The sequence below is a fragment of the Carcharodon carcharias genome, chromosome 11, assembly GCF_017639515.1.
Source record: "Carcharodon carcharias isolate sCarCar2 chromosome 11, sCarCar2.pri, whole genome shotgun sequence".
In the NCBI taxonomy this organism is placed as follows: domain Eukaryota; kingdom Metazoa; phylum Chordata; class Chondrichthyes; order Lamniformes; family Lamnidae; genus Carcharodon; species Carcharodon carcharias.
Genome location: NC_054477.1, coordinates 19127846 through 19249390, shown reverse-complemented (window position 1 = coordinate 19249390; position 121545 = coordinate 19127846). Strand labels below are relative to the sequence as shown.

Below are 121545 nucleotides of genomic sequence, written 5' to 3'. Positions count from 1 at the left end.
AAGCTCAAAGGGCTAAAATCCAACAAATCTCCAGAGCTTGATGACCTACATCTTAGAGTTCTAAAAGAGATAGTGGATGCTCTGGCTATGATTTTCTAAAATCCCCTAGATTCTGGAATGGTCCCAGCAGATTGGAAGTTAGCAAATCTAAACCGTAGGAGGGAGAGAGAAAACAGAACAGATGGCCTGACATCAGTCATCAGGAAATTGGTGAAATCTACTATTAAGGAAGTCTTAGCAATGCACTTCGAAAAGCATAGTATTTGACAAGTTTATTATTAGCATTTTTTGAGGATATCACTAGTAGGGTAGATAAAGAGGAATCAAGTAAATGCAGTTTACTTGGATTTCCAAAAGACATTCAATAAGGTACCACACAAAAGGTTAACAGGCAACATAAGGGCCCATGAAGTTGAGGGTGATATATTGGCATGGATGGAGAATTGTTAACAGACAGGAAGCAGACAGTAAGAACAATGGGGTATTTTCAAGTTGGCAAGCTGTAAGTAGTGGAGTGCTACAATAATCATTGCTGGGGCCACAGCTTTCTACAATCTATATTCATGACTTAGATGAGGAGACAATGAGTAATGTATCTAGGTCTGCTGAAGATACAAAGTTAGGTTGGAATATAAGCTGTGTGGAGGACACAAAGAGGCTGCAAAGAGATATGGACAGGTTAAGTAAGCGGGCAACAAGGTGGCAGATGGAGTAGAATGTGGGGAAGTGTGAGGTTATTCACTTTGATCATAAGAATAAAAAAGCAGAATATTTTTTTAAAAGGTGTGAAATGTGTAAGTGTTGATGTTCAGAGAAACTTGGGTGTAATTGTACAAGGAACAGAAAATCCAGCAAGCAGCAAGCAATTATGAAAGCAAATGGCATTTTAGCCCTTACTGTAAGGGGATTGGAGCATAAGAATAAACAAGTCTTGGTACAATTATACAGGGTTTTGGTGATACTACATCTGGAATACTCTGTGTAGTTTTGATCTCCATATTTAAGGAAGTATATACTTGTTTTGGAGGCGGTTCACTAAATTGGTTGCTGGGATCAGAGGGTTAGCCTATGATGAAAGGCTGATTATATTGGGTCTATATTAGGAGCTATACATTGCAAATACTGATATGCTGTTTCACCTTGCTGAGGGCCTTAATTGGGGAAAGAGTGCCCAGTCTCAGGGTAAAGGGCTGAACATTTAGGACTGAGCTGAGGAGAAATTTCCTCACTCAAAGGGCTGTGAATCTTTGGAATGCTCTACCCAAGAGGGTTGTGAATGCTTCATAATTGAATATATTTAAGGCTGGGGTAGACAGATTTTTCATTTCAACCAAGATAAATGGGGAGCGGGGGTTGCCTGGGGTTGGGAGCTGCTGGTGGAAGTGGAGTTGAAATCCAACCTTAGCCATGATTATGTTGAATGGTGGAGCAGGCTCGATGGGCTGTGTGGACTTCTCCTGCTCTTATGTTCTTGGTTTCTGGAGCCTGTGAATAGCCTGGCTAACCTTGAGCCAGTTGTAGGGACTTCATGTGACTTGCAATTGTGTGAAGTTTGCAACAGGGATCAAAGACAACAACTTTGGTCCTGCCATTGTTTAGTTAGAGCACAGAATTAAACATGAGTAACCAGCAGAGGGAGCTGTTGATGGTTACGTGGTGAGTTATTGGAGATTGTGTTTCCAAAGTGCAAGTAATGAACTTTAATATCATTTATGTTTATAATAATTGTTTCTCATCATTATTATTGCTTTTCTGATTATTAAGTGGCTCAAGTTTGTAATACCCTTGTCTCTGAGTCAAGTGAATGTGGGTTGAAGTCCCATTCCCGAAGCTTGAGCACAAAGTCAAGGCTCCCACTACACCACAGTACTGAGGGAGTGCTGCACTGGTGGAGGTGCTGTTTTTCAGATGAGATGTTAAACTGAGCTCCTGCTGGCCTCTCAGATGAATCTCATGGCAATTTTTCAAAGAAGTCCTGGCCAATATTTATCCCTTATCCAACATTAAATCGGATTATTTGGTCATTATCTCTTTGTGCACAGCAAACTCCCATAAACAGCAAAGTGGCTGCTGTGTTTCCTCCATTACAACAATTTCAGAAATATTTCACTGGCTTTGAAGAGATTTGAGACACCAAGAGAGCATGAAATACGGTATAGCAATGCAAATCTTTTCCCTTTTTTGAGCTGTGCAGACTAGGAACATTCCAAGTTTGATCTGCAGAATCACAGAATCACAGTGCAGAAGAGGCCCTTCGGCCCATCAAGTCTGCACCGACAAGTGAGAAACACCTGATCTACCTACCTAACCCCATTTACCAGCACTTGGCTCATAGCATTAAATGTTATGACTTGCCAAGTGCTCATCCAGGTACTTTTTAAAGAATGTGAGGCAACCCGCCTCCACTACCCTCCCAGGCAGCACATTCCAGACCGTCACCACCCTCTGGGTAAAAACGTTTTTCCTCACATCCCCCCTAAACCTCCTGACCCTCACTTTGAACTTATGCCTCCTTGTGACTGACCCTTCAACTAAGGGGAACAGCTGCTCCCTATCCACCCTGTCCATGCCCCTCATAATCTTGTACACCACGATCAAGTCGCCCCTCAGTCTTCTCTGCTCCAATGAAAACATCCCAAGTCTATCCAACCTCTCTTCATAACTTAAATGTTTCATCCCAGGCAACATCCTGGTGAATCTCCTCTGCACCCCCTCCAGTGCAATCACATCCTTCCTATAATGCGGTGACCAGAACTGCACACAGTACTCCAGCTGTGGCCTCACCAAGATTCTATACAACTCCAATATGAACTCCCTCCTTTTGTAATCTATGCCTCAATTGATAAAGGCAAGTGTCCCATATGCCTTTTTCACCACCCTACTAACATGCCCCTCCGCCTTCAGAGATCTATGGACACACACTCCAAGGTCCCTTTGTTCCTCATAACTTCCTGGTGTCATGCCGTTCATTGAATACTTCCTTGTCAAATTACTCCTTCCAAAGTGTATCACCTCACGCTTTTCAGGGTTAAATTCCATCTGCCACTTATCTGCCCATTTGACCATCCCGTCTATATCTTCCTGTAGCCCAAGACACTCATCCTCACTGTTAACCACCCAGCCAATCTTTGTGTCATCCACAAATTTACTAATCCTACCCCACATAGTCATCTTTGTCACTTTTATAAGTGACAAATAATAGGGGACCGAGCACAGATCCTTGTGGTACGCCACTGGACATTGGCTTCCAGTCACTAAAGCACCCTTCTGTCATCACCCTCTGTCTCCTACAACTAAGCCAATTTTGAATTCAACTTATCAAATTACTCTGTATCCCATGTGCATTTGCCTTCTTTATAAGTCTCCCATGTGGGACCTTGTCAAAGGCTTTGCTGAAATCCATATAAACTACATCAACTACACTACCCTCATCTACACATCTGGTCACCTCCTCAAAAAATTCAATCAAATTTGTTAGGCATGACCTCCCTTTGACAAAGCCAAGCTGACTATCCCTGATCAAACCTTGCCTTTCCAAGTGGAGTTAGATACTCTCCTTCAGAACTTTCTCCAATAGTTTCCCTACCACTGACGTGAGACTCACTGGCCTGTAGTTCCCTGGCTTATCTCTACAACCCTTTTTAAATAGTGGAACCACATTAACTGTTCTCCAGTCCTCTGGCATCTCCCCTGTGGCCAGAGAGGAATTAAAAATTTGAGTCAGAGCCCCTGTGATCTTCTCCCTTGCCTCCCTCAGCAGTCTGGGACTCAAATCATCTGGACCTGGAGATTTGTCCACTTTTAAGCCTGCCAATACCTCCAATGCCTTGTCACTCCCTATATCAATTTGCTCAAGAACCTCGCAGTCTCTCTCCCCGAGATCGATCCTGCTGCAGCCTGGACTATGTTAGCTGGAATCAGCTGGAAGGTGGGAACAGGGAACAATGTACTCAGGAAGGAGTGGGATCAGCCAGGATTCCTGTTCCTGATCAGTATCGACTGACTCATGTTAGAAGCGCACATGTGTGAATGTCAGTTGAGAACATGGGCCAGAATTTTATGCCCTTCCTCCCACCCCCTACCCCCCACCCAGTGGGTTCTGAGGCAGGGGGTGAGCATGAAATCGCACAGATGGTATTCCCTCCAGCGTCCTGCCCATCCCAACCTCGGAGTGATTTCACGCTGGGGTGGGCAGGGCCTTAGTCGGGAAGCCAGTCTTTTCCCCCACTAAGGCCCTTACATGGCCACTTAGGGGCCATTTCTGCCCAGCCTCAAATTTTAGACCACTTGGGGGTGCAGGAGGGGAAGGTCAGAAATTAAATGAGTTAGTTCTTGGGCAGGAGGTTGCGTGGGGGAGGGGGGATGGGTGCCTTATTCCCCTTCTGACTGGGGGCTCCCTCCCTTTAAGACTCGTGACCTACGGATCTCATATCCCACCGCTGCCTATAGCCCGAGACACCGATAGCACCCCCCCCACGCCCCCCACCCCCCCCCCCCCAACCCCCGGCGACCCTCCAGGCATTCCCCACCTTTCCCATTTGGACCCCTGACACTTTCCTTTCTCTCTAGGCCCCTGGACTTGGACTCAGGAAGTTTCTTGCAGAGCCTCTTCCGGCCAGTGCAGCACTGTTCCTGGAAGGACTAAAGAGCTGTTGGCCAATCTGATTGACCGCAGCTTTCCATGGCAGGACTTCCTCCCAAGTGAGTGGCAGAAGTCCTGCCTGCTGCCAATCAATTCATTAGAGTGTAAGATGGCAGCGGGGTTCTCGAAGGTGGCCGGGATGTGTTCCCTGCTGACTCTCCAGGTGGTAGGCGCTAAGCCCCACCATTTTAAAAACTCTGGCGATGGATTCTAACCTCCATCTCAATCTATCATTCTCTTTCTCCTGCAATCACTACCGTCCTAACCTTCCTTAATCTCTCACTCCATGTGAACTCCCCAACCCATATTCAAGGCCACCTTCGTGACCTTGCCATCTCACCTAGCTACTCTCAATATGTCAATCACAGATCAGGCCATCTCTGATCGTTTCCTTGTAATGCTCTCCACCAAGATCCCCCAACCCCAACCCTACTTCCTTCTGTGTCCACCCCTGAGAAATAACTCTCTCCCAATTTACAGTTGCAGTTTCAACTCCCAACTGTCCAGCCCTTGACCCCGGTTCATTGTTGTCTTCAGTCCTTGCCACAAACTGTGCTCCATACCAACCAAATCCATCCCTCTCCCTGGCAACTGTCTGAGGCTGAAGCGGACTTTCCAAAATTTTGAGCCTAAGATGAGCTTCTGACCACATCAGTGCCATCACTAAGATTGCTATTTCCACCTCCGTAACATTGTCCAACACCCCCATTGCTTCAGTTCATCTGCTGCTGAACCCCTCATTCATGCCCTTGTTCCCTCAAGACTTGGCTATTCCGATGACTGCTAGACAGTCTCCCATAATCTACATTAAGTAAACTTGAAGTCATCCGAAGCACTGCCGTCTGTGTCCTAATTCACATCAAGTCTCATTTTCCTATCACACTCTGCGCTCACCAATTTACATTGGCATTGTCTTAATTTTCAAATTCTCATCTGTATTTTCAAATTCCTTTAGAGCCTTGTCCCTCCCTATCTCTGTAACCTCCTCCACCCCTACAACCCTCTGCAACATATACACTCCTCTAAACCTTCCCTTTGAGCACCCTCGATTTCCTCCGCTCCAGCATTGATGGGCAACCCACCGTTGCCTCGGCCCCAAATTCTGTAATGTCCTCCCTACACCTTTCCACCTACACCTTTCTACTTCTACTTTCTGACCTCTCTACCTCCAACTCTACCTACACATCTCTGCCCATACCTCTATACCCACATCTCTCTGCCCACACCTCTATACCCACATCTCTCTACCCACACCTCTCCTCCTCTCTACCCACACCTCACCACCTCCATACCTCACTTTCCTTCTTTTAATCACTTACTCATTTGTATTAATACCTCCTCATGTGGCTCAGTGTCAACTTTGGTCTAGTAACACTCCTGTGAAGTGCCTTGGGATATTTTTCTACATTAAAGGCACTAAATAAATACAAATTGTTGTTCTGATGGCTTCTGCAGTTGGATAGCTTGTTGTACGGCCTCTGCTTAGACTCACAGGAAGAATGGTCACAAAGTTGGCTGATATCCATACAGCTGTGCCCCTGAATGAGTCCAGAGCTGCAGCTGAGGGGGCAAGAAAGCCAGAAAGGCAACAGAAAGATGACAGTGCACAGTTGCACCTAAAAGTATATTTATTAAATATTGACTTCTTTGGAAAAACAAATTCTGTTGTATCAGATCTTTAGCTAGATCCTCTATCACATTTACGGAAACTGAATAAGTTGGAAGAAAAGGTTTACCCATTATATCCAATTGGGAAAACCAGATTGTAACTGAACTATTTAACTGCAGGTTCAATCCCCAATCTCTGCTGAATTGGCTAATCTCAGTCAATGCAACAATTGGCCTCAGTGTTCCTGGTTTAGGGCAGGGACCTTTGGTTATCTGACTATGGATGGCTTCACAACCAATGGGCAATTTTAATCCTGTGTGCCTGGTGGGAACCAAGTGTAATTAACCTGAGGCTTTCCCATCAGGGAAAACACTTGCAGTTTCTCTTAACAGGAGGAATAACCAGGGATTAGAAGAAGCCCAGGAAGATGAGTCATTTGATTTATGTTTTAGCTTGCTTGTGAGCCAGGAAGAGAAGAATTCTCCTCTGATGTGCACAGTGAAACCTTAGGCTTCCCCTGCCTCAGGCCTGCCTTCCCTCCCTTCCACTTCCCACTGATTACAAGACCCGACCTCCAAACAACCTCCGTCAGTGCCAGGGAGGGAACCATTTCTTTGGGCCTCTGGCAAGTGGCCTGCTCCCACCCACCATCCAGCTACTACTTGCGAGGTGGACGGGACCTTTGGGGGTGAGGCTGGAAGTCAAAGGCCCCTGTCCGTAACTCAGAGTTTCACATCCTGGGAACCGCTGCAGTCAGTGTGGTGTGGGTACACCCACAGTGCTGTTAGGGAGGGAGTTCAAGAAGTTTGATGCAGTGACAGTGAAGAAATGGCTTGAGGTATAGCTCAGGTACATGGTGCATTTACAAAATGAACCATCAGCAGATTTCTGTGGCACTTGTTAGCTGTTGAGTTTCCTGATTCCTACCAGGTCTGGAAAGGAGAAAAAGAAAAGTGTACAGGGCTATGGGGAAAGGGCAGGAGACTGACAATAATTGGATAGCTCCATCAAGAGGCTAGCACAGGCATGATGGGCCAAATGGTCTTTTCCTGTGCTGCGCAATTCTGTGATTCCATCCTATCTTAATCTCTGTTCAACAGCCTTGCCCAGCCATTCCTATCAAGGGTCACTGAATGGTTCTCTACTCCATGGAGCAATGATTTAATCCATACAGTTAGCCAGATGGAAACTATCCCACCAGTGATATTGGCCTCATGCAAATTCAGACCATTTTCAACCATCAGCCCTGTGCTCACTCTGGCCCAGGAACATCTCACTTTTAAAATTCCCAACCTCATTTTCAAACCCTTCTACGTCCTCATTCCTCCCTTAATTCATTGATAGGATGTGGGCGTCGCTAGCAAGGTCAGCATTTATTGCCCATCCCTTATTGCTTTTCACTAAGTGGTGGTGAGCTGCCTTCTTGAACCACTGCAGTCAATATGGTGTGGGTACACCCACAGTGCTGTTAGGGAGGGAGTTCAAGAAGTTTGATGCAGCGACAGTGAAGAAACGGCGATATCACCAAGTCAGGATGGTGAGTGGCTTGGAGGGGAACTTCCAGGTGGTGGTGTTCCATGTGTCTGCTGTCCTTATCCTTCTAGAGGTTTGGAAGGTGCTGTTGAAGGAGCCTTGTTGAGTTCCTGCAGTGCATCTTGTAGATGGCACACACTGCTGCCACTGTGCACAATGGTGGAGGAAGCTAATGTTTAAGGTGGCAGATGGGGTACTAATCAAGTGGCCTACCATGTTCTGGATGGTATCAAGCTTCCTGAATGTTGTTGGAGCAACAGTTATCTAGGCAAGTGGGGATCACACTCCTGATGTGTGCCTTGTAGATGGTGGATAGGCTTTGGGGAGTTAGGAGGCGAGTTTCTCACCATAGAATTCCCAGCCTCTGACCTGCTCTTGTAACTATAATATTTATATGGCTGGTCTAGTTCAGTTTGTGGTCAATAGTAACCTTCAAGGTGCTGATAATGGGGGATTCAGCAACAGTAATGCCATTGAACGTCAAGGGGAGGTGATCAGATTTTCTCTTGTTGAAGATGTTCATTGCTTGGCACTAGTGTGACATGAACATTACTTACCATTTATCAGTCCAAATATGAATGTTCTGCAGTCTTTTTTCATGCAGGTATAGACTGCTTCAGTGTCTGAGAAGTCATGTATGGTACTGAACATGAGTGAACATCCCCAGTGCTGACCTCACGATGGAAGGAAGGTAATTGATGAAGCAGTTGAAGATGTTTGGCCTAGGACATCACCAATTTCTCTGCATCTTCCAATTCTGGCCTCTCATACATCTCCAATTTCCTCTGTTCCACAGGCAACAAGTGTGCCTTCAGCTACCAAGGCCCGAAACACAGGAATTCCCTCCCTAAACTTCTCTGCCCTCCTGCAAGACGCTCCTTGAAACCTACCTTCCCTAACAAGCTACTGGTGACCTGTAATAATATCTCCTTCTGTGGCTCGGTGTCAAATTTTGCTTGATAATACTCAGACATTTTATTGTGTTAAAGGTGCTATATAGATGCAAGTTGTTGTTGCAATTGGACTTTTCACTCCTTTGAATTACTGAGATATTCCTGCAGCCGTTTTATTACTGTGATCATAACAAGTGTGCGCTGGCCGACTCAGGCCAACTGTGTTGCCATGATATCTTTGATCCTGCCAAGAACTCTGGGTAGATAGAAGTTCTGCTGCCTCATAATTCCAGTGGAAAGGGCCTGCCCGCCCTGATTGAGTTTTTATGTAATGTACCTGAGTGGCTTTGTTCAGGAACTGTAAGTGTGTGGCTGGTAATCGCTCACCTAAGAGTTCTTAGCAGGGAGAGTAGATGTCATGGCAACCCATCTGGAATGTGGCAAACAACCACAGATTGGTTTGGCCAGAGGAGTTGAAAACTTTCACAGTAATTAAAAGGAGAGCAGACTGTAAGTGTTCCCTGATTATAGTAGCTTGCAACTGGTTGAAGTGAAGGAAAAGTCTAACAATTCTTAGCTTTTTAATACTGGCATTCCAATGGTCAGGGGCAATATAATCAGATTCAGATTAGTGACTTCAATGACCTTAAGACAACCCAAAAGGCTTTACAGCCAACAAACTAGTCATTGTTATAGAGTAAGAAACATGGCAGCCAATTTGAGCACAGCAAGGTTCCAGAAACCACAATGCAATAACGATGAGTTGTTCTATTTTTGTGACACTGATTGAGTGATAAATATTGGCACCAGGTAGAATTCTGAAACAAAAACACAGAATGCTGGAAATACTCAGCGGGTCAGGTAGCACCTGCGGAGAGAGAGACAGAGTTAATGCTTCAGGTCTGTGAACTTTCATCACATTTCCAGCATCTATTGCATTTTGCCTTTGCACCAGGTAGAACATTCCTGCTCTTCTTCAAAATAGTGCCATGGAATCATTTGTGTTCACCTGAAAGGACTGGATAGGGACATGGTTTAGCACCTCATCCAAAAGGAAGCACCACCCCTGTATCAACCCGCCACCCCCGCACCACCCCCCCCCCCACCCATATCAACCACCACTCCCTCCAAACTCAGTATTTCACCGAAATGTCAGCCTGCTCAGGTCTCCAGAGTGCGACTAATAAAAACACCACCTTCTAACACAAGGGCAACATTGACCCCACCCTACGCTACCCACTGAGCGGCAACTGGAAACTGGCTAGGTGTCAAATTCACATTGTTGAGCTGTACGGATATGGCCAGAATAAAATGACCAACAAAGCTGGTGGCAGCCGCTTAACTTTCCTGGCAAATGGCCCATTGAAGCCAGGAGACAGAGGATGATAACAGGCAGCAGATGGAACTGTTTGTCTTCAGACCCATTCTTGGCACCATATAAAAAACAAATGGGACCAGCACCTCATTTATATTACTACAGTACCTCCACAAACAAACTTCAGTATAATGTAGCAGATATTTTTTGCTTCACCTGATTGAAGAATAACAGTGAGCACACAAAAAAGAATGTCTTTATCTGGTTCAACAAAACTTTCTTATAGAACCTTAAAGTACATTGGCATTTTTTTGTTTTATTCATTTTTGGGATGTGAGTGTCACTGACAAGGGCAAAATTTATTGCCCATTCCTGCCCCCCCCCCCCCTCACACCCTAACCCCTCACACCCTCCCTCACACCCTGCACCCTTCACAACCTCCCTCCCTCACACTCTGCCCCCTCACACCCTGCCCCCTTATACCCTGACCCCTCACACCCTGACCCCCTCACACCCTCCCTCCCTCACACCCTGCCCCACTCACACCCTGACCCCCTCACACCCTGCATCCCTCACACCCTGCCCGACACACCCTGCACCCCTCACACGCCTCACACCCTCACCCCCTGCACACCTCTCCACCCTGCACCCCCCATACCCTCCCTCCCTCACATCCTGCCCCACTCACACCCTGCACCCCTCACACCCGCCCCCCCACACCCTGCACCCCCGCACCCTCCCTCCCTCACACTCTGCCCCACTCACACCCTGACCCACTCACACCCTGAACCCCTCAAACCCTGAACCCCTCACACCCCTCCCCCCTCACATCCTGACATCTCACACCCTGCCCCCCTCACTCCTTCCCCCCTCACACCCTGACCCCCCTCACACGCCACCCCCCTCCCCCCCACACCCTGCCCCACTCACACCCTGCACCCCTCACACCCTGCACCCCCACACCCTCCCTCCCTCACACCCTGCACCCCCTCACACCCTGCACCCCCTCACACCCTGCACCCCTCATACCCTGCACACCTCACACCCTGCACCCCCTCACACCCTGCACCCCCACACCCTCCCTCCCTCACACCCTGCACCCCTCACACCCTGCACCCCCTCACACCCTCCCTCCCTCACATCCTGCCCCACTCACACCCTGCACCCCTCACACCCGCCCCCCCACACCCTGCACCCCCGCACCCTCCCTCCCTCACACTCTGCCCCACTCACACCCTGACCCACTCACACCCTGAACCCCTCAAACCCTGAACCCCTCACACCCTGCACCCCTCACACCCTCACACCCTGCCCCACTCACACCTGACCCCCTCACACCCTGCACCCCTCACACCCCTCACACCCCTCACACCCCTCCCCCCTCACACCCTGCCCCACTCACACCCTGACCCCCTCACACCCCTCACACCCCTCCCCCCTCACATCCTGACACCTCACACCCTGCCCCCCTCACTCCTTCCCCCCTCACACCCTGACCCCCCTCACACGCCACCCCCCTCCCCCTCACACCCTGCCCCACTCACACCCTGCACCCCTCACACCCTGCACCCCCACACCCTCCCTCCCTCACACCCTGCACCCCCACACCCTCCCTCCCTCACACCCTGCACCCCCTCACACCCTGCACCCCCTCACACCCTGCACCCCTCATACCCTGCACACCTCACACCCTGCACCCCCTCACACCCTGCACCCCCACACCCTCCCTCCCTCACACCCTGCACCCCCTCACACCCTCCCTCCCTCACACCCTGCACCCCTCACACCCTGCACCCCTCACACCCTGCACCCCCTCACACCCTGCACCCCCACACCCTCCCTCCCTCACACCCTGCACCCCTCACACCCTGCACCCCCTCACACCCTGCACCCCCACACCCTCCCTCCCTCACACCCTGCACCCCTCACACCCTGCACCCCCTCACACCCTGCACCCCCACACCCTCCCTCCCTCACACCCTGCACCCCTCACACCCTGACCCACTCACACCCTGCACCCCCACACACTCCCTCCCTCACACCCTGCACCCCTCACACCCTGACCCACTCACACCCTGCACCCCCACACACTCCCTCCCTCACACCCTGCACCCCTCACATCCTGACACCTCACACCCTGCCCCACTCACACCCTGACCCCCCTCCCCCCCCACACCCTGCCCCACTCACACCATGCCCCCTCACACTCTGACCCCCTCACACCCTGCACCCCTCACACCCTGACCCCCTCACACCCTCACACCCTCCCTCACACCCTGCCCCACTCACACCATGCACCCCCATACCCTGCCCCACTCACACCCTAACCCCTCACACCCTGCAGAAGGCGATGGTGAGCTGCCTTCTTCAACCACTGCAGTTCATCTGGAGCAGGTACGTCCACAGAGCTGTTGGGGAGGGAGTCTCTTGTGTCTCTTGCTTAGCAACCAGCTAGGCCTCACATCCTTACTATATATAGAATGGCACTAGACACAATGGACACAAAGCATGATGGAGTTGGAATGTATCTCAACTGATCCAGTAAACAGCTGTAAACAGATCAGTTGAACAAACTTGCTGGCTTTTTCTTTTTTCTGCCCAACTTTGAAGCAGGCATGTTAACTAATTCCATTTAAACTGGTGCCCTCAAGTGGCAAGTAGAGAAGTGAAGCCCCGGGAGAATATCACCCTGCAAAAAAAGAAATCAGGGATTGAGCTCTCTAACAACTGACCAGGAGACTGTGCCAACCATTGTTCCGTTTTCAATTCATTCTCAAGATGCAGATATGGCTGGCAATTTATTGCCCCACCTTAAACCAAGTGATTTACTAGGCCACTCTAGAGTGTGGTTCTAAGACACCCTGGTTATATGGGATTTGGTCTAATCTCATATGAATAAAAGTTTTTGATTTCTTTTTACACAATGAAATGCTTAGAAGTTGCTCATTCCCATGATGCTTTAGGCTTTAATATATCAAAGTACAGTTAGGCTGACACCCTTGTTTAACTGTTTGTTGAAAGCGCAGGGTGTATGATTCCTGTCTCTTAACTAGCTTTCAGGTTATAGTGGGATTCAGTTAGCTAAGGAAATTTTGAGATAAGGAATGGATCAATGGAAGAACAGGACGCAAACAAGTTGGCCTCTTTTCTTTTGAATAAAATGCACCCTTCTGAATCTCTTGTAAGATAATGCTTGTAATTTATAATTGAATATGTCATGATAAGGTTTTCAGAGAATCAGACTAAACATCTGAAGCTTACCTCAACAGATTGTAGAGAGGTTCAGGATTGGAAAGCACAAGAAGGTTAGAGCTCTATTTAGGGAAAGAAACGGCAGTGGTATTATTTTATTTCTCTGTATGTCTACTCATTAATGATGTTGTGCACATCTGGACTGAGTCTCATGAAAATAAAAAGTCATGATCCGCCTCAGGAATCAAACAGATTACAAACATTAATGAATAGTTAACCATGTTGAGGTGAGGCTGGAGCCACATATATACCAGACCAGATCAGAATGATAGGTTCCCTTCTCTAAAAGGCATTAGTTAATCAACTGAGGTTTTATACCAATTCAGTAACTTTTTTTTAAGAAAACTGATACAAGCTAGTTTACGGACGCCCCACAGAAGGAAACCATCAGCATTTGTGCCACATTTCTCTATCACAGCAATCTAGACACGCTGCCATTTTCTGAATCTGTATTCATTACTCTCAGGAACTCAACAATTCGTGCAGTCAAGTTCAGTTTAATGACATCATGTCTTCCCAGATAGATGGTGTAGCCATGGGATCCCCTCTAGGTCCAGAGCTTGCCTACATTTTTGTTGGTTTCCACGAGAAACATGTTTTTGATGTAATGATCCCTAATGTCCTACACGTCCATATTCCTGATACATAGATGATACATTTGAATCTACAGCCACTTGTAAGGATTTCCTTAGATACCTTAATACAATCCAACCATGCTCAAATTCACTTTTGTGATCGAGTAGTCTAACGAGCTCCCTTGCCTTGAGGTATCCGCTAAAAGGTTCCCCACTGCTGTCTACTGCAAACCTACCTTCACAGGTCAAATAAAAGTTAGGATCCATCTAGCTCCACTCCCCACTCTGACTTTACAATGGAGGGAAGGTCATTGATGAAGCAGCTGAAGATGTTTGGGCCTGGGACACAACTCTGAGGAACTCCTGCAGTGATATCCTAGACCTGAAATGTTTGAACTTCAACAACCACAACCATAGCTATCCTCCTTTATTCTAGGTATGACTCCAACTAGTGAAGAGTTTTTCTCCTTATTCCCATTGACTTCAGTTTTGCTAAGGCTCCTTGATGACATACTCAGTCAAATGTTGTCTTGACTTCAAGGGCAGTTACTCTCATCTCACCTCTGGAAGTCAGCTCTTTTGTCCATGTTTGATCAGGAGCTGTGTGGCCCTGGCAGAACATAAACTGAGCATCAATGAGCATATTATTGCTAAGCAAGTGTCCCTTGATAGCACTTTTGATGACCCTTTCCATCACTTTACAGAGTAGGCTGATGAGGCGGTAATTAGCTGGGTTGGATTTGTCCTGCTTTTTGTGCGCAGGACATACCTGGGCAATTTTGCACATTGCCGGGTAGATGCCAGTGTTGTAGCTGTTCTGAAACAGCTTGGATAGGGGCGCGGCAAGTTCTGGAGCACAAACCTTCAGCACCATTGCTGGAATGCTGTCAGGGCCCATAACCTTTGCAGTATCCAGTGCCTTCAGCCATTTCCTGATATCATATTGAGTGAACCGAATTGGCTGAAAATTGGCATCTGTGATGCTGGGGACCTCAGGAGGATGCCTTGATGGATCATTCACTCAGCCATGTCTGGCTGAAGATGAATGCAAATGGTTCAGCCTCATCTTTTGCACTGCTCCCCCATCACCGTGGATAGGGATATTTGTGGGGCCTACTCCTCAAGTTAATTGTTTAATTGTCTGCCACCATTCACAACCAGATGTGGCAGGACTGCAGAGCTCAGATCTGATCTGTTGGCTGTTGAAATCACTTAGATCTGTCAATCACATGCCACTTCTGTGCTTGGCATGCAAGTAGTCCCGAGTTGTAGCTTTATCAGCTTTACACATCACCTTTAGGCATGATTGCTGCTTCTGGCATGTCCTCCTGCACTCTTCATTGACCCATGAGTGCATTAACAGCTACACTAACAACCAATTTAAGTTAATCAGTCAAGCTCATAGTGTGGCTCATTTATGCTTGCTAAAAATGACACACATTCATACTCAGGGACCCATTCTTTGCAAACAAAAGGAATATGTTAAAGCCTTAAACCTTTTTTGAATTACCCAGGAGCTTGGGGGCCTATAGATTCCCTGTTACTTTCTCAATGGTAATGCCTCAGCCAATCATTGACAACCATTCAGCATCCTATTCTCCTGTAGTATAAATTTGTTGCAATTGTTTGAAATTTGACATTTTTGCATTTGCTGTGATGAATGCAAGAAAAAAAAACTTCCGCAACAAATATTTCCAGATTTTTTTTAATTAAAACTGATTTTAAATTTTGAACTACCATTACAAGATTGAACTCAGGCTATGTTGATTAAACTTCGCTTTTTCTTGCCTGCAAAGTTTAATTCCAGGTCTATATATTTTTTTATTATACATTCATTCAGGGGATGTGGGTGTCACTGGCTAAGCCAGCATTTATTGCCCATCCCTAGTTGCCTCTGAGAAGTGGTGAGCTGCCTTCTTGAACCGCTGCAGTCCATGTGGTGTAGGTACACCCAGAGTGCTGTTAGGAAGGGAGTTCCAGGATTTTGACCCAGCGACAGTGAAGGATTGGTGATATATTTCCAAGTCAGGATGGTGAGGGACTTGGAGGGGAACTTCCAGGTGGTGGTGTTCCCATTTATCTGCTGCCCTTGTCCTTCTAGATGATAATGGTCGTTGGTTTGAATGGTGCTGTCGAAGGAGCCTTGGTGAATTCCTGCAGTGCAGCTTGTAGATCATTTACACTGCTGCTACTGTGCATTGGTGGTGGAGGGAATGAATGTTTGTGGATGTGATGCCAATCATTTGGGTTGCTTCGTCCTGGATGGTGTCAAGCTTCTTGAGTGTTGTGGGAGCTGCACTCATCTAGGCAAGTGGGGAGTATTCCATCACACTCCTGACTTGTGCATGTAGATGGTGGACAGGCTTTGGGGAGTCAGGAGATGAGTTACTCATTGCTTGATTCCCAGCCTCTGACCTGCTTTTGTAGCCACAGTATTTATATGGCTAGTCCAGTTCAGCTTCTGGTCAATGGTAACTTCCAGGATGTTGATGTGGGGGATTCAGTGATGGTAGTGCCATTGAACATCAAGAGGCAATGGTTGGATTCTCTCTTGTTGGAGATGGTCATTGCCTGACACTTATGTGGCGTAAATGTCACTTGCCACTTGTCATCCCAAGCCTGGATATTGTCCAGGTCTTGCTGAATTTGGACAGGGACTGCTTCAGTATCTGAGTCATCATGAATGGTGCTGAACATTGTTCGCTGATGATTGCACATCCCACTTCTGACCTTATCCTTATGATGGAAGGAAGGTCACTGTTGAAGCAGCTGAAGATGGTTGGGCCTAGGACACTACCCCGAGGAACTCCTTCAGAGATGTCTTGGAGCTGAGATGACTGACCTCCAACAACCGCAACCACCTTCCTTTGCGCTAGGTATAACTCCAAACAGTGGAGAGTTTTCCCCCGATTCCCATCAACTCCAGCTTTGCTAGGGCTCCTTGATGCCACACTCAGTCAAATGAGGCCTTAATGTCAAGGGCAGTCACTCTTGTCTCACCTCGGAAATTCAGTTCTCTTGTCCATGTCTAAACCAAGGATGTACTGAAATCAGGAGCTGAGTGGCCCTGGCAGAACCCAAACTGGGCATCAGTAAGCGTAAGTAAATGCTGCTTGATAGCACTGTTGATGACCCCTTCCATTACTTTGATGATCGAGATTGGACTTATGGGGCGGTAACTGGCTGGGCTGGATTTGTCCTGCCCAAACTTGGGCAATTTTCCACAGCTGGGTAGATACCAGTGTTGTAGCTGTACTGGAACAGCTTGGCTAGGGGCGCAGCAAGTTCTGGAGCATAAACCTTCAGTTCTATTGCTGTAATATTGTCAGAGCCCACATGCAGTATCCAGTGCCTTCAGCCGTTTCTTGATATCACATAGAGTGAATCGAATTGGCTGAAAACTGGCATCTATGATGCTGGGGACCTCCTGAGGAGGCCGAGATGGATCATCCACATGGCCCTTCTAGCTGAAGATTGTAGCAAATGCTTCGGCTTTATCTTTTGCACCGATGTGCTGGGCTCCTCCATTATTGAGGATGGGGATATTCGTTGAGCTTCCTCCTCCAGTGAATTGTTTAATTGTCCACTACCATTATAGCGGAATAGGTTTGATTTTGGCAAAGCAGGTAATGTTTAAGGTAATTGGACATAGCCCACAAAGGAACAAAGGCGTCGCTCTCCATTAAGAGAGACAATTTGTTATATATAGCTTGAGGGGCACCATCTCAAGCATGTGGCAAGGAGAGGAGGCACTTGGCCTCCGTGAACCACAGCAACCGTGAAGGCATTGCAATTATTCTCAACAGCTTTTGACTGGGGAAAGAAAGTTCAGCAAGTGTTTCCTTTCTTTGTGAGCTGTTCAATGTTTGGTGCTGTATTAGAATCAGGCTGCTCCTGTGAGCGACGTTCACTGGCTAGGCTCCCACGCCAAGCCTGCCAACCTGGCTGAGGTACCAGATGGTGTTTGTCACCCGGGAAGACCATGCTACAGCATTACACGGCACTTCAGGAAGGGAGAGAGAAGAAAATTTTGGAGAAAAACCAAAAATTCAGGGGAAGTGAGATGTTCTGTCGCTTCTGCTATGTGTACGTGTGTGTAAAAAAAAGAAAAATTGCAACCCGTTCAAACTCTTTTGGCAAAAACAAGGCTTTGACACCTTGTGTCTGAAACTGATAACAGCCAATGTAAAATGAAGCATTATTGACATGATGTGACATGAAATTTTAAGAAAAGGAATATGGTATTACAATACTGGTGCTCCTTACTACAGCTAAGGTTGGGCCCAGTGTAATTCATTTAGTGATTTAACACTGAGGAACATAGCAAGGCAGATTTATCCAAGCTTACAGTTTGGTGGCACCACTCTTTTCACTTTGGCAAGCTATAGCAGTAACTGACAACACAAAACTGAGCAATACAAACAAAGTGAAGATTTAATGCCAAGAGTACAAGTCATTGAACAAGGATGAAAAGATTAGAAAAGAAGAGAAGATTAGATAAATCAGTGAAGAGTGATTAAGTGTTGTCAAGCCGATTCTCTTTTAAATGCAGATTATCTGGCCGTTCATTTCAATGGGCCTTTGACCATGATGGGGATTACATGTGTTGTTTGCTACATTACAGAATTGATGCTTCAAAAGTTGGCTGCGATATAAATGCAAGTTTTTCTTGAATAACTATAAGTTTGGATTTAGATACTAGGAAGGCCCCATTCCTGTTGTGTAGCGAAGTAACAAATCTCAGCTAATATCACCGAGTAACAGTGCTGTTGAGAGAGAGAGAAGGACACACCATCTCCCACTTTTACACGTGATTGCTACGCAGTGACACTGTTGGGAGGTGAGTGAGAGCAAATGATCTGCTGAGGATAAACTTGGGCTGGACTGCAACACACTGTGGTTAAATAGGGTGTTGAGACTCCCACATGAAGAATAGTTATATAGATAGTTATTATATACATTCACTAGATTGCGCTGATTTTTCCAATCAATTCACCAATTGTCATGGTGGGATTTGAACTCAACCCCAGATTATTAGTTCCAGCGTCTTAGACCAATAACATAACTGCTACACTACTACGCCCATGTGTGTCCTCTTACCCCACATCATCTAACCCCATCAGCATGTCCTTCTATTCCTTTCTCTCTCCTGTACCTATTTAGCATCTCTTAAATGCATATATGCTATTAACTTTAATTACTCCCTGTGGTAGTGAGTTCCACATTCTAATCATTCTCTCCTGAATTCCGTATGGATTTGTCTACCTTATATTGACAACACATAGTTTCCCCAAGAGCATCTTCTCTACATCTAACCTATCAAATCTTTTCATGATATTAAAGATTTCTATTAGGCCACCCCTCAACTTCTCTTTTCTAGAGAAGAAAGCCCCAGAATGTTCAATCTTTCCCGAGAGGTATAATCTTAGTTCTGGTATCATTCTTGTAGAACAATTTTGCATCATCGCTAGCTCCTCCATGGTGGTTTATAAGATGGAGATCAGAACCGGTAAATGGTATTCTAAATATGGTCTAACTTCAGTGCAAAGATTACAACTGATTTTCGTCACTGGTTCTGGGTTTTCACTGATGTTACAGTGAGATACCAGGAGAACACTTGTGGAATTTCTACCCCAATATTTCTCCGGATGCGTTGAGATTAAAGTTGCTAAATTTCCTTACATTTTGCAAATCTAAATGTCAAACAAGTTGATGTTTTTTGTATAGCATTCTTTGCAAAATACATTTTTTACCCTTATTTATAACTTAGCTACAAATAGAAGTAAGAGATAAATGGAGTTTGCCTCACTTAATCAACAAATCCAACTGTTCTCCCTCAGGTTTCACAACTAACACAAAACCTAGCCCAACAGGCATGTCCAATGGCGGCTCTGAATTTTAGTCAGTCCGAGTAACACAGCAACATTGAAATGGTTCAAGCAAACATTGAGCAGAGAAATCCATCAGCGGAGTCCCGTTCCAGATCTTTCTAAAAATAAACAGATAAACACTTTTTTGAATAACAGTATAGAATTATAGTTATTCCTCAGAATTATATGGGCATTCTACCTCCCCTAAGCTGTGTCTTACCTCCACATTTTTGCAGTTAGGTCAAATCAGTAGCTGACTGTATATCAAAAGAGTTGGATTCAGGGTTTTTTTAGTGCAGCCAAGGCAAAAGGAGTGCAGCTGAGCTAACTGTGTGCAGATTTGGAGTTTGATGAGAGGGGGAGTTAAGTGTTAATATTGTTCTTAAATTTTGCTCATAAAATCTACTCTAGTCTGTAATTAGCAGTAACTGGAAAGTACTGTGTAAGCAGGCTGAGTTCTTTCTTTCTTGAAGTCTAGTCAGTGTGAACTCACTCTTAGCTGTAGGAGCTGAGTAGTTAATTAGCTAACTGGTTGAATCTGGTTACTGTAGCCCCAGTTCAGTTTACTATAAATTCAGGGTTCTTTAGTGCAGCCTTGGCAAACGGAGTGCAATTGACTAACAGAGAAGACTTGGAGTTTGGTGAGAGGAGGAGTTTGGGAAAGGAAGTGTTTGTTTCCTATTTCTATCTTTCTCACCCTGGAGGAATTGGCTTTTGCTCTACTACAGGGAAAGGAGCTGGCTATTTGGTGAGTATCTGGTAAGAGGGCAAGTTCTATTCTACCCTTAAGGTTTAAAAATAGTGCATAAATTGGTGGTGAAATTAATAAAATATATAAGAATACAACATAAATAAGTGATTAATATAATTAAGTAATTATTTAAAACACATGAAGGATAGCAGGACAGGTGATGTGTCAAGGCTGCAGATGTAGGAACTCCTGGCTAACATTGTGATCCAGGGAAACACAAGTGCAGTAAGTGTCTGCGGCTTGAGGAAATTCGGCTCAGAGTCATTGAGCTGGAGGCTGAGCTGCAGACACTGTGACACATCAGGGAGGGGGAAATTTACCTGGATGCTTTATATCAGGAGGTAGTCACACCACTTAGGATAGGATCTTCTGACTTGGCCCCTGGTCAGGGACAGGAGGGTGTGACTGTGAATGAGGCAGGTAAGGGGACCCAGAGGGCAGAAGTGTGAACTCTGAGGGTCTGAGGTTCTCTCAGCTTGTGTCGATGAGAGTGGGAGCTGCAGGGTGGGTCAGCAAGCTGACCATGGGGCAGTGTGGTATAGGAAGCCATTCAAGTGGGGAGAGCAAAAAGGAATGTAATGGTAGTAGGGGACAGTATTGTGAGGGGGATTGACACTGTTCTCTGTAGCATGGAGGGAGAGTCCAGGCGGCTGTGTTGCATGCCCGGTGCCAGGGTTCAGGACATCTGCTCAGGGCTGGAGAGGAACTTGCAGTGGGAGGGGGAGGATCAAGTGGTTGTGGTCCATGTAGGTACCAATGACATGAGCAGGATGAGGAAGGAGGCCTGCATAGTCAGTATGAGGAATTAGGCACCAAATTAAGCAGAACCTCAAAAGGGAATAATTTCTGGATTATTACCTGAACCACGTGCAAATTGGCATAGGACAAATAAGATTAAAGAAGTGAATGAACGGCTCAAAGACTGGTCTGGGAGAAGTGGGTTCCGGTTTGTGGGGCATTGGCAGCAGTATTCGGAAAAGTGGGATCTGTACCATTGGGACAGTCTATACCTGAACCATGCTGGGGCTGGTGTCCTCACAAACCGCATAACTAAGGAAGTAGAGAAGGATTTAAACTGAGTGGTGGGGACAAAGAATCAAACTTTGGAGGATGTGGTAAACCAAAGAATAGAGGCAAGGCAAGAGAGAAAATTATTAAAATAGGCAATGATAAACGGACTGTGACAAGAAGTACAAAGAGTACAAACTGAGAGTAAATCAGCAGATAAGGCTAGATGCTACTAAAACAAAAAGGGCAAAACTAAAGGCTCTATCTAAAAGCATGTAGCATTCGAAACAAAACAGATGAACTGATAGTGCAAATAGAAATAAGTAAATATGATCTGATATCTATTACAGAGACATGGCTACAGGGTGACAGATTGGGACCTGAATATTAAAGGCTACGTGATATTTAGGAAGGACAGGAAGTTAGGAAAAGGTGGAGGGTTGGCTCTGTTAATTAATGATAGTATTAGCACATTAGAGAGTTCAGGAAATGAGGATATAGAAGCGGTTTGGGTTGAGATGAAAAATGATAAAGCAGGAAGTCACTTGTGGGAGTAGTGTACAGGCCCCCTAATTGTAACTACGTGGTAGGACTGAGTATAAAAGAGATAATATGAGCTTGTCAGAAAGATACAGCAATAATCATGGGGATTTTAATGTATATATAGGCTAGAAAAATCAGATAGACAAAGGGAGCATAGATGAGGAGTTCACAGAATGTCTTCAGGATAGTTTCTTAGAACAGCATGTTCTGGAACCAACCAGAGAGCAGGCTATACTAGACCTGGTATTGAGCAACAGAATAGGATTAATTGATAACCTCCTAGTGAAGTCATCCCTAGGTAACAGCGATCATAATATGATTGAATTTTACATTCATTTTGATGGAGAAAAGAGTGCGTCCAAGACTAGTATTTTAAACGTAAATTAGGGCAATTCTGAGGGCATGAAAGCAGAGCTAGCTGAAGTGAACTGACACATGAGGTTAAGGGATAGGTTGATAGAGGTTTAGTGATAGACATTTAAAGGGATGTTTCAGAATATACAGAATGGATACATTCCAATAAGGAAGAAACATTCCAAGGGGAGGACCCCCAATCCATGGTTAACTAAAAAAGTTAAAGACAATGTCAAACTCAAAGAAAAGGCATATCATTATGGTTAGACAGGAGGCAGGTCAGAAGATGGGAAAGAATACAAGAACAGCAAAGAATGTCAAAAAGATTAATAAGGAGGAAAAATAGAGTATAAGGGAAAGCTAGCTAGAAATATAAGGACGGGTAGAAAGAGATAGAGAGTCATAGAGATCTGCAGCTCAGAAAAAGGCCCTTTGGCCAGTCAAACAAGTGCCTAACTATTCTAATCCCATTTCCCAGCACTACTCCCATAGCCTTGTATGCCATGGCATTGCAAATGCACATCCAAATACTTCTTAAATGTTATGAGTGTTTCTGCCTCTACCACCCTTCTAGATTCCCACCACCCTCTGGGTGAACAAATTCTTCCTCAGATCCCCTCTAAACCTCCTGCCCCTTACATAAATCCATGCCCCCTGGTTATTGATCCCTCCAACAAGGGGAAAAGTTCCTTCCTGTCTACCCTATCTATGCCCCTCATAATTTTATACACATCAATCATGTCCCCCATCAATCTCCTCTGCTCCAGGGAAAATAACCCCAGTCTTTCCAAGCTCTGCTCAAAACTAAAACTCTCCAGCCCAGGCAGCATCCAGCTAAATCTCCTTTGCATCCTCTCCAGTGCAATCACATCCTTCCTATAATGTGGATTCAGAACTGCACACAATACTCTAGCGTTTTATACAGTTCCAACATAACCTCCCTGCTCTTATATTCTATGCCTTAGCTAATAAGGGCAAGTATCCCATATGTCTTCTTAACCACCTTATCTACCTGTCCCACTACCTTAAGGGACCGGTGGACATGCACACCAATGCCCCTCTGATCCTCAGTACTTCCCAGGGTTCTACCATTCATCGTTTATTCCCGTGCCTTGTTTGTCCTGCCCAAGTGCATCACCTCACACTTATCTGGATTAAATTCCATTTGCCACTGATCAGCCCATCTAACCAGCCCGTCTATATCCTCCTGTAATCTAAGGCCTATCCTCCTCGCTATTTACCACCCCACCGATTTTTGTGTCATCCGCGAACTTACTGATCAATCCTCCTCCATTCAAGTATAAATCGTTTATATATACCACAAACAACAAGGGACCCATACCGATCCCTGTGTAACCCCACTGGACACAGGCATCCAGTCGCAAAAACACCGCTTGACCATCACCCTCTGCTTCCTGCCGCACAGACAATTCTGGATCTCATTTGCCAAATTGCCATGGATCCCATGGGCTCTTACATTGGTTATCAGTCTCCCATGCGGGACCTTATCAAAAGCCTTGCTGAAGTCCAAGTAGACTATGTCAAATGCATTGCCATCATCAACAACCCTGGTCACCGCTTCGAAAAATTCAATCAAATTGGTCAGACATGACCTCCCCTTAACAAAACCATGCTGACTGTCCTTGAATAATCCCTGCCTCACCAAGTGTAGATTAATTCTGTCCCTCAGAATTGCTTCCAATAGTTTCCCCATCACTGAGGTTAGACTGACTGGCCTGTAGTTCCCTGGTTTATTCTTTCCTCCCTTCTTGAATAACGGTACCACACTGGCTGTCCTCCAGTCCTCTGGCACCTCTCCTGTGGCCAGAGAGGCATTGAAAATTATTGCCAGTGCCCCTGCTGTCTCCTCCCTTGCCTCACGCAACAGACTGGGATACATTTCATCCGGGCCTGGAGATTTATCTACTTTTAAGCCTGCCAGATCACTTAGAACCTCCTCCCTTTCTCTGCTAATTTCTTTAATTATATCACAGTCCTTTTGCCTGATTTCCATTCCCATGTCACCCCTCTCACTTGTGAACACCGACACAAAGTATTCATTTAGAACCTTAGCTACGTCTTCCGGCTCCACACACAAATTACCACTATGGTCCTTAATGGGCTCTACTCTATCCCTAGTTATCCTCTTACTCTTAATGTACTTGTGAAATAACTTTGGATTTTCCTTTATTTTACCTGCCAATATTTTTTCATGCTCCCTTTTTCCTCTCTTAATTTCCTTTTTAAGTTCCCCCCTATACATTCTATACTCCTCTAGGGCTTCCGCTGTTTTGAGTGCTCGGTATCTGCCATTAGCCTCCCTTTTTCTCTTTATCCAATCCTGTATATCCCTCGACATCCAGGGTTCCTGGATTTGTTTGTCCCACCCTTTGTCTTTACTAGAACATGTTGGCCCTGTACTCTCCCTATTTCCTTCTTGAATGAGTCGCACTAGTCTGACACAGATTTACCTAAAAGTAGCTGCTGCCAGTCCACTCTGGCCAAATCATATCTGATCTTATTAAGAATTGGACTTCCCCCAATTTAGAACCCCAATTTCTGACCCATCTTTGTCCTTTTCCATAACAACCTTGAATCTAACGGAGTTATGATCACTATCTGCAAAATGCTCCCCCACTGATACCTCTACCACTTGCCCAGCTTCATTCCCTAAAACTAAGTCCAGGACCACCCCTCTCTAGTAGGACCTTCTATGTACTGGTTTAAGAAGCTCTCCTGGATGCATTTTAAGAATTCCACTCCCTCTAAATGTATCACACTATGAATAACCCAATTAATGTTGGGGAAGCTGAAATCCCCCACTATTACTACCCTATTATTTTTACATTCTCTGAAATTTGCCTACATATCTGCTCTTCTTTTTCTCTCTGACTTTTGGGGGCCTATAGCACACTCCCAGCAATGTGATTGCTCCTTTTTTGTTTTTCAGATCTACCCATATGACTTCTTTTGAGGAGTCTTCTAAGATGTCATCCCTCCTTACTGCTGTAATTGATTCCTTGATCAATATTACAATACCCTTTCCTCTTTTACCTCCTTCCCTGTCTCGCCTGAAGACCCTGTATTCTAGAATATTGAGCTGCCAGTCCTGCCCCTCTCTCAACCATGTCTCTGTGACAACAATGACATCATACTTCCATGTGTTAATTTGTGCCTTCAATTCATCTGCCTTACTCATCAGACTCCTTGCATTAAAATAAATACCATCCAACCTTGCCAAACTCCCTTGTGCCTTAACTAGCCTATAATTTCTATGCCTTCCAGACTCACCTGCTCTCTTCTAATTTTGGCTGTGCATCTCCCCCTGCTGAACCTCCTCTCAGTTTAAACCTTCCCCAACAGTACTAGAAAACCTCCCCACAAGGATGTTGGTCCCAATCCGGTTCAGGTGCAACCTGTCCGCCTTGTACAGGTCCCACCGCCCCCAGAAACAGTCCCAGTGTCCCAGAAATCTAAAGCCCTCCCTCCTGCGCCATCTCTCTAGCCACGCATTCATCTGGACTAACCTCCTACTTCTATACTCACTAGTGCATGGCACCGGAAGCAATCCAAAGATTACGACCTTTGAGGTCCTGTTTTTTTAATCTGCTTCCTAGCTCCCTAAATTCTGCTTGCAGGACCTCATCCCTCTTTCTACCTACGTCGTTGATACTAATATGTACCAGAATCTGTGTCTGTTTGCCCTCCCCCATTAGAATGCCCTGCAGCCATTCAGTGACATCCTTGACCCTGGCACCAGGGAGACAATATACCATCCTGGAGTCACGTATGTGGCCGCAGAAATACCTGTCTGTTCCCTTTACTATCGAGTCTCCTATCACTATTGCTCTTCCACTCTTTTTCCTCCCCACCTTGTGTAGCTGAGCCACTCACAGTGTCATGAGTGTGGCTGCACTCCCCAGATGGACCGTCACTCTCACCGTTTTCCAACACAGAAAAATAGTTCTTGAGCGAGATGCACCCTGGGGATTTTCTGACTACCTGCCTGACACCTTTCTTCTGACTGATGGTCACCCATTCCCTCTCTGTCTGCACTTCCATAAGCTGTGGAGTGATCACGTTTAAAAATGTGCTATCCACCTCAGTGCCTCCATCTGCCGCTCAAGCTCCGAACCTTTGAGCTCAAGTAGCTGCAACTGGTGGCACTTCCTGCACGTGTGGCCGGCTAGAGCGTAAGGACTGTCTAGGACTTCCCACATGTTGCAGGCAGTACATAACATGGGACTGAGCTGCCCTGCCATGCCTCTAGTTGAAATAAAAACCCCTTACTTTAAGTTAAATACAGTAAAAAAAATTAAATTATTTATGTACCTTAAATAAAAACTAGAACTCTTACCTTTCCTTCATTTAATCTATTTTAAACTGGAGAAAAACACTCACCTACTACTCACCAATCAGCTCTCACCTTTGTGCTGATGTCACTTTTTGAAGCTTCCCTGCACTCGCGCTGGTTCTGATTTCTCCACCACTCTCTTGCGCTGTCTTGTGATGTCACTTGTTATTTTCAACAAGAAATGACTGCAGGACATTCTTCCCAGACTGCTTCACCTCAATGCTGACTGCAGGACTCTCTTCCCAGGCTGCTTCATCGCGATGCTGACTGCAGGACACTCTTTACAGCTTTACATAGACATAGAGTTAGACAGGTTCTTGATGGTAAGGGGATCAAAGGTTACGGGGAGAAGGCGGGAGAATAGGGTTGAGAAACTTAATCAGCCATGATTGAATAGCGGAGCAGACTCGATGGGCCGAATGGCCTAATTTCTGCTTCTTTGTCTTATATTTAAATAAGAATTAACAAAATGAGCATTGGTCCAATAGTGAGTGCATCTGGGGAATTGATAATGGAAAGCAGGGAGATGGTGGACGAATTAAACAGGTATTCTGCTTCGGGCTTCACAATAGAGGACACAAGTAACATCTCAGAAATGGCTGTAAATCAGGAAATGGAAGGGAGAGTGGAATTTGGGAAACTACAATCACCAGGTATTGTAATCCAGCTGCGGGCTGACAAATCCCCGGGTCCAGATGACTTCACCCTAAGGTCTTGAAAGGAGTGTCTAGTGAGATAGTTGATGCGTTGGTTTTGATTTTCCAAAATTCCCTAGATTTGGGGAAGGTTCCATTAGATTGGAACTAGATAGAAAATTTTTATTCAGAAAAAGGAGGGAGACAGAAAGCAGGAAACTGCAGGCCAGTTAGCCTAACATCTGTCATAGGGAAAATGTTAGAAGCTATTATTAAAGATGTTATAGCAGGGCACTTAGAAAAATTCAAGGCAATCAGGCAGAGTCAACATGGTTTTGTAAAAGGGAAATCATGTTTAACCAATTTATTGGAATTCTTTGAAGGAGTCACATGTGCTGTGGATAAAGGGGAACCGTTGGATGTATTGTACTTAGATTTCCAGAAGGCATTTGATAAAGTACCACATCAATGATTTATTGAAGAAAATAAACACTCATGGTGTAGGGTGTAACAAATTGGCATGGATAAAAGATTGGCTGGCTAACAGGAAACAGAGTTGGCACAAATGGATCTTTTTCTGGTTGGCAGGATATGACGAGTGGTGTGCCACAGGGATCAGTGCTGGGGGCTCAGCTTTTTACAATTTATGCAGATGACTTGGATGAAGGGACCGAAGGAAAGGTTGCTAAATTTGCTGATGACACAAAGATAGGTAGGAAAGTAAATTGTGAAGTGGACATATGGAGGCTACAAAGTGACATAGATAGGTTAAGTGAGTGGGCAAAGATCTGGCAAATGGAGTATAATGTGGGCAAATGTGAAATTGTTCACTTTGGCAGGGAGAATACAAAATAAGTTTATTATCTAAATGGTGAGAGATTGCAGAGCTCAGATTCAGAGGGATCTGGATGTCCTAGATCATGAATCTCAAAAGGTTAGTATGCAGGCACAGCCAATAATTAGGAAAGCTAATATAATGTTATCATTTATTATGAAGGGAATTGATTACATAAGTAGGGATGTTATGCTTTAGTTGTACAGGGAACTGGTGAGACCATATCTGGAGTATTGTGTACAGTACTGGTCTGCTTATTTAAAGAAAGATGTAAATGCATTAGAAGCTGTTCAGGGAATGTTTACTAAACTAATACCAGGAATGGGTGGGTTCTCTTATGAGGAAAGGTTGGATAGGTTAGGCTTGCATCTGCTGGAATTTAGAAGAATAATAGGCAACCTGATTGAAACCTTTAAGATTTTGAGGGATCTTGACAGGATGGATGTGGGGAGGATGTTTCCTCTTGTGGGAAAATCTAGAACTAGGAGTCACTGTTTAAAAATAAGGGGTCACTCACTTAAGAAGGGATGAGGAGAAATTTTTTCTCTGAGGGCCGTGAATCTTTGGAAGTCTCTTCCTGAAAAGACGGTGGAAGCAGAGCCTTTGAATATTTTTCTTTGGTTTACCACATCCTCCAAAATTTGATTCTTTGCCCCCACCATTCAGTTTAAAACCTCTACTTCCTTAGTTATGCGGTTTGTGAGGACACCAGCCCCAGCACAGTTCAGGTATAGACTGTCCCAATGGTACAGATCCCACTTTTCTGAATACTGCTGCCAATGACCCACAAACCAGAACCCACTTCTCCCAGCTAGATAGATTCTTGAATAACAAGAGGATGATCGGTTATCAGGAGTAGGCAGGAATGTGGGGTTGAGGTTAAATTCAGATCAGCCACGATCTTATCGACTGGCAGAGCAGGTTCAAGGGGCCGAGAGGCCTACTCCTGCTCCTAATTTGTATATTCATATGTTTGTATAATTCTTAAAAGCACTCTTCAAAATGCAGTTTTCCCTTTTAGAGGTTTTTGGACAGCGAACTCTGTAACACATAAATAAAAAAGCTATGGTGCTTGACAAGTGCTGATGTGTCAGCATTATCCTAATTAGACCACGTCATAGATTCATAGAATAGTACAGCGCAGAAGGCCACCATTCAGTCCATTGAGTCTGCCCCTGGTGAGCCCCACACCCCTGGTCTTACCCCATATCCCCGCAATATTCTCTCCTTTGTGTTTATCCAGTTCCTTTTGAAAGCTACTATTGAATCTGTACCCACCTATCAGGCAGTGTTTTCCAAACAACAATCACTGCTTACATTAAAAAAAATTTCCCTCATGTTGTCTCGGATTCCTTTGCCAGTCAGTTTAAAACTGTGCCCTATGGGCCTGTACCCAGTGTCCTTTAGTCATCAGAAACTGTATCTTTTTATTTACTTTATCAAAACCCTTCATGACCTTAAACATCTCTGTCAAATATCCTCTTAGCCTGCTCTGTCCTAAAGGAGACATTAAGTTGTTTCTAACACCTGCCTGGAATGTGTCTTTTCTCTCCTGCTGAACACAAGTCAAATAAAGTTAACTACCTGTTACATATTTCTTTAAAAATTAATGAGATCGAAAAATAATAAAAATTCAAAGCCAATTTATTTGCATGGTTACGAGCCATTCATAGTCAGAGTCCTCATTCAGACAACTTAGCAAATTCCACTTCAGGCTGTGCTCAGTTGTAACTAATATTAAAGTAACAACAGCAATTCCCAGTGATTAAAATCCCACAAATAAATATTAAACACATTTTTTGTGACTTGAAACGTGACCATCCTACGAGTTATATCCAGTGAATGGGGAAATAGTGCAAAGACCAAGTCCAAGGCAAATTAAACTGAGCAAATGTAGCAAAATCTGACAGTAAAATGTCCCTGCCTCAAAGCACTTGGGACTTGATTTCTTCAAGTCAAATGATGGGAAGAAGTTCGGAGGGTTTTTAAAAATACCTAACTTACAGAGACTGGGGAGATTCCATCACTTCACTCCGTCTCCTCCTACCGCGATCAAGTCACTTAATAAGAACCCCTTGTTACCTGCCCCTTCGTTTGGCACAAAGCACCAGAATACTCCCCCATATTTCTCTCCTTCTCTGGATAGTGAGCAAACCAGCAGGGCTTACCGAGAAGAAAACATGCATTTAATCCTCAAATAAAAAACCCAACACACCAAATCCCCAACAAGTTTCTGCTCTACTGCTACAGCGAAAAAAATAGATGTGCTGCTGTGAGCATTATAAAATCTTACATGGACATTTTGATTCATATTTATAAACGTTTGCACTTTGAAAACAAATAAACACACAAGGCCCCGTAAAAAGTCTTCCTACTATTATATTAATCATATGGCATTCTTCAGCCTGCTACTTCAACAGAAGTAGTAACGGATTTAAAAATAAATTCTGTTCTCTTGTGGATCCTAATTCCCTTCGCTCCACCTTCGGCACCCAAGCCCCCTCCTAAGCCTCTCTCTTCTTCAAGAGGCTCCTTAAACCTCTTTTACTAAGCTTTTGGCTATGAAATGTGTCTTCTCTCTCTTGCTGCACACATGTCTAATAAAATTACCTCCCTTGGAGTAGCTTGGGGTCAGATTTTGTCTGCTGGTACTCTTGTGAAACACTGTGGAATGATTTCCAGTGTTGAAGGCAGTATATAAACACAAGTCGTTATTGAAATAACACCTCCACTGATACAGAAAATCATACCACTGAATTAATTGTTCACACAATAGTATCATGAGCAGTAACTTCTAAGATTTGGTTCTTTTGTCAGCCTGTAGACGCACAGGACCAACCACCACCTAAAACCGGGGTCGAAAGCCTTTGAACCCATCACTGTGCTCAACACATTTCGTCAACTATTCATCATTCCATCATGAACATCATTCTATGATGTTCACCCACATTCACCACACACTGAGGTACATCCTATAAAAACTATATAATTAAGACAGGTATCTCAACGTTCAACATTTTTGTCAAAATCTCCAAGTATATCAATATATATATATACACATTACAGCTGCAACAGGAAGACAGTGATTGTGCAATGTCCTAAATTGCTGTTTAGTAGCGCATACAGCAATTTTTCTATAATTGCTTTATGAAGAACATTGTTTGAAAATGAAAGCTTTCAAAACAAAGACATACAAGAAAATCCCACCTTATCATGGCAGGCTAACATATTCCAAACCAACAAAAACAGGTTTAAAAAAAAAGTTAAAAACAGTTCTGAACCATAACGAGTGCCCAAGGAAAGAAGCCTGAGCAGAATCCAAGGTGTCTCAAGTTGGACAGCAAACATGTCCTTCCACTCTCTTTTCAGTCATCATTTCCAGTTCCTTCCAACAGGTCTTTTGGCATAGGAGCACTGTAACCTGGAAGAGGGCGCAGGGGTGAAGACACAAAAATGAGAAACCGATTAATAGTTTTTGCCCCACACAGTGGAACAGGCAGTTGCACAGAACACTGCATTAATAGGAAAAATAAACAATATTCCTTGACAAAATGCTAGCTTGTGAAACAGAAACACATATGTGATACAGAGACCCCAATTTTGAACTCCGGTCTGCTGAATTGGCTGATCTGAGCCGGTAGCGTAGGTGCTTTATGATTAGCCTTAAACACTCTTAGGCTAGGCAGCCAAGGGGCAAAACCAGCTCCAGTTCCTGCTCTGACAGCCTAGGCTGTTTGGTTTTCATGGGTTAATGGACAGGGTTCGTTTTCCAGAATTTAAAATCTGCCACGATAATCACAGAAGTTTCACAGCCAGGACCAATGCTATTCCCTCAGTATTTACAGTTCAAACAAACACTTTGTGGTTCCTGCAAATGCCTGGTCTGCTGCTCATTTCCTAGCGTGGCTGGCTATAGTCAGAATCAGTTGTCGATACTGAGGGAATGCTGCAATGTCAGAAGTGCCGTCCTTCAGACGACACATTACACCAGAGGTCCTGTCTGCCCTCTCAGGTGGACTTAAAAGATCTCATGGCATGATTTTGAAAATCAACAGCAGAGACTTCCCCAGTATTCTGACCAGTATTCATCCCTCAGCCAATGTGACAAAGAGTTTGTGATGTTTGTCAGAGATTGCTGTGCGTAAACTGGCTGCCAGGTTCCCCATATTACAATAATAACAACGCTTCAAATACTTTGTGAAAGGCCTTGGGGATGTTCCATGGTCTTGAAAGACACCATGTAAGACACAATCCATCCTTTCTTTACTTCCATGGTGTTTTCCCTTGACGATGAGCAAGTCTGGCAGTTCTATTAGGTGTTAGTATCTGTGTTGGCTGGTTGTTATACACATACAGAGGTGTCCCATGACTGAGAAAGCCATTGCCTCTCAGTAGCTGTAAAGCCCCTTGGGACGTCCATGAGGTCATGAGAGGTACTATATAAATACAAGCATTCCTTTTTATAGTTTGGCTGCTATTGCTTGATAGCAATAGCCAGACCCAGTGATTAGCTGTTATTTGCTTCTGCTTCTGTCGATCGTGGCTTAGTGGGTCAGCACTCTCACCTCTGAGTCAGAAATTTATGCACTGAAGTGCCACTCCAGGGACCTGAGCAGAGAGAGAAAAAAATTGAGGCTGATGCAGCACTGCAGTGCTGAGGAAGTGCTGCACTGTTGTAGGTGCTTGTCTTTCAGACCAGATGTTAAACCAAAGCTCTCAGGTCAGTGTAAATGACCCCATGGCAGAAGAGCAAGGTGAATTCTCCCAGGCTTCCAGGTCAATATTCATCCCTCAATCAACATCATTAATAGATCTGCTCATTACCAAGTTGCTGTTTGTGGGAGACTGCTGTGCACATATTAGCTGTTGCATTTCCGACATTATAACATTGTCAACACTTCAAAAGCATTTCATTGGCTATGAAGCTCTTCAGTCATCCGGAGGTTATGAAAGGTGCTTTACAAATGCAGTTCTTTCATCCTAGCTGGCTGTTAGGACTGGCTACAGCCACTGACGTGTTGAAAGGTTGGCTGCCTGCCAGATTAGGGCAGCTAGATATGGACTTTATAGACTCACAGCTCTGTTCTGTCGCTGGCTGGTCCAGGTCTCCTGATCTGCTGCTTCATTTGCTCATCAAGCCTGTGTTGACTGTTAATGTCAACATGCAGCCAAGAATTATTACGTTTCTTTTAAATGTCAGTTCTGTAGCTGTGCTGGCCACCACAGTCCTCGCAGTAGTGGGTTAGGAGTTCATAAAGTATGTAAAACGTTTCCTATATTACTAACAATGTTGGCTATGAAACGCGTTGGGACATCAAGGTTGTGAAGGGCGCTATATAAATGAAAGTTTTTCATCCTAATGCCAAACAAACCCCTCAAGGGGGAAATTGAGCAGGAACAGCTGTATAATAGAAAATAAATGAACCATTTAATGAGTGCCAGTAGTATGTTAGGATCAATAATCAAAGCCTGCAATTCCTGCAGTAACTCTGCAGTCCCATGGCCCAGGTCAGGAGTCATGACTACATTGCTGTGGCCCCATCTCAGATTCGTGGCCTCACAGAGTGCAGGATTATAGAGTAGCCCTCTCTTGTGTTACAAAAGGAGTTTAGCTTTTTCAGTCTCCCTTGACATTCAACAACATTATCACTGTTGAATCTCTCCCATCAATATCCTTGGGGTTACATTGACCACACATTTATAACTGTAACAGTTACATAAATACCATGACTACAAGGGCAGGTTAGAGGCTGGGGATTCTGCAGAGTGTAACTCAACTCCTGACTCTACAAAGTCTTTCCGCAAAGCACAAGTCAGGAGTGTGATGGAATAGTCTCCACTTGCCTGGACAGATGCAGTTCCAATAATACTCAAGGAGCTCGATACAAACCAGGATAAAGCGGCTTGTTTGATCAGCACCCCATCCACTATGGGAACACCACCGCCTGCAGGTTCCCCTCCAAGTTACTCACCATCCTGATTGGAAATATATCACTGTTCCTTCACTGTCACCGGGTCAAAATCCTGGAACTCCCTCCCGAACAGCATGGGGGGTGTACCTACATCACATGGACTGCAGCAGTTCAAGGTGATGGTAATTGCCAGTGATGCTCACATCCCAAGAACAATTTTTTTTTAAAAAAAGAGTCTACTCAAAGTGAAACCCAAGTATTCCAGGTCTAAAACTCAACTGGGAGTGGCTGGTGTGCGAGAGTCCCAGCATGCACCTACAGCTTCAGAAGACAGGAGAAAACTGGTGCAATGGTGGGGGGGAATAAAGTCATCAGTATAAGGTTGTGAGCTTTCAATAGATTTCAGCATCGCACAGTCAGGCACAACTCCTCCCTCACAATATGCCAGCTTTAACACGACATTCTAAAATCAGTCAAAGCAACCAACACCACAAAGAACTGGAATCCAGGAATAAAAACAGAAAATGCTGGAAGTGTTCAGGTCAGGCAGCAGATCAACCTCTGAAAAGTTGGGCAAAATTTTGCAGCGATAGCAGACATTTTGCTGCCAGAGCCAAAAGTGGGGGGGGCAACCCCGTTTCACTGTGTGGCAGGACCCTGGGTTGCATTTTGCCAGCACAAGCCAATCAAATGGCTGCCATCATGATGATGGCCCACCCGCAGAGCTACCAGCAAGTTAGAGGCGAGCGGCAGACATTGCTGGGGCTGCACCTGGAGAATAAGGGCACATCGATGGTTGAGTGCCCTCAAGGTTGCTTAGACTATTTTCTGTGTGGGGACAGAATTCATAAATCTGGAGTGCAAAGGGACTTGGGAGTCCCAGTCCAGGATTCTCTTAAGGTTAACTTGCAGGTTGAGTCGGTAGTTAGGAAGGCAAATGCAATGTTGGCATTTACTTTGAGAGGACTAGAATATAAAAGCAGGGATGTGCTGCTGAGGCTTTATAAGGCTCTGGTCAGACCACATTTAGAATATTGTGAGCAATTTTGGGCCCCGTATCTCAGGAAGGATGTGCTGGCCCTGGAGAGGGTCCAGAGGAGGCTCACGAGAACGATCCCAGGAATGAAAGGCTTAACATATGAGGAACGTTTGAGGACTCTGGGTCTATGCTCGATGGAGTTTAGAAAGATGAGGGGGGATCTGATTGAAACTTACAGAATATTGAAAGATAAAAACAAAAAAACTGCGGATGCTGGAAATCCAAAACAAAAACAAAAACAGAATTACCTGGAAAAACTCAGCAGGTCTGGCAGCATCGGCAGAGAAGAAAAGAGTTGACGTTTCGAGTCCTCATGACCCTTCGACAGAACTTGAGTTCGAGTCCAAGAAAGAGCTGAAATATAAGCTGGTTTAAGGTGTGTGTGTGGGGGGCGGAGAGCGAGAGAGAGAGAGAGAAGTGGAGGGGGTTGGTGTGGTTGTAGGGACAAACAAGCAGTAATAGAAGCAGATCATCAAAAGATGTCAACAACAATACATCAAAAGAACACATAGGTGTTAAAGTTATCGTTGGTGATATTATCTAAATGAATGTGCTAATTAAGAATGGATGGTAGGGCACTCAAGGTATAGCTCTAGTGGGGGTGGGGAGAGCATAAAATATGTAAAAATATTGAAAGGCCTGGATAGAGTGGACGTGGGGAAGATTTTTCCATTAGTAGGAGAGACTAGGACCTGTGGGTAGAGCCTCAGATTAAAGGGAAGGCCTTTTAGAACAGAGATGAGGGGAAACTTCTTTAGCCAGAGAGTGGTGAATCTATGGAATTCATTGCCACAGAAGGCTGTGGAGGCCAGGTCATTGAGTTTATTTAAGACCGAGATAGATAGGTTCTTGATTGGTAAGGGGATCAAAGGTTACGGGGAGAAGGCGGGAGAATGGGGTTGAGAAACTTATCAGCCATGATTGAAAGGCGGAGCAAACTTGATGGGCCGAATGGCCTAATTTCTGCTCCTATGTCTTATGGTCTTATAAAGTTAGGCAACCAGGGTCTGGGGGCACTGGAGCCAGTCAGGCAGGCCCCCGGCAAAGGGGATGGTTGTCGCTGAGGGCAGGAGGCACCATTGCCTCATGAGCAGTCATCGTCACTGTGGGGCCCCTCTGTGGGCCATGGAAATATTGCAGGAAATCTGGAATAAAACAGAAAATTCTGGAAACATTTAACAAGTCTGTCAGCATTTGTGGAGAGCGAAACAGTCACAGGTCAATGAGGTAGTAGATTTCATATTCCCAGATCACATGAGCCGCCTTCTCTTTGCAAAATTTTCAATGCTTCCCTCACCCTCACTCCATATTTGCCTTCCTTGGACCCATCTTTTGTTTCTTTACATGTTTCATTCTCACCTTCCTTTGTCTTAGCCCAGCAGCACTGGGAAGGTAATAGTGTGCAGGTAATGTCATTAGACTAGTCACCCCAAAGCTTAAGCTAAGACAGGGTTTAAATCCCACCACAGCAGTTGGTAGAGTTTAAATTCAATTAATAAATCTGAATTATAAAATTAGTCTCGGTAATGATGACCATGGCAGCCATCATCTGGTTCACTCGTGCCCCTTTGAGGGAGGGACATCTGCTGCCCTAACCTGGTCTGGCCTACACACGACTCCAGACCCACAGTAATGCGGATGACTCTTAACTGCCCTCAGCAGTGGCCTATCAAACCAGACAGTTCAAGGGCAATTAGGCATGGGCAACAAATGCTGGTCTCGCCAGCGACATCCACATCCCATGAAAGAATAAAGGGGGGGGGAAAAAACTTATTCTTCTTTCTGCAATTGCTAAAAACCTGTTCCTCGCTAACCCTTGCCATTTCCGATGAGAGGTCATCGACCTGAAAGGTTAACTCTGTTTCTCTCTCCGTGGCTGCTGCCTGACCTGATGAGTATTTCCTGCACTTCGTGTTTTTACATCAAAAAAAAAGGACTTTGGAATTAATCAAAATTCTTTGTAAAGTGTTTAATCCGAAAGAGCTTCTGATGGAGAAATTCTGTTACATTGGTGACTCTATACATACCGTTGAGTGTCCTTTCACTGGTCCTTTGCATCAGTGTACTGCTCAGTGAACATTTCTGATAACATAGAGAGAATAAATTAATGACTAAGCCAATGCATTTCCTGTTTTACCTCTGTTGGTCATTCAGTGAAATATAATTTTGCAAAATTGTAACCTTTTCGTCAGTCATCCTCCTCCTGAAATGTTCCATTTTAATACCATCTAGTACTTTATCATACTGCATGGTGCTACAGTGCGGACATTCACTTTACCATATTTATGTTTCTTGACAAAAGAACTAATTTGTCACTTCAATCATCAGACACTGGAATGAAATGAACTATTTTATCTGCTTACTCACAAACAATATAAGGACTTCAAGCATGAAATTTATGCTAGTCTGCTCAACCAGAACGAAAAGCTCTTTGCCTTTACAGGATCATACAGCACAGAAATGGGCCAATTGTGCTTGTCCCAGCTTTTTGAAAGAGCCACCCAATTAATTCCAATGCATCAAAAGGTTCACTGGATCGGATTCCTCGGATGAGAAAGTTGCCCTATGAGGAGAGATTGAGTAGAATGGGCCGATATCCTCTGGAGTTTAAAAGCACGAAAGAGTGATAAAATTCTTGGAGGTTTGGAAAGGATTGATGCCAAGACGCTGATTCCCTGGCTGGGGAGTCCACAACTAGTGAATTCAGGGTAAGTGGTCGGTCATCTAGGACAGAGATGAAGAAAGTCGTCTTCATTCAGAGGACTATGAATCTTGGAATTCTCTACCCCAGATGGTGATAGATGCTCAGTCTATGGGGAGGTGATGGCATAGGGGTATTGAGGCTGGACTAATAATCTAGAGACCCAGGGTAATGCTCTGGGGACCCGGGTTCAAATCCTGCCACATTTGAATTCAATAAAAATCTGCTGGAATTAAAAAGTTTAATGATGACCTTGAAACCATTGCCGATTGTTGTAAAAACCCATCTGGTTCACTAATGCCCTTTGGAGAAGAAAATCTGCCATCCCTACCTGGTTTGGCCTACCCATGTAGGTCCGTCTGGCTCTTAAATGCCCTCTGAACAAGGGCAATTAGGGATGGGCAATAAATGCTGGTCACTAGCCAGTGGTGCCCATATCCCATGAATGAATAATAAAAAAAATGTCATTAAGTACATTCAAGACCTAGATCGATAGATTGTTGGGAATCAAGGGACAGGGAGCTTATGTAGATATTCAGCCATATTTGTATTGAGTGGCAGAGCAAGCTTGATATAGGCCATGTAGCCTCCTCTGTTCTTCTATTCTTGTTTTAATGAAAGATTCTCAGTGTAACCTCTCTATAACTATACCAAAAAGATCTGGCTCCATATATGTAAATTTTATTTGCTTTTTCCACATGTTGTCTTGACCTTGAAACAGCCTAGTCGCCTGTTAATCCCAGGTCCCCTTCAAGTCCTCTGGTGCTAATTTTATCCAATTTATTCTCAACACGTGTTGCACATTCGTTTTTCCAAAAGGCAACACTTTACATGGGTCAGTGGTAAATTTTATTTCCCATTTATCTACAGGGTCTGATTCATTCACAACAGCGCCATAAATAAAAGCATAGTAAAAGGAAAAATGTTAAATACTTGAAGGGATTCTTTTCAAAACCAATCCTGAATACATGGGTAACCTTTCTATATCAATAACATGCACATTTATATACAGACATTAACATATTAAAAGGACCCAAGCAGCTTTATAAGAACTTTATCAGGTACAGTTTGACACCCAATCACCAAGAGAATACAATTAATTGGATAAGAGCCAGCAGAGGCAAGTGGGCTGAATGACCTTCTGTGCTTCTAGTGAAAAATATGATTGCTTTTTTCACATTCTTCTGTATTCATAGGGATTTTAGCTGCTCTAGTTCAAGAATGAGACAGTGGCATTGGTTTTCATCTTCACTGCCTGGGTATTAAGCATCATCTGGTTGATGCTGAGATAGGAAGATTTGGCCGGGTAGACTGGATACCAACAACAGAACCCAGTGCGTTTCCTGTCCATTCAAATTCATTGAAGGAAACATTGGAATTCTGGAAGAGGAGCACGATCTTCCTGCCAGATTTTTGTTTACGTACTTTTCCCAAAAGATGCGTAATCCCGTATTTTACTTTCCTGTGAAGTGCCAAGGCACGTTTTAAGGCTACGATGTTAAAGGCACTATTGCAAGTTGTTGTTAATGCCTAGGCCCTAAAGACAACAATCCACCTCAGGATTTTGCAAACTCTTCACAAAGCATGTGTAAAATGATTTCCTCTTATATAGTTAAGGGCTGCTCTGTAATCAAACCAATGTACACTGAAATGTGCCAGTGTGCGAAGGAATCACACAGAATGTTTCTGAGTTGCAATATGCTTTCAGTCTCCAATAACAATGACTTATGGTTAACTTCCCAAGGAGCTTCGTGAAAAGGCTGGGGAACATTCAAACCAAAACAGTGCACCAGGTTGTCTTCCACAGCCTCCCTACTCTTCTCTCCCTCAAAACCTCTCTCACGGATTAATTAACCTCCAACCAATAACACTACTTGTAAATGATTTGCTCACGGTTGAATAAAAGGTAACGACAAATCATGGGCTCAAGAAGCAAGAGGACATTGCATCCAACTAGCAACAGTTCTGTTCTCACGATGTGCCACACTGGCGGGCAAGGCAATAATCTTACCCAGCAAACTGAAGCACAACCTCTTCACTTGTTCAGATGTTCCACCTATTAAAGCCATCACCAGGTCACCGATGAGGTCAATCGGTGTGGGAGGCTTCTGATCTGAAAAGATTTTAAAGAGGCCGATTGAAATCATGCTGTTTAGATGTGACATTTTAAACTACTGCAGTATTTACTGCGTTACATACAAGACAACATAGAATGCATTCAATATATATTGACAGCAAAAAACAAGACAATAGCAGCAGGGTATAAATGTATGACTGGTAGATAAAAATATCAAAAGTATCCAGGAACATAGAAGTGCAGGAATAGGCCATTCAGTCCATTGGTTCTGTTCTGCCATTGAATTAGATAAATGGGATTGAAATGCAAGTCGGCCATTAAGAGTCTTTGCTCCATATCCCTGTATATCTTTGCCTAGTAAAAATACAACAATCGCAGTCTTGGGAAAAGAGAAATCCACATTCCCACTACCATTTATGTGAAAAAGTATTTAGTGCTTTCACTCTAAATGGCTGAGCTCTTATTTTAAGATTGCTGCTACTTTCCCACCAGAGGGACGAGCTTCTCTGTATCACCACTATTAAAACCTTTTATCACTTTGAAGCGTCTACTCTTAGAGGAATAAAATGTCGGAAATCTGTCACAGATCTCCTAGTATCTGAAAAGAGAAATATATTTTGGGAGCAGAGTCGTAATCAGAAATTGCAGCTAGGAAATAAGGAAGACCCTTTAAATGATTGTCCTTTCTCCTTTTCATTTTCCAAAGAGCTACATCAAGCTCCCTACTATGACAAAGAAGCAGAAGCAAAGTAGAAGAAAAAAAGACTTGCATTTTTATAGAGCCTTTCATGACCATGGGATGTCTCAAAGTGGTTAGAGCCAATGAACGACTTCTGAAGTTCAATCGTTATGGTAATGTGGGAAATGTGGCAGTCAAATTGCACACATCAAACTCCCACAAACAACACGTGATAATGATCATAGAATCTATTTTTATTGCTAAAGAAAGAGAGACATGTTACCAAAGCTTTTCATCTTGCACTCATCAGGACAAATGCAAGAATGCCAAATATCAAGCAATCACAATTTATAGTACAGGGGAAAAGGAGTGCTAATTGGTTGGCAAGTTGGCTCTGATTGGCTGAGCATTGCCATGGAGAAAACAATGGGGAACAATAGGCTACCCAAGCCCCAGAGTATTTCAAAAAAGGTGCAAGACTTGTTCATATGCCTTTTGTTTAGAGAGAATAGGTCCCTGCGTATGGATGTTTGTGCTTCTAACAAGCATAAATGGGCCATGTAACAAGCTTAATTGATTATCATAAATTGGTTGGTAGTGCGGTGATGAGTGCACTCAGGATTGTTCAGCAAGTGCTGCCCAGTCACGGAATCACATCTAAGAGTAGGCGTTTTTATTTTGGGTTTTGCAAGCATGGGCCGGTTGAGTACAGTCTGTATTCTGCCTATTGCGAACAGCCAGATGCTTCTTATTCGATCAGCCAATTGTTGGGATGTGCGGCCTACATACCTGGCATCATACCAACACTGAAATTCATACATAAATTTGTTTAATTGCGTAGTAGGCAGAATGTCTTTTTGGACTGACAGAAGTATCCTATTTGTTTGTTCATCTGTTTTTAAGTGGTTGCTTGAGGAATTCATATTGGTCAGGACACTGGGGATAACTCCCCTGCTCTTCTCTGAACTCATGCCATGAGACCTTTTACAACCATCATAGGAGGCAGACAGGGCCCCAGTTTAATATCTCAACCAACTGATGACACCTCTGACAGTGCAGTACTCCATCAGTACTACACTGGAATGTCAGCCTAGATTTTTGTGCTCAGTCTCCGGAGTTGGCACTGAACCCAGAACCTTTTGAGTCATAGATGGGAATGCTACCAACTAAACCATGGCTGACACAGTTTTGATAGACAAGGAGTTACAAACAAACAAGAGAAGGGCACCAATGGTGGTTCACATGACTGAAGAAACAAATAAAAGCAGAGTTTTTTCTAGGTTGGCGTTCTGAAAGTAATATGGTAATATTGCTTTTTTCAGGTGCTGATCAGTCTACCATTAATTACCAGCATTTTCTTTTTTATTCATTCTCAGGATGACTGCATTTTCCATCTTTTTCATTCACCTTAAGTTTTATGCTTTGCTGATGCCAGTCCGTATTATTATCCACTAATTCAGTTGTTCTTCACGGAGAAATTCACTCCCAAAAACCAGATCAAGCAATGCAAAGATTAATTACATAAGGAACTACTAGGATTGAGTGTGCAACTAATGTCTGTCATATTAGTGAACTGTGAGAATGGATGTTATTTTTAAAATTTTTTTGTGTGTGTGTCTTGAAAGGATAGAGGTGTTAGGTTTGAGGTGCAAGTAAATACCTTGGATCTAATATTTGCATTTTTAGATAAGTTGCGAGTTCATTTGAATATCAAAGGGAAGTTAGAGGTAACAAAAACCATTTTTCCATCATACAGGAGCTCCATGGGTAAACAGAAGAGGGTATATTACATTGTTTTGACTCAAAAGCAGAGACAAAGTAGAAACATTAAAGATTTTATATTTAGAAGGATTTGAGTTTTAAAGAAGTGTGAGAACAATGGAACCTGAGATGAAAGGGGAAAAGTAGCTTAGAGTTACTGTGGAGATCTTAGGGTTGGCTGTGTGAGGAAGATCTCTTGGAAACAGCTATTGGCTGGGAGGAGATGCAGTTTGAATCAGCCATCCAGTCATGCTAGAAAGGTCAAAGGCTGCACAAAACAGTCTTGTTCTGAAGCCCTGGATTTCCACAACAGGGTGGGAGAGAATTTAAGAGGTTGAACAGTATGCTTTTATTAAAGCTACAACAGTGTGCCTTGGGCAATATAATTGGATTTTTATAGTTAAGCATCTATAAGGAAGTGTTGCCTGGAAGGTGTTTACTTGTGGGTTTGACCAAGTAGGGAGTCTTTTGGGGGAATGTTTCGTAAAACTAATTTCAACTGTGTAACTGTAATCTTATATCCTTAAACTTTATTTCCTCTTGTTAACAAACCTTTTTATTTTTAATTTTTAAAATCCCAAACGTGTTACTGGACTTCTTGCTGCTGAGATCAGTACGTTTTTTTTGTATTCTGAAAATGAGAAAAGGGTAAGCCAAGTTTCCCTCTGGGATTTGGTTTGCTCAGCATTTAACATCTGCTGTGGTCATAACAAACCTCATTAAAGGGTGTATTTTAAATTTGAATAATGCCTGTCAATCCTCATTATCATTTCTTCAATAACACATTATGATGTGCTGTTTGGTTCCTTTGCAACCACGAGAATATACAATAAGGACTAAGAAAAAGCGTTACCTTTAGACTTGGTCTTCTCAGGTTTATAATCACTGTTTACAACATCTTCAAGATCAGAATCACTAAAACCACCAGCTGCCATATTAAAAGAAACAAGAATTACAACATTACTACAAAAAAAAAAGGGATTAAATGAAGCTCTACAATTTTGGACTTCTACGCCAAATATTTCTTCTCAAATTTAGTGTCTCAGGCCAATGTTTAAGGTAGGATAGTTTAAAGGTTAAATTACTGGATTAATATTCCAGTGCCTGGAGTAATGATCTGGAGCCGCGAGTTCATAATCGTATCACAGCAGCTGGGAAATTTAAATTCAATTGATTGAATAAAGAGCGAGGATCAATACTGCTGTCCATGAAACTAGCGAGCTGTTGTAAAAACCCATCAGCTCACTAATGTCCTTTAGGGAAGGAAATCTGCCACCCTTACTCGGCCTGGTCTATATGAGACTCCAGTCCCTCAGCAATGTGGTTGATTTCAACTGCCCCCTCTGAAATGGCCTAGCAAGCCATTCGGTTGTATTCAAGAAGATAGCTCAGCCCCTTCTTCTCAAGGGTGATTGGGATTGACGATATTTGCTGGTTAGCCAGTAACACCCACAGCCTGTGGATGAGTAAAATCAAAAACCTGTAATGAGTCATCACTTCCTATGACTAGAATAAGCCTTTCCCAGTTCAACATCAAGTCGTTCTGAAGTAAGTTCAGGAATTGAACATGTTTGTTGTTTTGCGTCCCTCGTTGATCGTAACATATGCACTCTTACCCACAGTCTGGTGCTTTTTCTTAAGCATCACATCACCAATGGGAGTGCCTAATGTGGTTGGTTGCTGTGTGTGCATCTTTTGGGCTCGAGACCACCTTTACCTCTCAGCAGCTGAACCTTGGGCAGCCAGGGCCTGTTAGTCTTCAAGCACCTCTATGGCCATCGTCAGAGTCTGGTGAAAGCATTTGGAAATTTGTATGTGATCAGCGCAAGTACGGAGTCCATGAAACACACATCAGCCCAGTTCAGGTCAAGGCTCATACCCAGCAAGAATATCCAAGCTTGGTTCAGTTGGTAACACTTGAATCTCAGAGTCAGTAGGTTGTCTCTCTCAGTGCCACTCCAAGAATTGAGCTCATAATCTGGACTGACATTGCAGTATAGTAGAGGAAGTGCTGCAGTGTCAGAACCACCTACTTTTGTTGATAAAATGTTAAACCAAAGCCATTGATTCGCTGTTCAGGTGAAAATTAAAGATCTCCAAATGTTATTATGAAGACATACAAGGAGTTCTCCCCATGTCATGGCCAACATTCACTTTCAACCAAAGAAGGTAAAATATATGGCCGGATTTTGTGGTGTTGGGCCAACTCCGGAGGCCTTTAAGAATGCTGAGTGGGACCTGGATGCGGAAGTCCCATCCCCAATTCGAGCATTTCCCATTTTTGCTAGCAGGGAAAGGGCATGAAACACATAGGCAGGAAAACCAGACTCAGCAGGGCCTTATGAAATTAGTGCCAAGTTCAAACAAACACCATTTGCGCTGTTCCAAGGGCCTTAACTAGTGCAGGAGGAGGGGTAAATGCTCTTGAAGGGAAGATAAGGTCTATTTAAGTTGAGTTGTTATGAGTCTGTTATAAGTTGAAGTTATTTAAATCCCCAGCCCTTTAAAATTAAAAGAAAAACAGCAGCTTTCAATTGAGGTAAAGACGACACCTGCAGCTGGAGTGTATTGATGACAGGTCATCTGGTGCATTATTGAAATAGCCATTAGCCATCTGTTACTGTGGTTTCAACAGGTTTCATTGTTGACATTTCCAAGGGCTGTTATTACAGCTGAACCCATTTTGAACACTTTTTGAGTTTCAAAAGTTCCAAAATCATTTATCTCAGCAGGAGGGCTGAGTTCACATTATGATCGACAGTTTTAAGAAGCTATTAAAGGATTAGCTGCCTTTGATGTGGTTAGTGAATTGAAGTTTGTTGCCTTTTAGTTTTTCAGTAAAATGTATGTATGTATGTATGAATAAGAGCTCGCTTAGATTGTTACAAGTATTCTTTCATCTCCACATTACTCCTGATGTCTGTACACAATGGATACTAGGCGAGTGACTATGGAGATGACATGAGGGATAGGTGAAGGGGAGAAGGCTAGAAGTCTCACAGAACCAAGGGGATCTTCTAACCAGCCTCAGCACTTGTTCACCTCCATGGCCTCCTGCAAACTACCTCAGGAAATGGCGGTTCCAATACCGATGACACCCCTGACCGCACCCCCACCCAACCCCCCGGCCGAGCAAAAATCACGCATGCAGAGATTTCTAGACTCGAGCTTCCCATCTTAATGGTGAAAAACAGCCCATAATAACTGTTCATTTGTAATTTCTGTTCAGCTTACTGTGTGTAAAATGCTAACATGATTTCATATGTAACCAAATTCTTCCAATAAAAACATGGTTCATCAATACACACCTGCTGGCTTAATGGGATCATCTTTCAAAGCTTCGCAAAGATCAAACCCATCGTCATTACCGGGAAAATAAATGTTAATAGTTAATTCAATTTGCTCCTGAAAAGTTGCCATTACATTTAAAAATTAAGAGGGTTACGTAGATCGTCAACCTTTGATGTAGAAATTTAACATCTGCCCAGTTATTAGGGACTGTTGTTCTTGGATCTGAATGATTCCACCTAAATGGGTGCTTGGCAGCAGCAGCCAATTGCAAAAGGTACCCGAGATCAGAATCAGAGATCAGATCGACCGAGAATACGATTCAGAGTGTCCAAAGGAAATGGTAAGTATCGTCATTTCCAAACTTTTTTTCGTCCTTGGTGTGTCTCTGTGTATGTATATATTGCTAGCAAAGCCAGCACTTATTGCCTATCCCCAACTGCCCTGGAGATAGCAGCGGTAAGCCAAACTTTCCGCAGGGACTTGGTACAACCAAATGGCTTGGTGGGCCAGTTCAGAAGGCAGTTAAGAGACATCCTTATTGCTGAGAGTTTGGAGCCCATGTAGGCCAGACCAGATAAGGATGGCAGATTTCCTTCCCTGAAGGACACTAGTGAACCAGATATTTTCTTACATAAAAAAAAACGACAATCATTTTTAACAAGACTAGCATTTTATTCCAGGTTTATTAATTAATTGAATTTAAATTCCCCCAGCTGCCGTGCGAAGATTTGAACTCTTGTGTCTGGAGCATTAGTCATGGTCTCAGGATTACCACTATAACATGACCACTATGCTGCCATCACCTGTAATCAATCTGGTAATAAAGTCACAGGGTAGACTTTTCTGTGCCCACTGGCATTGGGCATGCTCGATGGCGTGAGCAGACAAAGTGATGAGAAGGCCATATTGAAGTCCTGGTTGGAAGCACTGAGATGTGTGTGTGCAGCTGTACTTTAAATGTGGAGCTCAGTGTGATGAAGCGGCAAGGTGATGCCGTGACAGACGAATCGGAGCCTGCCTGCCATCAAAAAGCTGTGCTTCCCGGGAATGCGTAACTAATGCGGCGGGTTTGAGATGATACGGCGTGAGAAGCCACCATTGCAGCCGGTTTGTAAAATATTGTTTTACCCGCCCGCTGCCACACTTAGCACAAATCTGGGACGATTACGCCATCAGTTCCCAAGCAAGGAAGACTGAGAAGATCCCAGATCTGAGCTGAGTTAACTAACTTTGGCTTCAGTTGTCATTTAAATCACTACCATTGCTGTAAATGTGCATGCAATAAGGTGGGTGGGTGTGAACGATGAAGAAAAAGGTAGTATCCAAAAGGAGGCCATTCAGCCCATTAGATCCTTGCCGAGTCATTGAGAGAGCAACCTAAGTATTATCACTTGCTATTCAGTCCTCGCAACCCTGCAAACTTTCTCTCAAGTATTTACCCAATTCCCTTTTGCAAGGTGCTACTAAGTCTGCTTCTGCCACCCTTTCAAGCTGTGCATTCCAGATCATAAAAACATGCTGCACTAATAAACAAAAACCTCATAACACATTAAGTCTGTGTTCTCTGGTTGCTGGCCCCTCTGCCAAAATCATTTGAACAGTTCCATCAAAAGGCTTCCTCACCTTCTCTGCTCCAAGGAGAACAACCCCAGCTTCTCTGCATGACTGCAGTCCTTCATCCCTGAAACTCCTCCACACCCTCACTAGGTTCTTGACATCCTTCCTGAAGTCTGGTGCCCAGAGTTAGTGCTGGTCATGCAACTGGTTTCTTGCAGAATTAATTCTCGAACCTGATTATTCTCTGCAAGGCATTTCCTTAGCAGCAACCAATCATAAAAGAGAATCTGTGACCAGGCCGAGCTCAGATTTACTGATATTACGGGTAAGACTGATGCTATCTGAATACACCTTTTCTCTCATTCTCCCTGTCTCTCTATGCTTACATTTCTAAAACTACAATCTTTCAACCAAACCACCAAGATGCCCTGCTCTACGCTGGATTAGATGATCTCAGCTGTGGAGCTACAACTGCTGCAAGTTTACCTACAATAGAAACAGAAAATGGAGGATGCACTCAGCAAGTAAAGGGGCACCTGTGGAGAGACAGAAATAGAGCGAACATTTTCAGGTCTGTGATGCTTCAGGGCAGTGATAAGTTAGAAATGTAATAGGTTTTAAGGAAAGGTCTATTTTCAGTTGGAGGGCAGGAGAGATTAAAGGAAAAAACTTCTCATTGTGCAAGGCCAAAGGGAGTGTTAAGGTACAAGCAAAGAAACAAAGTGTGTGTCTCCAGGAGATGTGAATGGTGGGATAAGCTACCATTCAAACATAAAGTAAAGAATATAATAAATAGGTAAAAGACAGCAGCAGTGGCTTCCAGTTGTCAACAGCAGCTTGTGGAATTAAAATTCAATTAATAAATGTGGAATTAAAACCTAGTCTAATGGTGACCACAAAACATTTGTCGATTGTCATAGAAACCCAGCTTGTTCACTAATCTCCTTTAGCGAAGGAGAGCTGCCATTCTTACTTGGTCTGGCCTACATGTGACTCATGATCCACAGCAATGTGGCTGACTCATAGTTGCCCTCTGAAATGATTAATTGAGCAATAGCCAAACGTAGTCATACTCACGGAATCGTACCTTACCGACAATGTCCCAGACACCACCACCAACATCCATATCCTACCAAGAGGACAAACCCCACCAGAGGTGGCTGCATTGTCAGATACAGTTGGGATGAATTTGGCCTGGGAGTCCAAAACATCGACTCTGGATCCCAGGAGGTCTCATGGCATCAGGTCAAACATGATCAAGGAAACCTCCTGTTGGTTATCACCTACTGCCCCCATCCACCCCCAACCCACCCCACTTCAGCCGATAAATCAATGCTCCTCCACGCTAAACAACAATTGGAGGAAGCACTGAGGGTGGCAAGGGCACAGGAGGTGGGGGACGTAAACGTCCATCAGTAAGTGCCTTGGTAGCCCAATTGCAGGCAGAGCTGGCCAAGTCCTAAAGGACATAACTGCTAGACTGGGTCTTCGGCAGGTTGTAAGGGAACCAAAAAGAGGGAAAAACCTACTTGACCTCGTCCTCACCAACCTATCCATTGCTGATCTATCTATCTGTGACAGTATTGTTAGGATTCACCACCGCACAGTCATTGTGGAGACAAAGCCCCATCTTCAAATTGAGAATCCCCTCCATGTTGTATGGCACCAGCACAGTGCTAAATCAAACAGATCTAGCAACTCAAAACTGGGCATCCATGAGGCACTGTGGGCCATCAGCAGCAGCAGAAGAATTATATACAACCACAATTGGTAGCCTCATGGCCTGGCACATTCCCCATTCTTACTATTATCATCAAGCCAGGGGATCAACCTTAGTTCAATGAAGAGTTCAGGAGGGAATAGGAGCAGCATCAGGCATACCTGAAAATGAGGTGTCAACCTGGTGAAGCTATAACACAGATATACTTGGCGTGCCAAACAGCAGAGGCAGCGAGTGATAGAGCTAAGCGATCCCACAACCAGTCGTGAATGGCGGTGGACAATTAAATTACTATCGGGAGTAGGAGACTCCACACATATCCCCATCCTCAAAGACGGGAGAGCCCAGCAGATTGGTGCAAAAGATAAGGCTGAAGCATTTGCAGCCACCTTCAGCCAGAAGTGTTGAGTGGATGATCCATCTTGGCCTCTTCCTGAGGTCCTCAGCATCACAGATGCCAGTCTTCAGCAAATTCAATTCAATCCAGATGATATCAAGAAATGGCTGAAGCACTGGATGCTGCAAAGGTGCTGAGCCCTGACAATATTCTGGCAATAGTACTGAAGACTTGTGCTCCAGAACCTGCCGTGCCTCTAGCTAAGCTGTTCCAGTACAGCTACAACACTGCTATCTACCCAGTAATGTGGAAAATTGACCTGGTATGCCCTGTACACAAAAAACAGGAGAAATCCCACCCAGCCAATTACCGCCCCATCAGTCTACTCTCGAACATCAGTAAAGCAATGGAAAGAGCCATCAAGCAGCACTTGCTTGGCAATAATCTGCTCACCGAAGCTCAGTTTGTGTTCTGCCAGGGCCACTTAGCTCCTGACCTCAATACAGCCTTATCCAAACATGGACAAAAGAGCTGAACTCAAGAGATGAGGTGAGGTGAGGTGAGAATGACTGCCCTTACAATAAAGGCAGCATTTGACTGAGTGTGGAATCAAGGAGCCCTAGCAAAACTGGAATGAATGGGAATCAGGGGGAAATCTTTCCGCTGGTTGGAGTCATACTAGCACAAAGGCAGATGGCTGGGGTTGTTGGAGGTCAGTCATCTCACTTCCATTACATCATTGCAGGAGTTTCTCAGGTAGTGTCTAGGCCCAAACACCTTCAGCTGCTTCATCAGTGACCTTCCTTCCATCATAAGGTCAGAGGCGGGGACATTCGCTGATTATTGCACAATGTTCAGTACCATTTATGACTTCTCAGATACTGAAGCAGTCCGTGTCCATGTGCAGCAACACTTTTGCAACCTTCAGCCTTGGGCTGATAACTGGCAAGTAACATTCATGCCATACAAGTGCCAGGCAATGACCATCTCCAACAAGAGAGGATCTATCCATTTCCCCTTGACACTGAATGGCATTACCATCGCTGAATCCCCCATTATCAACACTGTGGGTGTTCCTACACCACATGGACTGCAATGCTTCCAGAAGGCAGCACACCACTACTTTCTCAAGAGCAATTAGAGATGGGCAATAAATGCTGCACTAGCCAGTGACACCGACATCCAAGGAACTAATATAAAAAGAAAACCCAGACCACAAAGGACATCACGCCAACATCGGGGGGCTTAGAATAAGCAGCTGCAACAAGGTGAGAGTAGTGACCATCAAAGGAAAATTGGGCATTTACTTAAAAAGGAACTATTTGCAGATCTACAAGGAAGGAGATGACTAATTAAACAGTACGTTCAAAGAGATGGCACAAGCAGAATAGGCTGTATGACCTCCTTCTGTACGAAAAGATTCTAGCTCATTTTAACTGTCAAAATTGTTCATACAGCAAAATCTTAGCAGGAGCAGCTGGACCTTCTTATCTTTCCTGACCCGGTAAGGTTATTAATGCTTTTCTGAATGTCAGTGCATGGATTGTTTTAATTTTCATTCTCCCACCTTTCACTTATAGGCTAAAGTTTACGCACAGCTGTCTGCCTTCACCATAGAGGGTACAAATAACATCCTAGAAATAAGTGTGAATCAGGAGGTGAAAGTGGAGGAGGAACTTAAAACAATTACAATCACCAGGGAAAATGTACTCAGTAAATAATTAGAACTAAAAGCTGACAAGTCCCCAGGTCCAGATGGACTTCATCCTAGAGTTTTAAAAGAAGTGGCCAGTGAGAAAGTAGATGCATTGGTTTTAATTTTCCAAAGTTCTCTAGATTCTGGAAAGGTCCCATCAGATTGGAAAATAGCAAATGTGAATCCTCTAGTCAAGAAAGGAAGGAGACAGGAGGCAGGAAACGGCATGCCATTTAGCTTAACATCTGTCATAGGGGAAATATTGGAATCTACTATTAAGGAGGCTTTGGGGAAACTGGAAAATCTCAATGCAATCAAGCAGTCAACATGATTTTGTGAAAGGAAAATTAGGTTTGACTGATTTATTGGTGTTCTTCAAGGAAGTAACAAGCAACGAGGATAAAGGGGAACCTGTGGATGTGCTGTACTTAAATTTCCAGAAGGCATTTGCGAAAATGCCACATCAAAGGTTACTATGCAAAATAAGAGCTCATGGCATAGAGGGCTATATATTAGCATAGGAAAGGATTAGGTTAGCTAAGAGGAAACAGAGAGCAGGCATAAATGGGTAATTTTTGGGTTGACAAGGTATGACGAGTGGAGTGCCACGGGGATCAGTACTAGGCCTAAACTATTTACAATTTATATCAATGACTTGGATGAAGGGACCGAATGAATGGTGGCTAAATTTCCTGATAACACAAAGACAGGTAGAAAAGGAAGTTTTGAAGAGGACGTAAGGAACCTGCAAAGGGATAGAGATAGTTTAAATGAGTGGGCAAAACATTGGCAGATGGCATATAATATGGGAAAATGTGAACTTGTCCGCTTCAGCAGGAAGAATGAAACAAAGCATATGATTTAAACAAAGAGATATTGCCGAGCTTGGTGGTACAGAGTGAAGAGGAAGGTGAAAGAGTTAAAAGCCAAATACAATGGACAAAGAGGTGGCTTTTGATAAACCACAAGTCATGGTCTGGACCAGATAAGAATCAAGGACTGTGTGTATACATTGAATAGGAGTAGATAATGTGATCATGTATGAGTGTTTCGAAGATAATACGATAGACCAAACTAAGTATGTGTGAAAAAGCTCGAGTCGTGTAACGAGGTTAAAACATGTACACGTCAAAGATAAAAGGATAGACAAAACTAGTTAAGTGTGTGAATGAATAGGATAGACAAAACTAATTGTGTGTGTAAATGAGGTGTAGACATTGATCATTGGTGGATGCAAATAGGATAAAATAAGGGAAACATAGAAACTAGGAGCAGGAGTAGGCCATTTGGCACTTCGATCCTGCTCCGCCATTCATTATGCTCACGGCTGATCATTCAACTCAATAGCCTACTCCCGCTTTCTCCACATATTCTTTGATCCCTTTTGTCCCAAGAGCTATATCTAACTCCTTCTTGAAAACATACAATGTTTTGGCCTCAACTACTTTCTGTGGTACCGAATTCCATTGGCTCACCACACTCTGGGTGAAGAAATTTCTCCTCATCTGAGTCCTTAAGTGGTCTACCCCGTATCCTCAGACTGTGACCCCTGGTTCTGGACAGCCCCACCATCGGGAACATCCTTCCTGCATCTACCCTGTCTAGTCCTGTTAGAATTTTATATGTTTCTATGAGATCCCCCCTCATTCTTCTGAACTCCAGTGAGTATAATCCTAACCGACTCAATCTCTCTTCATATGTATAACTGCAAGGAAATGTAATCATTCGGGGAGCTTGTACCCATCTTGTATAGATACAGTCTCCCCTGCATGCTTGAATAAAATCGGTGAAAGAAGCTTGAGTCTCGTGTGGTCGCTGCCGGATCGGAGGATGCTTGAAGTCCCCTTCAAGAGGGATCTGGGTGTTCAGATATGTGAATCAGAAAAAGTTAGTATGCAGTGGCAGCAAGCGATTTGGAAGGCAAATGGAATATTGCAGTAAGAGTAGGGATGTGTTGCCACAGTTGTATAAGGCATTGGTGAGACCATACTTGGAGCATTGTGTACACTTTTGGTCTCCTTATTTAAGAAAGAATAAATTGGATTAGCAGTTCAGAGATGGTTAACTCAACTGATACCTGGGATGAGGTGGGGGAGAGGGGAGTGGGTGGGTGTTGTGGTTATCTTATACAGAAAGATTAATAGAGCTGGACTTGTATCCATTGGAGTTTAGGAGAATGAGGAGTGAACATATTGAAACATATAAGGCTCTGAAGGGAGTTGATAAGAGTGGATACTCAGAGGATGTTTCCCCTTGTGGGACAGACTAGAACTAACGGATACGCTTTAAAAATAAGGGGCACCCATTTAAGACGAAGATGAGAAGAAATTTTTTCTCTCAGAGGATCCTGAGTCTTTGGGCCTGTCTTCCCCATACAGTTGTAGAGGCAGGGTCAAATGAATATTTTTAGGGTAATAAATTTTTGACTAACAGGGGAGTCAAAGGCTACCGAGTGTAAGTGGAAAAGTGGAGTTCAGGCCATAATCAGATCAGCCATGATCCTATTGAATGGTGGTGCAGGTTCGAGGGGCCAAATGGCCTACTCCTGCCCCTAATTCGTGTTCTCGTATGTGCAGGTGTTCCTAAAAGAACTTCCCTTCTTGGCTTAACCTCGAAGTAAAACATCAACAAAAGTTTCAGCAAGCATGAAAGCTTCCAAATAAAATCTCTATCAAACACTTAAATTGTCTTCTCATCAATTTAGAAAATACTCGTCCATAAATGTTACAGAACTTCATAATTAACTTGTTGTGCAAAACATCTTAGACATATTTAAACATAAAAACCATTTCAAAGAATCCGAGTACTAGTGTTCATCTATAAACAACCAAATCTTCCTCTAAAAACATTCCTCTTCAATACATACAGGGGGCTTTAGTAGAATGATCTTCGAGAGCATCATTGAGATCAAACCCATCATTGTCATCTGGAAAATAAATGGTTACAGTTATTTCAACTTACTGATTTACACTTTCAGTTTTACCCAGTAGTACAGTGGTAATTTTAGATAAGGTGCCCTGACGTGTGAGGCAGGCTTGCTCTGAGTTTCATGTATTCATCCACAAGAGCCTGATGGCCAAACCATAACCCAGTCAGCAATTGACTGGCACCCCATCCACCACTATCATATCTATTAAGCAGCTGTCAGGATGCCTTCAATTTAACGTCCACACGCTTCTACTAATATTTAACCAATAAAGGCAAGACTTAGGGTGGCTAAAAGTATCAATAGGGAAAAATGGGTTCAGTAGTGGCATTCACTTCACTATACATGTGCTCTGCTGATACCCTGCGTGGCTTCCTTCATCACCCTGAATCTTGTCTACTTTGGTCAAAAATTAGTCGAACTAGTAAGTTCCAAACAAACCCTCACTTAATCACAGCCCACCATTATGTACCCCAGGGTTCAGTGGGATCACCTTTGAAAGCGTCACTCAGATTGAACCCGTCATCATTCTCTGAAAGGTAAAACGTACAATCGCTTTGAATTTAAAACAATAACAACAACATGCTTTTATAAATTGTCTTTAATGTAGTAAAACATCCCCAGGAGATTCACAGGATTGTAATCAGTCAAATCTAGAGCTCCCTGGATGACAAAGGAGATTGAAATTCAAGATAAAGAAGAAAAAGTGTGCTTATGACAGGTGTCAGGGAGAAAATACATTTGAAAACCAAGCTGAATACAGAAGGTTCGGAGGGGAGGTGAAGAAACAAATAAAAGAAGCATATGAGACTGGCAGCTAACATAAAAGGGAATGCCAAAGTTGTCAATCGGCATATAAATAATAAAAAGGTGGTAAAAAGAATAGAGCCGATTAGGGGCCAAAAAGGGGATTTACACCTGGAGGCAGGGTATGGCTGAGGTATTAAATTATACTTTTGCATTTATCTTTACCAAGGAAGAAGATGCTAACCAAGCCATCGTAAAAGAGGAGGAACTTGAGACGCTAGAAGGCTTTATGGTTCATCAATACACACCTGCTGGCTTAATGGGATCATCTTTGAAAACGTCGCTAAGATCAAACCCATCATCATTACCTGGAAAGTAAATGTTAATAGTTAATTCAATTTGCTCCTGAAAACATGCCATTACATTATTTAAGAATTAAGAAGGTTACTTAGATCGTCAACCTTTGATGTAGAAATTTAACATCTGCCCAGTTGTTGGGGACTGTTATTCTTGGATCTGATTGATTCCAACTAAATGGCTGCCAATCACAAAAGGTACCTGAGATCAGAATCAGAGTTCAGATCGAGCGAGAATACGATTCAGAGTGTCCAAAGAAAATGGTAAGTATCATTATTTCCAAATTTTTATTCGTCCTTGGTGTGTCTGTGTGTGTATGTATTGCTAGCAAAGCCAGCACTTATTGCCTATCCTCAATTGCCCTGGAGAGAGCTGCAGTAAGCCAAACCTTCCGCAGGGACTTGGTACAACCAAATGGCTTGGTGGGCCAGTTCAGAAGGCAGTTAAGAGACATCCTTATTGCTGAGAGTTTGGAGCCCATGTAGGCCAGACCAGATAAGGATGGCAGATTTCCTTCCCTGAAGGACACTAGTGAACCAGATATTTTCTTACATAAAAAAAAACGACAATCATTTTTAACAAGACTAGCATTTTATCCCAGGTTTATTAATTAATTGAATTTAAATTCCCCCAGCTGCCGTGCGAAGATTTGAACTCGTGTGTCTGGAGCATTAGTCAGGGTCTCAGGATTACCACTATAACATGACCACTATGCTGCCATCACCTGTAATCAATCTGGTAATAAAGTCACAGGGTAGACTTTTCTGTGCCCACTGGCATTGGGCATGCTCGATGGCGTGAGCAGACAAAGTGATGAGAAGGCCATATTGAAGTCCTGGTTGGAAGCACTGAGATGTGTGTGTGCAGCTGTACTTTAAATGTGGAGCTCAGTGTGATGAAGCGGCAAGGTGATGCTGTGACAGACGAATCGGAGCCTGCCTGCCTTCAAAAAGCTGTGTTTCCCGGGAATGCGTAACTAATGCGGCGGGTTTGAGATGATATGGCGTGAGAAGCCACCATACTGCCGGTTTGTAAAATATTGTTTTACCCGCCCGCTGCCACACTTAGCACAAATCTGGGACAATTACGCCTTCAGTTCCCAAGCAAGGAAGACCGAGAAGATCCCAGATCTGAGCTGAGTTAACTAACTTTGGCTTCAGTTGTCATTTAAATCACTAACATTGCTGTAAATGTGCATGCAATAAGGTGGGTGAATGTTAACAATGAAGAAAATGGTAGTATCCAAAAGGAGGCCATTCAGCCCATTAGATCCTTGCTGAGTCATTGAGAGAGCAACCTAAGTATTCCCACTTGCTATTCAGTCCCCACAACCCTGCAAACTTTCTCTCAAGTATTTACCCAATTCCCTTTTGCAAGGTGCTACTAAGTCTGCTTCTGCCACCCTTTCAAGCTGTGCATTCCAGATCATAAAAACATGCTGCATTAATAAAGAAAAACCTCATAACACATTAAGTCTGTGTTCTCTGGTTGCTGGCCCCTCTGCCAAAATCATTTGAACAGTTCCATCAAAAGGCTTCATCACCTTCTCTGCTCCAAGGAGAACAACACCAGCTTCTCTGCATGACTGCAGTCCTTCATCCCTGAAACTCCTCCACACCCTCACTAGGTTCTTGACATCCTTCCTGAAGTCTGGTGCCCAGAGTTAGTGCTGGTCACGCAACTGGTTTCTTGCAGAATTAATTCTCGAACCTGATTATTCTCTGCAAGGCATTTCCTTAGCAGCAACCAATCATAAAAGAGAATCTGTGACCAGGCTGAGCTCAGATTTACTGATATTATGGGTAAGACTGATGCTATCTGAATACACCTTTTATCTGAGTCTCCCTGTCTCTCTATGCCTACATTTGTAAAGCTACAATCTTTCAACCAAAACACCAAGATAGCCCTGCTCTGGATTAGATGATCTCAGCTGTGGAGCTACATCTGCTACCAGTTTACAATAAAAACAGAAAATGGAGGAGGCACTCAGCAAGTAAAGGGGCACCTGTGGAGAGACAGAAATAGAGCTAACATTTTCAGGTCTGTGATCCTTCAGGGCAGTGATAAGTTAGAAATGTAATAGGTTTTAAGGAAAGGTCTATTTTCAGTTGGAGGGCAGGAGAGATTAAAGGACAAAACTTCTCATTGTGCAAGGCCAAAGGGAGTGTTAAGGTACAAGCAAAGAAACAAAGTGTGTGTCTCCAGGAGATGTGAATGGTGGGATAAGCTACCATTCAAACATAAAGTGAAGAATATAATAAGTAGGTAAAAGAGAGCAGCAGCGGCTTCCAGTTGTCAACTGCAGCTCGTGGAATTAAAATTCAATTAATAAATCTGGAATTAAAACCTAGTCTAAGGGTGACCACAAAACCTTTGTCGATTGTCATAGAAACCCAGATTGTTCACTAATCTCCTTTAGGGAAGGAGAGCTGCCATTCTTACCTGGTCTGGCCTACATGTGACTCCAGATCCACAGCAATGTGGCAGACTCTTAGCTGCCCTCTGAAATAGTCCCTCTGAAATAGCCTAGCAACCAGTCGTATCAAACTGCTATGTAGTCTACAAGGAATGAAACTTGATGGGCGACCCGACATCGAACTAGACACCAGAAACAGCAATGACACATCCAGAACTGTCAATCCTGTAAAGTCTTCCTTACTAACGTCTGAGGACTTGTTCCACAGTTGGAAGAGCTACCCCACAGATTGATTGAGCAGTATCCTGATGTAGTCATACTCATGGAATCGTACCTTAGCAATAATATCCCAGACACTACCATCAACATCCATCTCCCACCAACAAGACAAACACCACCAGAGGTGGCTGCATTGCCTGGGAGTCCAAAACACCGACTCTGGATCCCAAGAGATCTCATGACATCAGATCAAACATGAGCGAGGAAACCTCCTGTTGGTTCCCACCTACTGCACCTACCGTCTGCAACCTCCCCCCGCCACCAAGCCACCCCACTTCAGCTGATAAATCAATGCTCCTCCACGTTGAACGTCAGTTGGAGGAAGCACTGAGGGTGGCAAGGGTACAGGAGGTGAGGGACTTAAATGTCCATCACCAAGAGAGGCTTGGTAGCACCATGCAAGCCGAGTTGGCCAAGTTTTAAAGGATATAGCTGCTAGACTGGGTCTTCGGCAGGTTGTGAGGGAACCAAAAAGATGGAAAAACCTACTTGATCTTGTTCTCACCAATCTAGCTGTTGCTGATCTGTGAAAGTATTGGTAGGGGTCACCACCACACAGTCATTGTGGAGACAAAGTCCCATCTTCAAATTGAGAATCCCCTCCATGTTGTGTGGCAGTAGCACTGTGCTAAATCAAACAGGTCTAGCAACTCAAAACTGGGCATCCACAAGGCACTGTGGGCCATCAGCAGCAGCAGATTGGTGGCCTCATGGCCTGGCACATTCCCCACTCTTACTATCATCAAGCCAGGGGATCAACCTTAGTTCAATGAAGAGTGCAGGAGGGCACAGGAGCAGCACCAGGCATACCTGAAAATGAGGTGTCAACCTGGTGAAGCTATAACACAGGACTACTTGCATGCCAAACAGCAGAGGCAGCGAGTGATAGAGCTAAGCAATCCCACAACCAGTTGTGAATGGCGGTGGATAATTAAATTACTAAAAGGAGTAGGAGACTCCACAAATATCCCCATCCTCAAAGATGGGGAAGCCCAGCAGATCAGTGCAAAAGATAAGGCTGAAGCATTTGCAGCCACCTTCAGCCAGAAGTGCTGAGTGGATGATCCATCTTGGCCTCTTCCTGAGGTCCTCAGCATCACAGATGCCAGTCTTCAGCAAATTCAATTCAATCCAGATGATATCAAGAAATGGCTGAAACACTGGATGCTGCAAAGGTGCTGGGCTTTGACAACATTCTGGCAATAGTACTGAAGACTTGTGCTCCAGAACCTGCCGTGCCTCTAGCTAAGCTGTTCCAGTACAGCTACAACACTGGCACCTACCAGCAACGTGGAAAATTGACCAGGTATGCCCTGTACACAAAAAGCAAGAGAAATCCCACCCAGCCAATTACCGATCAGTCTACTCTCAAACATCAGCAAAGCAATGAAAGGAGCCATCAAGCAGCACTTGCTTGGCAATAATCTGCTCACCGATGCTCAGTTTGTGCTCTGCCAGGGCCACTTAGCTCCTGACCTCAATGCAGCCTTATCCAAACATGGGATGAGGTGGGGGAGGTGGGGGTGGGTGGATGTTGTGGTTATCAAGCTGGACCTGTATCCATTGGAGTTTAGGAGAATGAGAGGTGAACTTATTGAAACATATAAGGTTCTGAAGGGAGTTGATAACAGTGGATACTGAGAGGATGTTTCCCCTTGCGGGACAGATTAGAACTAACGGATACAATATAAAAATAAGGGGCTTCCATATAAGACAGAGATGAGGAGAAATATTTTCTCTCAGAGGGTCCTGAGTCTTTGGGCCTGTCTTCCCCATACAGTTGTGCAGGCAGGGTCAAATGAATATTTTTAGGGCAATAAATTCTTGACTAACAGGGGAGTCAAAGGTTACCGCATGTAAGTGGAAAAGTGGGGTTCAGGCCAGAATCAGATCAGCCATGATCCTGTTGAATGGTGGTGCAGGTTCGAGGGGCCAAATGGCCTACTCCTGCCCCTAATTTGTGCATTCGTATGTGCAGGTGTTCCTAAAAGAGCTTCCCTTCTGGGCTTAACCTCGAAGTAAAACGTCAACAACAGGTTCAGCAAGAATGAAAGCTTCCAAATAAAATCTCTATCAAACACTTAAGTTGCCTTCTCATCAACTTAGAAAATACTTGCCCATGTCACAGTACTTCAAAATTAACTTATTGTGCAAAACATCTTAGATATGTTTAAACATAAAAACCATTTCAAAGAATCTGAGTACTAGCGTTCATCTATAAACAAACAAATCTTTCTCTAAAACATTCCTCATCAATACATACGGGGGGCTTTAGTAGATTGATCTTCAAGAGCATCATTGAGATCAAACCCATCATTGTCATCTGGAAAATAAATGGTTACAGTTATTTCAACTTACTGATTTACACTTTCAGTTTTACCCAGTTGTACAGTGGTAATTTTAGATAAGGTGCCCTGACGTGTGAGGCAGGCTTGCTCTGAGTTTCATGTATTCATCCACAAGAGCCTGATGGCCAAACCATAAGCCAGTCAGCAATTGACTGGCACTCCATCCAACACTATCATATCTATTGGGTGGGGATGGTGTGGGTGCGACAGGGAGAAAATGTCCATGTGTCAGTTGTCACAAAAATTCAGAGTTTCAGCAGCAAAACATTAATCAATAATGTCAAGTACAGCAACGAATACTCCAACTGGATGATACAGCTGATTGATGGTTTCACGACGGAGATCCATAGGCACTCCCTATACCAGGATTTGGATATCCCCAAGATGATGCCATTTCCCTGGACAGTGTTGAGCTTTTCCTTGATGATCTTCACCACCGACGCACAGTAGCAGCAGTGTGTACCATCCACAAGATAAACTGCAGCAATTTCACCAAGGCTCCTTAGACAGCACCTTCCAAACCCACGACCACTACCATCTAGAACGACAAGGGCAGCAGACGCATGGGAATACCACCATCTGCAAGTTCCCCTCCAAGCCACTCACCATCCTGACTTGGAAATATATCGCCGTTCCTTCACTGTCACTGGGTCAAAATCCTGGAACTCCCTCCTTAACTGCTCTGTGGGTGTACCTACACAACGGGGTCTGTAGCGGTTCAAGAAGGCTGCTCACCACCACCTTCTCAAGGGCAACTAGGGGATGGGCATAAATCCTGGCCTATAGCCACATCCAGTGAAAGAATAAAAAAAAAAGTTACAACCATCAGCCAGCCTCATCCATCCACAACAATTAGCCAAACAGCAGCACCAATAGCAATCATTAGCTACCCATGCCTCTTTAGAATATGATACACATTTCCCAATTCTTGAATATGAATGGGTGCAGGAAGTTGAGAGTTTCAGTTCAATATGTTTATACTGTCCTAATGTCGTTATTTTGACATCAACACAATTTCCCTATATTTATTATTTTTAATCTTGATCCATCTACCCAACCACATACAATCGTCTTCCAGGGTTGCTGAGGATTATATGAAATTTATTGGGAGTCCAGTAAGAAGATTCTTTGTAAAATATCTGATGCATTTTATTGATTAATATCTTGCTGCTGCCAATCTGAATTTTAGTGGCAGGTGCCACACAGTTATTTTCCTCCCACTCCCATCACCATTTCCCCCTCCCCCACCACTCCTCCTCCTCCTCCTCCTCCTCCTCCTTCCCCCCACTTCTCCTCTCCTTACTGCCTTCCCCCCCCCCCACCAAACCAGTAGTTACGATAATGCCACAATTTGTTTCCTGTTACAATCTGATCAGTGCGTTTTTAGAAGGAGGGAGAAAACTAAATGGACAGGTAGGAAAGCAGGTTAGGCACAAGAGGCACTTTCCACCCACCTGCTGAGAACCATGTAGCCACATTTACAAACAGAGATATATAAACTTTTTTGTTAAGAGATGCAAGACTTGCATAGGGCATGATACCTCAGGGAGACTGTGAAATAACTGTGCCGCTAGCTGTAAAATGGCCCGCAGCCAAACTTACTCATAAACACAAAACTACCAGTGGCTGAACACAACTGGCTGGCATGGTGTTGACATGTCTAACTACAAACTGCCACAGGTGATATTAGCCAATTTGTAAGGTTTAGACATCTAAAGTAAGGAGCGGTGCTTTACCCGATAACTAACAGCAACATGATAATAGTTTCAATTTTACTAAGTGGCAGGATTTCCCAAAGGCCTCGGGAGTCGTGAATTGCTCTGTGATACATCACTTTCCTTTTCCAATGTCACCACCTATCAGTCTCTCCACTTGCAACCATCAGCACGGGATTCTTTCATTTGTGTGTGCTCTGCCCAAAGGCAGGTCCTTGGCTCATTGTCTACTCATAAGACCATAAGACATAGGAGCAGAAATTAGGCCATTCTGCCCATCGAGTCTGCTCCGCCATTCAATCATGGCTGAGAAGTTTCTCAACCCCATTCTCCCGTCTTCTCCCCGTAAACTTTGATCCCCTTACCAATCAAGAACCCTAAGTATCTCGGTCTTAAATACACTCAATGACCTGGCCTCCACAGCCTTCTGTGGCAATGAATTCCATAGATTCACCACTCTCTGGCTAAAGAAGTTTCTCCTCATCTCTCTTCTAAAAGGTCTTCCCTTTACTCTGAGGCTGTGCCCTCGGGGCCTAGTCTCTCCTACTAATGGAAACATCTTCCCCACGTCCACTCTATCCAGGCCTTTCAGTATTCTATAAGTTTCAATCAGAACCCCCCTCATCCTTCTAAACTCCATTGAGTATAGACACAGAGTACTCAAACATTCCTCATATGTTAAGCCTTTCATTCCTGGGATCATTCTCGTGAACCTCCTCTGGAACCTCTTTAAGGCCAGCACATCCTTCCTGAGATACGGGGCCCAAAACTGCTCACAATATTCTAAATGTGGTCTGACCAGAGCCTTATAAAGCCTCAGCAGCACATCCCTGCTTTTATATTCTAGTCCTCTCGAAATAAATGCCAACATTGCATTTGCCTTCCTAACTACCAACTCAACCTGCAAGTTAACCTTAAGAGAATCCTGGACTAGGACTCCCAAGTCCCTTTGCACTCCAGATTTCTGAATGCTCTCCACATTTAGAAAATAGTCTATGCCTCTATTCTTCCTACCAAAGTGCATGACCTCACACTTCCCCACGTTGTATTCCATCTGCCACTTTGTTTAGGATGGCAGCCAGTGACTAGTGGAGTTCCGCATGGGGTCAGTGTTAGGACCACAATTTATCGCTTTATACATTAATGATCCAGATGAAGGAACTGAGGGCATCCTGGCTAAGTTTGCAGATGATACAAAGATAGGTAGAGGGACAGGTAGTATTGAGGAGGCGGGGAGGCTGCAGAAGGATTTGGACAGGTTAGGAAAATGGGCAAAGAAGTGGCAGATGGAATACAACGTGGGGAAATGTGAGGTCATGCACTTTGGTAGGAAGAATAGAGGCATAGACTATTTTCTAAGTGGTGGGATAAGCTGCCATCCAAACATAGAGTAAAGAATATAATAAATAGGTAAAAGAAAGCAGCAGCGGCTTCCAGCTGTCAACAGCAGCTTGTGGAATTAAAATACAATTAATAAATCTGGAATTAAAACCTAGTCTAATGGTGACCACAAATCCTATGACGATTGTCATAGAAACCCAGCTTGTCCACTAATCTCCTTTAGGGAAGGAGAGTTGCCGTTCTTACCTGGTCTGGCCTACATGTGACTCCAGATCCACAGAAATGTGGCTGACTCTTAGCTGCCCTCTGAAATAGCCTAGCAACCAGTTGTATCAAACCGCTCTAGTCTACGAGGAGTGAAACTGGATGGGCCACCCGACAACGACCTAGACACCCAGAACTGTTGATCCTGTAAAGTCTTCCTTACTGACATCTGAGGACTTGTTCCACAGTTGGGAGTGCTACCCCACAGATTAATTGAGCAATATCCTGACGTAGTCATACACATGGAATCATACCTTAGCGATAATGTCCCAGACACCACCATCAACATCCATTTCCCACCAAGAGGACAAACCAAGAGGTGGCTGCATTGTCGGATACAATTTGAATGGATTTGGCCTGGGAGTCCAAATCATCGACTATGGATCCCAAGAGATCTCATGACATCAGATCAAACATGAGCAAGGAAACCTCCTGTTGGTTCCCACCTACTGCTCCCACCGACTGCCCCCACACACCCGCGCCCCCACCCCCCCCCCCCCCCCCCCCCCAACCAAGCCACTCCACTTCAGCTGATAAATCAATGCTCCTCCACGTTGAACATCACTTGGAGGAAGCACTGAGGGTGGCAAGGGCACATGAGGTGAGGGACTTAAATGTCCATCACCAAGAGAGACTTGGTAGCACCATTGCAGGCTGAGCTGGCCAAGTCCTAAAGGATATAGCTGCTAGACTGGGTCTTTGGCAGGTTTTGAGGGAACCAAAAAGAGGGCAAAACCTACTTGACCTTGTCCTCACCAATTTATCTGTTGCTGATTTATCTCTGACAGTATTGGTAGGGGTCACCACCGCACATTCATTGTGGAGACAAAGTCCCATCTTCAAATTGAAAATCCCCTCCATGTTGTGTGGCACTGCCATTGTGCTAACTCAAACAGATCTAGCAACTCAAAACTGGGCATCCATGAGGCACTGTGGGCCATCGGCAGCAGCAGAATTATATACACCACAACTGGTAGACTCCTGGTCTGGCACTTTCCCCACTCTTATTACTATCATCAAGCCAGGGGATCAACCTTAGTTCAATGAAGAGGGCAGGAGGGCACAGGAGCAGCACCAGGCATACCTGAAAATGAGGTGTCAACCTGGTGAAGCTATAACATAGGACTACTTGCATGCCAAACAGCAGAGGCAGCGAGTGATAGAGCTAAGCGATCCCACAACCAGTCGTGAATGGCGGTGGATAATTAAATTACTAACAGGAGTAGGAGACTCCACAAATATCCCCATCCTCAAAGATGGGGAAGCCCAGCAGAATAGTGCAAAAGATAAGGCTGAAGCATTTGCAGCCACCTTCAGCCAGAAGTGCTGAGTGGATGATCCATCTTGGCCTCTTCCTGAGGTCCTCAGCATCACAGATGCCAGTCTTCAGCCAATTCAATTCAATCCAGATGATATCAAGAAATGGCTGAAGCACTGGATGCTGCAAAGGTGCTGGGCCTTGACAACATTCTGGCAATAGTACTGAAGACTTGTGCTCCAGAACCTGCCGTGCCTCTAGCTAAGCTGTTCCAGTACAGCTACAACACTGGCACCTAGCCAGCAACGTGGAAAATTGACCAGGTATGCCCTGTACACAAAAAGCAGGAGAAATCCCACCCAGCCAATTACCGATCAGTCTACTCTCAAACATCAGCAAAGCAATGAAAGGAGCCATCAAGCAGCACTTGCTTGGCAATAATCTGCGCACCGATGCTCTGTTTGTGTTCTGCCAGGGCCACTTAGCTCCTGACCTCAATGCAGCCTTATCCAAACATGGGATGAGGTGGGGGAGGTGGGGGTGGGTGGATGTTGTGGTTATCAAGCTGGACCTGTATCCATTGGAGTTTAGGAGAATGAGAGGTGAACTTATTGAAACATGTAAGGTTCTGAAGGGAGTTGATAACAGTGGATACTGATAGGATGTTTCCCCTTGTGGGACAGATTAGAACTAACGGATACAATATAAAAATAAGGGGCTCCCATATAAGACGGAGATGAGGAGAAATCCTTTCTCTTAGAGGGTCCTGAGTCTTTGGGCCTGTCTTCCCCATACAGTTGTGGAGGCAGGGTCAAATGAATATTTTTAGGGCAATGAATCCTTGACTAACAGGGGAGTCAAAGGTTACCGAGTGTAAGTAGGAAAGTGGAGTTCAGGCCAGAATCAGATCAGCCAGGATCCTATTGAATGGTGGTGCAGGTTTGAGGGGCCCAATGGCCTACTCCTGCCCCTAATTTGTGCGTTCGTATGTGCAGGTGTTCCTAAAAGAGCTTCCCTTCTTCGCTTAACCTCGAAGTAAAACATCAACAACAGGTTCAGCAAGAATGAAATCTACCAAATAAAATCTCTATCAAACACTTAAATTGTCTTCTCATCAACTTAGAGAACACTTGCCCATGTCGCTGTACTTCAAAATTAACTTATTGTGCAAAACATCTTAGATATGTTTAAACATAAACACCATTTCAAAGAATCTGAGTACTAGTACATCTATAAACAACCAAATCTTCCTCTAAAAACATTCCTCATCAATACATACGTGAGGCTTTAGTAGAATGATCTTCAAGAGCATCACTGAGATCAAACCCATCATTGTCATCTGGAAAATAAATGGTTACAGTTATTTCAACTTACTGATTTACACTTTCAGTTTTACCCAGTAGTACAGTGGCAATTTTAGATAAGGTGCCCTGACGTGTGAGGCAGGCTTGCTCTGAGTTTCATGTATTCATCCACAAGAGCCTGATAGCCAAACCATAAGCCAGTCAGCAACTGACTGGCACCCCATCTAACACTATCATATCTATTGGGTGGGGATGGGGTGGGTGCAACAGTGAGAAAATGTCCACGTGTCAGTTGTCACAAAAATTCAGAGTGGCAGCAGCAAAACATTAATCAATGATGTCAAGTACAGCAATGAATCCTCCAACTGGATGATACAGCTGATCGATGGTTTCACGACGGAGATCCATAGGCACTCCCTACACCAGGATTTGGATATCCCCAAGATGATGCCATTTCCCTGGACTGTGTTGAGCTTTTCCTTGATGATCTTCACCACCGACGCACAGTAGCAGCAGTGTGTACCATCCACAAGATGAACTGCAGCAATTTCACCAAGGCTCCTTAGACAGCACCTTCCAAACCCACGACCACTACCATCTAGAACGACAAGGGCAGCAGACGCATGGGAACACCACCATCTGCAAGTTCCCCTCCAAGCCACTCACCATCCTGACTTGGAAATATATCGCCGTACCTTCACTGTCACCGGGTCAAAATTCTGGAACTCCCTCCCTAACAGCTCTGTGGGTGTATCGACACCACAGGGACTGTAGCGGTTCAGGAAGGCTGCTCACCACCACCTTCTCAAGGGCAACTAGGGGATGGGCATAAATGCTGGCCTATAGCCACATCCAGTGAAAGAATAAAAAAATAGTTGCAACCATCAGCCAGCCTCATCCATCCACAACAATTAGCCAAACAGCAGCACCAATAGCAATCACTAGCTACCCTTGCCTCTTTAGAATATGATACACATTTCCCAATTCTTGAATATGAATGGGTGCAGGAAGTTGAGAGTTTCAGTTCAATATGTTTATACTGTCCTAATGTTGTTATTTTGACATCAACACAATTTCCCTATATTTATTATTTTTAATCTTGATCCATCTACCCAAGCACATACAATCGTCTTCCAGGGTTGCTGAGGATTATATGAAATTTATTTGGCGTCCAGTAAGAAGATTCTTTGTAAAATATCTGATGCATTTTCCAACAACTTTTATTGTTTAATAGGTTGCTGCTGCCACTCTGAATTTTAGTGGCAGGTGCCACACAGTTATTTTCTCCCCTCCCCATCACCATTTCCCCCTCCCCCACCACTCCTCCTCCTCCTTCCCCACTTCTCCTCTCCTTACTGCCTTCCCCCCCCCCCCCCCCCCGCACCAAACCAGTAGTTACGATAATGCCACAATTTGTTTCCTGTGACAATCTGATCAGTACGTTTTTAGAAGGAGGGAGAAAACCAACTGGACAGGTGGGAAATCAGGTTAGGCACAAGAGGCACTTTCCACCCACCTGCTGAGAACCATGTAGCCACATTTACAAACAGAGATATATAAACTTTTTTGTTAAGAGATGCAAGACTTGCATAGGGCATGATACCTCAGGGAGACTGTGAAATAACTGTGCCGCTAGCTGTAAAATGGCCCGCAGCCAAACTTACCCATAAACACAAAACTACCAGTGGCTGAACACAACTGGCTGGCATGGTGTTGACATGTCTAACTACAAACTGCCACAGGTGATATTAGCCAATTTGTAAGGTTTAGACATCTAAAGTAAGGAGCGGTGCTTTACCCGATAACTAACAGCAACATGGTAATAGTTTCAATTTTACTGAGTGGCAGGATTTCCAAAGGCCTCGGGTGTTGTGAATTGCTCTGTGATACATCACTTTCCTTTTCCAATGTCACCACCTATCAGTCTCTCCACTTGCAACCATCAGCACGGGATTCTTTCATTTGTGTGTGCTCTGCCCAAAGGCAGGTCCTTGGCTCATTGTCTACTCATAAGACCATAAGATATAGGAGCAGAAATTAGGCCATTCGGCCCATTGACTCTGCTCCGCCATTCAATCATGGCTGATAAGTTTCTCAACCCCATTCTCCCACCTTCTCCCCATAACCTTTGATCCCCTTACCAATCAAGAACCTATCTATCTCGGTCTTAAATACCCTCAATGCCCTGGCCTCCACAGCCTTCTGTGACAATGAATTCCATAGATTCACCACTCTCTGGCTAAAGATGTTTCTCCTCATCTCTCTTCTAAAAGGTCTTCCCTTTACTCTGAGGCTGTGCCCTCAGGTCCGAATCTCTCCTACTAATGGAAACATCTTCCCCATGTCCACTCTATCCAGGCCTTTCAGTATTCTATGAGTTTCAATCAGATCCCCCCTCATCCTTCTAAACTTCCATCGAGTATAGACCCAGAGTCCTCAAACGTTCCTCATATGTTAAGCCTTTCATTCCTGGGATCATTCTCGTGAACCTCCTCTGGACCCTCTTCAGGGCCAGTACATCCTTCCTGAGATACGGGGCCCAAAATTGCTCACAATATTCTAAATGTGGTCTGACCAGAGCCTTATAAAGTCTCAGCAGAATATCCCTGCTTTTATTTTCTAGTTCTCTCGAAATAAATGCCAACATTGCATTTGCCTTCCTAACTACCGACTCAATCTGCAAGTTAACCTTAAGAGAATCCTGGACTAGGACTCCCAAGTCCCTTTGCACTCCAAACTTCTGCATTATCTCCCCATTTAGAAAATAGTCCATGCCTCTATTCTTCCTACCAAAGTGCATAATCTCACACTTCCCCACGTTGTATTCCATCTGCCACTTCTTTGTTCAGGATGGCAGCCGGTGACTAGTGGAGTTCCGCAGGGGTCAGTGTTGGGACTACAACTTTTCACTTTATACATTAATGATCCAGATGAAGGAACTGAGGGCATCCTGGCTAAGTTTGCAGATGATACAAAGATAGGTGGAGGGACAAGTAGTATTGAGGAGGCGGGGAGGCTGCAGAAGGATTTGGATATTTTAGGAGAATGGGCAAAGAAGTGGCAGATGGAATACAACGTGGGGAAATGTGAGGTCATGCACTTTGGTAGGAAGAATAGAGGCATAGAAATGGGGAGAGAATTCAGAAATCTGGAGTGCAAAGGAACTTGGGAGTCCTAGTCTATGCTTCATCCTGAGCCATTTCCTTGGCTGGTTGTTTCCCCACCCTCCACAATTCCCTTTGTGGTCATTTGCTACTACCTTCTGCACTCAAGAGCAGGGCAAGGAGGTAGGTCCTAAGTCTAACACAGCTGAAATGGGAATCAAACCCATGCTGTTGCCGTTATTTTGAACCATACAATAGCCATCCGGCCAACTGAGTTAAACGACCCTTCAAGGCTATGGGCCAAGTGCTGGTAAATGGGATTAGGTTGGTCGGTCAGGTGTTTCTCACTTGTTGGTGCAGACTCAATGGGCCGAAGGGCCCCTTCTGCACTGTGATTCTGTGACCCCTCAGCCCTGGATTTTGCAGGTCAAATGTTCACTTTCCAAGCAGCTGTCAGGATGCCTTCAATTTAACGTCCACATGCTTCTACTAATATTTAACCAACAAAGGCAAGACTTAGGGTGGCTAAAAGTATTGATAGGGAAAAATGGGTTCAGTAGTGGCATTCACTTCACTATACATGTGCCCTGCTGATACCCTGCGTGGCTTCCTTCATCACCCTGAAGCCACCCTGAATCTTGTCTATGTTGGTCAAATATTGGTGGAACTGGTAAGTTCCAATCAAACCCTCACTAAATCACAGCCCATCATTACGTACCCCAGGGTTCAGTGGGATCATCTTTCAAAGCGTCATTCAGATCAAACCCGTCATCAATCTCTGAAAGGTAACACGTACAATCACTTTAATTTACTACAACAACAACAATAATATGCTTTAATAAAACGCCTTTAATGTGGTAAAACATCCCCAGGAGATTCACAGGATTGTAATCAGGGAAAATAAAACTTAGTTAAACTTTAAGGTACCACTTGTAGATATGCAACGCTCAAGCAACATCAGAAAAAACAGTTCATCTGGTCATTATCACGTTGTTTGTGGCAGTTTGCTGAGCGCAAATTGAGTGCCGTATTTCCTATATTACAGGATCACAGTTGTTATGGTGAAGGCAGAGGTCATTCGGCCCATCCTATCTGCACCAGCTCTCTGATTGATTAACTCACCTTGTCCCATTTCCCTGCCTTTTCCCTGTAACCCTGTACATTCTTCCTTTTCAGATAACAGTGTAATTCCATCTTGTATGCTTCAATTGAACCCAGTCTCCACCACACTCCCAGGCAGAGCATTCCACACCAGTCGAGTCACTTCTGCTTCTTTTACTAATATTTTAATTCTGTGCCCTCTCGTTCTTGATCCTTTCACAGCTTCTCCCTATCGCCTGTCCAGACCCCTCATGATTTTGAACATCTCTATCAAATCTCCACTCAGCCTTCTTTCTTCAAGGAAAAGAGTCATAACTTCTCCAATCTATCTTTGTAACTGAAGTTTCCCTGAAACCATTCTTGTGAATCTTTTCTGAACCCTCTCTAATGCCTTCACATCCTTCCTAAAGTGCAACACCCAGAACTGGATGTAATACTCTAGCTAAGGCCGAACTTGGGTCTTATACAAGTTCAACATAACCTTCTTGCTCTTGTATTCTATGCCCCTATTAATAAAGCTCAGGATACTGTATGCTTTATTAACAGCACTCTCAGCCTGTCCTGCCACCTTCGATGACTTATGTACATACACATCCAGGTCCCTGTGCTCCTGTACTTTCTTCAGAATTGTACCCTTTCTTTTACACTGCCTCTCCATGTTCTTCCTACCAAAATGAATCATTTCATGTTTCTCCACATTGAACTTCATTTGCTACCTGCCCACCCATTCCACCAACTTGTCTATGTCCTTTTAAAGTTCCACACTATCTTCCTCACAGATCACAATGCTTCCAAGTTTTGTACCATTCATAAATTTTGAAATTGTGCCCTGTACACCAAGGTCTAAGTTATTAATATATATCAGGAAAAGCAAGGGTGCCGACACTGACCCCTGGGGAACTCCTCTACAAACTTTCTTCCAGCCCAAAAAATATCCATTAATCACTATACTTTGTTTCTTGTCACTCAGCCAATTCCATATCCTTGTTGCTGTCACTTTTACTCCAAAGCTATAAGTTTGTTCCCAAGGGTGGCACGGTAACAAATGCCTTTTGGAAGTCCATGTACACCACATCCACAGCATTACCCTCATTAACCTTCTCTGGTACCTCATCAAAAAACTCCAACAAGTTAATTAAACATGATTTTCTCTTAAGAAATCCACACCAGCTTTCCTTAATTAACCTGCATTTCATGGGATGTGGGCATAGATGGCATGGCCAGCATTTGTTGCCCATCCCTAATCGCCCTTGAACTAAGTGGCCTGCTAGGCCATTTCAGAGGGCAATGAAGAGTCAGCCACTGGGTATGGAGTCACATGTAGGCCAGGCTGGGTAAGGACAGTAGTGAGCCAGATGGGCTTTTACAACAATTGATGATAGTTTCATGGTCATGGAGACTAGCTTTCAATTCCAGATTTATTAATTGGGTTTATATTCCACCATCTGCCATGGTGGGATTTGAACCCATGTCCCAAGAACATTAGTCTGGGCCTCTGGGTTACTAGTCCAGTGATATTAAACTACACCATCATCTCCCCCAATGTGATTATTAATTTTGTCTGGAATTATTGTTTCTAGAAGTTTCCCCACTAACAAAGTTAAACTAACCGGCCAGTAGTTGTTCAGCTTATCTTTATCCCCTTTTTTGTGTAATGTCTGCAATTCTCCAATCGTCCAGAACCACCCGAGTCTAAGGAAGACTGAAAAATTACGGCCAGTGCCCCTGCAATTTCCACTCTCATTCCCACAAATCCTTGGATACATCTCACCTAATCCCAGTGCTTTATCAACTTTAAGTGCAGATAACCTATCCAATACTACGTCCTTTTCAATTTTAAAGCGTTCTAGCGTCTCAAGTACCTCCTCTTTTACCATGTTACCATGAAGGCCTGGTTAGCATCTTCTTCCTTGGTAAAGACAAACGCAGAAGTATAATTTAATACCTCAGCCATACCCTGCCTCCATGTGTAAATCTCTTTTTGGCCCCTAATCGGCTCCACTCCTTTTACCACCTTTTTATTATTTATATGCCGATAGACGACTTTGGCATTCCCTTTTATATTAGCTGCCAGTCTCATATGCTTTTTTTAGTTGTTTCTTCACCTCCCCTCTGAACCTTCTGTATTCAGCTTGGTTTTCAAATGTATTTTCTACCTGACACCTGTCATAAGCACACTTTTTCTTCTTTATCTTGAATTTCAATCTCCTTTGTCATCCAGGGAGCTCTAGATTTGTTTGCCCTACCTTTCCCTTTTGAGGGAACATACCTTGACTGTGCCTGAACTCTCTCTTTGAAGGTAGCCCATCGTTCAGCTACCGTTTCCCCTTCCAACCTTTGATTCCAAGACCACTACACTTCAAAGAATACTTCATTGTAAAACGCTTCAAGGTGTCCAATGGTCGCGAAAAGTGTTGTCTACATGTAAGTCCTTTTTTTTAACCTTTTAAATTTCAATTTACTCAAGTGTTCAGGTTTTTTGTTAAAAACTGCAGCAACTTCCCAGTGGGTGTACATATGCCAACTAGGCACATTTAAAGCAGACTCAGCATTTACAATCCCAATGCACATATTCACAATTCAAAGCCAGCGTTGATGAGGCCGCGTCACGCAATGGCTTCTACCCAACTTCTATAAGTGACGTGTGAGGAGTTCTCGCACTAGGTGTGAAGGTTACATCCAATCCCTTTTTGGAATGCATGCATTGAATTGGTTTGCCTCCGATCTGGAAGAACATCCCTGTTTTCAGGGCCTCACTTAAGCTCAGGGGCCACACTTCACAAATTTCATCCTTAGTCCTTCTTAGTAGGCTCGGATGGACAGTGGGATGGGGCTGAAGCATGATTGCTTTGAGCCCATTAAGCCTGTCTTTATTAAAACATTGGCTGTGGAATATTGGAATCACAATTTTACATGCCAAGTTGTCAACATAACCCACGCCATCAGCTGAGGCATTGAGCTAGCCGGCCAGCCAACAATCCCAATGGGAGCCACAACAAGAGTACTGCATCCAGTTTTGGTCACCACACTTGAGAGGATGCCGAGGGGATTTACCAGAATGGTTCCAGGGGTGGGCAATTTTAGCTACAAAATTAGATTGGAGAAGCTGGGGTTGTTCTCCTTGGAGCAAAGGACATTGAGAGGAGACTTGTTAGAGGCATACATGACTTTTAAGATTTCGACAAAGCAATCTGTTCCCATTAGTGAATGGTATCAGGGGGACACAGAATTAAGGTTTTGGGAAAGACATCACAGGGGAAGATGTGAGGACGAACTTTTTTTCCCCCCCAAACACAGCAAGTGGTAATGATCTGGAACTTGTCTATGAGAGTGAAGGGATTGGATGGGCATTTGAGGGAAATAAATTTGCAGGGTTATGGGGATAGAGCAGAGGAACGGGACTAATTGGACTGCTCTACAGGGATCTCGATGGGACGAATGGCCTCCTGGGTCTCTATGGCTCTACTTTCGGAGAAGGCTTGCCAGGATGTTTTCAGGAATGTGGGACTCCAGCTATAAGGAGAGGTTGGAGAAGTTACAACGGTCCTCCTGAAACAGGGAAGGTCACCAATGTGACCTATTAGGAGGTTTTCAAGATAGGGATAGGGCTTTGGTAGAATAAATGCCAAGTGGGTCAATAACTGGAGTCACAGATTTAAAATCATAGCAAGGGACCTAGAGGGGAGATGAGAAGAAACATTTTCATTCAATTATCAAGATTTGGATCATTCTACCTGAAAAGGTGGTGAAAGCTGATTCTATAAATAATTTCAAAAGAGAGTGTTAAGCTGGTGCATGGGGATGAAAAATTTCAGGGTTACAGATAAAAAAGGTGGAAGGGGGAATTAAGGGTATAGAACTAAGCACAGCTGCTCTTTTAAAGTGGCAGCATGAGGACAACAGGCTGAATGGCCTCCTTCTCTGCTGTAAGCTTCTATCAGTGTATCTCTTTGCAGTTCCAGCAAACGCCTTAGCTAGGACAGATACCGGTGCATATATACCAAAAAGACCACAGGATTTAATCCCGGTTTTTCTGTCAAGTTAGCTAGTCTCCGCCAGGACAACCAGTTAGGATGGAAGAGGAAATTTATGATGAATAAACACTGTTACTCCCAACAACATTTACTACTGCTCGTACACCTTACTACAACTAAGGAAACCTTAAAGCTACTAATAAATTTACATGAATTTTGAAGATAAACAAGCAAAATAGTCACCAACGAATTAATTATCTGGTTCCCTGTGATATTATACTTTAATTTCCCTGTTATGACACAGCAAATGGTAAATGCTGAGCTGTTCAAATCCTGGAGGGAAACTTGAAACAACTGTCACAACTAATTTTCAATTTGTATGTTTCGAGATGCGGGCTTTGAATTCAGTAATAATAGGACCACCGATTCTTAAGAGGCTCTTAATAAACTAAATTAAACATTTATTAATAAAAGATTATAAGCACATACGTCTACAAATTACTATTATAACTTCTAGACCCTTAATTAACTCCCAGTTATACTTTTGTGAAGGCAACAATAATACACACACATTTTAAAAGGCTCAGGCAAAGTAAACAATACCCTGAACAGTCAAATTCACAGTGAGTTTGTTTAACTTCAGTCCCTGGCAGCAGCCGTTTGGTACATACAGGCTGAAGGTGTTTCACATTTGTTGAATCTTAGACTGCCTAATCTTGCACACAGCCTTCTCTCCTTTATACATAATTTCCCCCTTTGAATGAAAATACCCATTGTTTCGCTATGCCTTTGGACTTTACCTTCCTGATAATAAAACTCTCATAGCACTAAGTTTTACCAGTAATCTTTGGGAAAAATAAACACACTGTTTCTAAACTGTACCTGGCTAGTGACACATTTCACCCCTCCTTTGAAAATAATCTAGCCTGGTTCATTTAAAAATGCAAATGTCCTTTTACACCTTACATTTTAAACTTCCCCCATGTTTACATCAAAGCCTTCAGACCAGCTGCCTTTAATCCAATTAGGTTTCTCTCTCTCACTCACACACATACACACACACACATACAGATAGCACTATTTTAATATAAATTTCAATAACATTATGAGAATTATTATATCTTCCTGACATCTCTCAAAACACAGTTGCTTCATTCTTTAGCCACAGACTGGACTGAATTGGGTAGCTCTCCTTGGTACCGCTGACTGCCTCTGGGTTCTCTTTTCACACATTCTTCTAGAGGTGGTTAATGCTTCTGGGTTCTCTTTGTACTCGCTCTTCTATGGGGTGGTTACAGCCTCAGAGTTCTCTTTGCAACCACTCTCAAAGAAAACAACCTATCCAACCTTTCCTCACAGTTAAAGTTCTCCAGTCCTGGCAGCATTCATGTTAATCTCCTCTGTACCCTCTCTAGTGCGATCACATTCTTCCTGTAATATGATGATCAGAATTGCAAGCAGTACCCTATTAATGGTTTAATTAGTGTTTTATACATTCTAGCATGAACTCCCTGTTCTTATATTCTATACCTCAGCTAATACATGCACTTGGGTCCCTCTGTTCCTCTACACTTCTCATTATCCTACCATTCAGTGTGACTTCCCCTGCTTTGTTTACGATCCCTAAATGCATTACCCACACTTCTCCGGATTGAATTCAATTTGCCACTTCTCTGCCCAACTGTGCCTATCGATACGTTTTTGCAGTCTACAGCTTTCTTCCTCACTATCAGCGATATAATCATTTTGGCATCATCTGCAAACACCTTAATCATGCCACCAACAGGTCAATATCAAGCTCGACATATGCACCTGCTGAATGACGTCACTGAATTGCACAAAAAACAATGTGATTCAATTCCTGAATAATGTGCATAGAAACCATTAAGAAACCATGAATCGAGTGAACCAGCCTGGGTATGTTTGGTGACTGTTCATAATACTTGGCGCAAATGTAGCGTTGCCTGTGATATTGTCAATCGCTTGTCTATGTGTGACAGTAAGCAGAATGCGTGACCCTGGCAGAGTGAATGCAAGCATCTCGCTTCTGATTTCACTTCCTTTTCTTTTTGCAGACCATTCTTTCACAAACCAACACTCACCTACAAAGAGGTTATATTTGTAGTGTTCACCACAACAGAACACCATTGTCATGCATTATCGGGTGTAGGCAGTTCAGCCCATTCTGCCCACCATGGAAATTCCACCTTGTTGGATCAGATTTATTATACTTTCTCCATAGCCCCTTATATCCTCATTCCCCATCTCCTTTTTAAACACTTAAATTTGTCCAGCACTTATAGGATTATAGGCCAATGGATTCCATATTCTGACAAACCTTTGCTTTTAACCACTTTAGATTGAATTTTAAGATTCCCTTACCACAGATATACTCCCTACTTAATCTCCCAACTTCCCTCCTTATTTTAAACAACTCATTTAATAACTCTTGCTCAGTTTCATATTTTTTTGTTACATTACACTGCATCAATCACTGTTTCAACCACTCCCACAACCAAAGGCTTTTGCAAATTGTTTTGGCCTCCACAATTCATTCAATTAGTTTCTTGACTGCAAACTTGGATACCTTCCTCCCTATTCCCAAATCCGGGTTATTTTTGGGCCCCACACTTTAATACGGGTGTCAAGGACTTAGAGAGTGTGCAGGAGGTGGTTTATTGGAATGATACCAGGGATGAAAGGCTTCAGTTCTGTGGAGAGATTAGAGAAACTGGGCCCATTCCCCATACATGAGAAAACATTGAAGGCAGATTTGTTCGCATTCACAATCATGAAGGGTTGTATTAGTTATTTTATTGAGCAACTCATGGGATTGGGGCATTGCTGACAAGACAAGGGGTTGAATACTCTGGGGAGTGGCAATCACCGTCAGACTGCCACTTCACACTTGTTTTCCCATCTTAGACAGGAGCTGAGCATTTCTCACCTGGATTTCCAACCCGGGCCCGCTGAGAAATGTGCAGCATAGCTGTTCCTGGAGTCCTTCTGTCCAGTGCAAAATCATCAGGGGAGACAAAGCCATGTCCCTTTTTTACAGGGATAGCTGCCATACTCTGGTAAGTTTAAATGTCCCAACCACTTTAAGAAACTAGGAGAGAAGGCAAGTGTATAAGTGGATGAGGGGGTAGGATGGCAGATAAGTGGGTGAGGAGTTAGAGTGGGTTGGGGAATAGACACATAGTGGGGTGGGGTGGGGGGGTGGTAGGCAGGGGGCTGTCCAGTACAAAAGCTACTCAGGAGTTAGAAGTGGTTTTAATCCTTCTAACTTCTCCTGGATAACTATTCTGGTCAGTAAGCTGGAAGCATCCAAAGTCTCTGACTTTGGATTGGAGTTTCGGAGAGTTCCAAATGCAGGGGAATTGCCCAATGCAAGTTGAAACTTCCTGGTCACTCTTTGTGTGGAGACTTCAGAGGGGGGTCCCCCAGGGCATCTTCTGGGTACCTCTGCCATACAGCCCACCAGAGAATGGAAGGTCTGGACCAAGCATTTCTTGCCCATCTCTAGTTATCTTTGAGAGGGTGGTGGTGAACCACCTTCTTGAACCACGGCAGTCTGTGTGGTGTAGTTACGCCCATAGTACTCTTAGGGAGTTCCATGAATTTGGCCCGTTGACGATGAAGAAATGGAGATACTTGTTCAGGTCAGAATGGTGGGAGGCTTGGAGGAACATGTGGAGCTGATGCTGTTTCCCCATTCGTCCGCTGCCTTTGTCCTTCTAGGTGGTAAAGGATGCAAGTTTGGAAGGTGCTGACTACGGTGCCTTGGTGAGTTGTCGAAGTGCATCTTGTAGTCGGCACACCTGTGCAGCCTGCACTGATGGTCGAGGGAGCAAATGTTTAAGGTGCTGGATGGGGTGCCAGTCAAGCAGATTGCTTGGTTCTACGTGGTGTCAAGCTTCTTGAGTATTTTTGGAGCTTCATTTCTCCAGGCAAACAGAGAGTGTTACATCCTGACTTGTGCTTTGTAGATAGTGGACAGGCTATGGGGAGTCAGGAGGTGAGTCACTCACCACCAAACTCCCAGTCTCTGACCTGCTCATGTGTCACAGTATTTATGTAAATACTGTGCCAATAAGTGGAAACTGTTTCCAAATAAAGAGAAACTGTCTCCAACAACAAAAAAAGGCTGATGACCAGAAATAATAGAATTAAGGTAATTGGCAAAGGAACAGGAGGTGACATTGGAAAAAGGAGCAAAGGCGATATGAGAAAATAACTTTTTCGCACAGCGAGTGGTTAGGGTCTAGAATGCACTTCCTGGGAGTGTGGTGGAGGCAGGTTCAATTGAGACATTCAAGAGGACGTTAACTGATTATTTGTAAAGAAGCAATCTTCAGGATTATGGAGACAAGGCAGAAGAATAGCTTCGGCGAAAATGCTCATTTGCAGAGCTGGTGCTGACACAAAGGGCTGAATGGCCTCCATCTGCACTGTAACGATTCTGTGAGCGGGCAAAAACAGTTCAAATGCACTTTCTTTCTAGATATGCTGATGTATGGTCATGTTCCAAGCTGTTTTCTTAATACTGTAGAATACATTGCAAATAAAAAACATTTGGTTGCAGGTTTGAAGCATTAGATCTCATAATTTCATAAATATTTATATTTGTGCAGCTGGAAATAATGAAACTATAATTTTAAAATGATTTCCATAGCTCGTGATAATCATGCTATATGCTTCAGATGTCACATCAAAAACACTTAAAATAGATAGACAGTTCCTGCTGTCTTTTTTCTGACCTTGATAACCTTATCCCTAAAGGCACAAGCTAGAGATTTCCATTCATCTGCTAATCTACAGAAGCTGCAATGAGCAAATAATGCAATACTTAAACTCACCATGTCTCTGTTTAGATCATGAACCCTTGGGTAGTACCTTGACAGCAGCCTTAAAGGGACAGGCCTGCTTAAACTTAATTACAGCCTCATAGCTAAAGGTTACAAACATCCAAGGTGATGGCAACCGGGACTTAGTGGTTATGTTCTGAGCCTCTGGAGCAGGAGGCTGTGGGTTTAAGTCTTACTCCAGAGGCTTCAGCACAAAACATAGACTTCAGTGGTGCACTTTCTGAAGTGCCATCTTTAGAATGAGATGTGAAACTGAGGCATCATCTGTTCTCTCAGTTGGGCATAAAATACCAAGTCTCCCAAGTGTCACGAAAATATAATAATTTTCATAATATTTTTCAGGTTTAGTGCAAAGTAGGTTTAAGGGGGGGGTGTGTTGTCTGTCTGGTTGTGTGATTTAATTACATCTTGTAGCCAAGCAGGCTGCAGGTTGAAGTTATCAAAAGAGGTAAGGTGTAGAAGTGTCTTTAATATGTTAATGAGTAAACATGGTTGGGGACTTAGCGTGCAATGTGCAAAGGGAATTTGCATTTGTAGAGAGATGAAAGAGGGATCTGATTTTCAAAGGGACCTCAGTCTGTTTACAAATAGCCAGACAAGCAAGCTGAGGAAGGTGTTTATTTTTCTCAAGGGTTATTGACAATTTTGTGGCAACATGAAAATATTTATATTATGAAAAAGTTAAAGTTCCAAAGACATACTGACATTGGGATTTATACATTATAGGGAGAAACATATATAAAGCAGAATGTTAGGAGGAAGGCATTGTAAGATCTAACAGAAGTGTGTGAGAGGCCTCCAATATTTGTGCATTAAGGCTGCTGTTTACAGAAACCGAAGCTGGGAAAAGCCACTTTGAATTCCACTGTCCAGAGTATTGTGTTTAACTTGCTGGATCTGTTTAAAATCTTTGTTTTTCCTGTTGCCTTAACAGGGATGCAACTGGAAGTCATATTAATTAGGGTCTTAGGAGTTATAATAGTAATTTATAGACTTATGTATGTGCTTGAAATCTTTTCTTTTGTTAAGAAATGCTTGATTTAGTTTTTTAAAAAATTAAAGTCTTTGTAGACTTATTACTTCTGAATTCAGAGCACACATCTCAAAATAAATAGAAATTGCAAAACTGTTTTGATCGCATGATCAAGTTTCCCTTGTGGATTCGATCTGCCTGGCACACTTCATCTGCTGCGTTATAACATAAGGCAGCACCTTCCAAACCCATGACTACTCCCATCTAGAAAGACAAGGGCAGCAGATACATGGGAACACTGCCACCTGGAATTTCCCCTCCAAGCCACTCGCCATCCTGACCTGGAAACACATCACCGTTCCTTCACTGTCGCTGGGTCAAAATCCTGGAACTCCCTCCCTAACAGCACTGTGGGTGCACCTACACCACATGGACTGCAGCGATTCAAGGAAGCTCACCACCATCTTCTCAATGGCAATTAGGGATGGGCAATAAATGCTGGCCTAGCCAGTGACACCCACATACCATCAATGAATTTTAAAAAAAAACTATTTTGAAGAACAGCAGGAGAGTTATCCCCTGTGTCCTGGTCAATATTCATCCCTCAACCAATATCACTAAAAAAAAACAGGTTATCTGGTCAGTATCACATTGCTATTTGTGGGAGCTTGCTGTGCACAAAGTGACATACTGTTTTGCCAACATTACAACAATGACCACACTTCCAGAGTATTTTCTGGGCTGTGTAGCACTTTGGGATATCTTGAAGTTATGAAAGGCGTTATGTAAATATAAGTTCTTCCTTTTAGAGTGAAGGGAGTCTCTTGCTGGTTACTGTAGAAGCAGCTTTCATTGCAGGCAAGTGTTCAGCTCCATTTTGTTCATAGGTGCTATATTAGTGAACAGTGCACTTGCTGAACATATTTTTGGGGGGGAAAAGCGAGAGCCAGAGTCAAACGTGCCTTAAACGAATGGGACAAAATTTCCGAATAACTGACACCCCCTTCAGACCTTACGTTTATTATCTTGCTGTTTTGGTAAACCTTCACCTGTAGACTGACTGAGACATGGAAAATCAGCACTTTAAAATATGTTGGTAATTTAAGATGATAGGTCCGGTGGCAGAATCCATAGGAATGCAAGAACGTAAGTAGGAGCAGGAGTAGACCATACAGCCTGGTGATCCTGCTCCGCCGTTCAATTTGACCATAACTGATCTTCGGATTCAACATCATTTTCCCGCTCACTCCCCATATCCCTTGATTCTTTGAGACACCAATAATCCATCTTTCTGAACGTTAAATATGTTCATTGATGGAGCATCTGCAACCCTCTGGGCTAGATAATTCAAATATTCACAGCGCTTTTAGTGAAGAATTTCTTCTTCATCTTAGTCCTAAATGATCGGCCTTTTATTTTTGGATTGTGCCATGTTTTAGATTCCCCGGGCAGGGGAAACAACCACTCCGTATCTCTAATGTAAAAACCCCTTCAGGTTCTTGTATGTTTCAATTAGTTCACGGTCATTCTTCTAAACGCCAGAGAATATGGAACCAGTTTACTCTCATTACAGGACATCCCTCTCACCCCAGCAACCAATCTAGTCCGCCTTCGCTGTACTGCCTCCAATGCAAGTATATGATTCCTTAAACACGGAGGCCAAAATTGCACACAGTATTCCAGGTGTGGGCTCACCAAATAACTGGCTGAGACTGCAATTACATTCCATTTGCAATTTCCCATGGCTTTAGCCATGTTCCTTCATATCTCCCTCGGAAAACGTGTGGAGGGATTTTGAAGGCTGATTGAATAAGTGTAGTTCAAAGCAGGTTGTCAATGGCCAACAAAGCCTGGAAGGGTAATTGAAATTGGGACCTTCCAGCTTAGAGGCAGGAGTGCCACTGACTGGGCCACTCAGGCTCCCTGGTAAGTACGTTTCCCAGTGCAGTTGGGGTGATACGGTACAGTACTGCAGCAATGCAAAGAAAAGAAGTACCTCGATTTAAGCACTAAACCTAGCACAGCCTGAACCGCACAAAAATTGAGTTCAAAGTTGAAAGCAAGATGGGTGGGGAACGATCAAGCTGAGTCATAGATAGAAAGGGGAATAAAAAAGAATTGACTCCAGCTCAAAGTTTGCTTTCTTTTGTGATTTCAAATATTGACAGAACATTTCTATACTTCCAACAGTGAGAGACAACTAAACCAAAACTGATTAAAAAAGGTAATATTTTATCTAAAAAAAAAGTTTAATAAAAAAAATTGTATACTTTCTGACATGCAGATACATGAAAAGTATTTGAGGGCAAAGTTTAAATGAAAGGACATTGGTGCCATGTTATTACTCACAACATCATACAAAATACCAAGCGCAGGACTTTCCATTTGGATCGAAACCCGGACATTGGAATCAAGTCCAGGTCCCAACTCTGTGCCTTGTTGGCAATGGGTCAGCAGACATAATTTTCACAGGCAATTTACTGGACAGGGGGTGTACTCACGCAAGGATGGCAAGCAGGCTTTCGAAGTTGGAGGGCCAACAGGATGCCCTCCAGCCAGAACGGAGAGAAAATGGGTGGTACCTCCATCTTCAGGCACTCTCTCAGAGCTTTCTGGCAAAAAGAAAGAAATTAGCCACAGCAGCGGGGCCACTGATTGCGGAGGGAGAGGGTGGTCTATGGCTGCAGCTATGGCCAGGTAGGAGTCATGGCTACAAGGGTTTGGTGGTGGGTGGGGGGTGGGGGGGCGGTTGCGGGGACGTTGTGGAGGGTGGACCTCAAGGTGATCCTGGAGTGCTGGTCCGCTTCCCAATTTTCTGCCAGGGGGCAGCTTCCAAGCCTCTGCTGTGCTCCCGATGCCACAGGGAGGGAAGGGGAGGGAGGCAAGGCTGGAAGAGGGTGACCACAGGTTGAATGAAAAACTCTAGCCCTCTGGGGTGCTCCTACCTCCAGGAAAATGGCCGGGAGATGGGACTGTGGCAGGGAAATGGTACAACGGTCAGCACGGGGAAATTCCTTGCCTGTCCACCTCTATGTCGGCACTAAAATCCTGCCCCAAGTTTGTTCTAAAAAGATTAAACCAGCCTCAAGAAATAGATATTATGCACATGGTTAATAAATATTACAAAAAGCAATGTGCCTGAAACGAGAGAAAGAACATCCAACCAAAATAAAAAAATAGTAATTTCTGTTCAAATATAGTTGCATTTCTCAGCAAATAGAATCATGGAGCATTAAAAGAGGCCATTTGGCCCATATGTGCTTTTTGAAAGAGCTGTCCAATTAAATATCATCAGCACTGGAACAAGTATAAATTACAGAATTAGAAAAAAACAGAGCACAGGGAAAGTTTATAAAGAATGTCAGACATACAGAGCAGGCTTTCCAGCATCTCCAATAGAAGAGAAATGGGATAAAATGCAAAATACTACAAGTGCTGGAAATATGAAAACCCATAGAAGGTTCATCAGCAACTATGGAACAATCAGTTCACCTTTATGAATTCATACCCTTCACCAAAGCTGAGAAAGACTTTAACATTGAAGCTATAGGTTCCTCTGCAGTCCATCTCTCTCTGCCTGCCAGAAAGCTGCCTGCAATGGTTTCTATTCCTCCTTTCGTAGTCACATCCAGTATTGCCCAGATGTCAACGCTCGGTCCCTGCTCTTCAACATCAAAAGCATGACCATTTGTCAATATCATCCGAAGGGATTGGATAAGCTTTGCAGGCAGCTTGACTTAATGGTAATGCTCTATTTCCCAAATAAAAAAGGCAGTGGATTTAAGCCCCACTCTGGTCTTGATACTTTAGTTTGGCGCTGATGGGAATGCTGCATTGTCAGAGATGCTGTCGTTTTGGATAAGACTACAACCCAAGGCATCGTCTGCATTTTTCAGGTGGATCCTGTGATACTATTCGCAGAACAACAAGGTATTTTCTGTGTTTGGACAACAGCTATTTCTCAACCAACACGACCATAAAGACTAATTATTTGTTACCTTACTGTTTTGGTCAGAGGAGGGTCATGGCAGTGCAATTGTCAGTGATGCTGCCTCACAGCTCCAGGGACCTAGGTTCGACTCTGACCTCGGGTGTCTGTCTGTGTGAGGTTTCCACCAGGTGCTCCAGTTTCCGCCCACCATCCAAAGACGTGCTGGTTGGCTATGGTAAATTGCACCCCCCCCTCCCCTCCCAGTGTGTGTGTATGAGTGCACCCTGTGATGGACTGGTGTCCTGTCCTGGGTGTACCCTGCCTAGTGCCCATTGCCTGTCAGGATAGGCTCCGACTCCCTGAATTGGATAAAGCAGCTCTGGAAAAGAGTGAGTGTTTTGGTCGGAGCTTGCTTGTCTATATTCCAACAACAACTACACTTCATAAACACTTCCGTTGACCATTAAACCCTTTAGGATATCTTCTGAAATAGTTAAAGGCACAGTTCTTTCCTTGCCTCTCCCTGCTGCCAGCCATTCCCTTGTCCATACTTTTACTATTTCAAAGCCTGGCTTCACTCTCCCTGCCTACAACTCTCCACAAGTTTCGACTTATCCAAAACAATTCAGTCTGTGTCCTCACTCTCACTTAGGATTGCCAGCTGTGATTAAATGTATTCCTGGAGGTTTCATCACATGACTTGCCCCCAAGCTCCAGACATAATCAGCCAACACATCCATCATTGTGCTGTACTGTCTTCCTACGCCAAATGGAAAGCAAAAAGATTCTTTACTCAATCCTGTCTCATTGGGGAGATGGTGGTGTAGTGCTAATGTCACTGGATTTCATAATGCTCTTGGGAAAAGGGTCCAAATCCCATCATGGCAGCTGGTGGAATTTAAATTCAATTGATAAAATCTGGAATTGAAAGATTCTCTCGGTAATAGTGACCATGAAACTATCATCAATTGTCTCAAAAACCCATCGGCTTCACTAAAGCCCTTTAGAGAAGGAAATCTGTCATCCTTACCTGGTCTGTCCTACATGTGACTCCAGATCCACAGCAATGTGGTTTACTCTTAAGTGCCCTCCAAAATGACTGAGCAAACCTCTCAGTTCAAGGACAATGAAGGATGGGCAACAAATGCTGGTCTTGCCAGCAACGTCCCACATCCCATGAAAGAATATAAAAATAATTGGATTATGCTTGAATGTCAGCCAAACAGCCTTCCCTCACACCCAGTCCCAAGCCCATTTACAATATTTTTAACAATAACGGAAATTGTTGGAAAAACTCAGGTCTTTGTAGTGAGAGGGGTCACACGGACTCGAAAAGTTAACTCTGTTTCTCTCTCCACAGATGCTGTCAGACCTGCCGAGTTTTTTCCAGCATTTTTTGTTTTTGTTTCAGCTTTCCAGCATCCGCAGTATTTTGCTTTTTGCAATATTTTTATATTCGGTATGTAGGAATGTTCAAAGAAACTGACAAAAAAAGATCCTTTTTAATGTCCCTACGATTTTCCTCCTCGCTTGCACAAAGTAGTGTCCTGGAGATTGATTAGATCAGCAATTCTTGGAGACTCATGGCCAATTCTGGGAGGGTTGGCAACCTTGCCCTCACTACCACCCTCTCGAGGTCCACTGACTCCTTTTGGTTCAGCAGGTTCCTTTCCCGCACTTCTCATCCTGGCTTTCCAATCCACCAGGGGCCTTGCCATATGTTAAGTGATCTCCCCTATACGCACAACCCAGCATGCACATTCTGCAACCCTCGACTATTCACTTCCTTCCAACAGTGGTGACCGTGTTAAAACCTTACCAGACAACATCGCCTTCAAAAATTTCACATCCTAACCACTGCTCCCACTCCCCCAGACAGTGGGCGATTCTGCTCTGATCCCATTCTCACCTTCCTCTCGACCCACCTTTAGCTTCTCCTTTACCTTTGCACCACCATCCCTTTCATAAAAGCAAAGCACTGCAGATGCTGGAGAGTCGAAATAAAAGCACAGCGCTGGGAAAGCTCAGCAGGTCCAGCTGCGTCGGAGGAGAGAGAAAGAAAAAGTTTCGAGCTCAATGTGACTCTCCTTCGGAACTCTGAAAGTTAAGAGTTTTTCTAGCATTCTGTTTTCAATCCAGTTCTGAAGAAGTTATATTGGACTTAAAACATTAACTCTTTCTCTCTCTCAGTTTTTCTAGCACTTTCTGTTTTTATTACCACCTGCTCTTTTGTCATGGGTCCTCCCCTATCTTCCACCCTGTCACAGACCTTACCTTTCTTCTTTGCTCCCCTCCCTCTTCCCCTGTGTACTTAAAATCAGTTGCCCCTTTAAATTTGGCCAGTTTTGAAGAAAGATAATGGGCCTGAAACGTTTACACTTCCTTGCTCTCTCTCTCTCCACAGATGCTGCCTGACCTGCTGAGTATTTCCAGCACTTTTCTGTATCAATGGCCCCTAGTTCAACAGACCCAGTTTTCCTGGCTTCCGCTTAAGCAGCAACTCTTTTACCCGGAAGCACCGGACAGGTAATCCTCTTCAGGTGCTTCTTACGGCAGAAAAGGAGGCCCCGGTAAAAGCAAAACACTGTGGATGCTGGAAATCTGAAACAAAGCTCTGAAGAAGGGTCGTACAGACTCGGACCGTCAACTCGACTTCTCTCGACGCAGAAGAGGAGGCCATTCGGCCCGTCGCGACGCTTCTGACAGGAAAGACAATGAGGAGAGATGTCTGTCCAAAGCTGCAGCAGCGAAACCTAAACGCCCCTTTCCAGCTGTTGACGACTGCCCGATTCCGGAATCCTCTCTCTTTCTATCTTAAATTTGGCAGATTGACATTTTTTTTAACACCACCCCCCACTCCTTTTAAAAACTTTTGGGGAAGTCAATAAAAAGAATTAAACTTTTCCCTGGCACTGAATCAGCTAGAAAAGACTTGTAAACAACTTTAAAAAGCAACACATGTACATACATGACAGTGAGAGGGGGAAATTAAAAGGCCTTACCGTTCGTTCTGACCAAAACAGAGGTCAGACAGACAAAGAGGAAACTTTTCAAAAGCAACATTTTGCCAAAAAAAATGGTCAACTCAAAAGTGCACCTTTTCCCGCGAAAGATTAAGAAATGCTTCTGCCAAAATAAGAGCTTTATTTTATTAACTTTTTTTTTCGCGAGCCTAGCGAAGCACTGTGGTTAATTCCTGCAAGTACATTGACCCACCCCATGACTCACCAGACCCCTGTCAATCGACCTGACTGACAGCTCCCTCCTCCAATGAGAAATCCCCGCTTCACCAATCGCTGCTTCCGAGAGGCGGCGCCCAGTAAGAAGTTGACAGCTCGGGAAACAGGAATGCCTGGCTCAACGTTATTGCTGTCAAAGAGAGACTCAATCCGCAGCCAGACCGCGTCCTAGTAGAATTATCTATCAGTGCCGGAAAAAAAAATGCTGGGTGGAGAGGGCAGAAAATCTAATTTTTTTATATATATAAAGCTTAAAGCAATTAAAACGGATTTAACTATTAGGCTGAAGGCTTATTTTTGCACTTTTTCTGCCCTTGGGGATTCATGTCTGCTGGTGTTAACTCTGATACCTGAGTTATTTGGAGTTAAAAGTGAGTAATTTTGAGAGTGTGGGTCTTGCTTTGGAGATGGTGTGTTTTGTGTACACTCTCGCGCTTAAGACTGGTATGCTAGTCAAGCTATTTTTTTAATATGTATCTTTACTGGATGTGGGTGTCGCTGGCAAGGCTAGCATTTGTTACCCATCCCTAATTGAGAAGGTGGTGGCGAGCTGCCTTCTTGAACCACTGCAGCCCATGTAATTGTAGGTACACTCACTGTGCTGTTAGGAAGAGAGTTCCAAGTTTTTGACCCAGTGACAGTGAAGGAACTGCGACATAGTTCCATGTTGGGAGATGGTGGCATTATGATACTGTCACTGGACTCGTGATCCAGAAGATTACTTTGCAGACATGGGTTCAAATCCCACCATAGCAGCTGGTGGCATTTAAATTCAACAAGTGAAAATCTGGAGTTGAAAGTTGGTGTCATCATTGGTGACCATGAATCTATCATCGATCGTTATTAAAAACTTAAGGAAATCTGCTCTCCTTACCTGGTCTGGCTGACATGTGACGCCAAAACCCACAGCAATGTGGTTTACTCTTAACTGCCCTCTGAAATGGCCAAGCAAGAATCTGGCACCTAAAGGGTTAATGTAGTACAGTACCGCTCACACAGTGATGTAAGAGAACACAGGACCCGCACTTTGGGGTCAGTGTAGTGCTGGACAGAGCCGTGTGTGAGAAGCAAGCATGGAGACAGCCCCACCTTGGACCTTTACTGTACCTATGTATATAGTTTCTAGAGTTAATAAATACTTACTGTTGAACTACCTAGGACTACACATTTTAATAAGACCTACCAAACTATGCCCAACACCTTACAATATAAGCCACTCAGTTCAACGGTGATTAGGAATATACAACAAATGCTGGCTGCACAGGTGCTGCCTGCATCTCATGAAAGAAAAAATAAAAATCAGGAGGATCATTGACTTGGAGAGGAACTTGCAGGTTGTGGTGTTCCCGTGTGTCAGCTGCCCTTGTCCTCCTCAGGGGAAGAGGTCATGGCTTTTGAAAATGCTGTCGAAGGACCAGAAAGTTAAGAGCCTTCGGGGAATTTGGTACATGTGCACAGAAAGACTAGATAATAACAGATGAGAAAGGCTTTCATGATCCATCCAGAAATGTCCACGTTGCAGCATCCATTTAGTATCATTTAAAGAAACATAACTTAGTATGTCTGAAAATTTATTCCATGTATTGATCACTCTTTGTGTGTAGAAGAACTTACTTATATCAATATAATATAAAAGCAAAAAACTGCGGATGCTGGAAATCCAAAACAAAACAAAAATACCTGGAAAAGCTCAGCAGGTCTGGCAGCATCTGCGGAGAGGAACACAGTTAATGTTTCAAGTCCGAATGACCCTTCAACAGAACTAAGTAAAAATAGAAGAGAGGTGAAATATAAGCTGGTTTAAGGGGGGCGGGGGGTGGGGGCAAGTAGAGCTGGATAGAGGGCCAGTGATATGCGGAGATAACCAAAAGATGTCACAGACAAAAGGACAAAGAAGCAATAATTGCGTTGTACTAGTTTGAATCATTTCCCTTCTCACACAATTTAATTAAAAATTTTTGGGATTTACCTTTTCTATACCAGTTACTAGTTTATCTGCCGCTGAAAATCACACCTTTGAAGCTTCATTTCAAAGCCTAACTTTATCCAATTTGTCTAGGGATCAGCCTCAAGCATCACTCTGGATTTTCCAAAACTTTAAAATCGACCTTTATGTCTTGTTAACCAGAGTTGGAAGCAATACTCAAGTTGTCGTTTGAGTAATGCACCTCTGCAATGACAATGTGCATTTATATAGTGCCCATAGCATAGTAAACTGCCCCAAGGTACTTCGCAGGAGTGTTATCAAAGAAAATTTGACTTCAAGCCATATAAGGAGACAATAGGACAGATGACCAAAGCTTGGTCAAAGACGTAGGTTTTAAGGAGCACCTGAAAGGACAAGATAATTGGAAAGGCAGAGAGAAATAGGGAAGGAATTCCAGAACCTAGGGCCTAAGCAGCTAGAAGCATGGCCACTCCTGGTGCGAGATAAAAATCAGGGAGGCACAAGAAGCCAGAAGTAGAAGAGTTCAGATCTCTCAGAAGGTTGTAGGGCTGGAGAAGATTACAGAGATAGGGAGGTGTGAGGAATTTGAAAACAAGGATGAATATTTTAAAATCATAACATTACTTAACTGGGAGCCAGTGTAGGTCAGTAAGGGCAGGGGTGATGGGTGATCAGGACAAGGTGCGAGATAAGACATGGGCAGAAATGTTTTAGCTGACCTCACATTTATGGAGAGTGCATGCAACGGTCAGCTAGCTGAATAACAATGTGATTGTGACTTCTTGCAATTTATATTTACTATTTCAGCAATGTGATGTTCAATATTTTGTTTCCTTTGTTATTGCTGTCAAGCTGCAACAATTATTTCCTCATAGTAGAGGAAAAACTTTAAACACTGAATAACCCGCTGGAAATGTGCAGCAGCTCAGTCAGCATCGAGAAGAGAAAGATCCAACCATAAGATCTTACGATCATAAAAAATTGGAGCAGGAGTAGGCCATTTGGTCCCTCGAGTCTGCTTTACCATTCAATGAGTTCATGGTTGATCTGATTGTGACCTTAACTCTATTTTCCTGCCTAATCCCCTCACACCCCCCATAAACCTCGACTCCCCTGTCAATCAAAAATCTGTCTAACTCAACCTTGAATATATTCAATTGTTACATCCCTGTAGAGACCAATAATTTTAAACAAGAGATTTGAATTCCCAGTGACTAACCTAAAGGAACTGCACGACAAGATTTCAGGTTTTAAGACTTGTACTGTAACAAGCCAACTAAAAGCAACATCGTCTAAACATTACCTCACGGGCAACTAATACTCTAAATTACAGAAAAGATAACTCTTCTTAATGTCTTAATGCAATAACACCAAGTAGCAAATGTATGCGTTATAGGAAGCTATCCACAGAATTGCAGTCTTTAAAGGAAACACTCCACAGTCACTACCAGCTTCCAATGGGTTCATGTTTCCCCATTTCACCAAGGTCATTGAAAGGTGTTTCCCTCAGTTTTTGGAGAATTTCCAAACAGATTCTCAGCACCATCACCCACTCTGGCAATCTCTCCTCCTAGCCTCGTCAGGGCAAATCCTTCAGAGTATTTAGAGCACCACAGGATGCATATCTTCACCAGAGGCCCCCCTCCTATTCCACCTGGTAGCTCACAGAAGACTCGCTGCCTTCTCTCTGCTGACCACACCAGCTGTAACCTTTGTCTCTGTGAGACCTCTCTCTTTCTTTCTATCCAAAAACTCTGAGACCAAAAGCCTGTCCACAGACTGGCTATCTGTTTCTGCCTCTGCTTTCAGTGTGAACATTTTGCACCTTTCTCCCAGTAAGTGTCAACCTGGCACTTCCCCCCCATCCTCAAGGTAACCACATCATTCAGGCTTGCATTCGGGCAGATTCAAAGCAGATTATATGACCCTCTTCATTCCTTCATTTTACCTTGAATTAAAGAGACAGATGCAAAACATAATCTACCCAGCTATGTGGAAGATTGCCCAGGTATGCCCTGTACATAAAAAGCAGGATAAATCCAACCTGGCCAGTTGGTGCCCCATCAGTCCACTCTCAATCATCAGTAAAGTGATGGAAGGGATCATCAACAGTGCTATCAAGCAGCACTTGCTTAGCAATACTGACAGCAAAGCTGCTCACTGACACCCAGGACCACTCAGCTCCTGACCTCATTACAGCCTTGATTCAAACATGGGCAAAAGAGCTGAACTCTCGAGGTGAGGTGAGAGTGACTGCCCTTGACATCATCAAGGCCACATTTGACAGAGTGTGGCATTAAGGAGCCCTAGCAAAACTGGAATCAATGGAAATCAGGGGGGAAACTCTCCACTGGCTGGAGTCATATCTAACACAAAGGAAGATGGTTGTGGTTGTTGAAAGTCAGTCATTTCAGATCCAGGACATCATTGCAGGAGTTCCTCAGGGTTGTGTCCTAGGCCCAACCATCTTCAGCTGCCTCATCAATGACCTTCCTTCCATCATAAGGTCAGAAGTGGGGATGTTTGCTAATGAGTGCACAATGTTCAGCATCATTCATAACTCCTCAGTTACTGAAGCAGTCCATGTCTAAATACAGCAAGACTTGGACAATATCCAGAATTGGGCTGAGAAGTGACAAGTAACAAGTAACATTCGTGCCACACAAGTGTCAGGCAATGGCCATCTCCATCATGAGAGAATCCAACATCGGCCCTTGATGTTCAATGGCATTACCTCACTGAATCCCCCACTATCAACATCCTGGAGGTTACCATTGACCAGAAACTGAACCAGACTAGCCATATAAATACTGTGGCTACAAGAGTAGGTCAGGAGCTGGGAATCCTGCAACGAGTGACTCTACTCCTGACTCCCTAAAGCCTGTCCACCATCTACATGGCACAAGTCAGGAATATGATGGAATACTTTTCACTTGCCTGGATGAGTGCAGCTCCCACAACACACAAGAAGCTTGACACCATCCAGGTAAAGCAGCACCCTTGATTGGCACCACATCCACAAATGTTCACTCCCTCCACCACCAACTCACAGTAGCAGCAATGTGTACCATCTAGAAAATGTACTGCAGAAATTCACCAAGGCTCCTTTGACAGCAGCTTCCAAATTCATGACCATCTAGAAGGGCAAAGGCAGTAGATAGATGGGAACACTACCACCTGGAAGTTCCCCTCCAAGACACTCACCATCGTGACTTGGAAATATATCACCGTTCTTCACTGTCACTGAATTGAAACCCTGGAACTCTCTTCCTAACAGCACTGTGGGTGTACCTACACCACATGGACTGCAGCAGTTCAAGAAGGCAGCCCACTACCACCTTCTCAAGGGCAACTAGAGATGGGCAATAAATGGTGGCCCAGCCAGCAAAGCCCACATCCCGTGAATGAATAAGTAAAAAAAAATCTTATGCAACTTTGCATTCATAATACAATGAACTACCGTCCACAAGAATGACCCAAACCTCCCTGTCGCTTGCCATTTCAACACTCCACCCTGCTCTCTTGCCCACATGTCTGTCCTTGGCTTGCTGCATTGTTCCAGTGAAGCCCAATGCAAACTGGAGGAACAACACCTCATCTTCCGACTAGGCACTTTACAGCCTTCTGGACTGAATATTGAATTCAACAACTTTAGGTCTTGACCTCCCTCCTCCATCCCCATCCCCTTTTTGTTTCTTCCCCCTTCCTTTTATTTTTTTCCAATAAATTATATAGATTTTTCTTTTTCCCACCTATTTCCATTATTTTTAAACATTTTTAAATCTTTTATGCTCCCCCCACCCCCACTAGAGCTATACCTTGAGTGCCCTACCATCCATTCTTAATTAGCACATTCGTTTAGATAATATCACCAACTTCGACACCTATGTGTTCTTTTGTTCTGCTGTCTGTGACATCTTTTGATGATCTGCTTCTATCACTGCTTTTGCCTACAACCACACCACCCCCTCCACTTCTCGCCCCCCACCCAATACACCCCCATCCCACCCCCCCATCAACCACCTTAAACCAGCTTATATTTCACCCCTTCCTGGGATTCACTTAGTTCTGTCGAAGGGTCATGAGGACTCGAAACGTCAACTCTTTTCTTCTCCGCCGATGCTGCCAGACCTGCTGAGTTTTTCCAGGTAATTCTGTTTTTGTTACTGTCTACTTATCTCTGGGGAAGAGAATTCTAAAGACGATTGACCCTCTGACAGAAGGAATTCTTCCTCACCTCCATCTAAAAGGGGAGACTGCTTAATTTTAAACCGTGCCATCTAGTTTTAGATTCAGCCATAAGGGGAAACATCCTCTCAGCATCAGCCCTGTCAAGTCTCCTCAGAATCTTATATGTCCAAATAACATCCCTTCTGATTCTTCTAAACTCCGATGAGTATAGGCCTAACCTGCTCAAATGTCCCTCATAAGACAACCTCTTCATTCCAAGAATCAGCTGAATGAACCTTCTCTGAACTGATTCCAATGGAAGTATATCCCTTTATATGTAAGGAAACCAAAACTGTACACAGCACTCCAGGTGCAGTCTCACCAGTGCCCTGTACGCTTGTAGCAAGGCTTCCCTACTTTTATACTCCATCCACTTTGCAAACAAGGCCAACATTCCATTTGTCTTCCTAATTACTTGCTGTACCAGCATGCTAACTATTTGTGATTCATGCACAAAGATCCCTCTGTACTTCAGTGTTCTGCAGTCTCTCTGCATTTAGATAATATTCTGCTTTTTCATTCTTTGTGCCCAAGTGGAGAATCTCAGATTGTTCCACACAGTACTCCATCTGCCAAAATTTTTGCCTACTCAATATATCTCTATCCCTTTTTGTATCCTCTTCACAACTTACTTTCCTACCAGTCTTTGTTATCATCAGCAAATTTGGCTACAGTACACTCTGTCCCTTCGTCCAAGTCACTAGTATCGATTATGAATGAAGAATCCCATCTGAAAAGTCATTTTGTCTTTCTCTTTCAGATGCTGACTATATCGGTACACCATTGTTATTATCATGTATACCATTTAGAGACAGGAGGTGAGATTTTACCTCATTCAAAACCCATCCATTTATCCACTTAAATTTGGGCTGAGCATGGGCCATCAGCAAGTACACAGCCTTTGAAAGGAGACTTAGCAGCTGGTAATATGGTAGTGCAGTGGTGCTGGACTAATAGCCCCGAGGGAAGGGATTCAGGTTCCATCATGGCAGGTTGTGAAACTGAATTCAACAAATATGGTAATTTTATGTGATGGCACCAAACTAAGTAAGGAATTGGATTTTCATAGAAACTGTATTGTAATGCTTTTCATGGAAGTGGACTTGCCACTCTTCCTGGTCATTCTGGTGCAGCACTTTGTGAGATGTCATCTTTTAAGTGAGACTTTAAACAGAGGCTCCGTCTATCCTCTCTGTTGGATGTAAAATATCATATGGGACTGTTCCAGTGAAGAGCAGGAAAGTCTCCCTGGTGCCCTGGCCAATACTTAGCCCTCAGAGAAGATGGTGGTGTAGTGGTAATGTCACTCAATTAGTAATCCAATGATCTAGACTAATGTCCTGGGGACATGGGTTCAAATCCCACCATGGCAACTGGCACAATTTAAATTCTGTTACTAAGATTCAGAATATAAAAGTAGTCTCAGGCATAATCAATTATCATAAAAAAAACCTATCTGGTTCACTAACGCCCTTTAAGAAGGAAAATCTGCCATTCTTACTTGGTCTGGCCTACATGTGACTCCAGACCCACAACAATGTGGCTGATTCTTAACTCCCCTCTAAAGGAGTCCAGCAAGTCAGTCAGCTCAAAGGCAATTAGGAATGGGTAACAATTGCTGGCCTTGCCAGCTTAAAAGAATTTGAAAAAACTGACATCAATGAAATACTGATTCTCTGGTAATTATCTCATCGCCAGTTGTGGGAACTTGCTGTGTGCAAACTGACTGCCAAGTTTCCTACAGTACACCAGTGACTGCATTTCCAAAGAATTTAATTGGCTGTAAAGCACTCTGGGGCATCCTACAGTCATGAAAGGCGCTACATAAATGTAAGTTGTTTCTTTTCTTTGTCTTTTACCTATTTTGGCCCTATGCCACTCCTCTGAAATAACCTATTCATGAATATCACCCTCAAGATGACTCCTTGGTGAGTTCAAACTAGTGGATCAAATGGAGCTGTATTGATCTTAGACATCCCCTGGGATCCCAGGTGGAATCCAGAGGCCTGGACTAATGATCTAAGGACACAAGTTCAACTCATGCCACGATAGCTGAGAAATATAAATTCAGTGACTTAAATAAATATGGAATATAAAAGAAAAGCTAATATCAGTAATGGTGACCACAAAGCTACTGAATTGTCATAGAAACACATCTGGTTCACTAATGTCCTTCAGGGAAGGAAATCTGCCAACTTTACCTGCTCTGGCCTACATGTGACTCCAGAACCACGGCAAGGTAGGTGACTCTGAAGTCACCCTGCAAGCCACTCGTTGGAATTCAAGAAAGTCGCTTGTCATTGCTTTCTCAACGGCATTTAGCAATGATGAATACGTGCTGGCCTCGCCACCAACATTCATCTTCCACGAATGAATGAAAAAAAAGCACCCCATCTCCTCACTCAATTCCAAACTTCTGCTGGACCCGCATTGTCCTCCAGTCACTGCTCTGGTTTGAGCCAGATTAATTATTCTTGGGGTCCTGGGCTACAAGATCATTGGGGGTTCATCCATGATCCTCTCACAGTCGCCCCATCAGAAGTACAAATATGTTTCAGTAAGAGGCATCGTATTTGCACCAGACCTCTGGGTCTTTTGGCAGAGTGAAACACTGGAGATGCCAAGAAATTCCTGGCATCTGTATAACAGGGGATGGGGCCTGATGTACAAGCCTCCTTTACTGTTCTCTCTTCACTGCCTCTGGGATATGAATATTTTCTCAGTACAATGAAATGGAACATTATTCTACATGTCTAAACGCAGGACCTTTTATCCAGAACCCAACCTTGTTACTCATAGTACAGTCTTTCCAGAATTGACTTCATATTAACCCTTTCCCTGCTGTTCTTGTTTATCTGTTGAAATAAAAAGTTTTAATTGCACCATCCAGAGAACATATTAAACAATAAACATGCAGTGCAAGTTTAACTTGTCATTCAAGTCTCAAAAAAGGGCACACTTATCCCCTGAGTCATTAGGAACAGAGGACATAGGAACATGGGAGCAGGAGGAGGCCATTCAGCCCCTCAAGCTTTTCCACCATTTAACTAGATCATGGCTGATCTTCTACCACAATGCCATCTTCCCCCATTATCCCCATATCTCTTGATGTCATTGGTATCTAGAAATCTATCGACCCCTGCTTTGAACATACCCAATCACTGAGTCTCCACAGCCCTTAGGGTAGAGAATTCCAAAGATTCACCACCCTCTGAATGAAGAAATTCCTCCTCATCTCAGTCCTAAATGGTCTACCTCTTATTCTGAGACTGTGTCCCTTAGTTGGGTGGGGGGTGGGGGGGAGGGGTCTAGAACATCCTTCCTGCATCTATCCTGTCTGCCCTGTATGAATTTCGTACACTTCAGTGAGATCACATTAGGTAAATTTTGAACTGTGAAGCATCAAGCGTGGGTCACATCACAGGTAGGTAAACATTCACCTGCATTGCCTACGGGAGTAACCAGAGCACTGGGCCATTACCGAACTTGTCTGATTTTCATCCATTTGAAATCAATAGGAGGAACATGGTGCAGGTTCTGTAGTGGACAGATCCACCAGATTACTGCCCAGAAGAGACTGAGAAGATTCTCCCTCCTGCCCTAGGTATCAGCAGTGCAAACCAGAAAGCTGGGCACTCAGACATAGTCATAGTGAGGATGTTTCTGCTAATGGGGGGAGCCTAAAAGCCAGGGACCATAAATGTAAAATTAAAGCAGAAAATTCTGGGAATACTCTGCAGGTCTTTCAGTGTCTGTGGAGAGAGAAAGAGGATCAATAAGCCATTAACTCTGTTTCTCTTTCCACAGATGCTGCCAGACCTGCTGAGTTTTTCCAGCATTTTCTGCTTTTATTTTGGATTTCCAGCTTTTCCCATAAGTATAAGATGGTCACTATTAAAGCCACTAGAGAATTCAGGAGAAACCTCTTTTCCCAGACGGTGGTCAAAATGTGGAACTCGATATCGCAGTGAGTGAATTACATACATACATTTAAGGGAAGGGAAATAAAGTAGATAAGTACACCAAAGAGAAAGGAATAGAAGGGTATGCTGAAATAAAAACAGAAAATGCTAGAATAACTCAGCAGATCCGGCAGCATCTGTGGAGAGAAAACAGAGCTAGCATTTGAGCTCCATATGACTTCTTCAGAAGGAGATGTTAATAGGGTTAGATTAAGGATCATCAACCTATGGTTGCAGAGCCATACGTGGCCCTGTAGGTCTGATGTGTGGCTCCTGAACAGCTGCTGAGTGAATGCACCTTTCAAACATCAACTGAATGAGTTTATAGGGAATTACTACCCCAATAAGCTCCCGTTGCAGTGACATGAAAACACACTATTTAAAAATGTATTATTTCACCAGATGTGGATGTCACTTACAAGGCCAGCCCCAATTGTCCATCCCCAATTGCCCTTGAGAAGGTGGTGGTGAGCTGCCTTCTTGAACCGCTGCAGTCCCCGTGGTGTAGGTACACCCACAGTGCAGTTAGAAAGGGATCTCCAGGATTTTAACCCAGTGACAGTGAAGGGACGGCGACATATTTCCAAATCAGGATGGTGTGTGTCTTGGAGAGGAAGTTGCAGGTGGTGGTGCTCCCATGGGTGGGATTTTCCAGCCCTGGGCCGAGGTCAACGGAGTTTTGACTGGCCTACCACATGTGCCACGGTGGTACACACCACACCGGCGCTGGAAATTCCCAGCCCATGCATCCGCTGCCCTTGCCCTTCCAGGTGGTAGCGGTCACAGGTTTGGAAGGTGCTTTTGAAGGAGCCTTAATTTCTAAAAATTCAGGGGCAGGATTTTTCACTGAGCAGGCAGGAACGCACCTGACCCACTAGAGCATAAAATGATGCACGATGAAGTTGGGCGAGCCTCCCAATGTCGTCGCACGCGATATTTCAGTTGGCGGGCATGCGTGGGAGTCAGCAGTGCGCCCGCCGACAATTAAAAGGCCTATTGAGGCCATCAGCGGCGTAATTGATTTAAATTTTTCCCTGCCTGTCCAACCTTACGGTCGGCCTTTGCATTTTTTGTGAAACATCCTCCACGGGCGGGATGAGGTTTCAATCCTTCATTAAAAAAAAAATGTTTTCATTTCATTCTAATTTCTAGAGTCACGCGAGGGGGCATGCTTGTTAACATTTCGAAATGCTTTATTTTTCTTTTATTTTCAAAACTATTCATCTCCCCGAGGCAGCTCTGTGCCACGGGGAGCTTTTCCAGGGGCACCCGCGAACTTTGCGCTCTCTCTCCTCCTTCCCCCACCCCGCACAGGCAGCACTGAGTGCGGAAGGGCGCGCTTCATGCTGTTTGGGCCTTAATTGGCTTTCCGACTGCTCCCGCCCGCGCCCCACACACACACACCACCCCCCCCACCCTGCCCACTCGACGAGGGAAAAAATCCTGGCCTAGGAAAAATGGCCTCTTGCACCATCACCCAACATCAAATCACATGGATGGCATGCAGACAGGCACATTCACCAAGAAAACTTCACAACTCACTCTGGCCCTGGCCCTGGTTGATCTGTTCCCAAAGCTTACCCAAAATGGCACATTCTGATTGGACGCCGCCTTCGGAACCCGATTGATCGGCATTAATGGGTTGGCGCTCCGCGATTGGGTGGATGGGCAACGGGTAGGGTGCTGATTCGCCAGTTGTAACAGAAGTGCCCTTGATGCTGACCTGGTGAGCACACAGGCAGGCAGATTAATCAATAAAAGCGCGCAATCGCTCTGGCCTGGTGTTGAGGCTGTGTTGGCCAGAGAACATTGTAGGGCCAAACACGCTCTGGTCCTTTGTTTTCGAGGCTACTTTTGGAAATGGCTGCAAAGAAGAGAAAAATCAAGAATTTCAAGATAAATGGGCAGGTTCATAAGTTTGGCTGGCACCCTCCAGTGTGTCTCGTTTGCAATAACAGATTTGCCAACAACAAGCAATCAAATCTTGACAGATATTTCACTAAACAAACAGTACTTTAGCCAGAGCTCATTCAGGTGGAGAAGCCTGAAAGGGAAGGGAACAGTGCAGCATCCCTGTCCGGACACCGCCAGACCTGCTGAGTATTTCCAGCACGTTCTGATTCTATTTCGGATTTCCGGTATCTGCAGTATTTTATTTTTATTAAATCTGGGAACATGTTCGCTAAGCGGGTGAAATCATCAGGTGGAACTGCTGCTTTGTGGAAGCCTAGGAGATTGTGAAACAACGAAAGCTGACCAATAGCTTTAAAGGAGCGCTTTCTCAAAGCCTTGGAGCAGCTGTGCAGTGATTTTTAAAAGCAAAAATGAAATTATCCAAAGGTTAATGACATTTGCAAAGACCACGAGGGACAAAACAGTGCAAATGGCCACAGGCATCAGCAGCCAGCAGACTGAGGGCATAAATTCAGCTCCAGTATGAGAAAATGCTTTCAAGTATAAATTTCATAAAAAGCAAGTTGGGAAGCCAATTGGACCGCCTGACCCTCCCCCCTTGCTCATAAAACCCAACACTTTTCTACCTCTCTTCAGTTCCGACGGAGAGTCTTCTTGGTCTTGAAAAGTTAACACTGTTTTTCTCTCTCCGCAGATGCTGCCCGGCCTGCTGAGGTTTTCCAGCACTTCTTTCATTTCAGGTTTCCGGCATCTGCAGTATTTTGCTTCTATGAACGGTGAAAGAGTCCTGCTTAAAAATGAAAACAACAGTGCACTGTCCAGATATCGAATGACTCCCCCAAAGGAATGCAACAGCAGAAACCATATTAAAGTAGGAGTTTTTTTTTTTCCAGGAATGAGTTGATGTTAATTAAATGGCTTGCTTCATTGTTTTAAAATTTTAAAATTGTACTTGTGCGAAAGCCTCATTCGAAACGCAACTTCCAGTCAAAATCTTTAAAACGTTGCTGATAATCCTCTTCCTTTGATATTACTACGTGTACGTTTATGGACGTGCAGTAAAACAACGTTGCATGAATGTGTCCCTGTCATGCTTTTCGTTATTATTGACCAAGATATTGGGCAGAATTTTATGTTCTGCGAGCGGGGTGCGCACCCCCCCAAACTCAAACCGGTGTAAAATCTCGCGAGATGACGTTGGGCAAGCACCCTGACGTCATCAAGCACTCGCGCGATATCTCGCTCGGCAAGCGAACGCAGTCGTCGGAGGCACGCCCACCGACAGTTAAGCGGGCGCTTAAACCCATCAACGGCGCAGTTGCCAGCGATTTTTCGTGCCCCGTCCAACCTTAGGGATGGCGGACGGGCCAATCCGCCTTCAGTGAGCTCGTTGGAAGCGCTCACCCGTGCCCGCAGCGACATCGTCCGCGGGTTTGATGCTGGCTGCCCGTCGATCGGCCGGCCAGCGTGAAATCGTGGTCAGGGGCCAATCAGGCCGATGCGTGCGTTTTTAAACAAAAATGGCTGTTCTTGTGATTGATGTTGCCAATCCCTGGGTTAGATGATGCAGGGTGAGAGCTTGTGCGGAGCATCACACTAGCACACACACAAGTTGGGCCAACTGGCCTGTTTCTGTGCTGTTAAGTTAATTCTATGTTGTTTTGCCTCCAGTTCTCAGATGTAAGGAGGCTTAACTGTTTACAGATGCTTAACCAATACTGCCTGGAACACCCTGCTGGGCTGGCCTCAGTGTGTAACTTGCTTCGCTTAAGAGTCACCGATTGCTTCCTTCCTACCAGCAGAAGGAATTAGAGATTTATCTTCATGTTAAAAAGCTATGCGCTTCAAAGTCACTTCAATAATTCAAGCAGTGCGGGCTAAGTTGATTCTAATTTAGTAAATCGTCACGTCATCTTGTGACTTGGCAAAATTGAAGTGGTGAAACAATATTCGGCCTTTTCATACCCAAAGTTTCTCTGTGAATTTTTGTAAGTCAGTTAATGAGGGTGACTCATTCTGTTGTGAGGCTGAATGCTGTTTAGCCGATTTCCTGACTAGTAGATTGGAAAGTCAGGGTGGGGCAGTGTTTAATATGTTTCAGCTTAGCACTAAACATATTGCTTTTCCAGGTCATATATCTGTTATCCTGCCAGTGATAAATTCCTTTCTCGTGCCTCAGGCAACTCTTCTGAACAGATTTCTTGTTTTGTTGTATATTCCCGGTTGCTTATCTGCCTTTGCAGGAAGGGAGGTGATGGAGTTTGATTGTCTTTCTTAATTCAATATCTCTGACCAGAGAGCAAAAAAATAAATCCAGGACGAAAACAAAAGTACCTGGGAAAACTCAGCAGGTCTGACAGCAAATGCGGAGAGGGATACAGTTGACGTTTCGAGTCCATATGACCCTCCATCAGAAGTAAGACACATAGAAATGAGATGAAATATAAGCTGGTAGATATATTTCATCTCATTTCTATATTTTGTAGTTCATACGGACTCGAAAGGTCAAATGTATCCCTCCCCGCAGATGCTGTCAGACCTGCTGAGTTTTCCCAGGTATTTTTGTTATTGTTCTAGATTTCCAGCATCCGCAGTGTTTTACTTCTAAGATAATTCAGGATTTGTGCTTTTGCCACTTCCATACAGCTGGATAATGGGGAGTGGGGTACAGTGTGTATTGAGTAAGGACAAGATTGGGCTATGCTTTGTATCACCCACAAATAGTCTTTTTTTTAATTCATTCATGAGATGTGGGCATCACTGGCTAGGCCAGCATTTATTGCCCATCCCTACTCCAGAGGGCATTTAAGAGTCAGCCACATTGCTCTGGGCCTGGAGTCACATGTGGGCCAGACCAGGTAAGGACGGGCAGACTGCCTTCCCTAAAAGGAATTCCTGAACCAGATGGGTTTTTTATGACAATTGCCAATGATTTCATGGTCATCATTAGATTTTTAATTGAGTCCAGTGTTAATACCATTATGCCACTGCCTCCCCATTGTCTCTTAGTATTTGTAAGAATGCTGACAACCAATAAACCATTATATTAATGCAAAAGACACCACAGAAACCTTTAATCACCTTGATCAAGGCACCATTTGCGGTTTGCAGCTAATCTCTTTCCAGGGATTACCAGATCCCCAAATATGATTCGATGCTCTGTCCTGTTAGAATTATATTAACATTCATTATGACCAAACCCCTATTAGGGTATGCATAAAACTACAGGGTGAGAGAGGGGTGGAAGCAGCTTTAATTGTAACTGTGAATTCTTTGGGAAGAAACAGAAAGATTCCTTAAGAAGCATTCAGCATTAGAACTGCATGTGCTGTTAAAACGTGGATTCCTTTATTCTCCTTCTAGCCTTCCTCTGCTGGTGTATGGGTATGGTGGCCTTAAGTGGACAAAGTGTCCAATGCAATTTTCAATGCACTACATCAGCTTTCAACAGGGAATTCAGCTTATACTTGTGAAAAAAATGATTCGCTGGGCCATGGGAATTGTGGTGGGTATAGTGACCAATGCAATTGCTCTTTCAAAGGGCAGGCACACTGTGCGGTATGATTCTGTAAAGCCCCATCTTGGCAAATCAACAACTTTGAAATCAGACCATGAAGCCATAAAGCTTAATTTCTTTATTAACACCTCAATGGGAGGGGGCAGGGTGGGAATTTTTTTTCAACAGGGCAAAGGAGAAGGATGACGCTACACTCAGGAGCTGTCTTCAGTGTGTGGGGGCTTAAGTTTTTCTTTGATATGGAAGGCAATGCTTTCTTTGGTCTCAATGAAGACATGCTGGAAGACCATATTTGTGCTCACTGTGTTGGTGGTGGCAGGGTGTTAAGATAATCTGTTTAGTGATGTTGGTTGAGGGATAAATATTGGCCAGAACACTGGAATAACTCCCGTGCTCCTTTTTGAAATTAAAAACAGAAAATGCTGGAAAAACTCAGCAGGTCTAACAGCATCTGTGGAGATAGAAACAGAGTTAACGTTTTGAGTCCGTATCACCCTTCTTCACTCTCAAGGGACAAACAGACTCAGAACGTTAATTCTGTTTCTCTCTCCACAGATGCTGTTAGACCTGCTGAGTTTTTCCAGCATTGTCTGTTTTTATTTCAGATGTCCAGCATCCACAGTATTTTGCTTTTATCCCCTTTTTGAAATACTGTTTTGGGATCTTCAATGTCCACCTGAGAGGGAGGAAAGCTTGGCCTCCAATTTAACATATCTTTCAAAAGATGGCACCTCGGACAGTGCAGCACTCCCCTGATGCCACACTCAAGTTCAAGTCCCTGGAAATATAACTGGTAACCCACGACCTTCTGATTCAGAGTAAGAGAGTGCTACCCACTGAGCCACAACTTGTTCGTGCATGAATTTTTGCTCAGCAGGGTGGAGCTAGATTGTTTTCTACTCAGTGAGGCTAGGGGAGAATTTCTTTTCTGTGCTTACATGTTGCTATAACAACCTCAAAGAGCACTTTACAGCAATGAAGCACAGTCCGTGCTATAGTGTGTGAAAAGTGGCAGCAAATTTGCACACAGTGAGGTTCCACAATAGCAATCAGATAATGACCAGATAATCTGGTTTACTGATTCTTTACCACGTTAAAGACACTATATAAACACAAGCTGTTGTTGGAAGATAAATGTGGACCAGGCCATCAGGGAGAAGTCCTCATTTCTTCAAACTAGCATGGGATCATTTACGCCTGCCTAAAAGGGAAAGCATCGCATCTGACATCTTTGACAGTGTAGGGATGCAGAGCTCACACAAGGAGCTGAATGGTCCTGCTCCTAATTCATATATTCATAGCATGCCCTCACTATTACATGGGTGTATTAGCCTGGATTATGGACTAGAGCAGAGAGTTGAACTTTCAAACACAAAAACAAGAGTGCTACCAAACTGAGCTACAGCTGATAGCTGAGTGAGTGGTGGTGGGGGGTGGGGGGCGCATGGGGTGCAGTGGGGGTGCGAGCAGGAGGGGCCAGGGTGTGGTGGGGGAGAGAGGGAGGTTGAGGTTGATGTGTTTTCTTCCACTTAGTCGCTGGGTGTAGGTAGGTACATGTCAGCTCAATTAGAGGGTGGGGTGATGACTGGATTTCTGCTCACAGTATGTGAGGAGTGTTTCATAACAGAGGGGGTGGGGAGTTGTGCTCAGTATCACAGTGCAGAAGGGAGCCATTTGGCCCATTGAGTCTGCACTGGCTCTAGCCCCACTCCCCTGCCTTATCCCCCTAACCTTGCACATTCTCTCTTTTCAGCTAGTAATCCAATTCCCTTTTGAATACCTCGATCGAACCTGCCTCCACCACCCTGCCAGGAAGTTTGTTCCAGACTCCAACCACCCTCTGGGTGAAAACATTTTTCCTCACATCACATTTACCCCTTTTGCCAATTATTTTGAATCTGTGCCCTTTAGTTCTTGATGTTCTCTTGAGTGGGAACAGTTTCTCACTATTTACCCTGTCCATACCCCTCAGGATCTTGAATCCCTCCATCAAGTCTCCTGTCAGCCTTCTTTTCTCCAAGGAAAACAGTCCCAACCTCTCCAAACTACCCTCATATCTACAGTTCTTAATCCCTGGAATCATTCTTGTGAATCTCCTCTGTACTCTAACTGTAACTTCTTCATCAACACATATAATATCCTGAATTGAGTGTAAATTACCATTCTTTCATTATCACTGAGTCAATATTCTATAATTCCCTATGGGAAAGCACCCTACCAGTGGCCCGGTGCTACTCTCCCTGACTTATATTGCCGCTAAGCCGCTGGGCAAAGATGGAGCCAGCAGATCTGGCAGGAGCTCTAAGACCCATTAGAAAGAAAGATGCCATTTATGTTACTAATTCCTATATTAGAAGAGTGGCTACACTTCAGAGATACTTCATTCTGAAGTGCTTTGAGATGCCCTGAGGTTATGAAAAGCAATATATAAATGCAAATCCTTTTTTCTTCTATCATAATTAACACTGGGTGAATTGAGTGAATGCCGTCAGATATAGTCATTAAACGTGCCTTGTCAGCTGCCTTGGTCACCAGCTGCTGGGAGGCACATGAAGAGTTTCTATTCAATGACACAACCTTTCTTGCTGTAGGAAGTGAATCATCAGTTCTTGGTCCTCCACCACCCAGCTGGAAGATGATTTTACAGCAGCAAGCATAAACTTGAATGCTGGCATTCTCAGGCCCATTGTGTTAGATATCAATGCAGAGTGTGGCTGAACCTTATTTTGAAGGCAGGAGAGACTCATTTTTCATGACTCTTTGCAATGCTGGTGCATTTGGTGAGTGCCAGCTGTGGCTCAGTTGGTAGCACTCTTACCTCAGAGTGCCAAGGTTGTGGGCTCAAATTCACTTCTAGAGTTTAAGCACAAAATTGTATGCTGATGCCTGTAAAGAAATTGCACTTTTCAGGATATTATAGGCACATATTGAGGCACCACCTGGTAGGATATTGTTTCTCTCCCTCTCCGGAAAGACACATAAACAACCCCTGAGCAGAGGAATTATCCCTGGTGTCCTGGTCAATTATTCATCCCTCAATCAACAGCACAAAAATAGGTTACCTGGCTATTAACACACAGCAGTGTGCAGGACCTTGCTGTATGCAAATTGGAATACGTTACACCAGTAACCAGTAGGCATGGCCTGAAAGCATCCCAGAAGAGGTCAAGCATCCCCGCCAACTCATGAGAGACCCTTGATTTGTGACTGACCAAAAGGGAGAAGGCTTATAAGGGAAGGCACCAAACACATCAAGAGACTTCATCCGGACTGTGCAGAGGTGAAGTCGAGGCATCTGATGGACAGTAGAGACCTCCAAACACAGTATCTACCCAACCTGTCTGGCATGTGGCAGGGTCTGCAGATCATGCATTGGATTTATCTGCTATTTCAGAACTCATGGAGCTGGAATAGAAGCAAGTGACGCATGATCCAGAGGGACTGCCTAAGAAGGAGAAGAAGTAAGTGTAAAAAGTGCTTTGTGATGTTGTGAAAGGCATTATGTAGAGACATGTCCTTTTTTCCCTTTTTTGCAAGCTTCACATCTGCCAGGTGTGTATAGATGAATGGCATCAGGTAGAAATACACATTGGTGTTAGGCATATATTCCCCATCATTTGGAACTGGTGCATTAAATCAACATGGTCTTTCTGCTATACATGGCAGACGGTAAAAGCAAAAAGCAAGGTAACCAACATTTAAAAAAAAAGAAGAATCTATTCAACAACTGCATCCCCTAATGTTTAGCAATTGTATCCGGAACCTTATTACTGTAACAAGGTGCGAACAACTAATGGAAGCTGCTTGAAGCCTGAAATCACTCCGCCGATGCTGCCAGACCTGCTGAGTTTTTCCAGGTAATTCTGTTTTTGTTTTGGATTTCCAGCATCCGCAGTTTTTTTGTTTTTATATCTATGAGCTTTTTAAATTGTTAAGTACAGGGGAAGTTGGGATTTTAAGTACATTGCAAATGGTGTCTTTGCTATTGACAACTAAATGATTCGTACCATTTGTCTGACATAAACAGCTGCCCATGATAAGCACGGACAGTTGGTTGGGATGCATTACCAAGTAAACAAGAAAGACTTGCAGTTATATAACACTTTTCATTGAACAATTGGATGTCCCAAAGCACTTTATAGTCACTTTTGAAGTGTAGTCACTGATGTAATGTAGGAAGGATAGCACACAGCAGACTCCTACAAACATCAACGTGATAACGACCAGATAATGTGTATTTTTTGTGATGTTGAATGAGATATAAATATCAACCGGCACACTGAAGATAACTCCCCTGCTCTACAAAATAGCACCATGGGATCTGTTATACCACCCATGCAGGCAGATGGGGCCTCAGTTTAATGCTTCATTCAAAAGAAAGGACTCCCACTGCCCTGCAGTGGCAGCATAGATTTTTGAGCTCAAGCTCTGGAACGTAAGCACGTAAGAAATAAATGCAGAAGTAGGCTATTTGGCCCCTTGAGCTTGCTCTGCCATTCAATAAGATCATGGCTGATCTGCTTGTATTTCGAATTCCACATTCCCATCTACCCCGCTAATCTTTGATTCTCTTGCCTAACAAGAATCTATCTACCTTCACCTTAAAGATATTCAATGGCCCCGCCTCCACCACCTTCTGAGGCAGAAAATTCCAAAGTCGCACAACCCTCAGAGAGAAAAATTTTCTCCTCGTCTCTGTCCTAAAAGAGCGACCCCTAAGTTTAAAACAGTGTCCCCTAGTTCTGGACTCACCCACAAGAGAAAACATCCATTCAAGACCATTCAGGATCTTATATACTTCAATCAAATTACCAATCACTCTTCTAAAACAAGCCCAGTCAGTTTAACCTTTCCCCATTAGACAACCTGCTCATTCCAGGTATTGATCTAGTAACCTCCTCTGAAGCGCCTTCAATGCATTTACATCCTTCCTTAAATACAGAGACCAAAACTGCACACAATATTCAAGATTCGGTCTCACCAAAGCTCTGTATAACTGAAGCATAACATCCTTACTTTTATGCTCAATTCCTCTCATAATAAAGGAGAGCATCCTATTAGCCTTCTTAATTACTTGCTGTACCTGCATACTAACCTTTTGTGACTCATGCACTAGAACACCTAGATCCCTCTGCACCTTGGAATTTTACAGCCATTCCCCATTTAAGTAATACTCTGTTTTTTATTCTTCCTGCCAAAGTGAACAACTTCACATTTTCCCACATTAAACTCCATTTGCGAGATCTTTGCCCACTCACTCACACTATCTATATCCATCTGCATCCTCCTTATGTCCTTTTTGCAACATACTTTCCTACCTATCTTTGTGTCATCTGCAAATTTAGCCTCTATGCCTTTGCTCCCCTCATCTAAGTCACTGGTGTAAATTGTAAAATGTTGAGGCAGCGGCACAGACCCCTACGGGACTCTACTCGTCACATCCTACCAATCAGAAAAAAAACTATTTATGCATTATCTCTATTTTCTGCCAGCCAATCTTCTATACATGCTAATATGTTACCCCCTACACCATGAGCTCTTATTTTTTGCAATAGCCTTTATCAAATACCTTCTGGAAATCCAAGTACAGTATGTCTACAGGGTCCCCTTTATCTAAAGCGCATGTCACTCCTTCAAAAACGCCAATAAATTGGTTAAACATAATTTCCCTTTCACAAAACCATGCTGACTCTTCCCGATTATCTTGTATTTTTCTCAGTGCCTAGCTATAACCTCTTTAATGTTCATTTCGAACAACTTCCCCATGACAGTCGTCAAACTAACTGGCCTTGAGTTTTCTGCCTCCTTCCCTTCTTGAATAGAGGGGTTATACTTTCCAGTCTGATGGAATCTTTCCACAATCTAGCGAATTTTGGAAAATTAACATCAACGCATTTACTACCTCATTAACCACCTCCTTTAAGACCCTAGGATGTAGTCCATCTGGACCTGGAGACTTATCAGCCTACAGAGGAGGCAGTGGTGTAGTGGTATTTTCACTGGGCTGGTATTCTAGAGACCCAGGTTAATGCTCTGGGGATTTGGGCTTGAATCCCAGCACGGCAGATGGTGAAATTTGAATTCAATAAAAATCTGGAATTAAAAATCTGATGATGACCATGAAACCATTGCTGTAAAAACCCATCGGGTTCACTAATGCCCTTTTGGTAAGGAAATTTGTCATCTTTATCTGGTCTGTCCTACATGTGACTGCAGACCTACAGCAATGTGGTTGAATCTTAAATGCCCTCTGAACAAAGGCAATTAGGGATGGGCAATAAATGCTGGCCTAGCCAGTGACACCAACAGCTCATGAATTAATTTTAAAAAGGTCCATCAGTACTGCTTCCCTAGTGATTGCAATTTCACCAAGTTCTCCTCTCCCGTTCACTTCCTGATTTGCAGCTATTACTGGGATGTTTTTTGTATCCTCTATAGTGAACACAGAAGCAAAATATTTGTTAATTTCTTCCACCATTTCCTTATTATCTACTATTAGCTATTAACACCCACTTTATTTACTCTTTTCCTTTTTAAATATCTGCAGAAACTCTTGCTGTCAGTTTTTACATTTCCAGTTAGCGTCCTCTCATATTCTAATTTATTTCTCTTGATTAACCTTTTAGTCATTCTCTACCATTCTTTTCATTTTGACCAATCATCTGTCCTGCCACTCATCTTTGTGCAATGAGATGCTTTTTCCTTAAGTTTGATGCTTTCCTTAACTTCTTTAGTTAACCACAGATGGTGGCTTCTCCCCTTAGAATTTTTCTTCATAGTAGGGATATACTTACTCTGAGCATTCTGAAGTATCCCCATAAATGTCTGCCACTGCTTCTCTATTGATCTATCCTCTAGCCTGGTATCCCAGTTCACTTCAGCTAGCTCAGCTTTCATGCCCACATAGTTGCCCTTATTTACTGGTCAATATTCAGGACTCAATCCTTGTTGTCCTGCAGCCACATCTCCGGAGTAGGCATTGATCCTGTAACCTTGTGATTCAGAGGAATGAGTGCTGCTAACCGAGTATAACTGACACACAACTAGGGCACAAATGCCTTTAGTTTCTCTCAGCTGGGCTAGAGGTTCCATCAGTTGAACTCAATACCCTCAGGTTATGGAGAGAGAAAGGTTTTGGATTTCTTCTTCCTCTTCAGGTTGCTTGCTTTACAACCTCAGCGATCATGGCTCTCCAACTTTCATAGTCCTTGATAGCAGCCAACATCTTAAAGCTCTTCTCCAAGCTATTTACCAGTTCTGATGTTAAGCTCTTGGTATACTCCCCCCCTTGTCTTGCTCTTCAAGCGATGTTCAAGACAGAGACCAATAGATTTTTAGTTGTTAAAGATATCAAGAGATATGAGGATAGTGCAGGAAAATGGCATTGAGGTAGATCAACTTTTTTCTAGTTGAATGACAGAGCAGGCTCAAGGGGCCGAATGGCCTAATCCTGTTCTATTTCCTATGTCCCTATGTTCCTCTTGCTCTGCAACCCGCAATTTTACCAGTCACTACTCCCTGTTCTTGTTCTTCTCTCCTAAGTTTGTGCCCAGAGGTTGGGATCTTCCTCTGCCGATTTTCATGCCGGGTTGAGAGTGGGTCGATTTTCCTGTTGAACCTTGACAAGAACCTGTTTTGCATCTCTTGCATGCTCATTAAAACCCCAACAGACTGGAATCATGTGCCCTTGTCAAATCTTCAACCTCACCAGCGGGAACATACACCGTTCAGGTACCCGACTTCACAAACGTGGCATGCACCTGGTGAGGGACGTTCAAGACTTACAGGGCTGTTGATGCTGCCTCCACTGCTGGAGAGGACCACAGGAGATGGTGCGCGTAGAAGACAGGAAGGTGGGTGGGGGTGGGGGTGGGGGTGGTGGCACGGCGGGGGCAGTGAGTGGAAGACTTGAAGTAAGGGGTGGGTGGACGACACGAAGCGGGGGGTGGGTGGAGTGAGGGGAGGGGGAAGGAGGGCATGAAGGAGAAGGGGGAGTGAGTGGAGAAGGGGGTTGGGGTCAGTTGAGTCAATGTTGGAATCCTTGGGGGAGAACTGAGGATGCTGGTGGTAGGAAGGAACCATCATTGTGGGATGCTTTAGGGAAGTAGGGTCAGGGTTTGTGTGTGGTGGGCATAGTTTTCATCTGAAGGGTCATTGAGGAGGACAAGAATGGTAGCACAGATTATGGGAGTGCGCAGGGTGGGCATCGGCGCAGTGACTGGTGTATGCTCAGCGGGAAAGAAGGCATGTCCAGGTTGACAGTGACAAGGTCCAGGGTGATGGTGGGCGGTCCAAGGGTTACCAAGGGGAGGGTGAAGGTCACACTGGGGGAGTTGATGGTGATGGAGGGGGTAATGTTGGTGGATGACAGGAGGAAGGTAAAAGGTGGTGGAAATGGTCTGAAACATTACACGCACCATTCTGAGACACAGGTAACTCACCAGGAAGGCAAAGCCCTCAATGGCCAACTGTAAAACTGTAAAACATCGAGGTGAGAGGAGGGTGGAGCTGAAGGTCAGCACAGCTGGATAATTAAAGAGAAACCCTAATAAACTTGTGGAGATTGTATGAAAACTTTGTGCTTTTGAAATCCACACTGTGTTGAAGGCCACATATTGGCAGCTCTGGCCCAGAGGGTTCTCATTACAAGAGTCCAGCAAGGTGTAGCGCTGCCATTCACTCTGATCCATTCGCCATTGGCTCCATTCAGAGTTAAGGAAGAAGGGAGCGAGGGAGGTGGATGTCTACAAGGTGCGTCCAGGTGAATGGCAGCCAACTCGCGATTGCAAACCTCCATCCTCAATGGGGAATAGACCTCCCTGACAAGGGCTCGTGTGGTTAGTCTTTCTATTATGACGAGACAAAAGTCTCTCCATTGAGTCTCCCAGGCTGCAGAGGCAAGTAGAAGTATGAGTGGGAGGCTTCGAGCACATAGCTCTCATCACCCTTGTCAAAGAGCAATGCCTCCATGAGCAGGCATGTATTAGGGGGAGGAAGACTCATCCCAGGTCCCCCAGGATTTTCTTCATTTGGAAGGGGTGGAGTGCGCATGGCCATTACAACAGCTAGCAGCAAGGTCCAGGAGACTTCCAATCAGTGCAAGCTAACATATATTTACAAGTGCCAAAACCATACACAATGATTGTACACCCGTGGCATTAGTGCTCATTCAAAACTTCTGAACTTCTCGAACGCAACCACTTTGTCTGGGTGTGTTCCTGACATCCACAGCAGGGACGGAGGCATGCCTGGTGACTACTATGCCCTCTTGTCTTTGATGTCTTTGGAAGGTGTCCTCGGGAGGTCCAAGGCCTGGAGGACCCCTGCCTTCTTTGGGTCTCCTGTTCAGGGGCAAATGTACCCTCCATGGCCTGAGCTGATGGGGTCACAGGCAGAGAATATTGGGAATGCCTGGACACCCTTGGAGTGTCTGGGGTGGATGCCCCTAGGATGTCTGCCTGATGCTCTTCCTCCCTTAAGGTACCTGAGGGCGCCTGTGTGGCTCAAGGAGATGGGGCATCTGGAGAGGGGTTGAGGTGCCCTGCCCCTTTCTTGCCTTGCCACTGCTGAAGCATAGCCATAGCTATGACGGTGGAGTGCAGGACCACACACATACCCGGCAAAAACTATGCATTCTGCTGGACCTGGGTCTCCATGGCATCCGCCATCCTCCACATTACGACTTCCAATGAGCTTACATGCTGGAACCATGACATCAGAGAGCACACAGACGCACTCCTCCGTCTCTTGTGCCACTCTGTTCAGAGCCTCTGAATCTCTGACTGAACTTCCCGTGCATCTCTTTGATACTCCAGTATCTTTTCTAGGGCTGCTTCTAGCAGCTCAGCCTCTGACTCTGAGTTAGCAGAGGCCTCTTCTCCAGCAGTCCTCCGAGTACCAGAAGCCTTGGCTGTCGCTGACTCTTCCTGCTATGGACACTTCTCTGTGAGGTGACCACCAGAGTGTAACCCCGAACCTAACCTAGATCTATGAGGTGTGCATATCTATGGACTGGTGGAGAGTGCAGGTGAATGCTGCGACAGGTGGGACGTCTTTGTCATCTTCCTCCGAGGTTTCCAGGGGGTCGGGGCTTATTTCTGGGACAAAGTCTGGCCTCCCCCTCTTCCTTCTGGCATCTAGAATGGGGAAAAGAGAGAATGAGTGACTGCCTAGCTTGGCTCAAACGTTGCACGCATCATTCACTTTGATTTTCTGAAGTTCTCAGAATAATACATGCTTCCTCACTAGATTCTTGGGAAAGGCCGACCACACTGTTGGCACAGGACGGCCATGGTCTCAATCCTTGCCTGCCAGCTCAGCAGCCTGCTGCTCAAGTTGAGTGAAGGGACTGAGCTCAGGCATCCCACCTCTTCTCTCTCTCCCTCCTGCTGTTGGCTGTCTTCTCCTGCATAAAGACATATGGATGGATTGTGAGCATGTTTCATGAAAGAGCAGGTCATAGGCTGCTAATGCTCTGGCTAATAACTGACCTCCTGACTCCCCAAAGCCAGACCAATGTGTACAAGGCACAAGTCGGGAGTGTGATGGAATACTCTCCTGCCTGGATGAGTGCAGCTCCATAAACATTCAAGAAGCTGGATGCCATCCAGGACAAAACAGCCTGCTCGATTGACCTCCCATCCAGCACCCTTAACATTCACTCCTTCCACCACTAATACACAGTGGCACCAGTGTGTACCATCTACAAGACGCACTGCAATGCAAGACGCCTTCAACCACGCCTTCCAAACCCGCAGCCTCTACTAGCTAGAAGGGCAAAGACAGCAGATTCATTGGAACACCACCACCTGCAAGTTGCCCTCTACTCCACACACCAGCCTTCACTGTGGCTGGCTAAAAATCGTGCAGTTGGCCACTTAACACCACCCGACATAGACTGCAGTGGTTCAATAAGGCAGCACCCCATTAATTTCTCAAGGGCTTTTGGGGATTAGGAACAGAAACACTGGCCTTGCCAATGACGCCCACATCCCATGACAGAAACACAAAATAAGTGGAGATGTGAGTTTGGCGTGAGCAGGAGGCTCACTTCTAGCAGCACGGATGTGATTGTTCATCTGCTTCCTGCACAGCAGGGCTGCCCTCCTTCGGACCCCAAGGGCGCTGATGACCCTGGCGACCTCCTCCCAGGCTGCCATAACCAGGCATTTGGGGAACCCTGCCTCCATCCCTTGGAAAGAGGATGTCCCGCCTTTCCTCAACAGCCTGTAGGAGGCATCGCTGGAGCGTGGGGCCGGCGACTGCTGTCTTCTCACAGACACATTCTGTCTTCTAAAGTCCTGGTACGATGAATAAGTGGCTGTCCAGGTGCATTTTAAATATGGAGCCAGGGCATGAAGGCACAGCATCCCGCTCGCCTCACCACGACGGCTGCATAATTAATGAGGAGAGCAGAGGATGATTTGGCATGTTCTCCCAATCGGCTCTACAGCAGAAGCCACTGACTTCCCACCTCTGCCGCAGGACTTAGTCCCAGAGCGGAAAATTCCGGACCACATCTTTGTTGCCATTAATTGGATTTAACAACTGAGTAAAAAGGTAAGCACCAAGGAATACCGTTCTGATGTCCACCGATAACATTCCTTCACTCGATGGGTATACGCTGTCAGTTCCTATCCCGGCTTGAGCACATTAAATAAAATTGTTTTTCTATACGGTGAGAAAGAACTTAGTTTGCAATTTCCTGTCCTCAAGGGACCCCAAGATGCCCTTGAATTACTTTTGAAGTATAGTCACCATGGCAACAGTGGCAAATGCAAAGCCAATTTGTGCCAGCACTGATACCTCAAACAGTGCAGCACTCCCTCAGTAATGCACCGTGTTTAAGTGGCAGCACGGAGGCATGGATTGTGCACTCAAATTCTGTTGTTGGGCTTGGATCGTTATAATCTTTTAATTCAGGAGCTGATGTTGCAAACTGAAAGGCTGAGGCCCCATAGTGGAGGATACCGCTAGGTAGCAGATGGGAGAGGAAACTACATACTTCCTCTCATCATAACTTTCCTGTTCTGCCCACCAGGGAAATCATCGTGGGCAGGATGCAAAATTTAACAGACCGGCAGAATGTCTGTCAACTTCAAGCGGGAATTTCCAGTCCTGCGGTGTACGGGACTGGAAAATCACACCCTCTGTTTCTTATATTGTCCCATAACCATTCCCTTTTGCCTTTCCTTATCATCCGTTTTGTCATTAATTTATCTTGCCTTCTGTTGTGTTATTTGCTATCAACATAAATATGCCAAACAGAATGGCCGGAATTTTCCATCCCTATTGGCGTAAGGCGTCATGGCGGGCGTGAGCGGACAATATGGCAGGAAGGCCAAAAACCGGTTTCAAGCCATCGTGAAACCAGTTTGCAATTGTACACTCCGCCTGACAATGGCGGGCCATGTTTCTTACCTCCCGACGTGGGGAAGATCATTTTAATACACCTGCATATCATTATGAGCCCTGCTGGCCAGAATCATCCCCCACCCCCACGCCTGACCATTCGGGCACCACGCTGATATGTTTCACAACAGCACTTAAAAGGCACGCACCGGCGAGCTGAACTTCAAAGGGAACTTGGAGGTGAGTGCACCCTAATTTTGTCCAGCACTCATGAGGGTTGCCCACAGTGGTTGAGACACTGCGCATTCAGGCAAGGGCACTGCCAAGTCGCTTTTTCCCAGTTAGCTGACAGGGTGGTGCCGGGGCAAGGTCTGCACTGCTGTTGGGGTGAATTGGAGGGGGAAATGGGCTGCACTGCATCTGAGGCGAGTTGAGGGGGCAAGGCAGCTCAGTATGATGGCCATGCACAAGTGCGTGCGGGTCCAGGGGAGGGAAGCAGCCACGCATTAGTGGCACCTCGTATAAAGTGACCTTTCCTCTGCAGCGGAGACAGTTCAAACGTAGCCACATGGACATTCGTGGAGTCAACCCTCTAGTTTATCTGCCCACTCAAGAAACGCAGAAACATGAAAGTACCACCAAGTGCTCCAGAGCTCTGCACCCCTCAGGCACAGACAGCAAACTAAAGGGCATTTTAGTGGACTGCAGAACAGTTGGATGACTGGGCACCTTGTACAATCTCCTTGCTAAAGCTGGTCATGGAGCAGTCACTGCTCACAGCCCCTTGCAATGTCATCATCCCGGTTTGGATCAGTCTCCCCCATGGTTCAAGCTAACAGTGCAGCCTTGCAGCGTGGGTTAGGAGAATGCCTGTGCCTGAGCTGAGAGTCCAGTGGGCAAAGCTGCTGCCAATCGGTCAGGTGGAGTGGGGTGGAGGTGGAGTGGGGTTTTGGGCAGCCATGCAGCGCACTGAACTCTGGCCATCCAGGTGGTGGCCAGCACTCTCCAAAAAGCGTTAAGGGGCCTTCAGACTTGGCCAAGAGAGGTTCTTAATACACCCAAGCTAACCCATGCGTCTCTCTCTTTCATCCTGCAGGAGAGGTACATCAGGATCATGGAGTCTGATTACTTAACTGTATGCCTCATGGGTTTCAGGAAGTGGAGACAAAGGAGAAGAGGGTGATGGTGGCACCTGCCTGTGCAAAGAGGAGCAGCATCCTCAGGAAGAAGAGGCGGCTGGGGCTCCCGCACATGCTGCTGAAGAGCCACAGTGAGCTGTCGCTGCTCGGCACCCAGTTAGATCCAGGGTCTGTAGTCGCTGCCTTCCATTCCTGCAGATGATCGAGAACCAGTGTCATTGAAGACTGCGCATGTCCAGGGAACTGGTCAGTCACATCTGCCACCTGCTGCAGGATTTGGTGCCGTGGGAGCATGGAGGGCATCCACTGCCGGTGGATGTGAAAGTGACTGCGGCGCTCAAAGGTACTGAGAGCACAGAGAGAGAATGACAGAACTCTGTGTCTCTGGCCTAGGACATTTTGGCAGCAATGATAAGCATCGAGGTGCAGGCATGAATGATGTGACCAGTGACAGAGAAGGTGCACCAGTGTGCTGGGAAGGTTGCATAAAGCACAGGGCCCTGGACTGAGACAACTGCCTTTATCTTGTGCGGGGACTAAGGTTTCTCATCTGGGTGACATGAACACTGCTCATCAGAACAAGGAGCCATTGGCAAGGAGACATTCGTGGGAGTTTATTAACAATAGTGAACATTATGCACACATGATTAACACCCATGCCCAGGCTATGCAACAATATCTTCTTAACCTTCCTAACCCTACCGCTACATCTTGGCCCTCCCCCCGACACCCACAGCGGAAGTGGAGGCAGTCTGCTGACTGCTATTCTCAGTCTGTGATGACCTTGACGAGCATCCTCTGGAGGGCTGAGATCCTCTTTCGGGTTCCTGCTGTGTGGCAGTGGCACCCTCCTCAGCTTGTGGAGTTGGAGCTGCTGGGGTCACAGGAAGAGGGGATTCAGATGGGCCAGACCCTCCCAGAGTCACCTGGGTGGATGTCACTGGGATGTGCACCTGCTGATCCTTCTCCCTTTGGGTCCTTAAGGGCCCCTGGCTGAAATCTTGAGGAGAAAGGGAAGCTGGAGTGAGAGTGAGCTGCCCCACACCCCACTCTTGTTGACACTGTTGGAGGCCAACTATGGCATCAGCGGTGGAGTTCAGCCTGCACGACAGTGCAGGACTGATGTCCTGGACCAAGGTCTCCATGATGGCCACCATCCTACCAGTGTTGACCTCGGTGCATTAGCATGTCACCTCCGGCTGAAGGTGGACCAGTTCCTCCATCTTGCCTTGCAACCTAAGGAGTGCAGGAGACACCCCTTCCTGATGTTCCCGGGCTTGCCTTTGCAGCTCCAGCAACTGAAGTATGACCAAGTCCAGAGGCTCCTCACCTGAGTCGGACTCAGCAGATTTCTGATCTCCAGCAGTCCTCCGGATGCTGGAGACCTGTGAAGTCCTTGCTGCCGCCTGCTGTGGATCAGAAAGTGCGATATGCTCACCAGATTGTGACCCTACTCTAGAACTAGGTCCCAACGAGGTGTGTGTCTCTGCACTGGTGGAGGGTGTGGGTGAGCACAGTGACAGGTCTTTAATGAGGGTGTCATCAGATTCTTCTTCTGATGGTTCTTCGGGTCTTGAGCCGAGGACCTGGGTCGTGGACACCCTTGGCTGTTTCCCAGATGTGCCTGCACAAGAAAGGAGAGATAATTAGTGCATGGCAGAGGACTAAGGAAAAGGGTAAGTGACTCACAGCATGGTTGTATGATGGATGTTTCACTGCTGGATCTTCACTTGGCTGAGCACCGCCAACCTCACCATCAGCACAGGAGCAGTCCAGACCCTCGCCGGCCAGCTGGATGGCTCTGTTTTCAAAGTCTGACCTTGATTTCAGGCATTCCTCCACCGGTCTGCGACCTCTCCATCTTGTTGTGTGCCAGCTTGTCCTGCTTGAAGACAAATAGAAAGAGTGTGAGCAGTAGGCCTGCCAGGCCAGATGAGAAGGATGCCAGGCATGTGTGGGTGTTGAGTGGTGCCATGGATGGGATGAGGACATGATCCGCAGGGCAAATGAAGGTGTGTGTGAGAGAGAGTGAGTGATGATGTCCCTTGAACTGGCAGTGAGTGAGATCCCTGTGGATGTGTGATGGGTTTGTGTGAGTGTGAGAGTTGAGTGTGATGAGAAGAGTAACTTATCCTGGTGAAGTGGAGGAGAGCATTCATTCTCATGAGGCACTGGGTGGCTGTCCTATTTTGAAGGGCACTGGTACTGACCACCGCCTCCCATGAAAGATTGGTGACATTGCTTGCTGGCTTTTGCCCAGAGCGGGGTTGAGGACATCGCAGCAGGCCTCCACTGAGTTCCGTAGGGACTCGAGAGAGGCGTCGCTAAATCTGGGGGCAGCATGTTTCTTCCCTTTGGCTGCCATCAGCTCCCTGCAGCTTCCCATCATTTGAAGAATTCTAGCTCTGTGCAGGGGCGGCCTTTAATTATGGCGCCCGATCTTCTGAAGGCCTAAGGTGATGGTGGGGCAGGCAAGTCATAGGATGCCATGCCAGCAACCCGGCGTGTTTCCCGGGAATGCATAATTCATGAATTGAGAATGGGATGGTACCGTGTGAGAACCCGCCATTGTGGCTGGTGGGTAAAATGTCCTTTTTCCTGCCCGCTGCCTCCCTTAGTGCAAATCTGGGGCAATTCCACCCTATGACAATAATTGGTAATCTAAACAAAGGGTTCTTTATTGAAGAATAGCAGGATTCCAGGAGAGCTCTTCAATACACATTCTACTGCTGATCAATACTGCTCCAAGTATCACGTCACATGTTAACTTGTGTTACTGCCAAGAGGAGGGCAGACAAATTTAAGGTTTTTAAGAAATTCAAGGGAGGATGTGAGAAAGAACTTTTTTCTGCTGCCTGCCACCACTGTTATGACGTGGCAGTGATGTGTGCCAGATGGATCAAATCCATGAGGGAAACCTGATCAAGCTATCACATCGGTTTTGCAATTTGTATTTATTTCGAGATGCGGGCCCTGAACACAGAAAGTCCACCAAGACTTCAGAGATTTTTTTTACAACTAGGTTAAACATTTATGAACAAATGAAAAGATTTCAAGCATATGCATTGTCTACAAATTACTACTATATTAACTCCTAAAACCCCTAATTAACCTGGCTTCCAGTTACACCCCTGTTAAGGCAACAGTAAAAAGAAATAGAAAATGTTGGAAAAACTCAGCTCTGAAAAAGGGTCATACGGACTTGAAATGTCAACTCTGTTTCGTCAACTCCCTCCAAAGATGCTGTCAGACCTGCTGAGTTTTTCTAGCATTTTTTTGCTTTTGTTTCAGATTTCCAGCATCTGCAGTATTTTCCATTTATTGTAGTTAAAAAAGAAAAAAGATTTTAATCAAATCGAGCAAGTTAAACACAATACCCTGGACGGTAGAATTCAAAGTGTCTTTTCCCAGCTTCGGTTTCTATAGACAACAGGTTTAATGCACAAATTCTGGAGGTTTCTCACACTCTTGTTAGATCTTACAAGGCCTTCCTCCTCACACGTAGCCTCATTCCTCTTTATAATCATTCTCCATTTAATGTGTAAATTCCATTGTCCATATGTCTTCAGAACTTTACATTTCTCATAATATAAATCTTTCATGTTGTCACTACTTTGTCAATAACCCTTGCGAAAAATAATCACATCCCTTATCTTGCTTGTCTGGCTGTTTGTAAACAGACTGATTTCCCTTTGAAAATCAAATCTCCCTTCATCTATCTACAAATGCAAATTCCCTTTACACCTTACATGCTAAGACCCCAACCATGTCACATATTAAAGACACTTCTACACCTTACCTCTTTCCATAACTTCAACCTGCAGTCCACCTGACTACAAGATGTAATTAAATCACACACACACACACACACTATTCAAACCCCACTATTAACCTACTTGTACATTAAATCACAATAGGATAATTATTATACTTTCACGACACCACCTGGAAGTTCCCCACCAAACCACTCAACATCCTGGCTTGGAAATATATCACTGTTCCTTCACTGTCGCTGGATCAAAATCCTGGAACTCCCTCCCTAACAGCACTGTGGGTGTACCTACACCACATGGACTGCAGTGATTCAAGAAGGCAGCTCACCACCTGTGATGATGTATACCAAACAATTTACATATTCAGCAGTTGGTAACCAGTATGTAAACTATATGCACTACAGACCTTCCACGCTGTAACAGATCCGCTTTTGTGTTCTTCCCCCTCTTCCCTGCTCCCCTGCTTAAAACCCTGAGATTGTGAAGGCATACAAGATCCTGCGCTTTATTAAAAGGCAGAGTACAGAGCAATTATAATGAACCTTTATAAAACACTGATTTGGCTTCAACTATTGTGTTTAATTTCGGGGCATCGCACTTCAGGAAGGGATGTGAAGGGTGCAGGAGAAGATTTATGAGAACGGATCTGGGGATGAGAGACTTTGCTTATGTGGATGGGTTTTCGAAGTTGCGACTGTTCTCTTTGAAGAGAAGGTCAGAAGGAGATTTTGTAGAGGTGTTCAAAATCTGAGTGGTCTGAACCAAGTAGACAGGGAAGAATTCTTCCCTTTGGCAGAACACTTGAGAACCAGAGGACACAGTTTTGAGGTGAACGGCAGATAAGCGACATTAGGATAAAGAGGCACCATGATGAAAATATCTTTAGGCAGTGCGTGGTTAGGATATGGAATGCACTGCTTGAGAATGTAGTGGAGGCAGATTTAATTTTGGCTTGGAAGGCGAATTGAATAATTATCCGAAGAGAAAAAATTTGCAGGACTATGGGGAAAAGACGGGGGTGTGGAACTATCTGGGCTGCTCTTACAGAGAATCAGCACAAGACAAGATGTTCTGAATGGCTTTCTATGCTGCAACCATTTTATGATTCTATGATTTTATCTCTAACTTTTTCCAGTTCTGATGAAAGGTTATCGTCCTTATAAAGGTGAACTTCATTTCTCTTTTCACAGAGGCTGCCAAACATGCTGTTTATTTCCAATATGTTCCGATTCCATATCAAGGCATGACTCATTGTGATTACCAGATAATTGTTCTCTTACACAGGTGCTGCTACCTCCTGGTATCATTAAAAAGCAGTGAAATGAATTTAATGAAGTTAATCTGATTTGGTGGTCTGGCAATGCCTCAATTTAAACATCCTCGACCTTGTTTCCAAATCCTCCATGGCCTTGTTCCTCCTTATCTCTGTAACATCATCCAGCTCTTCAACCCTCAGATTTCTGCACTTCTAGCTGATTGAGCATCCCTAATTTTAATTGTTCCATTATTGGTGGCCAGCTGTTTAGGCCCTAAGCTCTGGAATTCTCTTCCTAAACCTCTTTGCTTCTTTAAGGCGCTCCTTATAACCTATCTCTTTGACCACCTTTCTCATTTTGTGGCTTGGTGC

General features: G+C 44.4%; 1 protein-coding gene across 7 annotated transcripts; it reads right to left on the bottom strand.

Moving 5' to 3' along the window:
- Nucleotides 1–29797: 29797 nt before the first annotated feature.
- Nucleotides 29798–87075, bottom strand: LOC121284088 (CD99 antigen-like protein 2). Of its 7 annotated transcripts, XM_041199147.1 has the most exons (11): nucleotides 86848–87075; nucleotides 82416–82526; nucleotides 69717–69776; nucleotides 65870–65929; nucleotides 59928–59987; nucleotides 54921–54980; nucleotides 53806–53865; nucleotides 43192–43266; nucleotides 39833–39934; nucleotides 37148–37202; nucleotides 29798–31590 (listed from the first exon to the last, which is right to left on the bottom strand). In XM_041199147.1, the coding sequence occupies exons 1-10, from the start codon at nucleotides 86906–86908 to the stop codon at nucleotides 37162–37164; spliced, it is 690 nt and encodes a 229-aa protein (XP_041055081.1). In that variant the 5' UTR covers nucleotides 86909–87075; the 3' UTR covers nucleotides 29798–31590; nucleotides 37148–37161. The 7 variants fall into 7 exon arrangements, with proteins under 7 accessions (XP_041055081.1, XP_041055083.1, XP_041055084.1 ...); XM_041199149.1 differs by lacking the exon at nucleotides 54921–54980; XM_041199150.1 differs by lacking the exon at nucleotides 59928–59987.
- Nucleotides 87076–121545: the final 34470 nt, after the last annotated feature.

Excerpts from the sequence above, each read along its gene's own strand:
- LOC121284088 (XM_041199147.1), bottom strand. The coding sequence starts at position 86,908 with ATGTTGCTTTTGAAAAGTTTCCTCTTTGTCTGTCTGACCTCTGTTTTG. Across the intron at positions 54,981-59,927 it reads TCAATCTACTAAAGCCCCCC|GTAATGATGATGGGTTTGAT; the intron begins GTATGTATTGAT and ends TTTACTTTCCAG. Across the intron at positions 39,935-43,191 it reads TGAGAAGACCAAGTCTAAAG|ATCAGAAGCCTCCCACACCG; the intron begins GTAACGCTTTTT and ends AAATCTTTTCAG.